Genomic DNA, 142691 nt, shown 5'->3' with positions numbered 1-142691 from the left:
TCACCTGACCCCATATGCGCCCACTCAATAGCTCTGATCTGCAGAACTGCTGCTGTTACGGGTGCCACATAATACTCGTTCCCCATTTGTAAGAAATCATTCAGCACCTTCACTTTTGGAACTCACTGCCTATTGACAACAGGCGGGTGCCTTCACTGTACTCTTTTTGGCACCTGCTAAAAAAGGTTTCTTTTTCGTTTAGGGAAGCCTATCAAAGCCCTGGGATAGGTTGGTTGGTAGAGTATGAGACTCTTAATATCAGGGTTGTGGGTTCAAACGCTACGTTGGACGAAAAGATTCCTGCCTTGCCGGGGGTTGGACTAGATGACCCTTGTGGTCCCTTTTAACTCTCCAATTCTAGGATTCTGTGATCCAGATTTGTAGAATACTGACGAGTTTTAGTCTGGTTTTTAACTTACTGTTGATTTTAATTCTTTATGAAGGTTTTGAATAGTTTTTAACTTTCTCTTTTTTTCTTTTTACAACAATCGTTTCCTTGTTCCTTGTTGCAAACCTCCTTGAGCTTTTTACTTACAATCAAGCTGTATATAAATGCCAGTGCTTTTTTCTGGGGGAACGCAGGGGTATGCATACCCCTAATAAATTTGTGAATCTAAGTTTGGACTCATTGAGGGGCACTATTTCAATATGAGTAGAAAAATGAAAGTACCCCTAAAAATTGTTTTAGAAAGAAAAAAAAAGCGCTGATAAATGTTACGAAATGTAGTAAAACGGTGAGAGATGCTTTGCTCTCCGATCTTCAGCTCAAGGTGCTGATATGGTCATATAAGCAGTGGTAGTGTTTTTGTGTGGTTGTTTTTTTAATATTGTTATTATTGGGTTAATTGATAATCCTAAAATATGGCAGATGTCCTGAAGCACAACTCAGTTTGGAAACGTGGGCCTGAAGCTCTCCAACCCCCTTGTTCTCAGACAAGATCTAAAATTAGAGCTTGGTCCTGAAATGAATACAGTCGCTCTTCAATCAGCAGGCTGCAAATTGAACAATAAATTCTTGCCTCCTATATTTCATGCCAAGTTAGCCTGAGGAGAGAGGGTGATTTACATCGCGCCATGTCTAAGGTCACAGGCCGGAGCAAAAAACAGAAGCTGTTTTGTTCATCCTCTGTGGGAGGGATAGCCAACATGGGGCGCTCTGGATGTGAGACTACAACTCCCATCGCCTCCAACCACTGGTCTTGCTGGCTGAGGATAATGGGAGTTGGGAGCCCAGTGACATTGGGAGGGTGCCATCTTGGCTACATGAGCTGCGCAGGCTGCAAACTACAGAGGTAGAAATGGTAGAGAGACAAGGTTTGAAGAAAATACAAGGGAGAGTTAGAGTCCAAAATAAAAGTGGCAATTCATATGAAATGATCTGGGAGTCTTTGGCAGACAAAAATGTGATCTTAGGTAGAAGAATTTGGGAGGCTTTGACTGCGATAGAGAAAAAACAGAAAGGGAGAGCAAAAAGCATAAAAGGTTATATTATATGTGGTGGCAATGTAAAATCTGGTCCATGGGGTCACGAAGAGTCAGACACGACTAAACAACAACAACAATGTAAAATTATTAAAAAGGCCTGGGTTAAGACATATATAAAGATCTCAAAGCAATGTGGGAAATGGTTGTTGTTAAAAGAACCCCCTGAAATTATCCTGTTAAAGAAGATGAAGAAGATTGGCAAACTAAACTATTGAACTATACAGGATAAACTAGTTACGTAGAACCCATGATGGAAAGAGGACTTTGAATAATAAAAAGGGGGTAAAGGTTAAATGCTCATCCTTCAAGCTTTGCTCATAGAATATTACATTAGTATAACTTTTAAAAACTTGGTTGTATTAAGATGAAAAATTATTATTAAGATTATAAGGACGTGCGTGAACAAGCATTAAACAATGAAACTAAGAGGGGGAGGGAAGGGAAGTCAAGCAAAAATTATGTTTTAAAAATATTGATTACGATATTCCCCCCCCCCTTATATATTGTTGTTTTTATGTTTATTTTTTATGTTATCTTTTTGGAAAATTAATAAATTGTTATATTAAAAAAAATGAGCTGTGCTGTCTGTTTGCCAGTGATTTAAGCTTCCTGCCTCCAGCAGACTGAATGGGCAAGAAGGAGGAAAAGTCAAAACGGAACCAGCCAGTCCAGTGCTGGATTTACATATAAGCTAAACAAGCTATAGCTTAGGGCCCCACTCTCTTGGGGGCCCCCCAAAAAATTAAAGGAAACCCCCCCTGTACATTTCCAAAATATAAGATAAAAAACAAATAAAATAAAACCTACTGTCAGGGGTTCAGGAGCAGAGGCGAGGGCAAGGGAGGAAACAGAGAGCGAGGGGGAGGAGGCCGAAGAAAAGATGAGTGATGACGATGACCCGAGATCGCCGAGTCTTTCCAGTGAATCAGATGATTCACAGAAAGGAGCGCCAGTGGCCAGAGCAAGGGGGGAGCCTAGGGGGACACCCCAGGAAGAAGGGTCCAGAGGGGGCTCAGAGGGCAGCAGTTGGAAATCGGGGCCAGCGTCACCAACAGAGCGCAGTGGAGAGGAAGGGCGCCAGGTATCGAGCTCTGGCAGCTCGCAGCAGGGGGGAGGGCATGAGTCAGGAGTGGCCACACCTCCATCGGGGAGCGAAGAAACGGTTAAGCGGAAAGTGGAAGGTTGGGCGCGCGCGCCAAGTTCAAATGCACAGGAAGGTGGCGCAGTAAGCAGCCCGGAAAGGGAGCCAGGTCCTAAAGCCAGACGCAAGGAGACAGAAGGGTCCGGGGGGTCCACCTCAGAAGAGTCCAGGAAGGAAGAGACCGCGGGGGGCAGAGGGACCCAGAGAAGAACGGTCAGGCGGAAAAGGTGGAGTAAGGCTAGGGTATTAAGCTGGTGTACAGGGGGCGGAGACTCAGACGGAGCTTCGCCGGTCTAACCCATAAGACGTAGAGCTGCACGCGGCAGCTTGAGAATGGAAACTGTAACTCAATAAAGACTTTTATAAAGTGAACGCTGGCTAGCATGATCCTCTGTGAGCTAGGATCTGGAAGCAGCTCTGACAGTAAGCTCCGTCTCCAGTTGTGGGCATCTGCAGCCTCGCGGAGAGGAGAGAAGGCGGGTGCCTACTAGCGAGCTCACGAACGGCAGACAATATGACGGCCGAACAGCAGATAGCGGATCTCAGAGAAGCAGTGACGCGACTGAATGCCGAGATACTTGCATCCAGGAAGAGGGAGGAGGACGCAGCTGCTGCCTACAGAGATCTCCAGGTCAGGTTGGAAATGCTTACGAAGCAAAGGCAACTGACACCCAGACCGGAGGGGATTGGGTTGGGGAGACGAACAGGCGGTCTAGTCTCTCACTTCGATGGGAATTTACAACAGTACCCCAACTTTAGAGCAGATGTAATGTGTGCACTGCAACTGCTGGACAAAGACTTTAGAGATGAGCAAGAGAAGGTGGGATTTATCATGTCCCATTTGCATGGAGATGCTAAAGCATGGCTGCGCAATTTGTGGAGAGATAAGGATCCGGCGCTCCAAAATGCGGATGCCTTTATTAAAGCGATGGATGGGTGCTTTTTGTCAAGCATAGACGTGGATCTTGCCCGGAAGGAGGTACATGGACTGAAGCAGGGGAGGGCCAGTGTAAGGCAGTATCATGCCCGCTTTTTTGCATTGGTTAGTGCCCTGGAATGGGACAGAGATTCGGCTCCAGTCAGAGACCTGTTTTGGGAAGGATTGAACAGCGCGGTTAAAGACGAAATTGCAATGGGGGAGAGACCCCGGAGCACGCAGGAGATCGTTCAGAGGGCGCTGGCGGTGGGGGTGCGTCTGGAAGAACGTGCATGGAGCAGGGACGAAGGGCGTGGAGGGCGCGAACCAGCCAGGGGCTACTCCTTCCTTCCCAGAGAAGCAGCGCGTGCGCAATCCACGCCTCCGCCAGGAGGAGGAGCGGAACCTATGGAGGTTGGAGCTGCAAGGGCTCAGTCAGCAACCAGAGCCCTAGCACCGGGAGCAGTGAAAGCGAAGCCTCCTAGAGGGAACAGGAAGTGTTACATCTGCGACGATCCACAGCATATGGCGAAAGAGTGTCCCCAGAGGCTCCACAAGCACACTGCAGCCTCAGCAATGGTAACTGCAGCAACGCAGCAAGGAGAACCACAGCAGGGAAACGGCGGAGTCTGGCTGGAGACAGAGGCACTGGGGCCCAGCCAGACGTGTCAGTGAAGCAGTCCCCAGAGATTTTGCAGCCCACAGACCCCCTCCCGCCCAAACCAGTAGTGCGGCTCACCGCATCGCTCCAGCTACCCAATGGCCTCACCATGGACGTGCCGATCACCATTGACTCAGGTAGCAATGCGGATTTTATAGGGCAAGACTTTGTCGACCGGCACGCTATACAGTTACTGCCTGCCACACTGCCCCTGCAGGTCGTCACGGTGGATGGCAGGGAGCTGCTCGGGGGGCAAGTGGTGAAGCAAACGCCACCAATGGTGATGCGAATTGGGAATCACAAGGAAGTCATCAGCTTCAATGTCACTCAACTATCGGACACGCCTATTGTATTGGGCATGAGTTGGCTGGACAAACACAGCCCGACGCTGGCGTGGTACCAGAGGCAGCTGACCTTCGGCTCTTCCTATTGTGCTGAACACTGCATCCTGCCCCGGCAGGAAGGAGAGGAAGAGGAGTCACAGCTGCAGCTAGGGACGCTGCAAGCGGTTCCCCACAAGTACGCAGAATTTTTGGAGGTTTTCTGCGAGAAGGAGGCGGACAAGCTACCCCCCCACAGACCGTACGACTGCAAGATTGACCTCCTACCAGGGGCGGCGTTGCCAAAAGGGAAGCTGTATTCCATGTCTGAGGACGAATTACAGGAACTCGAAGAGTTCATAGATCACAATTTGGAGCGCGGTTTCATCCGAGAGTCCAAGGCAGTGGGGGGCAGTCCTGTATTCTTTGTCAAGAAGGAAGACACGCCCCAAAAAAGGCTCGTAGTGGACTACCGGACCTTGAACGCGGTAACCGCGCCATCGGACTTCCCCATGCCCAGGATAGACGACCTCCTCGCGACGGTGCGCAAGGGACGCGTCTTCACCAAGTTGGACCTGCGAGGGGCATACAACCTCATTCGCATGCGGGAAGGCGATGAGTGGAAGACAGCCATGTTCACGCCCCTGGGCACCTACGAATACAGAGTTATGCCTTTTGGATTGCAAAATGGCTCCCACTGTTTTCAAGCTTTCATGCATCACGTGCTGGCGGGGCTCCTCTACAAGAAGTGTGTCTGTTTCCTGGATGACATACTCATCTTTTCTGACTCGCAGCAGGCTCACGACAGAGACGTCAAGGAAGTGCTGAGGAGACTGCAGCAGCATAGGCTCTACGCCAAGCTGGAAAAATGCCAGTTCGACGTGTCGGAGGTGGACTTCCTGGGATACAGGTTGTCCGATAAGGGGCTCGCCATGGACAGCGCCAAGGTTCGCGCGGTTTTGGATTGGAAAAGTCCGCGCAACAGGAAGGAGGTCCAGCGGTTTGTCGGCTTTGCGAACTTCTATCGCAAGTTTATCAAGGGGTTTGCAATGCAGACGGCGGCCATCACAGACACGCTCAGCTCCAAGAAGAAGAAGTTCATCTGGACGGAGCAGGCGGAGCAGTCCTTTCAGGCACTCAAGCGTCTCCGCGTCGGAAGAGCAGCTACTACACGTCGACCCCAGCAGACCGATGAGGGTGGAGACGGACGCCTCGGACAGAGCCGTGGGAGCAGTGCTGTTGCAGCAAGACTCGCAGGGGGCGTGGAGACCGGGAGCGTTCTACTCCAGGAAGCTCACCAAGTCAGAACAGAACTACACCATCTGGGACAGGGAGTTGTTGGCCATTCATGCAGCCTTTAAGGCGTGGAGGCACTTCCTGATCGGAGCCAAGCACACGGTGCAGGTCCGCACGGACCACAAGAACCTGGAGCACTGGCGCACAGCACAGTTCCTGAACCAGAGGCAGATACGTTGGGCAGAGTTCTTTGCGGACTTCGACTTCCGCATAGAGTATGTCCCGGGGGACACCAACATCATGGCGGACGCCCTCTCCCGTAAACCGCAATACCTCGAGGAGGCGACGCCAGCGGCGGCCATGCACATCTTCGCACCAACAGCGTGGGCGTGCGCTTCCGCGACTGTTGACCTGGAGGCGGTTCGACGTGCGTTGCAGGACGACTCCTTCGCGTGAGCGAAGATGGCAGAGGCACGCAGGGGCACGACGGCGACCGGCGAGTTCCAGGTCCGAGACGGATTACTCCTCCGTAAAGGGGCCATCTACGTGCCGGGGGACGATCTTCACGCCAAGGTACTGCAGCAGTTGCACGATGCGCCCACCGCTGGGCACTTTGGCACAGAGAAGACGATAGAATTAGTAGCCAGAGACTTCTGGTGGCCCAGAATGAGAGGGGAAGTCGCGGACTATGTGGCGAGGTGCGACACCTGCCAGAGGGCCAAAGCAGTACACAGACCGCCGGCGGGACTGCTGGAACCGCTGCAAACCCCGTTCGAACCATGGGAGAGAGTGGCCCTGGACTTTGTCACGGATCTGCCCAGCTCGAGAGGCAAGACGGCAGTGCTAGTGGTGGTGGACTTGTTCTCCAAGATGGCACATTTCATTCCGTGTGTGAAGGTGGCCACGGCGGAACAGACCGCCAAACTGTTCATAGATCACGTGTTCAAGGTTCACGGTCTGCCGCGGTCTATACTGTCCGACCGGGGGCGGCAGTTCATCTCGAACTTCTGGCAGAAGCTGATGGGCTTCCTGAACGTCAAGATCAACCTGGCTTCGGCTAGACACCCGCAGACCAATGGACAAGCGGAGCGGGTCAATGCCATCATGCAGCAGTACCTGAGATGTTATGCGAATCAACAGCCCGCGACGTGGGTGGATTACCTGCCTCTCGCCGAGTTCGCCTACAACAACACGAAGCACGTGTCCACGGGGGTGACGCCGTTCTTCGCCAACAACGGAAGGCACCCCAGAACCTTCCCGGGACTGGAAAGAATGGGGGAGGGGGAGCCGCAGACAGCAGACGCGTTCGCGTCGGAGTTGCAGGAGGTCCACGATCAGCTTCGGCGGCACCTGGAGCTGGCCAAGCACGCATACAAGGTACAAGCAGACAAACACAGGAGGGTTGGCGAAGAGATCCATGTGGGAGACTGGGTCTGGTTGGCAGCCCACGCAGTACCGGCCAGGTCGTTAGCGAAGAAGAAACTAGGGCATAAACAACTGGGACCCTACCAAGTCGAAGAGCAGGTCAACCGGGTAGCCTTCAGGCTGACGCTGCCGGAGGGCTCCAGGATGCATCCGGTGTTCCACAGATCGGTGCTCACTCCCTACAAGGCACCTCACAGGTTTCAGGAACCAGGAACGGCACCGAGTCCGCTCCGAGAGGGAACCGAGCAAGGGGGAGCGCCACAGGAGGAGCCCATCAACGAGGTCACAGAGATTTTGGACTCGAGATGGGGAGAAGAGGGAGTAGAATACCTTCTCGCCAGAGAGGGCACTCCGGCCAGTGCCAACAGTTGGGTGCCGGGCTACGCTTTGGAGGAACCTCTGCTCAAAGACGAGTTTCATGCCCTCTTCCCACACAGGCCCATGCCAGCAGACTTTTTCAACGATTGGCTTTTCACACCGACGCTTTCAGCCAGCACGTTTCAGGGGTTCGACTCGGACGAGGAACCGACAATGGACACACGTTCCCCGGAGGGGTCACCCTCGGGATCTGCCTCAGAACCCTCGTATTGGTGGGACGATAGACCAGAGGAACAGTGGCGCAGGAAGTGGCTGGAGGGTCCCGGGCGAGCAACGCCCCCAGGAGGGACCGATGAAGAGACGGATATGGACGTGTTCGGGGAAGACCTTGGGTTCGAGCACGGCGGCATAGAGATGGAAGAGGAGGCGACCGTTGGCGACGAGCGCAGGGAGGAAGAACCGGAAGTCTTCAGTTGGAGGCCCGCCACGGGAAGCGAACTGTATCCGGCATTCGTCCCCATGACACTGCAGCACCCAGCTCCCGCACTGGAAGGAGGGGAGGGGGGAAGGGGGGGCTTCGAGGGGGGGTGGATGTCAGGGGTTCAGGAGCAGAGGCGAGGGCAAGGGAGGAAACAGAGAGCGAGGGGGAGGAGGCCGAAGAAAAGATGAGTGATGACGACGACCCGAGATCTCCGAGTCTTTCCAGTGAATCAGATGATTCACAGAAAGGAGCGCCAGTGGCCAGAGCAAGGGGGGAGCCTAGGGGGACACCCCAGGAAGAAGGGTCCAGAGGGGGCTCAGAGGGCAGCAGTTGGAAATCGGGGCCAGCGTCACCAACAGAGCGCAGTGGAGAGGAAGGGCGCCAGGTATCGAGCTCTGGCAGCTCGCAGCAGGGGGGAGGGCATGAGTCAGGAGTGGCCACACCTCCATCGGGGAGCGAAGAAACGGTTAAGCGGAAAGTGGAAGGTTGGGCGCGCGCGCCAAATTCAAATGCACAGGAAGGTGGCGCAGTAAGCAGCCCGGAAAGGGAGCCAGGTCCTAAAGCCAGACGCAAGGAGACAGAAGGGTCCGGGGGGTCCGCGTCAGAAGAGTCCAGGAAGGAAGAGACCGCGGGGGGCAGAGGGACCCAGAGAAGAACGGTCAGGCGGAAAAGGTGGAGTAAGGCTAGGGTATTAAGCTGGTGTACAGGGGGCGGAGACTCAAGACGGAGCTTCGCCGGTCTAACCCATAAGACGTAGAGCTGCACGCGGCAGCTTGAGAATGGAAACTGTAACTCAATAAAGACTTTTATAAAGTGAACGCTGGCTAGCGTGATCCTCTGTGAGCTAGGATCTGGAAGCAGCTCTGACACCTACATACAGCAACAGTGTTTTGTGTTGTGTTGGCTCCTATTACCGTATTTTTCGCCCTATAGGACGCACTTTTTCCCCTCCAAAAATGAAGGGGAAATGTGTGTGCATCCTATGGGGTGAATGCACGCTTTCGCTGAAGCCTGGAGAGCGAGAGGGGTCGGTGCGCACCGACCCCTCTCGCTCTCCAGGCTTCAGGAAGCTATCTGCAAGTCTTGCAAGCCCGGCGGGATGTCCCGCGGGCTCGCAAGGCTTGTGGGCAGCAGCCTGTGGCCCAAAAGCTCGGGGGACAGCGGGGAGGCGCAGCGCCGCCACCCCGCTATTCCCCGACCTGATCTGGAGGCTGGGGGGGGGGGAGAAGCAAGCTTGCTTCTCCCACCTGCCAGCCCCACAAGCTCGCGGGATAGCAGGGAGGCGGAGCGCCGCCACCCCGCTATTCCCCGACCTGATCTGCAGGCTGGCGGGGGGAGAAGCAAGCTTGCTTCTCCCCCCTGCCAGGCCCACAAGCTCGCGGGATAGCGGGGAGGCAGAGCGCCGCCACCCCGCTATTCCCTGACCTGATCTGGAGGCTGGCAGGGGGAGAAGCAAGCTTGCTTCTCCCCTCCGCCAGCCCCACAAGCTCGGGGGATAGCGGGGAGGCGGAACGCCGCCACCCCGCTATTCCCCGACCTGATCTGGAGGCTGCGGGGGGGGGGGGAGAGAAGCAAGCTTGCTTCTCCCCCCGCCAGCCCCACAAACTCGGGGGACAGCGGGGCAAGCTGTCCCTGAAGGCAGAAGAGGGAGATGGAGCGCTCCGTCTCCCTCTTCTAGCTTGGGGATGGCTGCGCAAACCCCCTTGATTTCCCCCCCCCCAAAAAAACTAGGTGCGTCCTATGGGCCGGTGCGTCCTATAGGGCGAAAAATACGGTATGTGCAAATGGCTTTAATTACCACACAGAATATATTCAACACAAAAAACAGTGACAATTTGTTGTTGACAAAGGACAGCTGGATATATAAAGGGACCCATTACCTTCAGTAGCTTAGGGCCTCATCAAACCTATATCCAGCCCTGAGCTAGTCCATGACAACTACCTACTTTCTGGATTTTGAAGTAAAGAACTTTGCTTCAGCATGAGAACAGAAATAGCGCAGCAGCGGCGCAGCGGCAGCAGGAGGCCCCATTAGCTAAAGTGGTGCTTCAGGTTAAGAACAGTTTCAGGTTAAGAACAGACCTCCAGAACGAATTAAGTTCTTAACCCGAGGTACCACTGTAGTCTGATTTCCTCGATTCTCCCCTAACTGAATTTCATTGTATCTCCTTTGTAACAGTTCTCCAAAATCCTCTTTCTAATACAATTAACTCCTTCAACTAACTATCTTCGTCTCTTTTCTGTTTTAACTTAAATCCATATTACTATACAACATTCTTATTCGAGTCCTAGGCCTATCAGATACTTTCAAGTATCTTCTAATTAACTTACATTAAAATATTTAGCTAAATAGTCTTTAAATTTCTTCCAGTCTTCTTGGTACTCCTCTTCTTTCTGATCGCGGATTCTCCCAGTCAGTTCGGCCAATTCCAAAAACTCCAACATTTTCATCTGCCATTCTTCTACCGTTGGTATTCCTTGGGATTTCCAATTTTTTTGCTAATAGCAGTCTTGCCACTGTAGTGGCATACAAAAATAGTCTAACATCTTTTTTGGGCAATTCCAATCCTATTATTCCAACTAAAAAGGCTTCTGGTTTCTTAACAAATGTATTTTTCAACATTTTTTTCAGCTCATTATAAATCTTTTCCCAGAAGTCCTTAACCTTAGGACACGTCCACCACATGTGGTAAAAGGTGCCTTCTTTTTCTTTACACTTCCAGCATAGATTATCATTCGTATGATAAATCTTTGCTAATTTTACCGGGGTTAGGTACCACCTATACATCATTTTCATAATGTTTTCTTTTATTACCGTACATGCAGTGAACTTAACCCCTTTCTTCCATTCTTCCTTTATTTATTGTTTATGACTTTTGTCATGTTGGTAATTATGTCAATCTTGTCATGCTGTAAGCCACCTTGAGCATTGTTTTAACTAGGGAAAGGTGGCATACAAATAAAAAATGATGGTGATGATGATGATGACGACTCTTCCAATGCTCCATTTCTCTGGATGGCCCCCGAGTTTTCGTTCTGAGGTCAAAAGTCCACATGCCTCCCCGCACTCATGTATTATGTTGCCACTGTCTGCCTTGCAACCTGCTAAAAGTTGTTGAAATACAGGCTCTGTCAGTGCAAGTGCTCCTGGTAATCCCCAGGGAATCAGAAGCAGGCTTCCCCCAGCTGGCCAGGACAGGTGTCCCAGAAGCTCAGAGCTGCACAGAGAAACCTGAGCAGGGGCTCAAGATGGAGGCTGACGGGGTCAGGGAGCATATTTTGGAGATGCTTTTGGTTAGGACCATGTTAAGTGCCAAAGCGAAGAGGGCTTCCGTACAGGCAGCAGAGCAGCTTGCGGTTCGACTTGATGGGAAACGCCAAGAGGCTGCCTTATACTGACCTCGTCCAGGCCAGTATTGTCTGCCCTGCACTGGCTGAGAGTAGCTTTCCGGGGTTTTAGACAGAAGACCCCTCTCAACCCATGAAGCTCACTGATTGACCCCGGGCCAGTCACTCACCTTCGGCCCAACCTACCTTACAGGGTTATTGTGATTATAAAATGCAGGGGGGTGGAGCTATAGCAACATAGGAAAATGCCTTATACAGTGGTACCTCAGGTTAAGAACTTAATTCTTTCTTGAGGTCTGTTCTTAACCTGAAGCACCACTTTAGCTAATGGGGCCTCCCGCTGCTGCCGCTGCACCACTGCTGCACGATTTCTGTTCTCATCCAGAAGCAAAGTTCTTAACCCGAGGTACTATTTCTGGGTTAGCAGAGTCTGTAACCTGAAGCATCTGTAACCTGAAGCATCTGTAGCCCAAGGTACCACTGTATTGAGTCAGACCAGTGACATATGCCTGATGCTGGAGCAGGTAGCTACCGTAAACGTGGCTGGTTGGAGAGAGAGAGAGAGAGAGAAGGAACAGGAAATACCTCTTTGCTTTTTCCCTCCCAGGAGAGGAAATGACATCACACAGAGCCTTCTCTAGCAATTACAGTGGTACCTTGGTTCCCAAATAGCTTGGCTCCTGAACAAATCAGCTCCGGAACGTCACAAACCCGTATTCTGGTTTGCAAATATTTTTGGGAAGCCAAACGTCCGTTTCAGTTGTTGGCATCGTTTCCAGGGCCAATCAGCTAATCAGAAGCCACGCCTTAGTTTGCGGACATTTTGGAAGTTCCGGAATGGATTGAGTTCGGGAACCAAGGTACCACTGTATGTTGCTGTGGCTTGAGTCTGCCTAGCGGCAATACAGCTCTATGATCTTAATGCCGTCACATGCTGACTAGCGAGCATATGCATTGAGGTGCCTCCTGCCTCCACTGTTGTCTGCCCAAGTGCTAGTGGCAAGGTAGCTGTGTGCCTTACTATACAGAGAGCAGACCTCTGTCTGGAGGGCTGTACAGTCCGAGTCTGCTTGAAAGACAACAACAACCCCTAAGAAAGAAGAGCAGGAAGGGCCTTGAAGTTGCTTGCCAAGGGTTGGTACATGAGCTGCTAGCAGCTGGATACAGGTCTTCGGGCCACAGTTTCCCCTGGAGATGTGTTGCATTTCAGTTTTAGGAATAGTTTCTAAATTTGTACATATATTTAGGAATTAGCATGTGCAATTTCCATGCAAATCTCTGCCCTCTTTTCTGGTGATGCACAAGTAGCTATTGTAGGCACTAGAAAACACAGTCTATTCTCGCTCAGTTGGCAATAAAGCTCATGATCTGTATCATGCTGCCAAGATTCAGATCCACCCCACGTGGCCGCACCCACCCAGACAGGCACATGGAAAGAAGGCACACTCACTGGAAGAATTCCCTGCAAATTGGTTTGTTTGTTAGATCGCATTTATACCCCTCCCCAACCCTCATGGTGTTATACATTGTTTTCCTCCTTCAGTCCCCACCACAACCCTGTGAGGTAGGTTAGGCTGAGAGGCAGTGATTGGCCACAGGTTGCCCAGTGAGCTTTATGTCAAATGGGGATTTGTACCCCGGTCTCCTAGGTCCTAGGTCTAACCACTAGGTAAAAGTAAACTGCACTGGCTCCCGGGGGAGTACAGGGTCAGGTTTAAGGTGCTGGTTTAGACCTTTAAAGCCCTATGCAGCCTAGGACCCACGTACCTACGGGACCGCCTCTCCTGGTATGCCCCGCGGAGGACCTTAAGGTCCACAAATGACAACATTTTGGAGGTCCCAGGTCACAAAGTGGTTAGATTGGTCTCAACTAGGGCCAGGGCCTTTTCAGTACTGGCTCCGACTTGGTGGAACACTCTGTCACAAGAGACTAGGGCCCTGCGGGACTTGACATCTTTCCGCAGGGCCTGCAAGACAGAGCTGTTCTGCCTGGCCTTTGGTTTGGACTCAGTCTGACCCTTATGTTTTCCCTCCGCTTATGGTTTTGATCTATGGGCTACTTTTAAAATGAGGCTGCATTTTAAACTGCATTTTAACCTGTATATTAAATTGGTGTTTTTCCCCCCTATTATGATTTTACTGTAATTTTACTGATGTTAGCCACCCTGAGCCTGGCTCTGGCCAGGGAGGGTGGGGTATAAATAAATTTTATTATTATTTTTTATTATTATTATAAAAAGGTAAAGGACCCCTGGATGGTTGAGTCCAGTCAAAGGCGACTATGGGGTTGTGGAGCTCATCTCGCTTTCAGGCTGAGGGAGCTGGCGTTTGTCCACAGACAGCTTTCTGGGTCATGTGGCCAGCAGGACTAAACTGCTTCTGGTGCAATGGGACACTGTGACGAGTGCCAGAGCACACAGAAACGCCGTTTACCTTTCAGTTGCAGTGGTACCTATTTATTTACTTGCACTGGTATGTTTTTGAACTGCTAGGTTGGCAGAAGCTGGGACAGAGCAATGGGAGCTCACCCTGTCGCAGGGATTTGAACGCTGACCTTCCAATCACCAAGCCCAGGAGGCTCAGTGGTTTAGACCACAGCACCACCCGCTCCCACCACACTGGCTCTCCACAACTCTGCAACTCTGCACCAGAAGAGAAGGACGTCAGAACTAGCAGGATCTGAACTCGCCCCTTGAGAGACTTGTCTAAACACAGCATCCAGGACCATTGGGTCATCCTGACAAGTGGTGGAACTGACAGGAGCAGGATTCAAACCCACAGCTGTGGACTGAGACTGCAACCTTGATGCAGTGCCTTGTACCATTCAGTTATCCTGGTAATGCCAGCCAAGTTGCCTGTGGGTCAACTTCATTTGCCTTTACAAATGCCTTTACGTTCCTCTCATTAAATTCCAGCAAGCTTTCCCAGCTAAGTACTGTTCTGTTTTAGAAGTAGCAATTGGATTGTAAAAGTTTAGTCAGACAGCACCTCTGAGTGTTTTGGGTCATGGCACTCCTTTCTCAAGACGTTTACTCAAATTAAATATGCTTGCTCATTTCCTCTTCCCTTTCCAAAGAAAATGTTGAGAAGTTTGCCTTCATGTTCCTGCAAAGGAGCCAACTTGGTTTTGAGGGACTGAAACTCATTAGCAAAGTTGACTGCATTTCTTTGAATAAGAATTCTAGGCAGTCTTCATTCTAGAAAACAATTGACCCCTTTGTTTCTGTCCTCTTGACTGGGCCTCAAAGGACCAGGAGTGCAAGGAAGTTCAGAGCAACTCAGTTTTGTTGCCACCCAATTTACACTGCTACAGTTCTGTTGGATCCAAGATTCAAAGGGAGGCATGACGAGGTGGCGCTCCTTCTGCCTTTGACTGGATTTCAAAACAAGCAACACGCTTCGGGCTTGACGTTGGGAAGGTACGTTCAAATGTTGCAGAACATCTTTCAGTATTTGGCCAAAGAATTCCGTCAGGGATTCTGCCATGCAAATCCCTCCTGCAACATGGTGGCAAGGCCTTTGCACAACACAGCTTTTGGCCTCATCCATACCTCGGCTTACTGTGGATTCTGAACCACTTGTGCCCGATTTACTGTATTTTTCGCTCTATAAGACGCACCAGACCACAAGATGCACCTAGTTTTTGGAGGAGGAAAACAAGAAAAAAATATCCTGAATCTCAGAAGCCAGAACAGCAAGAGCGATTGCTGCGCAGTGAAAGCAGCGATCCCTCTTGCTGTTCTTGCTTCTGGGATAGCTGCGCAGCCTGCATTTGCTCCATAAGATGCAGACACATTTCCCCTTACTTTTTAGGAGGGAAAAAGTGAGTCTTATAGAGCAAAAAATACGGTAATTCCCCATCAACCATTGCAGCATTCTCTTCCGACTACAGTTGTCCAATACTTCCTCCTCCTTAAATCCAGAGAGTCCCTTGTTGGGAATCAAGCCTTTATCAGGAGAAACTGGCCACTCTCCAGGCACCTGGCTTGATCTCCTGTTGACCTCCCTGTCTGCATTCCCCGGCAGGATACAGGCTAGGTCGCGATAGGCGATCCTTCTTGGCATGAGAAGAACACCCCCCCCTCTTTCCTGCCCCCCCGGGCAGGGGAAAGAGATAGACAGAAACGTATTTACATGCCTTTATTTCTGTCTTTGCAGCGTTACAGAAAACATGACTGCTCTCTTCAAACTCCAACAGCCGAGAGACAAACTCCTCCTGTACTTCCTGTACAGCTCATATTACACTCTGAGCTAATTCCGGTGCCCTCTGCACTGTGAATTGACTGTCCCTCTGTTTCCCACGGAACAGTCCCAACATTCCCATTATCTTTTGCTTTCAAGCTACCAGCTCGCGGCCACATTGCTTCTATATCATATCATCCCTACGCTTTGGAAATCCAAACAAGAGAACCACTTCGATTGCCAAGGGAATCTGGATTTAGGGAGGAGAAAGCGTGCAATGAACACCGTGTTTGTGGCTAGCAGTCTTATTCACCGTTAATCTTTCCAATCTTCTTTTAAAGCCATTTAAGGGCTTACCCATACCTCACTGCTTTCCCCTGGGGAAAACGGCTCTTTAGCACTCCATCAGAGCCAATGGTAGTTTGGGTCCCGTCCCCCACAATGATTGCCATCTGTCCCAGGTTTTCCCTTGGAAAGGAGTGGAGCCAGGGGACAACCACTCAGACCCATGCTTGGAAAGTGAGAAACCCGCTCAGATCCATATTTTCTTGGTCTGGCACAAGCAGAGAGGGGTAAGAGTGCTAAGTTAGTGGGTATCACTGCCTCCTGTGGGAGCAACCTCCATAATTTGACTATGCACTGCATGAAGCACTAATAATAATAATAATAATAATAATAATAATAATAATAATAATATGTTGTCTATACCCCGCCCATCTGGCTGGGCTTCCCCAGCCACTCTGGGCGGCTTCCAACAAAACACTAAAATACAATAACCTATTAAATATTAAAAGCTTCCCTAAACAGGGCTGCCTTTAGATGTCTTCTAAAAGTTTGGTAGTTATTTTTCTCTTTAACATCTGGTGGGAGGGTGTTCCACAGGGCAGGTGCCACTACCGAGAAGGCCCTCTGCCTGGTTTCCTGTAACTTGGCTTCTCGCAGTGAGGGAACCGCCCGAAGGCCCTTGGTGCTGGACCTCAGTGTCCGGGTAAAACGATGGGGGTGGAGACACTCCTTCAGGTATACTGGACTGAGGCCGTTTAGGGCTTTAAAGGTCAACACCAACATTTTGAATTGTGCTCGGAAACGTACTGGGAGCCAGTGTAGGTCTTTCAAGACCGGTGTTATGTGGTCTCGGCAGCTGCTCCCAGTCACCAGTCTAGCTGCCGCATTCTGGATTAGTTGTAGTTTCCGGGTCACCTTCTTTTATCCCTCTTGAATCTTCCAACATTCGGCTTTGTTTTATTTCCATGAGTTCTAATGTTACGAGAGAGGGAGAGAAAGCCCCTAAATGTCTAGTCTACAAAAGCAAACCAACCTCTGGCAGCAGAAAGCATCGTTTGCAACCAGCTCATTCTCCCACCTCCATTTAAGGCGATACAGTACCATACAAACAGCAACATAATCCCCCTCTCAGGTTGTTAAGGGCTTTATATACTAACACAGAAACTTTAGATGTGGCCCGGCAGCATAATAGCAGCCAGGGCAAATCCATCAACAAAGGTGTTACTTGTAGCGGCCTAGTTGCTGCATTCTCCTCTAGCCGCAGGGTCTACACAGAGCACATTCCGTTGTCTGACAAAGTTCTTTCTTTTCTCTGTCCTGGTATTTCACATCCCCCAGTGTTCCTGTTTTCCAGGGACAGTCTCGGAATTATAGAAGCCATCCCAGTTTCTGATTTGATTCCGAAATGCCCGTTTTCCTCCTCTCCACATCTTGCAGAAGAACTTAAAGTGGCGCATGTGTGTGTAGGTGTAAAGAGTCCTGTTTATACTGAAAATAAAAATGAAGGAAATGGTAAAGCTGGCATAGGATAGGAAGCCCTTCCTATAATTTTGAAAGAAAATGTCACCAACTCACTTTCAATTCCTTAATTGCAATACTTCAGCAGCCAGCCATTTTAAAAGAAAACACATGGAGTGTAAATGGAGTTTTACACTGTCTACTGAGAAGCAAGTCCCACTGTTTTCAATGGAGTTTACTCCTAGGTAACTAGGTAAAGACTGTGGAGTCTTATACTGCAATTCTAAGCACTTCTACTCAGAACTAAGTTCCACTAAGTTCAATAGGATTTACTCTCTGGTATGTTCCTGATCAGATGGGACGCGGGTGGCGCTGTGGGTTAAACCACAGAGCCTAGGACTTGCCGATCAGAAGGTCGGTGGTTTGAATCCCCACAACAGGGTGAGCTCCTGTTGCTCGGTCCCAGCTCCTGCCAACCTAGCAGTTTGAAAGCACGCCAAAGTGCAAGTAGATAAATAGGTACCACACCGGTGGGAAGGTAAATGGCGTTTCTGTGCATTGCTCTGGTTCACCAGAAGCAGCTTTGTCATGCTGACCAGATGACCCGGAAGCTGTACGCCGGCTCCCTCGGCCAATAAAGCGAGATGAGCGCCGCAACCCCAGAGTCGGCCACGACTGGACCTAATGGTCAGGGGTTCCTTTACCTTTACCTATGTTCCTGATCATTCTCACAGTTTCCATTATTATTAGTATTATTATTAGAAGTAGTATTTCCTTCCTTTCCCCCTGGCAAGGTTCCATTCTGTTTATCTGTGGAAGGTGTTGTACACGATCCCTTCCCTCACACATTTCTTTTCTTTACAACAATCCAGTGAGGTAGGTTAGGCTGAGAGGTTGTAATTGGCTCAAGGTGACAGATTTCTATGTGTATATGACTTCTATTGTGTGCGGCGAGATCAAACACGGGATAATCTGATGCAGAATAGAATTCCCCTATTTGCATCGGAAAAATGTTGGAGGGTGTGGAATTTCATCCAGTCTGCTTCAGAGGTGTCCTGTGGGATTTAACCTCTGGAAAGGCTGCATCATCGTGTAAGTCTGTCAGATACTACCAGTGTGGTGTAGTGGTTAAGAGCGGTAGACTCGTAATCTGGTGAACCGGGTTTGCGTCTCCGCTCCTCCACATGCAGCTGCTGGGTGACCTTGGGCCAGTCACACTTCTCTGAAGTCTCTCAGCCCCACTCACCTCACAGAGTGTTTGTTGTGGGGGAGGAAGGGAAAGGAGAATGTTAGCCGTTTGAGACGCCTTAGGATAGTGATAAAGTGGGATATCAAATCCAAATCCATACTCTTCTAAATACCAAATTCCATCATATACCATCTCTGAACAGTGCAAGCTCCAACAGCCTTTCAACGGCACACCATTTTCATATGAGCAGCTGCGAGGAGATGAGCCATCAGAGAGTTCTATGCACTATAATTTTATTTCACCCAGAAAATGAAGATAATGTCAAGCCAAGCTTTGCCTCAGTCCCCGAATGAAGCAACCTCAGAAACATTTGTAAAAAATGCCTACATTTTTGGCCACTCCAATCTCACCGAGTGTTCCTGACATCTGACTCTGCAAGTGTTTGTTTAATAATAATAATAATAATAATAATAATAATCATCATCTCTTTTATTTGACTAAGGAAACATGCATTGCTTATCAGCAAACAGCCTTCTTTCAGGGCCAAAAAGGGGTGACATCAAGAGATTCTATAACCAGCTCATTTTGAGATCTGGGCAAGCGCTTTGGAGTCCCGCAACGCTCAAATAGTTATCCAAAGGCAATTAAATCAGTCCTTTGGAAGAGCTCCCTGTTTTCAAGTGCTGGCCTATAATAAGTGTACATAGTTAATCAGCTTGCATAGTGCGAACTTGTAAATATTCCGGGGAGATCCAAGCTGTGAATAAAAATAACCCGTTGGGATTTAAGCGGTACGACAAACAATGATCTGTTTATTTAGGGGCCAGAGTTTTGGTCTTGAGTCATCCGCTAGGCGTATCATGCTTACGAAAAACACATGCTTGATTTTAATACAAAGAGAGAGACTTTAGCAGAAACAACAGCTGCCCCCTGCTTGCCCTCAACAGCCTGAAATGCCCGTTTCAGTGACGCTTGAATTTAGGTTTTGTACATTTGGCAGGATCAAGTGGTAAAAGTTTTTCCTGGCCTGCACTGCACCCCTTGAGGCTGCTTTGTTTGTAAGATCTAAAATGGATTCCTTGCGCATAGTACAAGACTGTTGTGACAAGGAGAACAGTTGAGTCCAGCCCATTAGTGTGTATGTGTGCTAATGTGCTATTATTTTTCTATATACAGGGCATTTTATTGTGGAAAAGTTCTGATTTCTTTCCTCTCCCCTCCCTGCTCCTTTCCCCTTGTATGTCGTATTTATTTATTTATTTTAAAAAATATTGTAAGCCTGTCTTGTTTTAATTCATTGCATGTAAGCCACTCTGGATGAGGAGCTGAGTACAATTGCTTCAAATAAACAGACACATCACTTTGAACTGCACCTGTTGTCAGGAGCTCAGCCTACACTCGAGTAGGACCCTGGTAGAGACACATGCCCGACTGGCATGTTCTCTCCCTCCTGGTCAATCGTTCGGGAGCTTCAAAAGCTTTCTTCAGCCCGAACATCACAGCGACCGATGCCAACAGACATTGGCACACTCAGGGATCCGCAGAGTTTGCGCATCATGCATAACAGACCTCAGCAACTCAGCATTTTAGCTAATCTACTTTATTTACATATAAACATACACGGAGCACGGCAACATGTCTCACTCGCTCTCTTGCATCAGACAGCAAAGAGAAAAAAACCAAAGGACAATAATCCCACTTCACGGAACACAGGAACACAAACATCCTGTCTCCATCACTTCCCGCTCTGTGGAGTCAAAACATATAGACATATAGATAGACAACAATCCCATGACTGCAATCACGGAGCAGGAATTCTAACAATCGCGGAGCAGGAATTCTAACAATCACGGAGCAGGAATTCTAACACCTGTAACCAGTGTTCAAAATTAATTTCCGGAACCCAAATTGCTTTTTCTGTGCAGCCTGAGCAGGAGCAGTTGCCGTTAAGAAAAAAGAGGCTGGAATAGGCCAATATATATGTGGACTGTCCCTGGATCAAGTAACTTCTTTAAGTTCTCAAAGCTCTTAACCTAACTCAAGGTAGTCATCTGAACTTGGCAGATGTTTAATTGAAAAATCAATCAGAGTCAGTCCATCATTTGAAAAATAAGACTTTAGAGCAACTAGACATTCTGTTTTGGTCGACTGTAACCTTGGCTTAAAGAGCCATTTGCTGGCTAGCTTATCTATCTGGGTTTCTAACACTGTCTGTGATGCTCGCAGTTAACTTCTCGGTCAGCAGATGACACTCTCCAGCCATGGAAGGGAGGAAGCAGGGAAGTGGGAGGTGAGCCCATTTTGCCATTATTATTCCCATGTGAAAGAGGCAAGAGAAGGAGATGCAAGGCAGGCAATTTCTGGGCAAGGTGCTCAAATGTGTCAGGAACCTGGGCCCCTTCTACATATTGCTGGGCTCCAAAACCTGTCAGCCCCAGCCAGGATGGCAAATACCATATTTTTCGCTCTATAGGACGCACCGGACCATAGGAGGGGGAGAACAGGAAAAAAATTTTTTCTTATTCTCCCCCTCTAAAACAAGCTGTGTTCTGTGCGTTCAAGCTGTGTTCACCCAAAGCTTTGGCTTTGGGTTCCTTTCAACCTGCTCTTTGGGGATGGTGGGGGGAGAGCGCTGCTTTCCCCCACCGCCAGCCCCAAAGACCAGGTCAGGGAGCAGTGGGAAGGTGGCGCTCCGCCTTCCCGCTGCCCCCCCAGCTTCTGGGGCTGGCAGTGGGGGGAAGCATTGCAGCCTTTCCCCCACCTTCGTACAGCCTTCGTAGCCTCCGCAGGGCAGTGGGGTGAAGGCACCCGCTGCCCTGCAGAGGCTTTGCACAACCGTCTGCAAGCTAGAATTGCGAGACTTAGTGCTGCGCAGCACTCCGTCTCCCTGTTCTGGCTTTGGGCTTAGCCACGCAGCCTGCATTTGCTCTATAGGATGCACACACATTTCCCCTTAATTTTTGGAGGGGAATAATAATAATAATAATAATAATAATAATAATAATAATAATAATAATAATAATAAATAATTTTATTTATATCCCGCCCTCCCCAGCCGAAGCCGGGCTCAGGGCGGCTAACAACAATAAAACAGTACAAAAGTACAGCACAAACAACACTCTAAAATCGTTCATTATAAAATTAATTCAAATCAAGCCACTGGCAACCATTGGGCCAGGGCTCCGTGAAGATTGCCGAGGGAGGGAGTCAGGCTGTGCCCTGGCCAAAGGCCTGGTGGAACAGCTCTGTCTTGCAGGCCCTGTGGAAAGATGTCAAGTCCCGCAGGGCCCTGGTCTCTTGTGACAGAGTGTTCCACCAGATCGGAGCCACAGCCGAAAAAGCCCTGGCTCTAGTTGAGGCCAGCCTAACTTCTCTGTGGCCTGGGACCTTCAAGATGTTTTTATTTGAAGACCGTAAGTTTCTCTGTGGGGCATACCAAGAGAGGCGGTCCCGTAGGTACGAGGGTCCTAGGCCGTATAGGGCTTTAAAGGTTAAAACCAGCACCTTAAACCTGATCCTGTACTCCACCGGGAGCCAGTGCAGCTGGTATAGCACCGGGTGAATGTGGTCTCACAGCGAAGAGTGCGTCCTATAGAGCGAAAAATAGGGTAGTTACGGGTAAGGAGAGTGCTAGTCCAGGCAACACTTAGGAGAATCCCTCCCTCTGCTGGAAAACAGTTTGTCCCCATTTTGTTTTTCCTTCTAAGGAAAGCCCACATATTTTCCACTGGCAGGTTTGTTCACATTGAGACAACTGTGTGGCAAAAGAGGGAGAGGGCAGATTTCCTGTTCCTAAACTTAGAGTCAGAGTACAGTCGTACCTTGGATCCTGAACGCTGTGGAACTCAGACGTTTTGGCTCCCGAACACCACAAACCTGGAAGTGATTGCTCCGGTTTGTGAACGTTCTTTTGGAACCCGAACGTCTGATGGGGCTTCCATGGCTTCTGATTGGCTGCAGGAGATTCCCGCAGCCAATCAGAAGCCACAATTTGGTTTTCAAACATTTTGGAAGTCGAACAGACTTCTGGAATGGATTCCGTTTGATTTCCAAGGTATGACTGTATTATGGGAAATCCAGCTTTTATTTCACCAGCACGTAAAATGTGGGAAAGGAATGCCATGTTTCATGTGATAGCCGTAATGCAACTTAAAATGCCAGCTTATGAAAGGATTCGTACCTTGGGAACAAGCGACTAATACACCTAAATAGTAATGATGAATAAGAATAATGACCCAAGTACAAACCCACATCTTTATTTATATTTGGGTGGCAGTCAGCTATGTTTTATGCAGAGTAAAGCCATTGAAATTAATGGGCCGGACTTAGGCCTCATCTGCATCATGCATTTAAAACACTGTTAATGCCACTTTAAACAGTTGTGGTTCCCCCCTGTGGTTTCTGGAAACCGTGGTTTGTTAAGGGTGCTGAGAGTTATCCCCCTCACAAAGCTTGAATTCCCAGAGCGGTTGAACAATCAATCCCTCTTCCCAGGAACTTTGGGAACTATAGCTCTGTGGGGGGAATAGGCACCTGCCAACGCCTCTCAGCACCCATAGCAAACTTCTTGAATACAAATTCAGCAGCCGTGTATACAAGAAAGCAAATGATTCAAGAAACTGCCAAGTCAAACCAATGACCCATTGCCTATTATTCATTTGACTACAGTTTCTCTCTCTCAAATAGTCTGAAAAGAACCTCCACTCTTCAACAAAGTTCTAATCTTTTTGCTCTCTTATTTTTGCTGTCAACTTTGCCATGTCGGCAAGGGACGAGGGTGGAGCTGTGGGTTAAACCACAGAGCCTAGGACTTGCTGATCAGAAGGTCGGCGGTTCGAATCCCCGCGACGGGGTGAGCTCCCTTTGCTCGATCCCTGCTCCTGCCAACCTAGCAGTTTGAAAGCACGTCAAATTGCAAGTAGATAAATACGGTAGGTACCACTCCGGCGGGAAGGTAACCGGCATTTTTGTGCACTGCTCTGGTGTTGGTGTTCCCTTGTGCCAGAAGCAGCTTAGTCATGCTGGCCACATGACCTGGAAAAAGTGTCTGTGGAAAAACGCTGGCTCCCTTGGCCTGTAAAGTGAGATGAGCACCTCAACCCCAGAGCTGTCTGCGACTGGACTTAACTGTCAGGGGTCCTTTACCTTTTTTTGCAATGTCAGCATAGTCCATTAACTTTAAAATCCATTCTTCCCGTATCTTGGGTTCCTGATATTCACTCAGTGGTTCTGCCTGGGAGGAGTGGCTAACGGCCTGCCCAGGGGCCTAATCCAGCTCAACAAGCATTCCTTACCCCAGGGGCTGGGGGCTGAGCTGCCTCCTCCCAAAGAATCTGGAAGCCATTCCTGGGTGGTAAGGATTCAACCGGCTGTTGTTCCTGGTCGCTGTCCAAGGTCCTGCACTCTCCTAAAGTGACAGATCGTTCTGTACCTGCAGCAGTATCAGCTTCCTGTTACAGGCTGCCTTCAGGCATGTTCCCCAGATCCTAATAATAATAATAATAATAATAATAATAATAATAATAATAATATATTTTTATTTATATCCCGCCCTTCCCGGTTCAGAAAACCAGGCTCAGGGCGGCTAACAACAAATTTAAAACACTTAATTGATGCAACAACAAAAAAGTATAAAATACAGTATAAAACGTGAATAACAATAAATTCAGAATTCAAAAATCAATTTAGGGGGGGGAAATCCATCCAATAAACCTTAGATGATCACCTGGGCTAGCTGGCTAAATTAGTCCTATTTGGGCCAGCGAGGAGACCAGGGGAGAATTAGCTGTGGGATCCCAGAGCGGATAATCTTCATAAAAAGGGGAGGGGGAGGGAAAGAAGGGGAATAAAAGATCAGGCTAAGTTCAAATTGAAAGCCAGGCGGAATAGCGCTGTCTTACAGGCCCTGCGGAAGGAAGTTAAATCCTGTAGGACCCCGGTCTCATGGGACAGAGCATTCCACCAGATCGGAGCCACCACTGAGAAGGCCCTGGTCTTGGTGGAGGATAATCTGACTTCCTTAGGGCCCGGGACCTCTAAACTATGATTATTCATGGACCTTAAGGTCCTCTGCGGGGCATACCAGGAGAGGTGGTCCCTTAAATACCATAAAAACCAGCACCAGGAGTGCCAACTTGGCCCTGTGACCATGGGTTGCCATGGGCTGTGGGTGCCATGCAGTATGCATGGCCCTGGCACCAAATTTTGTGGGTGCCCGGACCCTTCATGGGGAATTTTGTGGGTGCTTGGGCATCCAGGACCCCAGGGAGTTGGTACCTATATCCATCACCCTGGCAGGAACAAGACTCCTAGGACTTCATATAGGTGTCAGGATGCTGTCAGCGGCTCCCAGCTGTTTGCCTAGGAATTATAAAGACAAGGAAAAGTTTCTTACAGTCCTTTTTTATTTCAGTCTTTACAGAGAGAGGCCATAGAAGACAGCCTCTTGGATAATGGTGTTGTCCCAAGTGAAACTCTACCCCCCATCTCTCCCACTTCCTCATTCGTCATTCTCATCATCTTCTCTATGGGTGCAGCTACGTGCCTTCTGTCCTTGAGCTCTTTGCTCTCCTACTTTTAAGGCTTGCCGGGTTCTGGGAGATGGAGGGTCTGGAATGATTTCTAACGACATGTCAGCCAGGTGTTGCTCTGGCTCTCCCATGATTTCCCAACTTTCCCTCTCATCTGCCTTTGAGCTGTGACCTCCTGCAAACTTCTGGTGTTTTTTTTTGTGTGTGTGTGTGTGTGTTTTATTATTATTATTTTTGAGAAGAAGAGTTTGGATTTGATATCCTGCTTTATCACTACCTGAAGGAGTCTCAAAGCGGCTAACAATCTCCTTTCCCTTCCTCCCCCACAACAAACACTCTGTGAGGTGAGTGAGGCTGAGAGACTTCAGAGAAGTGTGACTAGCCCAAGGTCACCCAGCAGCTGCATGTGGAGGAGCAGAGACACGAACTCTGTTCACTAGATTACGAGTCCACTGCTCTGAACCACTACACCACACTGGCTCACCCCGCAAACTTCTGTTGTAAATCTATACTGCCTTCCTCTTCCTCCTCCCTGGAAGGGGCAGGATGGGGAGGAGGTCTCCACCATTCCTCCTCTGACAATAGGCAAAGCATATATTGCAGAGCTTCGCCACTTGTGGTTCGGACATCTCATTTATTAACAAATGGATGAGTTTGATTCTCATTCAAACGCCTGGGAATTGATGGCAATGCAAGCCCTCTGTCCCACCCTGCTGATGAGCCCAGCTTTTGCCAACCTAAAAATCCTCTGCCAATCTAGGCAGCCTTCCCAATCTGGTGTCCTCCAGGTGTTGTAGATTACAAGGCTCATCACCCCTGCTAACTAGGGTTAATCCAAAACATCTGGTTGGGGATGTGGTTTCTCGCCCTGATCTGGCCACGGTGATCCATATGACGGTCACCTCCAGGCTTGATTATTGTAACTCGCTCTACGCGGGGCTGTCCTTGAAGCTGACCCAGAAACTCCAGCGGGTGCAGAATGCCACGGCGAGGCTCCTTACAGGGTCCTTGCTACGGGATCACATTCATCCGGTGCTTTACCAACTGCGGTGGCTCCCGGTGGAGTACAGGGTCAGGTTTAAGGTGCTGGTTTTGACCTTTAAAGCCCTATGCAGCCTAGGACCCTCGTACCTACGGGACCACCTCTCCTGGTATGCCCCACAGAGGACCTTAAGGTCCACAAATAACAAGGTGGTTAGATTGGTCTCAACTAGGGCCAGGGCCTTTTCAGTACTGGCCCTGACTTGGTGGAATGCTCTGTCACAAGAGACTAGGGCCCTGCAGGACTTGACATCTTTCTGCAGGGCCTGCAAGACAGAGCTGTTCTGCCTGGCCTTTGGTTTGGACTCAGTCTGACCCTTATGTTTCCCTCCCCTTATGGTTTTGATTTATGGGCTACTATTAAAATGGGGCTGCATTTTAAGTTGTATTTTAACCCGTATTTTAATAAACTGGTTTTTGTTTGTTTGTGTGTCACACACACACCCCCCCCATTATGTTTTAATTGTAATTTTATTGGTGTTAGCCACCCTGAGCCCGGCTTTGGCCAGAGGGAGTGAGGTATAAATAAAATTTTATTATTATTAGTTATTAAAGGATGGTTCAGGAGAAGGCAGTGTGCAACCACCTTAGGGTTGCATCCCACCCTATGCTATTGGATTGCAGCCTACAACTATAATTTAAAACAGCATTCCAGTTTTCTGGCTTTTCTGTTTGTTACACTTCACCACCATACCTTCTGGATGGAAGCGGTGCAGTTCACTCTAGTATCATAGAATCATAGAGTTGGACTAGACCACAAGGGCCATCGAGTCCAACCCCCTGCCAAGCAGGAAACAGTAATTTGCAACCCATGTGCCTTGCATTAAACGTAGCAGAGAAGTTCAGCCGAGAACATTTGACTCCATAGGAGCAAGCTTTTCGTTACTACCAAAGAGTCTCTTGCAGCCACGCCACATAAATCACTCTGGATCCTAAGAGACTTTCCATCTGAGTATTTCCAAAAGGTTTAAAAAGGAAAGAAGCGTAGCTCTGTATGATAATCGGGGAATGTGTAGCCATCAGCTTATCAGACCAAGGAAAGTCTCGGGAGATGAATGGGCTTTGCTGGAGGGTTGAGAGAAAGAGTATCATGGGAAGACCTTGTGATTCCTGCCCCTTCCATGCTTTGACAAGTATAAAATGTTGTTATGTTTCTTATGCATGTAATCCCTTTTACCTTGCCTTCATCGCCCTGAAACCTCTTGGCTTGATGTCCATTAACTGCACAGTGTGACTGTAAGTGTTATAAGAAAAGGGATTTTGAAAGGATTGGAAAGAGCCACATTAAATGGAACTACGCTTCTTGGATGCAACAGCATGTATAAGCGTATTTGCAACGGGGTTCCTTTAAATAGCTGTCACAAGATGCTCCCCTCTTCATCTCGGCATGTGGGACACCCGAGCCTTTAACTGTTGTTGCTCAGTGTTGGTGTAAACAGATAAATTGTGTTGGCTATCCAAGAGCTGTGCACATTCCCTGCTTTCTTCCCTGCACCTCAGTTTTGCTGAGAGGGGACGGATGCAACATTTTAGTAATGGTGGAGGTGATCTGATTATGCTGCTGCTGCTGCCTTTTAAGCCAGGGTGTGGGATGTTTTTTCAGCCAGATGCCATGGGTTGGCTGGATGCAAAAGAATGGTGGGAGGCACCTGGTGGGGAACCCCCAAGGAGAGAAGGCTCAGAACCAAGTGATTGGTGTTGGGACGACAATGGGTGGTCAGAGGGAGAAGACTGGGGAGGAGGAGATGTCAGAAGCTGAGGAGGCAACTGGGTTTAGTGAGCAGGAAGATACTGTGGCAGAGAATGGTTCAGAGGCAAGAGAGGAGTGGGGCTAAGAGGCAGAGATGAGTCAGGATGCGACGGTAGCCACACCCCAGGACTTTCCCTGCATATCAAGGCAGACTCTGGCAGATGGAGCAGACGAGACCAATAGTGGGTCCAACGGTCAAGAAGACATTTTCTGCACATGCTATAGAGCAGCCTTTCTCAACCTGTGGGTCCCCAGATGTTGTTGGACTACAACTCCCATCACCCCTAGCTAGCAAGACCAGAGCTCAGGGATGATGGGAGTTGTAGTCCAACAACATCTGGGGACCCACAGGTTGAGAACCGCTGTGGAAGTGAGGGGGAGATGGGGCTTGTCAACCTGCTAAGGTAGCCCATCTAGGGGAAGGAAAACTCTGGCCCTAAACCTCCCAAATCCTGTCCTGCAGGATATCTTCAGAAGAAGAAAAGGCTAAGGAGTAAACCCTACACAAATCTGGAGTGGAGTCTTAAGACGCTTGGATGGTGCCTTGTACGCCTCCTTCTGGAAACTCCTGCAGCCAGACTGCTGCCAAATGTATTGCTCTGCTCTCCTTTGGAGCACATTGGCAAGGCCAAGGGTGTGTGTCTTGTTCTCTGGGTAGCCCAGAGCCTTCATACACACTGCCCAGGCTTGCACCCCAGAGAGGTCGTTTGGTTGACTTCACCCCCCGAGGTGCACTCCATTATCTCTTGAAACAGATGGATGCCAACAAAAATTATTGTGTAAGAAGTACGTATACATAAATCTGATCATACCTTTTCTCCATCTATGTTCCTGGTTTATTCTGTGGATTCATTCTAATTTTGCTGGAAGGCCCTCTCCAACTTTCCACCCATCTTTAATACGTCAACATGCATGAAGGTTGATTACAACTTAGTTTCAGCAGTTTGAGAATAGACCTCACGAGTGTGACATGGTCTGTTTGGTCTCTGAATGAAATAATTCATAAAACCAGGACCATTTCATGCTTCTTTTCACCCCACCCCACCCCATTTCCAGTCATTGAGAGTGGCTTCAATGAGAAGGTTGCTTAAAGGCACCACATTATATGCCATTCTGTAACCAAACCTTAAGTTCTCGTAAAAGTCTATTTTTTTTGGTAGAGGGTGTACGGTAGAGGAAATCTCATTTTCATAGCCTTTTGCTCCATCAATAGGAGTCTTTATGGGTAAAAGCATCAGTAGGCTTGTGGTATGCCTGGAGGCGGTTGGAGGTTGGATGGCGGCTAACAGATTGAGGTTGAATCCTGACAAGACAGAAGTACTGTTTTTGGGGGACAGGAGGCGGGCAGGTGTGGAGGATTCCCTGGTCCTGAATGGGGTAACTGTGCCCCTGAAGGACCAGGTGCGCAGCCTGGGAGTCATTTTGGACTCACAGCTGTCCATGGAGGCACAGGTCAAATCTGTATCCAGGGCAGCTGTTTACCAGCTCCATCTGGTACACAGGCTGAGACCCTATCTGCCTGCGGACTGCCTCGCCAGAGTGGTGCATGCTCTGGTTATCTCCCGCTTGGATTACTGCAATGTGCTCTACGTGGGGCTACCTTTGAAGGTGACCTGGAAACTACAACTAATCCAGAACGCGGCAGCTAGACTGGTGACTGGGAGCGGCCGCAGAGACCACATAACACCTGTCTTGAAAGACCTACATTGGCTCCCAGTACGTTTCCGAGCACAATTCAAAGTGTTGGTGCTGACCTTTAAAGCCCTAAATGGCCTTGGTCCAGTATATCTGAAGGAGCATCTCCACCCCCATCGTTCTACCCGGACACTGAGGTCCAGCACCGAGGGCCTTCTGGCGGTTCCCTCACTGCGAGAAGCCAAGTTACAGGGAATCAGGCAGAGGGCCTTCTCAGTAGTGGTGCCTTCCCTGTGGAACACCCTCCCACCAGATGTCAAAGAGAACAACAACTACCAGGCTTTTAGAAGACATCTGAAGGCAGCCCTGTTTCGGGAAGCTTTTAATGTTTGATGTATTATAGTATTTTAATATTCTTTTGGAAGCCGCCCAGAGTGGCTGGGGAAGCCCAGCCAGATGGGCGGGGTATAAATAATAAATAATAAATTATTATTATTATTATTATTATTATTATTATTATTATTATTATTATTATTATTGGTATTCTGTGGAAAGTTTTAGGACATGCCTACAGCAAGCCTACAAAACAGGAAATATAGCAAAGGCTACGAAAGTCTACAAAATGTTTAACGTTCTGAATGACCAACTGAAACTCACTGGATTTGCTTGTTTGCTTCATTCCCATTACCAGTATAGCATGAATCTCCAAACTCTGGGTGTTTCCACACAGGGGAGTTTAATGTGGAATTGCCGCTCTTTGTTCACTCGCTTTTTAGAGAGCACCCCCACAATGCCATCATCCAATCAATGTCAACTTGTATTTTTAAAAACTAGGTTGTGTTTTTTTAAACAAAAACAAACCACAAATAGCCGTGGCAATGTGGAGAACTGATTTGAAAGATGGGGAAAACGAGACACAGATATAAACTGAAATTGACAGATTTCCCCACCCCCAGTCTTCACTCAAACTATCCCAGAGGGATAGGGCCAGATGCACCTCAGTTGGGAGGGAGTTCCACACATGAGGAGCCACCACTAAAAAGTCCCTTTCCTGGTACCCACATCATGTATCTCGTGCAGAGGAGGGACTACCAATCTATGCCCTCAACTGAGCAGCCAAATCTTGAGCAGCACTATATACATGAACTGTTGCTAGCTAAAACTAAGCAAGAATGCTTTCGATTTGGTGGCTGAAATGGCTCCCTTTCTAAAGTACCAAAGAGCTTTTTGTGCAATCCACTCACACAGACTATCAGAGGGCAGGTGCTACATTATGAGGTACTATTGAAGAGCAGCAAAATGTCAATTTTAAAATTTTTAAATAATAATAGTTTTATTACTACCATGGATTGTGTGCCTCAGATACACACAAAGTCAAGCACTTTTCAGTCTTACTGATTGAAAGAGGAATTCAAGAAAGTTGTGACCACTGTGACTGAAGTCAGTGGAAAAGTGCTTATCTTTGGCATACTATGCCTATAATCTGTTGCCAGGGCAGGAACTCAGTGATACACAATCTAATTTACGCACAGAAAGATGGGTTTAAGATGTGCTTTTCTGAAGCGTACATTTTACTAATTTTAAATATACACGCAGTGTGCTGAAAAGCAAACTCAATTATGGTTCCATTTCAGGCCACATCAGTCTGGGGAGATACGACAAGCCTCATCTTTCGATCAGCCTGCATCGTGCGATTTTGCAGAAGGCTCGTGGACGTCATCTACGCAGGCCCGTGCTCACATGTTTCTCACATGTGTCTGCAGCCCATGCTCACATGTTTAGTCAAAAGTAACACAAAGCAGAGCACCTCCACTGCATTTCAGGCCAAAAGGCTTCAAGCCAAGGACTGATTCAACCTCCTGTGCCCCTTTGTTTGCGGATCCCTGATGACACTGTCATAGGATCATAGGAAGGTGTTGTGTTGGCAGAGTAGCTAAATCACAGCTAGGAAGCCCAATCTTCTGCAATACTAACTCTTTTCTTGAAATGAAAACAATGTTCAAACATTTGTTCAAAAGCTTTTACTTGAAGAACATATAGCTAAAGGAAGGTTACCAGATTTTTTTCAAAGAGTCGGGGGACACTTTTTTTTTTAATAGAGAAAAAAAAATTATATACATATTTTAAAAAGAAGTAATATCTTTTCTTCTGTGGTCTCCTCTGTCGCGCGGCCTTCCTCTGGGCCCCAGCCTGCTCACTTGGAGCACCTTGAGTCAGGCCTGGGCTCGGTCACATGTCCTTGCCATCCCAGTGCCCTCTCCTCTTCAGTGGCGGCAGTGGCAGTGGTGTGGCAAGGTCAAGGCTCCCCTCTTTTTTATCCTTCCTCCTTCTCCTTCTCTCCTCCTTCTCCCTGCGTTGGCTCCGGGGTTTTCCTGGCCCCGGAGCACTGCTGGGCAGTCGGCCAGGTGGCCAGGCACTCTTGCTCCCGGCTCGATTTGGGTCGTAGGGGGGGTCAGCGGCTCCCCCAGTTGGCATGCCAGGCACCCCCGGTTCCCCCTCGGCAGTGGCAGTCTCAGCAGCCTGGAGCCAGCCTGGTAGTGCAGTTGGCTCTGGCTGACTTCAGGAGCTGCCGTGACGCCCACCATTTTGCCTCACCGTAAGTCCCCATATAGGGACACGGGTGGCATTGTGGGTTAAACCCCCGACCTTCTGATCGGCAAGTCCTAGGCTCTGGACTTGTCAATCAGAAGGTCGGCGGTTCGAATCCCCGCTACGGGGTGAGCTCCCATTGCTCAGTCCCTGCTCCTGACAACCTAACAGTTCAAAAGCACGAAGTGCAAGTAGATAAATAGGTACCGCTCTGGCGGGAAGGTAAACGGCGTTTCCGTGGGCTGCTCTGGTTCGCCAGAAGCAGCTTAGTCATGCTGGCCACATGACCCGGAAGGTGTCTGCGGACAAACACCGGCTCCCTCGACCAATAAAGCGAGATGAGCGCCGCAACCCCAGAGTCGGTCACAACTGGACCTAATGGTCAGGAGTCCCTTTACCTTTACCTTTAAGTCCCCATATGATGTGTCTTGTGTCACTGAACTAATCACACAACATTCATTCCCTATTAATAAATCCATAACACTTAAAATATAAATCCGGAGACATTAAATGAAATCTAGGGACATTCCCTGGATGGATTTTGTCCGGGGATAGATTTGTAAATCCGGGGACTGTCCCCAGGAAATGGGGACGTCTGGTAACCATAAGCTAAAGACAAAGTAAGCAAAGTATTTACATTCACATGCTCATACAAGCATGGGCTTTTTCTTTTCTATTTTTAATTGAAGATTATAGCTTCTACCTTCAAACTGGAACTTAATTTGAATGTTCCCTTTTTAGGGAGTGGATTGTCCTTCTGCCATTTTAATGGATGTTCCGGTCAAGGACGCTTTTATGGGATTCCACATTCCAGTATCAGGATGTGCCACTGCAATTTGGAAAGCATGAAACACAGGGTGAATTCAGCCTAGCTCAACACAAGGTTCTTAAATCCTCTGGAACACTTTTCATATGGTCTCAGACCACAAGAGTGTCAGCTGCTGCAATAGCTTTTCAAATGTATTGTTGTGAGTTTGTCTGTGTTTGCGGGGTAGGTCTGTATGACGCTTGGGTCCCTTCTAATTCCTAGGATCCTGGATCCAGCCAGGGTGAAAATCCAATGGAGGATTCTCTTGATGAGCTAGCTAGGCAACTCTTTGGTGAGTCAAAGGTCTTAAGTACTGTGGTTAGCATAACAAAAGAAGTTGCTCTGTGCCAGAAGGCAAATGGGGGAGCCCCTCCCTCAACTAGCTGTTAGGTAAAAGGTAAAGGAACTTCTGACCATTAGGTCCAGTCGTGGCCGACTCTGGGGTTGTGACGCTCATCTCTCTTTATTGGCCGAGGGAGTCAGCGTACAGCTTCTGGGTCATGTGGCCAGCATGACTAAACTGCTTCTGGCGAACCAGAGCAGCACATGGAAATGCCGTTTACCTTTCCGCCGGAGCGGTACCTATTTATCTACTTGCACTTTGACGTGCTTTTGAACTGCTAGGTTGGCAGGAGCAGGGACCGAGCAACGGGAGTTCACCCCGTCGTGGGGATTCAAACCGCCGACCTTCTGATCAGCAAGCCCTAGGCTCTGTGGTTTAGACAGGAGTTAAAAGGTAAAGGGACCCCTGACCTTTAGGTCCATTCACGTATGACTCTGGGGTTGCAGTGCCCATCTCACTCTAGAGGCTGAGGGAGCCGGCGTTTGTCTGCAGACAGCTTCCGGGTCATGTGGTCAGCATGACTAAGCCGCTTCTGGCGAACCAGAGCAGCGCACAGAAACGCCGCTTACCTTCCCGCTGGAGCGGTACCTGTTTATCTATTTGCACTTTGACGTGCTTTTGAACTGCTAGGTTGGCAGGAGCTGGGACCGAGCAATGGGAGCTCACCCCGTCGCGGGGATTTGAACTGCCGACCTTCTGATCAGCAAGCCCAAGAGGCTCAGTGGTTTAACCCACAGCGCCACCTGCATCCCTTCAACTAGCTGTTAGAAGGACAATAATTGAGGGCAGTGGTGTGTGAGAGCTGGAAGCAGGCTGTAGGCAGATGCCAGAAAGCAAGAGCCCTCCTTTGCACAGCTTGTCAATAACTTTCTTAAATTGTGGTACCCAGAATTGGACACAGGGATCCTGGTGTGTTCTGACCAAGGCAGAATAGAGCAGGAATGAGGAAGTTGGAATACAACTCCCAACATCCAATTAGTTGAGATCATAGGAGCCAATTCCTAGGGGCTGAGATCCCTTTGCTCCCCCAATAAAATGTTTGAGTGTGTGTGTGTGTGTGTGTCCCCAAAGTTGACGGGCATTTCCATCAAATGGTGTGTGTGCACCGTGTCTGGTGATCAATTATGTGGGGCTTACCTCCCCACCCCCATATTTTATTCAAATTGGCCACACTGTCTGAGACAGATGGGAGTTGGAGTCCAATAGAACTTGGAGGCCCGCAGCTTCGCCATCTCTGCTTCTGGGGCGAGGCAGTAGCTGAGTGATTGGAGAAGGTCCATAGCTGAGCATCTGGAAAAGGCAGTACTCAGGGAAACAGAGCTCGGAGGGAGGAATACTGCCACGGTGGCGGAGAGGGAAGCGGACCCGATTCCTGCATCGCAGGGGGTTGGACTGAATGACCCTCGGTGCCCTTTCCAACTCTACCATTTTACCATCGTATACGCAAAGGCGGCGAGTTTGCTGTTGCCGTTCGTTGCGCGCATTAGCCGCGTGCAGCGTGCATAACACTCGTGTCCCGAGCTTGTTTCCTGCGATTACAAGCGAGGAAGAGGAGGGACGGCAGGTGACAAAGGGCGCCTCAGTGCAGCTTGCCCAGCTGACAGTCCCAAGACGTCGCCTTCTGACAAAGGAGAGGAGGGCTGCCGTGGCAAAACGGCGCGATAAATACCAGATGGCCGGCGCGCAAGCAGCCCTGCATCAGGCGCAACCCTGACGCCGCGGGCGAGCCGTCCTTTGCGCAAGGCGCGCCGCAGCTCACCACCGCAGTAAAGCAGCCCTCCTCTGGACCCCGCTGCCCTTCCACCTCTGCAAAAGGTGGGGACCCAAAGTCCCCTGCAGAAACCTCCGCTCCCAGCGTCGTCGAGGACGCTCTCCAGATACCCTTAGATCTCCCCTTGGGCATGCACCAGCGCGCTGCCCTTGCAAACTCCGCCGCCGCTTTGCCAGGCATTTTGGCGCAGCCTTAGAAAATCTCCGTCGTAAATTCCCCCTGTGCCCCTGCGCCTCTCCTGCGAAGCGCCTCGCACGTGCTGCGCCATGGAGCGCCCGCGGCTGGAGGCGCAGTGCTACCGAAACGGGGACTGCCACCCCGGACGCCTCCTCGGGGGCTTGAGCGAGCTGGCGGCTGGCAGCAACCCCTGCGAGATCCTGAAGCCGGCGGCGAAGTTCCCGCGCCCGCCGTCGGACAAAGGCAGCTGGGCCCGGGAAGGCGAGGAGCGGGAAGAGAGGGACGGGCTGCCTGCCCTGGAGGATGCGTACACCACCATCCTGGAGGGCCTGGGCGAGGATCCGACCCGGGAAGGGCTGCTGCTCACGCCCCGTCGGGCCGCCAAGGCCATGCAGTTCCTCACCAAGGGCTACCGCGAAACCGTCGGAGGTGAGATGCCCGCCCGCCTTTCTTTCTTTTCTCGTTTTGACAACAGCCGCCAATGGTCTGGTTGCACCTTAAAGGCTTCCTATAATTATTAAGTCGTAAGCCTTCGTGGGCTAGATCAGCTGCGTAAAAATAAGTGTCTCTCCTCCTTTCATCTTTTGAAGACCTGCTAAAATCACTTCTGTTCCGTCGGGAACAATTCAGAATACTGTACACCTTCCCACAATTTTCTGATTTTAAAAATGCAGGCAATTAAGAATTCACCTTCCCATAATGTCTTTATTTTAAAACTTTTTATGTTTTTACTGCATGGCTTTTGTTATTATTTTTATTTTATTTACAATAAAAGATATTATTTTATTGTAAAGAATATATTGCACATTTTTATTATATAGCTTTGTTGTAAACCACTCTGGTGTTTTTTTAAAAAATGAATTGTGATATAAAAATATTTTAAATGAACGAATAAATATTACTATATTAGATTTCTTACCCACCTTTTGCCGTGAGGTGTTGGGGAAGATAACGGTAATTTTAATATGCGGTATTGAAATTGGTTAAAACAAATTGCAATCCAGGGAATAGGATGGGCCCTAAAAATAATCTGCAGTGCTGCTGATTGTTGTTGTTTAGTCGTTTAGTCATGTCTGACTCTTTGTGACCCCATGGACCAGAGCACGCCAGGCACTCCTGTCTTCCACTGCCTCTCGCAGTTTGGTCAAACTCATGCTGGTAGCTTCGAGAACACTGTCCAACCATCTCGTCCTCTGTCGTCCCCTTCTCCTTGTGCCCTCCATCTTTCCCAACATCAGGGTCTTTTCCTGGGAGTCTTCTCTTCTCATGAGGTGGCCAAAGTATTGGAGCCTCAGCTTCAGGATCTGTCCTTCCAGTGAGCACTCAGGGCTGATTTCCTTCAGAATGGATAGGTTTGATCTTCTTGCAGTCCATGGGACTCTCAAGAGTCTCCTCCAGCACCATAATTCAAAAGCATCAATTCTTCGGCGATCAGCCTTCTTTATGGTCCAGCTCTCACTTCCATACATCACTGCTGGGGAAACCATAGCTTTAACTATACAGACCTTTGTCGGCAATGTGATGTCTCTGCTAATGCTGCTGATATATTCATCAAATAATAGAATTGCAGAGTTGCAAGGGACCCCAAGATGCTGGGGTCATCTAGCCCAACCCTCTGCAATGTAGGAATATTTTGCTCAAAGTGAGGCTCGAACTCACGACCTTGAGATTAGGAGTCTCATGCTCTACCAACTGAGCTAAAGGCATTTTCTTTTGTATTGGCACTGAACAATCTGGTCATCACTTTATTAAGTACCGTATATCCAGTATTGTTCCTCCTCTTGGAAGACTGCGTCTGTGTGATCTCTTTCACATGCCTTTCTTTCTATTAAAAAGTGGGTTTAGTCAGCAGCAATTCTCATCCTGCCTCACCACTGATCTTGCTTGGAGCTGTAGTTATTTTAAATAATAAAAAAAACAGATTTTATACATACATGAGAATAGGTAACCATAAATTGTGTAATAATAGGCCTGACCTGGAAATATTGAAATATCAGCAAGCCTTGTAATGCTATACTGAGCTGCTTGGGCTGGATTTTACTTATATGCTGCTTTTCTGCAGCAAACCTGTGCCCTGACTTAAAGCAAACATTCAGAGACCTCGAAATAGAGAACACTTGGAAATACAATTATACAAAATACGGAACGTGTCAGTAAATTCACAAATAACAAAAATCAACAAAAAAAAATTGTAAACATGCACATTCTCTCTGCCATAGCTGACACACTTCATATCTCTTTATTCTTTACTGCCAACCCTTGAGGGACATAGCAAATATACAGACTTTTGTCGTTTTCATTTCAGGGCCACATTAATCTCTGGCTATAACAATCAGCTCCTTGGTTCTTGCTGCCTGGAAGCAAGTTGATTAGCAATCCTCTTAAACCTTGTTACAGGGTTTCTGGATTATTTCTTATTTCTATAATGTAGCCATTCAACACTATCTGGGAATTGAGGGTGTGTGTGTGTGTGAATGAATGAATAAGGTTTATAACTCAGTAAGCATTGAAAGTTTACTTGCATTTGCTTTACAGCTATGTGCAACTCTGAACACACAGACACAATTCTCGTTTCAAGGGATAAGACTTGTTGTAGAACGTGGCTGAGGATCCTGAAGCAGGAGCCCTGATCCTACATGAGCATTGCACACTCCCCATACTAGTGGTTTAGTGGGATTTGGGGTACTACTTTGACTAAAATAGCTCCCATCCCCAAGGCAGAACCCCAGAATCTGAAGGCACCATGCCAGCAGACAACTAAAAATGTGACACTGGCACTTAGCAATTTCCTTGCTGAGGACCAGGTTACAGTGGTACCTTGGGTTACAAACGCTTTGGGTTACGTGTTTTCAGGTTGCGGACTGCGGGAAACCCGGAAAGCGTTACTTCTGGGTTTCACCGCATGCGCAGGAGCGCCAAATCGCGTCATGCGCGTGCACAGACACAGCGTTGCAGGTTATGAACGCTACAGGTTGTGGACGTTCCTCTGTCACGGATTACATCCGCAACCTGACGTTCCACTGTACTTTAGGGACCATCTTTACCCATCTAAACCTGCCTGGGCCCTGAAGGAGGCCTTGTTCTTTTAGCTCATTCTCACTGGAAATGTGATTGGCAGGTACAGTGGTACCTCAGGTTAAGAACTTAATTAGTTCTGGAGGTCCGTTCTTAACCTGAAATTGTTCTTAACCTGAGGTACCACTTTAGCTAATGGGGCCTCCTGCCGCCGTTGCGCTGCCGCCATGTGATTTCTGTTTTCCTCCTTAAGCAAAGTTCTTAACCTGAGGTACTATTTCTGTGTTAGAAGAGTCTGTAACCTGAAGCGTCTGTAACCCGAGGTACCACTGTACTAGGAACAGGGCCTTTTCAGTGATGGTGCCGCCGGACTAATGAAAGCCATTCCCTGGAGAAATAATCTTCTCCCACTTGTTGACAGGTTTTATTTGGGTCACGAAGAGTCGGACACAACTAAGCAACAACAACAAAAACTGTTGTATGCTCTTTCTAGGGCCACTGATAGCTTTTAAATGCATATTTTAGATTCATTTTTACTGGTTTTTAATACTTTGGTTTTCATCGTTTTGATATTTAGATCACTTTTGTGGAAATGTGGAATGAAAAGAAATTGAAATGAATGGAAGAGAGAACATTTTTACAGTTTGCTGCAGCACGTGGCTGCTAGGAATGTGAAATATTTTTCTAGGCCTGCCCATCTAGTTTGACCTAAACATTCTTGGTCTGTTACTTGTGGGGTATTTAAAATGCAGTCAAACGAACAATTCATGTTTTGCTAGATAGGCACATAATAGGAACTGAAGCTCACAGAGTTTCCCTGTAAGTTTGCTAGAAAGAACTCTGTGAGAGACACTCCCACTGTGCCCTGACAGAGGAAGGGCATAGCTATATATACTTACTTACAGTACTTACCTGCCTGGGCACAGCCTCTCTTTTCTCTCTCTCCTTCATCTCTTCATCAGCAAGCCAGAAATATGAGAACATCTGCTAAGTCCAATGTCCAGACACCATTTAAAACTAGACTAAAGCACATCTTTGTAGCTGAATTACCATTTTAAGCCGGCCTGAACAAAGCTGTTATCTCTGTTCTGAGTGAGCAAATGTTATTTTTCACCTTTTACAAGACTATTGTTTTAAGGGGGAGAAATGGGGAAAATACCAGGAGAATCCAGTCTGCCTTAAAGCACGCAGGATTCCTTAAGCTAAAAGGCTAAAACTAACCTATCTAGGTGTTAGGAAAACATTCTTTAAGAAACAGATAAAAGTTCCTGCAAGCTTTAAAGAGGGTTCCAAATTTTTACTTTAGGCTGTACGAGTGGTACTCCAGGCTTGATTGGTGTCAGCTGGAGGTGCAAATAAAGGGAGGAAGTTGCAGGGTGCAATTTCCACATGAGGAAAGCACACACACAGACACACACACTGTCAGCAGGCACACTGACAACAAGGTTGGAAGTAAGACAATGTGTGCTGCTGATAACTCTGAGCTTTGCTGCGTCAGGATTGTTAATTACTGGACTGAGATTATACCGTGCTGGAGAGATAAAGAAAGAATGTAAATAGCTTGTACAGTGGTACCTCGGGTTACATACACTTCAGGTTACATATGCTTCAGGTTACAGACTCCGCTAACCCAGAAATAGTACCTCAGGTTAAGAACTTTGCTTCAGGATGAGAACAGAAATCGTGCTCCGGCAGCGTGGCAGCAGCGGGAGACCCCATTAGCTAAAATGGTGCTTCAGGTTAAGAACAGTTTCAGGTTAAGAGCAGACCTCCAGAATGAATTAAGTTCTTAACCTGAGGTACCACTGTATATAATAGTAACAGAAATGCTTGTGCAACCAGTCAAGCAATAAAGAAGCTATTGACTGTGAATTTGAGTATGACTCCTGTTCTTGTCCTCTGCCTCTGGGGAAAACTCTGCTACAAACAGTAAGAAGTGGGTTTACCGAGGTGCCACCACACAAGCAGAAAAGCGCAGCGGAAATGTGTGGGCGGTAACCTCTAACACTAAGCTCCCCTTTTAAGCTGGCAAATGGGTGGCACCCTGCTGAACTCACAAACGTGAGGAAGGAAGGATAATATCTAATAAATACATCCTCTCCTAGCATCTATCCACATCCCAGTATTACTAATTATTCTTTATTCAAGGCCAGAACTGGTAGATGGAACAAAGTGCACTTTCCCACTATTCCATGAAAAGCTTCTGTTTCTTTTCAGACATACTCAACGATGCAGTTTTCGATGAGGACCATGACGAGATGGTGATCGTGAAGGACATTGATATGTTTTCCCTCTGCGAACATCACTTGGTACCTTTCTTCGGCAAGGTACTGGTTACCTGAAACGCTTTGTGGTCTAAACCAGTGTTGGCCCCCTGCTGGAGTGGCTGGGGAAACCCAGCAAGATGGGTGGGGTATAAATAATAAATTAATAATAATAAATTATTATTATTATTTAAATTATTATTATTATTTAGCCTATTAGTTGCCTTCACAGGTGTGTGCTGGAGTCTCCCCAGCCAAGTTGCTTGAGGCAGAAGATTTTGCCGACCACACTGCACATTGCCAAGCCTTTGCAGACGTATCCAGGAATCTGTGTTTTACATGCAGAGGGCTCAATGCCTGCCATTTCCCCTGATGGCTGGGAAAGATTCCTGTCTGAAATTGACTGGAAATAGGAGCAGGAAATCTGTGCTGCAAAGCCTTTTGCAGTGGCTTGCCAGCCCCCGCCTTTCTCCCCATTCAACTGAGCTTTAAACCTCTCCGCCAAATTTGGCAGTGTGATGCAGGCGAGCATGACGTGTGCTTGTGTCTTTGTGAGAGTCACGTGTGCCTCTGTGTGTGTATGTGTGTCAAAGAGAGGAGAGTGTGTGCCTTGGTCCTGTATACCTGAAGGAGCGTCTCCACCCCATCGTTCAGCCCAGACACTGAGATCCAGCGCCGAGGGCCTTCTAGCAGTTCCCTCATTGCAAGAAGTGAGGTTATAGGGAACCAGACAGAGGGCCTTCTCAGTAGTGGCGCCCATCCTGTGGAACGCCCTCCCTTCAGACGTGAAGGAAATAAGCAGTTATCCTATCTTTAAAAGACATCTGAAGGCAGCCCTGTTTAGGGAAGTTTTTCATATTTAATGCTGTACTGTTTTTAACATTTGATTGGGAGCTGCCCAGAGTGGCTGGGGAGACTCAACCAGATGGGCGGGGTATAAATAATAAATTATTATTATTTCCTGGATGTTTTGCGGCACGCATGTGTGGCGAGTATCCGTTTGTTCTGTGTGTGCATTCGTGTGTATTCATTTTGCTTGTGTGAGTGTGGATTCACAACAAGTGCGCTGCCCACACATGAAGGTTTGGTGGTCACTTGGATCACACCCGCAAAGGCTTGGCCAGCATTGAATACGGCCTTGGTGTCCAAAAGAGTTAGTGTAGTGGTTAAGAGCGGTAGTCTCGTAATCTGGTGAACCGGGTTTGCGTCTCTGCTCCTCCACATGCAGCCGCTGGGTGACCTTGGGCCAGTCACACTTCTTTGAAGTCTCTCAGCCCCACTCACCTCACAGAGTGTTTGTTGTGGGGGAGGAAGGGAAAGGAGAATGTTAGCCGCTTTGAGACTCCTTAAAGGGAGTGAAAGGCGGGATATCAAATCCAAACTCCTCCTCTCTTCTTCTTCTTCTTCTTCTTCTTCTTCTTCTTCTTCTTCTTCTTCTTCTTCCTCCTCCTCCTAGATCCCTAAGAATTCTCTGTGGTTCAGAGTTCTTTGGGCGACCTTTAGTTTGCACTCTGTCAGGCAACAGAGGAACCAACCCTCATGGCAGGTTGCCAGGAATGGACAAGACAAGGGGAAGTCCTTACCATCTGCTTTTATTCAATATTCACAGAGAGAGCCTTAGAAACGCTTCGATTTGGAGCAATGGCGTTGCTCCGAGTCAGACCCCACCCCCTCCGTCTCTCCCATTATGCGTCATCACTACGGTGGCTGAGCTGTGCCTTCTACCACTGAGCTTTCTGCTCTCCTACTTTCAATGCCTGCCAGGTTCTAGGGGGGGGGGAGCTCTGGAATGCTTTCTAAAGACATTTGAGTCCATCAGTTGTCCCCCTCTGGTGTTGCTTCTTCCTCCTCTCCTGTTATTTGAAGAAGAGGAGGAGGAGTTTGGATTTGATATCCCGCCTTTCACTCCCCTTCAGGAGTCTCAAAGCGGCTAACAATCTCCTTTCCCTTCTTCCCCCACAACAAACACTCTGTGAGGTGAGCGGGGCTGAGAGACTTCAGAGAAGTGTGACTAGCCCAAGGTCACCCAGCAGCTGCATGTGGAGGAGCGGGGAAGCGAACCCAGTTCACCAGATTAATAGTCCACCGCTCTTAACCACTGGCTCTTTCCCCTCATCTGCCTCTCCCTCAAACCCCTGTTGTAATTCTGAACTGTCTCTTTATTGTTTGGAAGGGTCAGGCTGGGGATGTGGTCTCCACCATTCCTCCTCTGCCCAGTCTCTGACACACTGCTGTGTTGAACTACAAACATGGTGTATTTTTTATTTATTAAAAAACCCTACTCCCTGTTAGACGTGCTATCTTGCTTTTCTTTTAAGGGGATGGCGCAGGGGTGTATTGCTTTCCTCCAGCACCTGGGGCAGATGCTCCTGTGCTGGGCAGGACACAGAGGGTGCTCTTCACCTTCCGCACTCACCCAGCCCTCGCTGCCAGGTGATGGGGATCTCTGAGGGGGGTGCCTGCACATCCTGCACATTATGCCACTGGGATAACATTTGCTTCTAAGCCAGCAGTTCTCAACCTGTGGGTCCCCAGATGTTGTTGGACTACAACTCCCATCATTCCTGAGTTCTGACCTTGCTAGCTAGGGATGATGGGAGTTGTAGTCCAACAACATCTGGGGACCCACAGGTTGAGAACTGCTGTATCTAAGCCAATAGCACTGAAGACTTGTGAGTTTGAATCATTGACAGAGATTTGGGGGAAGTATCCTCAATTGCCTTGGGGAAGAGGATTGTTTTGATTTTACTTGCCCTTGCCAGTCAGATCAGACAGGCCGCTGTAACGCAAACCAACAAGGCAAATCCACAAATCCCTTTGAAAAGAATTGTGCATTAGCAAGATTTCAGAATCGCAGCATTAGTGACTAGAGCAGGGAGTATGTTGGAGAAACCTACTGTATTTTTTGCTCTATAAGACTCACTTTTTCCCTCCTAAAAAGTAAGGGGAAATGTGTGTGCGTCTTATGGAGCGAATGCAGGCTGCACAGCTATCCCAGAAGCCAGAACAGCAAGAGGGATTGCTGCTTTCGCTGTGTAGCGATCCCTCTTGCTGTTCTGGCTTCTGAGATTCAGAATATATTTTTTCTTGTTTTCCTCCTCCAAAAACTAGGTGCGTCTTATAGAGCAAAAAATATGGTATTCCCTGCAACATGACTGGTGTGTTGCAGTGGGGATAGGCTCCAATTGTGAATCCAGTATTAATCATTCTCCCCTCTCCGTTTGAATCTGCAGGTGCACATTGGATACTTACCGAAGAAGAAAGTGGTTGGCTTAAGCAAACTTGCAAGGTTCTTATTATTCAACTTACGTTCTTGTCTGTTTTACGGAATTCACACGTGCAACGTGTACCGATGGCCGCTGTCTCAGATGGCTTTGAAAGGGAATTAAGACAAATTTGGGGAGGAGAGGTTGTGCCAGTGGCTCTTAGCCAGCATGGCCATTCACAACCTCCAGGTTCAGTAGCAGCTTATCACTGAATAAGACTTGCTGGAGAGCAATAACAAGAAATCATTGTCTTCAGACCATGCTTGCTCACTGTGGGGAAATGGGGTGTTGCACCCAGTGGACCAACCTGCTGTCTCTGTGGCGCAATGGGCCATTGCGTCCGGCTGTTAATCAGAAGGTTGGTGGTTCGAGCCCACCCAGGGATGGCTGTGGGCAGGATTTCTGCATTCCAGGGAGTTAAACTACATGACCCTTGGGATCCCTTCCAACTCGACCTTGTGTCTGATCCATCATGACTCTTCTTAGGTTTTTGAAGCATGCATCAGTGTACACTTATGTGCATTTTGTGTGTATGTGAAATTAGAAGTTACATGCGATCTGGGATGTTAACACTGATAAGTGAGATGATTCGTTAATTGGCCACGGGTGCCTCCTAAACTGCTGAGCTCAGGACCACACACATGGGGGTTATCCCTTTTTTTCTTCTTTCGTTTTTGCAACAGTCCAGTGATGCAGATTGAATCGGACTCTGCTGCCTTGCCCAGGCGGTATGAGGACATGCACCCTCTGCTGCGGGAGGCCAGTGGCTGGGAAACACAAGTAGCCAAACAAACCCCTGTGTTGCAAAGAGAATGTCAACAATGTGTAGGCAACACGATGACCATATATATACGTAATAGGCAATCTTTATAGAATTCCTTCAAATCACAAAAAGTTCAAAATGAAATCTTTAGTCTCAAAGTCTCTGGAAATCTTTAAATGAAGCGAGGTACCAAACTTTGTACGGTGGAAGACAAGCTGTGAAGCTTTGTGTATTCAACAATGATGTCCAACACTGAACGGTAATTCCAGATATTGACGTAGAATTCTTCATTAGCGTGGTGGGTGGATATAGTATGCTTCATAAACCCATCTTATTTCGAATGAATGTATATAAATGAAAATATCAAATTCTGTGGAACAGTGCTCATGTAATAATGTAGTCACTGCATTATTTGAACTTTTTATGGTTTTAAAGATTACTTATGTATATGGTCATCGTGTTGCCTAGACATTGTTGAGGGAAACACAAGTAGGCAGAGAGCTGTTGCACTCTGGGTCCTGATGGCAGACTTCCCAGAGGCACCTGAGAGCTGAACTAGATGGGTCTTTGACTTGATCCAGCAAGGCTTTTCTTAAGTTCCTACATATTATTGTTCTGAGGAATTCTGGGGACCGCAAATGGCAGTCTCCAGTTGGGAGAAGCTGATGTGTTTTGATCCTGCCCCACCCTCAAGAAAAGCGATTACCTCATGTTTTATTTGAAAGCATGAGTACAGTTGTACCTTGGAAGTCAAATGGAATCCATTCCGGAAGTCCGTTCGGCTTCCAAAACATTCGAAAACCAAATCGCAGCTTCTGATTGGCTGCAGGAAGCTCCTGCAGCCAATCAGAAGCCCCGTTGGACGTTTGGGTTCCAAAAGAAAGTTTGCAAACTGGAACAATCACTTCCGGGTTTGCCGTGTTCGGGAGCCAAAATGTCTGAGTTCCAGGGCATTCGTGATTCAATGCACAACTGTACTCCAAAGGTTAAACCTTGACAACTGTAGCCTGAGAGTGAGTCTTGCTTCTTCCCGTTTTGCATTCCATTTGTTCGTCTGTTTCTTGACACCATGCCATTTATTTTCTCTCACCATTATCTTTTCTCCCTCCAGAATCGTTGAAATATTCAGCCGAAGGCTTCAAGGTTTGTATCCTTTCTGCCATATGATGTAGCTCTGCCTTCTTGCTAACTCCCCTATGTTCATCTAATACCACCCCTAGGAGTCACTCTAGGGCACGAGTGGCTAACCTGTGGCCATCTTGAGCAGGGATTCCCAAACTTGGGTCTTCAGCTGTTTTGGACTACACTTCCCATCATCCCTGACCACTGGTCCTGCTAGGTAGGGATGATGGGAGTTGTAGTCCAACAAAAGCAGAAGACCCAAGTTTGGGAAACCCTGATCTAGACCTTCCTGAACTACAACTCCCAGACTGTTGGCCATGCTAGCTGGGGCTGTTGGGAGTTGGTGTCTGACACCACCTGGAGGGGCAGAAGCTAGGCACCCCTTCTCAATGTGCTGTGAGAAATAAAATTACTTTAAGAATCCTGTGGGATATCCTCTGGATATTGTGGAATTCCAAATCCCATCAGCCTTATTATCCAGTATAGCCAATGGTAAGTGTCAGTGTTAGAAAAGGAAAAAGGTTCTGACCTCCTTTTTACTCCTTTGCCTAATCCTCAGACTTTAGTTGGCACAAAAGAGTCTTTGAGAAAGAGTATTCTTGCAGAGTATTGCTGCTTTTATTCTTAAAAAGTCTTCTTCTCCAACCACGACCGACAGCTTTTACACACACCAAACGCAACCAGCTTTCTACCATCCAACCAACCAACCAACCCACACCACACACTAACATTGACCACTCTATATATACAGGTACCATTTGGTGAAAGGTTGCATGAGTCATTGTAGGCCAATTTTTAGCCATGACAGTAAGGGAGTTGTAGCCCTACAACACCTGGAGGGCCACAGGTTCCTCATCCCCAATAACTGCCAGCAGGGCTGCTTTGCTCTCTGGTCCTTCAAATGCCCCCCATATCCACTTCATCCTGAGAGCTGGAGGGGGGAAAGGCAGTGGGAGGTCAGCGCGGTGCTCATGCAGTTGCAGGAGCAGCAGAATGGGAAGATGGCAGCCCCGCCAGTCAAATCTTCCAAGACAGGAATGTGCAGATCAGAACAAGCTGGTCAGTCTCTGTTTGATTCGCAGCAGAGTGGCAAAGGTCTTTATCTTCAAATAATAATAATAATAAAAGATAGCTAGAAAAGGTCTGTCAATGGGAACTCACGTTGAGTGCTGAAAGCAAATTCCTGTGCTGAGTAGCTCCTCAGAGGAATTGTTCTCCTTAATTCTAAGTCAGGGGGGAGCGCTCAGGGGCGGAGGAAGGGGGGCGGTGGGGGCAGCTTGCCCGGGGTGCCATCACTGAGGGGGGTGACATTTGGCATGCCGCCCGCCTACGACTCCCAAGCCTACCCCGAGCCATCGGGGGAAGGGGCGGAGCTGTGCTGCCTTGCCGGTGGCCTTCCCCTCTTCCTCCTTCGTTTTGACAGCTTACGGGAGGTTTAGGAGTCACGGGCGTGCCGCGTGCCATTGCCCCCCGCTCCTGGGCTGCTTCCTGAGGGGGGAGCCTCCTCCATGCTGTCAAAAGGAAGGGGGAGGGGAAGAAGGCTGCTGGCAAAGCAGCGCGGCTCCCTCCCCCCTCGCCCAGGAAGCAGCTCTGCCCCCCCCGGGCGGCACCCCCTGGGATGCTCACCCCGCCCTGGGGTGTGCAGCATGCGCGCCGTTCTGGGTGCCGCCTCTGGGAGCGCTAGTGACTTTTGTCTTTTTCGCTCAATATTTGACACATACACCGAATGTGAGGAGGGAGACAGTCTTTCCCCCCTTTGCCTGTGAAAGCCCCTTTCCCCCCAGCTTAGCTGAAAGTTCTCTTTTGAGAAAAATTGGCTCGGACCAAATTGATTCAGAAGTCAGTAAGTTCATTTATTCCAAAGTTAGCAATTTATAGTGGTACCTCTGGTTAAGAACTTAATTCGTTCCGGAGGTCCGTTCTTAACCTGAAACTGTTCTTGACCTGAGGTATCACTTGAGCTAATGGGGCCTCCCGCCGCCGCTGTGCCACCAGAGCACGATTTCTATTCTCATCCTGAGGTAAAGTTCTCAACCTGAGGTATTATTTCTGGTACTGAAGTGTCTGTAACCCGAGGTACCACTGTATTAAGGAAAAGAATGTATTCAAAAGTTAACCAAAGCATATATCCGTAAAATAACAGTGAGCGTGTATTTGAAGTTGCCAACCTTTTTTTCTCCTCACAAAGCACCATTATTTTTCTAGTCCAGGAGCGACTTACCAAGCAGATTGCCCTGGCAATTACTGAAGCCCTGAAGCCTGTTGGAGTAGCTGTGGTCATTGAAGCATCGTAAGTTCAGCTTGCCCTGTCCAGCTTGGAACTGTTGCACCACATACACCTTCATTGCATTTTCCCCATTTCCCTCTTTTGCTGGGGGGGGGGGTGAGTTTGCATATGATCACTATTAAAAGCACACACTATAAACAATGTAAGAAACCCAGCATGATCCTATACTCAGGAAGTGCCATTGATCTCAATATGGCTCACTCAAAGGTGAGCAATAGGATTACAATCTTGCATAGTTGCATGTTGCTGTACACAAAACAGGTTGAATGACCACCATTCAACAGGTTGAATGACCATCATGGATGCTTTTTTATTTTTTACTTTTCAAATTTTACATTTCAAATCAAACACCTATTAAACCATACATTCATTGACTTTCTTCGCTCCCCTAACAAGGTACATTTAATATATCCATCATTCCTGTGTATTTTAATATACCCATCTAATTCTGTTTTCCTATCTTGCATCTCTTCAACATATGTTGAATACTGTTAATACTGCCAGCGTTTTCAACTGTACACAATTATTTTCAAAATATTTGACAAGAATTTTCCATTCTTCTTTTAAATACCTGTTCTTTTTGCTCTCTTATTCTACTTGTTAGACCTGCTAATTCTGCATATTATATCATCTTCAGTTGTCAGTCTTCCTTACTAGGGACTTCACTCACTTTCCATTTTTGGGCTAAAATCTGAGCCGCTGTTGTTGCATACCTAAATAACCCCCCCCCCCCGACTCATGGAAACCTCTGTATTAACAATTCCTAACAGAAATGCCTCCGGTTTGGGGGGGGTTGTTTTAAACTTTTCATCATCTCATTATATATCATTTCCCAATATTCTTCAGCTGTCTGTCATGGATGCTTTAGCTGAGATTCCTACATTGCAGAGGGTTGGACTAGATGAAACTTGGGATCCCTTCCAACTCTATGATTCTACACCAGAGAGGGGGTAGGGATGTTATCTCCTGTTCATCTCCCCACTTCTGCACCCCCGCCTGAACTCCTATTGGTGAAGCTGCCATCTGAGCACGTGCAGCAGCTGTCCCAATGGCACACACCTCAGCATAACTGTGAAGGGGAAGTGGTTTTTATTTTCAAAGTGGGCGCAAACAGCTGTGTTTCTCAAGAAACTACAGCAGGGGTTGGCAAACTAAGGCCTGGGGGCCAGATACGGCCCACCGGGCTCGTAAATCCGGTCCACGGATCCTGTTGCCCACTCGGTCAGTCCCTGCGCTAAACCAGCACAGAGGCCTCGACGTGTGGGAACTGACTTCCGCTGTGCTGGCACGGCTTCAAATTGGCTGCAGGAAGCTCCTGCTGCCAATCCGAAGCCGTGGACGCCTCTGGGTGGGCGGTGACACTGACGCAGTTTTGGATTGGCTGCAGGAAGCTCCTGCTGTCAATCTGAAGCCACGGACGCCTCTGGGCGGCGCCCCTTCCTTCCCACTGAGGCGGCCGCATATGGCCAAGAGCCAAGCGGGAGGAAGCGGCGGCGGCAGGGAGGCTTTCTCTGCCACCCAGGCCAGCGGTATGGGCTCTGTGCCCTGTGGACCTCTGGCAGAGGCAGAGGACGATGACGACACCGCCAAAGGTGAGGCGGCGGGAGCATGAGTGGTGGTGGTGGGGGGTCCTTACGGGAAGGGGGGTCCGGCCCCCCACAAGGTCTGAGGGACCGTGGACTGGCCCCCTCCTGAAAATGTTTGCTGACTCCTGAACTAGTCATACCTCATGTTACGTTTGCTTTAGGTTGCGCATTTTCAGGTTGCGTCCTGCGGCGACCTGGAAGTACCGGAAAGGGTTACTTCCGGGTTTCGCCACTCGTGCATGTGCAGATGCGCAAAATGACGTCACGCGCGTGCGCAGAAGTGGCGAATTGTGACCTGCATGTGCACAGAAGCAGGTTGCATTCTTTTCAGGTTGCGAACAGGTCTCTGGAACGGATCCCTTTCGCAACCAAAGGTAACACTGTACAGGAAAGGTAGGGATTGTGGCTGACGTCACGTGTACACAGCATCGGACACCACCGATGGAAGTGCACCAGAGCCAGTGTAAACAGTGTAAAGTGTAAAACAGTGTAAAATGCGTACAGAACCATAACTGGACTGAGTTCTGAGTAGATATTTATGGGGTTGCACTGTAAAGTAGCTTGGGAGGCATTGTATGTCTGTGGGCAACATTTTAAAATTCATACACACCCCTGCAGTGGTATAGCGCCATGTGATTTTGCAGTTTATGTAACTCAGCATTTATTTATTTTTTACAAAAATGTGTAGCAAGCTCTGAATTAATCTTTGCAATCTGACTGTTATTTTATTATGTGGTTCTTGACCTTCTGAGGTTGTCAGCTGCTTTGGACATCGTTCACCGTGGAAAATAAACCACAATGGCATGGGTGTTAGCAATTCCTGCTGCTAATTTGATACTAAAAATGCCTCTTTGAATGTCCCCTGGCAGGCACATGTGCATGATCATGAGGGGAGTTCAGAAGATGAGCAGCAAAACCGTTACGAGCGCCATGCTTGGAGTCCTGCGGGAAGATCCCAAAACCAGGGAGGAGTTTCTCGCCTTGATCAAGAATTAAACGACAGCAGCTTGCGGCTCTCTGTGGGTTTGGATCCCACACCAGTTGCCAAGACATAATTGCCTCCTGTGAGCCAGAATCTGTGCCATAAAAGAGGAAGAAGAAGACAAAAAAAGGTGAAAGCAAAAAAAGAGAAGAAAATAAATAACTGCACCACAGCTTTGTTCTCGCTTCTGGGTAACACCTTAAGAGTGTCGTTAAACATTAGCTAGGCAGCACAAGCACCGAACTCCCATTTTGCAACAAAGAAATCGGGTATCCCTGATACGGCAGCATCTTGTGACATGGTGAGCCAAGGGCCTCTTTGCACCCTGCATCTTCTAACCCTTTGAGTTAGAAGATTGAGAGATCCATCCTCTCCCGTGAGTTTTCATGCATCACAAGAGTCGCACATTTGAGCACATAAAATGTGAATGCAAGATAGGCTTATTTGCAAAGGTGTGTTGTGTAGGTGCATTTAGGATTGGCTGCAGTTCTCTTCATCAGTACGCTCAGTGGATGGTCCAGGGGTGGCCTGTTCTAGTGCAGGTAGGGGGAGCCTCAGGCCCAAATGTGGCCCCCTAGGTCTCGTATTTCCGGTTCTAGGAAGCCTGCCAGGCCCCTTACCCCTGGCCCTACTCCTTACTGGTCCAGCTCTGTGTCTTCCTTAGGTACTTTTGCCTTTGTGGCATGAGAGCCTCACTTAAAAAAAGAAAAAAAAGCACAAATACCACTCAAAATACATATACCTTACAAACTTTTATTGGTTTAATATTGACTGACTCGTTTTTGCTTACTCTCAGGCAGGCATAGGCAAACCCAGTCCTCCAGATGTTTTGGGACTACACCTCCCATCACCCCTGACCACTGGTAATGTTAGCTAGGGATGGTGGGAGTTGTAGTCCCAAAACATCTGGAGGGCCGAGTTTGCCTATGCCTGCTCTAAGGGATCCTGGGAATGATAGTTTGGTTAGGGTGCTGAGAATTATGTTAAAAGATAACGTGTCAATCCATTCCCCCCTGGGATTGTCCAGGGAACATAAATTGGCTGGAATGATATTTAGAGGTGCAACAGAATGTCCCCCCTCTCTCTTCCCCTTGCACCAGCCAAATCTGGCCCAGGGTTTCTGGGGGGAAGAGACATTCTATTGCACTTGTGAAAGCTATAGTTGTTCTGCTTGCTCAATGACTTGGCTGAGTGCATTAGATTGTGCTGCCCGGGGGGCAGCTGCCCCCTCCCCAATCAAGTAAAACAATAGAAATACTTAACTAATTGACCAATCATGTTGGTTCTGTCCCCAACTAACAAGAGTCCTGCCCCCCCCAACAAAAATACTGGCTATGCCCATGTTTGCACACATACAATGCAGATATGTCCACAAAGGGCTTTCCAGTGTGTGATACCAAGCCAATTACTGTTGCCAGTTTTCTAACTGGGATTTGTGCCTTGGCACAAATAAAAAGGGGATGAGGAATCTTGACTCTCGAGACGTCAATCCTGTGCACACCTACCAGGGAACAAGTCCCACTAGACACAGTAGGATTGGTTCTCAAACTTTTTTCTCTGGGCCACACTTTCAGAATAAAAATTTGCTTGCGACACACTGAATTTTTTTATTGGTAGTACATTGGAAAAAAAGAAACAGCTGTTAGCAGTGCTTGATTTATAACATAGAACACAACTATTTTTTTTAATGATTCTATACTATACTACGCTGAAATGTTTAAATGTTTCTTTGATTGTCCTTGAGACTTCCTACCACACTTGCCAATCCCTCCTGCCACACCGTGTGGCAGGACTCCCTTCTGAGTAAAACATACGGCATTGCGCTATTCTTGAAAACTTAGAATCATAGAATCATAGAGTTGGAAGAGACCACAAGGGCCATCGAGTCCAACCCCCTGCCAAGCAGGAAACCCCACCAGAGCACTCCTGACATATGGTTGTCAAGCCTCTGCTTAAAGACCTCCAAAGAAGGAGACTCCACCAACTTGTTTTAAGTGGGGATTCTTTCCATGGGTTCTCTTTAGCTAGAATTGTTGCTAAGTGTTTCATGGCCCATTATGACCGCATCTGGGGGGCTGTGGCTTTTTATGTTATACAAAGTATTGTAAACACAATCAAATATGTACTGTACTGTACTGTACAAAACTTGAGATGTGCCCTGTGATCTAGAGACTTGAGACAACACAGAAAGTGCTGGCATTTCCTGAAGAAAATTCCTTTGTTATGTCATACATACTGTGTATACACACAGGAGTTCACTTAAATCAGGTGTTTAAGAGGAAAACAGGGTTGCACTGACCTGTAGGTTGTCTGAGTTGCTCTTTGTGTAGGAACACATTGGGAACCTGCCCATTCACACACCAGCAGCAGAAACTTTGAACTCTCTAGCAGTGTGAGGCTATCTCCTTTTCCTCTTAACTAATAGTTTGATTTTTATATTTAGTAAGAGAAAATAGCTGCGTAAAAGTGGTGCTAAAATGTATACTAACTGAAAAAGTCGTGTTACTACTAGGTTTATTAAATGCTTTATAATGCAGAGTAATAGTTTGGCATTCCAACTCTATTATTGTACTGAAAAGATTGAAGAGTTTTATTGTACCAAAAATATTAAAAATAGCCATATTACATGCTTCATATTTAGGTTTGCATATTGTACTGTATTTCCTTGTGTTTTAGTATCTGCATTACCCCTTAATGCCCTGCAAGAAATTTAAGACTGAATGAATCGTAATAGTAGTTTTTTGTCCAAGTAATGTATGCTTTGGAGTCAGCACTGGGCACAAACTAACCTACCGTAATCAGTGAAGAAATCCTTGAATTGCCTTTGTAAAGAAGGGCAAAGCAACCATGCCATGAGCAAAGCAAAGGAAAGGATGGCAAGCATATTTGCACAATTTGGACAAAAAACCTACTAGCATTGCATGGGTACAAGCAGAGAACCTGTGGCAGCCATTTTGTTTGGACCACTGGATGGAGCTACAAACTCACACAATTCACAAACAGCTTTACAATCACATTTAGCATTTTTGGTCAGCATTTATTTTTTTACAAACACGTCATTTAAATTCCAGAACACTTCAATCCAGTGTTTAGGAATGTTGCCTTGCAGTTACATTTTTAAAATAAATTTATAAAAATGTACAAACTGCTTCATCAATAAAATAATGGAACAACCAGTGAAATCAGTAAACAGCAAGAACCAAAATTCAACCACCAAAAGCATAAGAAAATAAAGATATTTAAAGTCTTCAAAAGTAATAGGGAAGGGGGACATAGGAATCTCTGATCATAAACCCCCGCCACATAGTCTTGCCCAGATCAGCAGGGACAGGGGAGGATTTTTTATTGAGGGGCCCAATGACTTTCAGAGAACACCAACATGAATCCTGCTACAAAAAGTGCAATGACTATCATGTCCACCAGGCCTGCCAATTTCTCCTGCTAGGTGTTACAAGCCAGGAAGGACAAAGTTTGAGATAGCAAGTTGTGGTTCACACTGCACTTACGCACCTTGTCCATGAAATAACTGATATTCATCCAAGTAACAGTTTTGATTCCAAGTTCCCTAATCAACATGGCATTCAGGTCAAAGTGCTTATTTTGAAAACATTTTACAAATAAGCTGCTGTTCCGGCCCCACAGAATAACTTTCACATGAGCTCTGAAACATGTTTGCATTGATCTGGTCCAAGTCTTCTGCCATCTGAGTTCTGTCGTTTACATTTACATCTCAAGCAGAAATTAAACCAGGAACTGAAATTCCAAGGATTATTAAAGCAGAAAGATAAAATAAATATATATGCAGAAGGTGCTGAGAACCTTGAAAAAGAAAATATATTTGCCTGGCACTGAAAGTAGGTGCTAGGGCAAGCTTTCTTGGTGACTGTATACTAGAGTTGGAGTGAGACTACTGAAAAGGCCCTCTCTTCAGCCATCACCTCTCTAACCTCAGAAGGTGGATGACTCCCAGAGAATAGCCTCTGACGTGAACTCCAAAGTATGGGGCAGGCAAGAGGGCAAGTGGTATGCCCTGCTGCCACATCTAGCCAGACCAAGGTGGGTTTCCCCCTTCAGAATCAAATCCTGGATTATTATTGCTTCTATTGTCTATAGCATGGCAACACCAATATGCAAGGGATGTATCAACTATCGAACAGATCAAAGAATAACACACTAAGAAACAAAAATAACATACAAGAACACCCTAATACCACCCTCAACCAAGATTATATGGCAGTCACCTCTTTTTTTAAGCACAACAAAATGGAAACACTTTATATACAATTTTTCATCCATGCGCAAGTAATGCCCCAACACCAATTTTGAAACATGAAGTTAAAGGCTAATTTATGCTAGGTTTCTTCATTTGACTTCAAGATTCACCCCAGCAAAACCAGATTAAAGGAAATAATGCTGGCAACGATAGCACACTTGTTATATACCAGGTTCTAAGAATGTTGGACTCACCTAGTTGAATGAAGCCAACCCTAACCAACCATGTATTTTAACCTGTCAGCTTCTTGAGAACATTTTGTTTTTGCAGTTATAGGCAGGCAACAAAACCGGGTAGCTTACAGAGCTCCTGGTGGTTGGCTTGGTGAGTTCCAAGTTGTGCATCGTTTTATAAATTTGCAAGTAAACCTACATTAAAAAAACAAATCATTTTATGCGTTTTATTTCATCAATCCCTCTGCTGGTAGACTTGCAATCTACAAATTCTTGTTATAGCAGTGGGGTGAAGAAAAAAGTTGGTCTGCTGGCTTTTTTGAGTTTTTCCTCAAAACTAGCCTAATGAATTGAAACATTTTTTTCTATTTATACCATTAAGCGTCACTAGCAGATCACTATTAATATCAGTAGATCAAAACGCCAAATGGCAAATGTGACCATATCAAGTTGCCAATACACCAGTTTTCTTATTATAAATTTATATAGGTATGAATTGGACCAATTAACCAGGTCTACAATAAGCGCTAACAAAGTGCAACTAAAGATCCATGCAAATTCTGACGGTGTCTGCCATCTTTTACATTTTTCCCCAATGTTGATAACTGTTTTTAAAGTAAAGCTGGTCAAGAAAAAGTTCATAGTATATAATTAAACGGATGTTTGCTTGTAGTTTTTTGTATCCAATACTTTCTTCCCACACATTGCGCAGATGCCTAATAATGAGAAGAACAGTGAGAATGAAACATTTTCTTTTAGTCCAAAAGTACAAAAACAACTAAACAAGAGAAGAATTGATGCCAAATGTCTCACCCTTTTTGTATGCACATCCCTGGCAGTAGTGGGAGCCTGGCTGATGAACTGAACTTTTGCAAATTCGGCATACTGCAAATTTGTTTTTACCATAAGGATCAAACCTAGGAAGAAAGAAAAAAGGTAACTGAATTGCCTATTCATGGAAAGCTTTCCTACATACTTTCATACAGTTGGGAGCAGATGAGGATGGGGGAAGGAAGACAAGAGAGAAGACAGAGTTGGCTGATAACAAAATCTTCAAAAGCCATTTCCCAGTTACAAAGCTGATCAGACACAATTCTCACTTCAGCTTTTATCAAATGTAGACTAGTTTGCACATCAACATCTTTACACTATGTAGGTATACTTGACATGTTTTTCAAAAAGTTTCTTACCACACCTCTTGCACAAAACAGGTAAACCTGCCCAGAAGATTTTTTGCATAATTGATACTGGAAAATGGTTTGAAAGTCAAGTGCTTTGTAAATGAGATATAAAAGTCAACTGCTAATGCTGCATTTAACTTCTGCCACGCTCCAGCTGGGAGGACCATGAGGCAGAGAAGAAAAGATTGAAAACTGGTTTCAAAAAGGACACCATGGGTCTTTCCCAATCCGTCTTACATTTCTCCAGAATCTCATGGCACCTTCACCATTCATCTGTTTCATCTCTGCTCTGACAGCTGTTCTAGCTACATTTCTGGTGCCCACAAAGAAGAAGCAATGGCAGCCATAATAGCTGGCTGCAAAGGTGGCATAAAGTAAGGTGATATGTGTATGTGTGCAGAGGGAAGGGGGGAAAGCTACAGACCCTTTTTGGACAGAAATGACTTGGCCATTGTACTCCATGCTCTGGTAACTTCAAGACTGAATTATTGCAATGTGCTCCACGTGGTGCTACCCTTGAAAATGACTTGGAAACTTCAGCTGGTCTAAAATGCAGCAGCCAGATTAGTGGCTGAGGATGCTTATAAAACTCACAAAGCCCATCTTTTAAAACAGCTGCAATGGCTGCCAGCTTGTTTCCAGACTCAATTCAAGGTGCGTACGCTAGTTATTAAAGCCGTAAACAAACTAAGCCCCAAATATCTGAGAGACCACCTTCCTGACAAGATCCTCTAACCTGTTATGATCAACAAAGGAAGCCCTCTTAGTAGTTTCAGCACCCTTTGAGATTTGGGTGGTAGTGTAGTGGCGGCCCAGGAGTGGGCATTCTCTATGGCAGCCCCTAAGTTTTTGTTTTCCCTCCTCACAGAGGTGCATCTGGCACCTTCACTATGCAGGTTTCAAGGAAGTCCTGAAGATGCACCTCTTTACCCAGGCCTTTGGACAACTGATATGTGTCTTTTCTGGACCCACTCTATTTCTGTGACCCTAATTTGTTTTAGCTGTTTTCATCATGAATTTTAATTTCTGCAAGCTGCCCTAGGAACTGCATGTGAAGAGTGGGTAATGATGATGTTGATAATGATAATTTAATACTTCAGTTACCTTGCCTTCTTTGATGTCAATGCCTTGTTTTCATTTAGTTTTCTCCCACCACTTTCTAAAAAGAACAAATAAGTTTATTGCTTGATATACATAATTTGCAAAACTATTATAAATTAAGACCCGTGCTCACAAATCCCTTATTTTCAAAGAATACAACCAAAAAAGAGGTTGGGGGGGGGGAATACATGTGTGCAAGGTGCCCAGTTATTCTATATGATGTATGTTTACAGAAATATGCTGCCTTTATACAGATGATTCAATCGGAACATTTCATGAATTTAGCTCTGATTAGAGCTTCAATGTTCTTTGAATAACTGAACTAATTAAATCAATTAAAGTTTAACAGACATATTTTTTTAACTCCCAGGTTACTGGCACCAAACCCAGGATTCCTGTTGAGGTTCTCCAGGAAAACAAGGAGTTTTCCTACCCTTGTTTTGAGCCTGGAGATGGGCAGTGGGATCTCTGCCACTGGAGTTGATAAAATAAAATGAGTGAATGAGTAATACCCAATGAATGAGAAAATTGATGGAAGTTCTAAAAAGAACTTTAAAGAATCATCCAAATTCTGTGCTACTGTAAAAAAACTTTCAAGTAATAAGTATGTCCCACTTGTCCACTTTTCTCCATTTCCTGATGCCTATATAACTGCATTTCTCGCCATCCCTTTCTCTCTTGGCAGCTGTATGGGCCATCTTTCCCGGCCCAAAGAGCCAAAGCAGGGCCAAAGCAGTATATATTGGAAAGGAGTCTGCAGTGCTCAGAGTGGTGTGGGGTGTGTGGGTGCACGAGGGAGGCATGTTTTTCTATTTGTTACCCTGCCTAAGCCTAAGTAAATTGCTACTGGCATCAAAATAACATATCTGTAGCAAATTGCATCTCTGGACCATAACATAAATGAGACAAACACTTGCATATAAGCATCTGAAATAAGATTGCAAAAAATAATGCACCTTGAAGGTAATCTACTCACATTTCAAGGTTTGCTTATCAATAAATGTTAGAAAGAATATCTACTGAAGTGATTAGGTAGTATTTAGAAATACCTGTGGTGTTTCTTGCACCATCTTTCCATGTATCAGGTGTAATTACAGTACCAAGTTTTCTCTCACCTATGGAAAAACAGAAATGCAAAGGCTGTGATATTCCAATCTATGTTTTGGAAGTCTTTTGAGAACACACCACATATTTCATTAGGCCCACCTTCAAATTAGTTCAACTATTTGAACATGGGTAATACGGTATAGGTCATTCTATTAATCCACTACTATTACTAATACCTTTGAAAAGTAGACATCCATAGCTGATAAACAAAGCTCATGTAGCCTACCAGGCTGAGTGGTCATCATCAACGAACATACAAAGGACCCTTCCAGATCCAACCAAAGACCAACTAGTTCAGCACTCTTATTTCCCATGAAAGTGGGATATGAAAACAAGAGCCCTGTCCCACTGCTGTGCCCCAGCAACTGGTATTCAGAGGCATACCTCATTGTTAGTAACCAGTGATAGCTTTAACCTTTCATGTTAGATGTCAATGCACCCAGCCTGCCTAATAAATGAACAATGAATTCTCAGAACACCAATAGCATGATGCACCTCATCATGATTTCACAGTTAACACCTACCCCACCCCCACGCTTTTACTGAATAGAAGTTGGAGGCACACCTCACTCAAAATGTTTTGCTTCAGTGTGTAAATGAGTTAAGAAACCACTTGCCCATCAGCAGCCAATCCACTTGTGGTTCTGCATGAGTTACTGATGCAGAGGGCCAAGCAGGTTGGCCCCTGTAAATAAATGGGATACTGGAGCAGGCAAGCTTTGGGACAATGGTGTCCAAACTTTTTTCAAAGTGGGCCAGATCTGATGAAGTGAAGGGCCCTGAGGGCTGACCAAAGTTGCTGACCTTTATTTAGGATTGAAGTTGTTAACCTTTTTAATGATTTTACCCCAAAATTGCTGAGCTTATTTTAGGATTGAGGTTGTTAAGATTATTTTAGGATTGAAGTTGTTGAGCTTATTTTTTTAGGGTTGAAGTTGTTGGGGTTTTTAAAGGATTTCACCCCAGGAAATAAACTGCCACAGGGGCAGTATTAGGCCCACCCGAAACGGACTTTGGACATGCCTGCCTTAGGGCCTGATCCAGCAGGGCTCTAACTTATGTTTGGAAGGGAGGAAAGCCAGAACGGTGACTCATACAGAGACGCCTCCTCCTCTGTAGGGCGATGCCTTGAGGAGGGGCACACCAAACTCCAGAACTGCCTCCTTATACCATCTCTCTGAGAAGCATCGCTCTATGGGTCTCTCGCGCGGAGGCTCCGCCGTTCAAAACAACAGCCGTTCAAAACGTCTGCCCCGTGACGTCACATTCTCCGCTAACCTTCGCCCAACCGTTCCTTCAGCCCCCTCCCTGAAGAAACTCACACTTCTCGCACACCATGGCGAACCACCCGCGACGAAGCCTGCGGAACAGAAGCGCCGTCCCCGTCAGCTGCCACCAAAACAAACCGAGTCGGGTCCTTTCAACTTCCGGCAGCCGCCTCAGCGTCGGCACTTCCTCTTCCGGGTTCAACCGCCGCTCTCCCAATTCCTCCCTCCTTCCCTCCCTTTCGCACGCCCATTGGCTGAGATGAATGAAAATAGGGGCGGGCCGCTTGTTGTGACGCCACAGAGAACACGACTTGAGGTGCTTGGCGCTGCCGGCTGCAGGAGGATGGAGGGCCGTTTCCTGGTGACGGAGGGCCGTCTTTGCGAAGCCCCGCCCACTGGCTCCTGAGAGGACGAGCAGGTAAGGCGGACGCAGGTGACAACCCCCACCCCCACCCCGGCTCCTCTCCTCCGAAACCCAGTTCCCTGTCTCCGGGGTTGTGGACGGCGACGAACCCCCTTCGCCTCTTCTACGCAGTTCCCTCCCTAGAGGACAGACGTGGGCGAGCTCAAGGCTTGCAGGACCGGCTTTGCTTCCCTTCCTGCTAGAATCCCAAGGTCTGCCAATGGGAAACACGGGATTCGGGAGCCGTGTCTTGGGATGAAGCTGCATGCGCAGGTCCAGGTAGGTCATGCACCCTGAGCCGCCACAGGGGCAAGATTCCGATTCTAAAAACCAGCCAGAGACGCAAAGGCAGCCAAGTAGGAGAGTAGTGTTTTGTTTTCTACGGACAACTTTTCTTACTGACATCAAAATTCAATTGTAAGAGTTGCCGATCTAACTGCAAATCACCCAGGGATCCGCCAGTAGGTTGCCATTAAGGTCGGCCCAGGCTTGCCCAAGAACACACCCAGTTACTTCCCTTCGGTTGTATGTGCAGGGGAGGGTGGAGTGAAGGAAGGAACTGCCAGGAAGGCTGGCGTCTCCTTGTTTGTTCCTCTGCCGTGTTGGAAAACCCTTGATAAGTTTCCGAAAGGAACCCCTGGTAGTGCAGGTGAGTTTTTGTAAGGGGAGTATTATGATTATGATTTATTGAATTTATATACTGCCCTATACCCGGAGGTCTTGGGGCAGTTCACAGAACAAAATCAAAATATAAAGCCACAAAATATATAATCAAAATAAAAAAGAACAAGCCCCCTTTGGCACACTCAAAACATTCAATGCGAAGCCAGGGCATAATGATGCTTAACACATGCATACACATAGCCTGCACCAGTGACTTGCATCCTCCTAAGAGCAAGCTACTCTATTGTGACTCTGCATCCGAAGTGGTTGTCTTTTCCGATCCTGCCCAAGGCAAAGGTGCGTTGGAATTAATTCACCCCAAAGCATAGGGTGGTCAGAGATGGGTTGAGTCACTGTTCTGGCAACTACTTTTTAACAGGTGGATGTTTAGGGCCTGAGAAGCAGTAGTGACCATTCATTTCAAATCATTGTGATCTTTTTCATGTGAATCAGCTTAACTGGGACCACAGAGCCAATTTTCCTTTGTGGAGCCTGTAGCCCTCTATGATTATTATTCCTCATCCTGCATCTAGTTTCTCTTATTCTACCTAGCCCTTCCTTCACCTTGTATGGTTCTCATCTACTGTTGCTGCTACTGTTGATATCTCCAGGACTCTTGTGTGAACCTAAATCTGAGCTAAAGGTGCCTGTAGAAATGCCTATAGATTTAGAGATGCAACATTTTCAATGCCATGTTTTATTGCAGAAAGAAATTTTTCGTTTGTTTGTACAAGAATATAACTACCTTAATTTGCTTCTCAACAGGTGGAAATTGAAGACAGGACTAAAGGCACCATGAAAGAATCTGAAATAAAAAGACTGCTGACTGCCAATGTTATCTGTATATTCTCCATTATTGTAGCAACTGTCACTCCTTCTCTGTTTTTGGAAAACTTCTCAATCTTGGGAACACACCTGACTTGGTTATCCATCTGTTCAGCAAGTGTCGGCACTGTAAATATAGTCTTGTATTTCATTCTTAAACCGAATCCATCTAATAGAAGAACTTCACTTGCCCATAAGGTAAGTTTTAATCTTGGTAAAACATAACGTTTGGAATGTCATATACTAGTAACACTTAGTACCTTTTACATCTTTTAAATATGCATCTCATACATTTTTTGTTGCAGTCCTTCAGACAGTCCTGTAGGGTATGCCAGATGGGAGAGTAGAGCTGTAGTTCCAGCTACCTGATAAGTTCATGGCTGAGATCAGATTTTGAACTGAGTACTTCTGGGGAATCTTTTTGGCTTTGCAAGCCTAAGCTCATGGGCCAAATTTGACAGATGGACAGACATCAGGTGATTGGGCACTTTGAAGTCCCAAAGGTAGGACTCTGACAAGGTTAGGACAACACAAGGCTCTTTGCTTCATGGTCCTAATCTCAGGTCTAGGACTACAGTGATAATATTTGATATTTTTTTACTCCCGTGTTGCATTCTTTGACTTTTCAGTTATCAAAAAGGTTATAGATCTAGGGCAGGCGTAGGCAAACTCGGCCCTCTAGATGTTTTGGGACTACAACTCCCATCATCCCTAGCTAACAGGAGCAGTGGTCAGGGATGATGGGAATTGTAGTCCCAAAACATCTGGAGGCCTGAGTTTGCCTATGCCTGATCTAAGGCTAGGGCCAATCCCTGTTTGATCTCAATAATTTCCATTCTCCCCTGTGTGGTTTTTGCTGATGTGTGTTCCATTTGACTTCACTGGCACATGCCTGTTTGCAAAATGAACAAAAGTAGTTGCTGTGCATCTTCATAGAATTCATAGAATCATACAGTTAGAACGGATCCCAAAGGGACATCTAGTCCAATCCCTTGCAATGCAGGAATCTTAACTAAAGCATCCATGACAGATGGTCATCCAATCTCTGCTTAAAAAACCTCCAAGGAAGGAGAGTCCACAACCTCCCGAGGGAATCTGTTCTACTGTTGAACAGCTTTTACTGTTAGAAAGTTCTTCCTGATGTTGAGTCGGGATCTCCTTTCATGTTGCTTGAATTCATTGGTTTGTGTCCTACCTTCCAGAGCAGGAGAACACAAGCTTGCTCCATCTTTCATGTGGCAGCCCTTTCGATATCTGAAGGTGACTCTCATGTCTCCTCTCAGTCTCCTCTTTTCCAGGCGAAACATATCCAACTCCCTCAACTGTTCTTCATAGGGCTTGGTTTCCAGACCCTTGATAATCTTGGTCGCTCTCCTCTGAACATGTTTTGGCTTGTCAGTATCATTCTTAAATTGTGGTGCCCAGAAAGCGTTCTCATCTAACTAAGTTCTATTCAGGCAAGACCCACTGAAATTAACGGACATAACTAGCAGGACCAGTTGGGAGTTATTGAACCTAAATTAGTCACACCCATTAATTCCAGTGGATCTAACCTGAGCAGAACTTGGCTGAATGCAGCCAGATGTCAATAATACTACAAGGCTTAAGCACATGCAGCTGAAACAGCTGGGTATTGTTTACCCCTGCTTCTCCCTCCTATGTTGTTGTGCCCTGTGTCAAATTTTAGATTGTAAACTTCTTGGGGCAGGGACCTGTCCTCCCCTGCTTGTATAAAGTGTCATGTGCGCCATGGGCACTATATAATTTTTCTTTTTTTCTTTCTTTCAAAGGTAGCAAGGTTTCTAAGATGCTGTGTATACTTCTTCATGTCTTGCATCCTATTTCATGGAATAATTGTTCTTTATGGAGCACCACTGATAGAGTAAGTTGCTTTATACAAAACACACACATCATAAATCACAAAGCCGAATGTCCTGTACTGTACTGAGTCATTTGGACCCAGGTCTGCCGAAGTTTGCATACTTCATAGCAGACCCAGGCGTTTGCTTGGAGTATTGTGTAGTGGCCTGGTCACCTCTCCTTAAAAAGGAATTTGTAGAGTTGGAAAGGTTCAGAAAAAGGTCAACAAAATGGTCGAGGGGATGGAGCAACTCCCCTAGGTGGAAAGGCTGCAGCGTTTGGGACTTCTTAGTTTTGGAAATAGGGGGGTTAGAGGCTACATTATAGAGGTGTTCAGAATTATGCCTGGTGAGGAGAAAGTGGATAAGAGGAAAGCCCCCCCCCCCCTTCTCATAACACTAAATTTTGTGGACACCCAGTGAAACGGAATGTTGGAAAATTCAGGACAAACGAGCAGAAGTACTTCAGACAGCACATAATTAGACTATGGAATTTGGCCACCAGCTTGGAAGGATTAGACAAATGCATGGAAGACAATGCCACCAGTGGCAACTAACCATAATGGCTATGTTCCATCTGCACCGGCAGAAGCAATATGCCTATGAATACCAGTTGCTGGAAACTGAAGGAGAGCAAAATACTCTTGTGCTGAGTTCCTCTCATTGACCACTGTGGGAACAGGATGCTGGACTAGGTGGATCCTTGGCCTGATCCAGCACAGCTGATCTTATGAGTGGGTGATGATGCCTCTTGCTTGTATGGATGAATGAATGTGTGTGTGTTTGTCTATAGTGTCCTTTGTAAAGGTAAAAGAAAACTTGTTACTCTGTCTGCTTTTGGCTCTGGACCCACTCACTACTCACATATGATCCCTGGAAGGTGGTCCATGATGGAGTGTGGTCCTCTGTCTATTACAGAACTTAGGGAAATTGAAATCCACACTGAAGTATCCTTTCTGTTGAGTTTGCCAAGGCAGACCTTGGAAGAGAGCTTCACTGACCCATATGCTGTTGCCTCCCTTTTTTCCAGGTCAGTACTGGAGACCTTCCTATTTGCAGTTCTTCTGTCCACATTTACTACATTGCACTGCTTGTGTTTGCTGGGGCCAAACATCCACATGTGGCTCAGGGTGTTCAGTAAAAACGGGTAAGTTGCATGCAGTATCCTAATTTTACTATTTTCCTCCATAGATTTTATTAAAGCTTAAAAGAAGATATACAGTCATACCTCATGTTGCGTCCACTTCAGGTTGCGTTTTTTTGGGTTGTGGACTGCCGAAATCTGGAACGGGTTACTTCTAGGTTTTGGCAGTCGCGCATGCGCAGAAGCACTAAATCGCGCTTTGCGCATGTGCAGACACACAGAAGCGGGTTGCAAACGCTGCGGGTTGCGAATGTGCATCCCGCACGGATCACGTTCACAACCCGAGCGTCCACTGTACAAAGATTAATATTAAATACAACATATCTTTTGTAACACAAAAAGATAAAAAAGCCAATCTAATTAAAAACAAAGAAAGAGAAAGGGGGGAAATAGGGCTTCTGATTCTTTGACTGTCAGCCATATAAAAAAAGTATTCAAAACATTCACTCTAAGGTAACCCCCAACTATTCTACTTTCTATAAAACAGTGTTTTCTTCAATCCTCAAACCCAGATATCACAAGTTCACTTTCTTTTTCATGCAAAAATTCCATAGTGGGTTTCCAGTCATTAATAAACATCAACAATGATTTTTTTCTAATTAAACATGTCAGCTTCTCCATGTCAGCCAAGTCCATTAATTTCGGCAACCATTCCCCCATAGTAGGTAATGATAAATCTTTCCATCTTCGTGCATATAAACATCTCACTACTGTAATCATTTAATGAAATAATCTTCCATAATCCTTTTCTAATTATATATCCATTGGTCCTAAAAGGAAAAGTTCTGGCTCCAGTTGAAATCTTCTGTAATCTTCTGTATGATTTGTATCCAATATTTCTTAGCTTTTTTAATGTGTTCACCAAGCATGGTAAAATCTCCCTTCATATTTTTCACACTTCCAGCAAACATTTGGAATGCCTTTATATGTTCTGAATAATTTTGCAGGAGTTAAATACCAATGAGCCAGTTTCCTAATTTTACATTACCACGAGTGTATTTCTCTTATGTTTAGGAAACTCTGCTAAATCCAATTAAATACTAAGATTAAAACAAGCTGAGTGTAGCTAACATCTCTTAAACACCCAATCATTATCCTCAATGCAGTCTCGTATGATTATAACCTTCTGAAGAAAGGACCACATGTGAACGGGTGGAAAAGGCACAGCAGATTATTCCCCAAGGGTGATCGGTTTAATAAAAACATTGTCTAAATTTATTAAAACGTCCATTGTTGGATTTTGTTGTTGTTTGGAAAACTGGAGAAATGTGGTACATGTTAGTTTGAAAACTCATTTTGAGCAGGGATGGGGAGCTTGAAACATTTAAATAGAAATTCAAGGATTGGAATCAAACCAGAAAGTGTGAGATCAAGCTTGCTTTTCTCACAGTTTGCCTTGTTTCCTTTACGTTCTTCTCTGTGTGTATTGACGTGGATAAAAGGGAGTCCTTGCATTCCTGAAGGCCAAAACATGAAAGGGCTGTAATTATTGCTAAAATCATCACACCGTTTTAGAAAGCTAGGCTTGCTATTGAGCTGAATCAGGCAGAACGTCGCAGTCTGGTGATCAGTGATATTTCTGATAGGAACCTGCCACATACCAAGTTAGACCAGGGGTTCATCTCGCTCAGTACTGCCTTCACTGGCTGGCAGCAGCTCTCTGGGGGTTTCAGACAAGGGTTTCTCCCAGCCTTGCCTTGAGATGCCAAGGATTGAACCTGGGACCATCTGCATACAAATCGGATACTCTACCACTGAGCTACAGCCTTTCCTCCTTAGATGTGATCCACTGAGTCTGCTTCATTTTGTGCCTGTGCTTATTCTGTTGTTAATTGTTGTTGTTTAGTCATTTAGTCGTGTCCGACTCTTTGTGACCCCATGGACCAGAGCACGCCAGGCACTCCTGTCTTCCACTGCCTCCTGCAGTTTGGTCAAAATCATGCTGGTAGCTTTGAGAACACTGTCCAACTATCTCATCTCTGTCCCCTTCTCCTTGTGCCCTCCATCGTTCCCAACATCAGGGTTTTTTCCAGGGAGTCTTCTCTTCTCATGAGGTGGCCAAAGTATTGGAGCCTTAGCTTCACGATCTGTCCTTCCAGTGAGCACTCAGGGCTGACTTCCTTAAGAATGGAGAGGTTTGATCTTCTTGCAGTCCATGGGACTCTCAAGGGTCTCCTCTAGCACCATAATTCAAAAGCATCAATTCTTCGGCGATCAGCCTTCTTTATGGACCAGCTTTCACTTCCATACACCACTACTGGTCTATTGTTAATAGAGAGATGCAAACATAGACAGACGCTGTATAACTTTAGCATGGGATTTCAACCTCTCTTATTTTTAAAGTGGCAAATAGCAACAAGTAAGCAGTTCTCACCCTTACCCCAATGCCTTGACACTTTTGGTGAATGTTTAGCTTTATTTTCTGGGTGCTGGGTGCTCTTTAAGAAAGGGGTGGAGTAAATTGATGCAGTCTGAAAAGTCTATTGGGTCTGGTTATTGCCTGAATGGTTATTGCCTGGGAACTACATCTGTGCCACCTTGGGGTTCAAGATGGAAGTAAGGCAGGCTACAAATACAAGGAAATAACAGGTTATTATTTTGCTGAAGGATTCCATCTATTACATTTGAATAGGGTTTCAATATTGGCATGGAAAAGAGACTGGAAGAAATGTTTTAGGAAAGATTGCAGACTGCTTTGGTTGCATGACTGATCAGGTGGAAAGAGGGACTGAACACAAGCGTGCCGAGTTTTGTTGTTGATGTTCTTCTTGTTTTAAATTACACCCTGCTTAAATTGACCCCATCAGACTTTCCAGTAGCTTAGGACAAAAAATACAATAAAAACCTGTCCCCAGACAATTTGAAATCCTATCTTGCAAACCTCTTTTATCCCTCCTTCCTGAGTTCCGAAGGCCTTTGCAAAACAGGAGGTTTTCATGCTAAGGTGGGGGGTGGGGTATGCTGCCAGTGGGACGGATCCTTATGTCCCCACACTGTGCGTGAGTCACATTTGACAGGTGAGCGGAGCCACCCACTTGCCAATTGCCTGATATCACAATGACATCAGGTGGCCGGCTTTCAGCCCCACACTTTGAAATCAAACTCTGCAGGCAAAGGCACAACCCACAGGATGCTGACAAGCAACTCATTGTTAGGCCTTGCCAAGCCCTGGGGTGTAGCACTCTGCAAAATCTGACAATCATCTGGCTGCCGGAGTCTCTAAAAAGCCAGGCAGACAGTGCTTTGCAGGCACCACTGGCCACCTGATTGGCGGCTCCTGCCCGTCCCCTTTCAGCTCAGCCATGTCTTCATCTGCCCCACACCTAATACCGCATATGACATCACATGTAGAGAAAGTGGGCATAGCTTGTTCTCCCAGTTCAAAAGGGGGGGGGCACAGGCCTGTTGCCCCTCTGCTGCTCTAGGGTGTCAGAAAAAATTCCAGTTCACGCTGAAAATTTGCCCTAAGCGATTTCCCCCATTCCTTATTAAAATTTTGGTCTTCCTGATTTAAAACTTATCTTAAAGACCATTGTAAACAGTTAAACAGTTTCCTGCTTGGCAGGGGGTTGGACTCGATGGCCCTTGTGGTCTCTTCCAACTCTATGATTCTATGATTCTAAAATCGTTAGTAGGATTGGAATATCACTTGTAGTTTAATGGTGGATTCTGGACACAACGGAGATGTAAAATATTTGGATCATCATAAAAGATGCAGGAGGAATTACTAATAAAAGGACTCACAAAGGAGAGGATGGAAGCCCAGGAGATTCCTTGGTTTCTTGTTTTTATTATTTATGTTTGATATGTAACTGTCAAAATTTTATCTGAAAAACCAAAGAAATATTTTTTTTTTTTTGGAAAAAGAAAGAAAGAAAATTTGCCCTAAGCAAATTTACATGGGATAATTTTCCAGAAAATGTTCCACTTCAGAATTTTCTAGGAAACTCCCATCACTGGCTGCTTAACCTTTCCCTCCTGCTATGGATCTCCCGCCCCCACCCCCAACCTCTCCTTGAAGTGCTTGCTTTGGATTAGGCAAACTGCCTGAGGAGAAGGAATCATCTCTGTCTGCTCCTACAGCTGCTGTGATAAAATCTGGAGGTTCCCCGCCTGGCAGCTGCATTAGAGTGGTGGAAAAGTGGCGAGATATTCCCCTTGTCCCCCGCCTCACACGTGGTTTGGTCCTGTCAGAATCACTGTTAACAAGTGCTTTTGTTAACAAGTCATCTGTCATCTCAAGAAACGCTAGCAGAAGGCTGTTCTGTGACAGAAGGAGTGCAACAACTACTTTCTGATTTCTCCTCCCCCCCCCCCAGCTCCAACGTTGCTATGGCTCAGCTCTGTCATTAGGCACTGCTTTTGGAAAAACCAAAGATAATAGCAAATGGTGTTATCGTGTAATTTTGGTTTGGATTGGGTAGATATGTTCAGGGACATATTATTCCACTTGAATCGTCTCTACAGAATACATTCGCTATAGTCCTCCTAGAGCGGCAACAAATAGTTGTCCTTTTTATTTCACGCATCTTCAAGTAGTGACAATTAACAAGTGTCTCCTGCTAAACAGGCACTGCTTTGTCCTGTTGGGGGGTCAGTGTGTACAGTAGTTCTAGAAGGCAGATGCAGAAATTGTGCTGTTGACCACAGTCTGGGGTGTGTGTGTGTTTTGATGTTCTCGCACATGAAAAATTGTGCTGTGTCTATTAAATTCAATGGGTCTCTACTCCAAGTATGATTTAGTTGGATACAAGCACACATTTTTATCTGATTTAGCAGTCACCAGCCTAAAATGGACCGTTCTTCACTAAACTGTAGGACTTTCAGTAACTATGAGGAGTCATTAGTTTGGCAGTCTACCTGGATTATGAAGTTATAACTCTACCAACTTCCATTCTCTGGCCATCCAGCTCTGTAAGGTATCTTCCTTGGTAATTCAGCCAGAAGGACAAACTCACGTGGGGTGATATGACTCTGGTAGAATCTCTCCAGGCGAGGAAAAATTACCCGAATAAATATTGTGTCATTTAAAATATAGGAATATTCAAATTAACAGTAGAATAGTATTATAGCTATATGCCTAAAAAATAAAACTTCCCACAATGGCAAAGGCAGGCATTTTAAAAACACTTAATGTTTAGTTGGTTGCAGGACACCCATAGCAAATAACAAAGACCCTCAACTCTCCCATGGCAGAAGATGCAACGTATAAGTCATTGTGCGTAGCCTCTGCTATCTTCAAAGTGAAGACCGCTTAGCAATAGACTTGACTATGTCTTTACAGGGAAGTTAGCTGGAAATTAACTTGCAGGTACAAGGTGCTACAAGAGCAATAGGGCAGGGACCTATCTACCACTGAAAGCTCTGAGATAGGAGCTGTGTTACTAAAGGCAACCAGAAATAATACCTTGTACATGACTTGGTGCAAGGCATGCTCATGTTTCCAGCAAGTCAATACATGGTTGTGATTATTTGGTGTCTGATTCTAGTGGCCCCAGCTTACTCTGTTCACTGAGTCTCTTAGAACTTACTCTGGTGAAGGTGACTTTGAGCTTCTGCCTCTCTGCCAAGCTCTTTGCCCATTACATACATAGCCCCATCCAATCTCCATTCCCTGGCCATGTTAGAGTATGACATTAGTGAGACTCAAGAATCCCAGTTTGCACATAACGGTAAACCATGGTTTAAAGTTACGAGGGTGAGGATCATGTGCTGGCCCTGTCCCCCTCCGGTGCAGCTGCCAAGAAGAGCATGGATGCTTCCGTTTCTGATGTAGATTAGCCAGTTTAGTCTTATGTCCTGACCCTACACTGTTGTTAGTGAAAACAAGCAAGCTTCATAAAGTACGGTTTGAAGTTGCTTTGTTTTCTGTAACCGTAGTTAAGATTAACCATAATTTGTCCAGCTTCAATGGCATGACAAGTTCTGGTTAGTTTAAAACAGAAGCAAAAGTGTCTGCAAAACTCTTGGCCATTCCAAAGAAGGAGGGAGGAGCAGGAACTGGAACCCAGAAATTAGTTTGTATATAATTATTATTTCGTTGTACATTTGTGTAAGAGTTGGCATTATACCAAGGTAGCATTCTATTATACTAAATCTAATTATCCCAAGATATTTAGTGTTTCACTGACAGTCTTCAACTTTAACTGATTTTTGTTTTCTTTGCAAAAAAATAAAATATTTATTGGGTTGTATTCAACAAAGTCATCCCATAAACTTCCATTTCCTGTGTAACCCCTCTCTGCTCCAGTAGGTTGGGGGAGACCTCAGAACAGATTGGGTCAGGGCAGGAGATGTTCATTGTGCAGGTGAAAGTCCTTGTGCTAATGGAACACCTGTTGGACTACAACCCATTACCTTTAATTCCCACTGCCCCCTTAAAAGTCTATAATGTTTCAGTGGCAAATAATAGTTGGGGAGTGAAATGATTTTGCGGCGTTCTTTTTAATGCATTCTGAAAAACACTCAATTTGGAAACTCCCTATTAAGCATAAAAAGGCATTGGCCGGAACATGCTGAACAATCTGAATTCTCTGTTCCCCAGCCAGCAATATGGGCATTTTGTTGGAAGTCTCTAGTGGATGAACTATGCAGTCAATTGAGCATTTGGATTTGGCCTGTTGGGACGTATGCTGGTGTACTAAAGCACTATGTCTTAATGTGCACCCACCCACGTCATCTCAATTCAGCATGACCACCACTTTAAGGGCAAAAATGGCGAGGTTTTCCTTAAACATTTGCACAGTTAGCATGAACTCAAAAAGGCTCCGTGACTGGTGATGCTGGCACATGTTTTCAGGTGCAAAAATGGAGTTGCCTGTCTCTACGGGTGGTAAGCTTGGGCAGCATGGAGTGAGGAAGGGCTGGTGGTGGTGGAAGTAGATGGGCTGATTAGTCAGTGACCCAAGTTTCTGTATCCGAGTACCTTTTGTCTCCTTACACTGATTTTTTATATGTAGAATTCAGGTGCTACTGGGATAAGTCTTAAGGGGAGATAACTCTAATGGATGATGGAGAGAAACTGGGGTTTTTCTCATTGGAAGCTGCCTTATGCCATATGCCAAGTCATCTTTGGCCAGTCTAGCTTACTCTGCATAATCTGACTGGCAGTGGTTCTCCAGGGTTTCAGCAAGGAGTCTTTCCTAGCACTATCTAGAGATGCCAAAGATTGACCCAGCAATGTTTTGCCTGCCACGTATGTGCTCTGCAGCTGAGTTCTAACTCTTGTAATTCTTACTCTTTTATGGGATGAGAAAGCAGAGGGAAAACCAACAGTGGTGGGGTATGTACTGGGTACCCGTGTTGTGGACTCAGACCCTACTATTGTCTTAGGTAAGTTACTTCCTTCACCAGTGTCGAAGCAATGATTCTTCAACATCAACTTCGTTGGACTGGTCATGTTGTGCGGATGCCTGATGATCGTCTTCCAAAGCAATTACTCTATTCCAAACCTAAAAATGGAAAGCGTAATGCTGGTGATCAACAAAAGAGGTTTAAAGACTGTCCCAAGGCAAATCTTAAAAAATGTAGTATAAACACTGACAACTGGGAAACACTGGCCTGCGAGCGCTCCAGTTGGAGAACAGCCTTTACCAAAGGTGTCATGGGATTTGAAGACACTCGAACTCAGGACGAAAGGGGGAAACGTCCTAAGAGGAAGGCACGCTTGGCAAATCCACACCGTGATCAACTCCCGCCCAGAAACCAATGTCGACACTGTGGAAGGACATGTGGATCCAGAATTGGCTTCCAGAGTCACTTACGGACTCATGGTTAAAACAGCGTTTATGGAAGACAGTCTTACTCAGCTAAGAGTGATCGCCAAAGACTTCCCTCCATCTTGTCCAGCTTTCTGCTTCCAACGTTAGCTATTCAAGCACAGACCAAAGGCGATCTCACTTCCCCTGTGGTTTGTCCAAGAGCACCTCTTGTTGAGAGGTAGGCTGCCTCTGAATCTGGAGCTTCCATTTCTCTATCATGGGGAACGTACAGTCAGAAGGGGCCCCAAGGGTCCTCTCATCCAACCCCCTGCAGTGCAGGAATTGCAGCTAAGAATGGGCAGAGCAGGTAGGAAGAGCTGCCTGCTATCGGAGTGGAGCTGAGAGAAGGTATTATGGCAGGGATCCCCAAAGGGGATTACTGACTCTGTCATTTGCCATGCTGGCTGGTGGATGTTGCTGTCCCAATAGTGTCTGCAGGGCACCATGTTGGCACAAGTATTACGGGGGTGGTTTGGTAGTGTGGAAAGGACATTTTGCACACATACTCCATGTCATCGGAGTCGCCAGCTGTCCCAGTGAACTCAAACGTTTAAAAATAAACCCCCACCCTTTTTTTTGCAGGGGGTGCATGGAGTGTGCACAGAGAATGCTAAGAGTTTTCATTGTTTGGTGCAGTCTTTCTAAGTGTGTTGTGCACGCACACAAAGAGAATTATATATAAATAAGCCACATCCTGTGCTTTAAATAATTGCTCCTCACGGCTCCTGTCTCCTGTAGTTCTGTCTGCGAGGAACAAGACGCCTTCGGCTCGCCACTCCTGGACTTTGCTTTGTGCTCTGACATCTCTGTATTGTAACCGGTGTCACTAAGCTAATGGCCAGCTGTCACAAGCCCAGAGCGGGGAAGAAATGCTGCGAAGAGATTGTCAGGGCTGATGGAGGCAGGAGGGGAAACCTCTTTGGAAAACTGCTCAAGCATTGTTGGCGAAAATAGCAGGCTGCACAAAAAGCCCTTGCTTGTCTTACAGACAATTGGCGATATTGTTACTGCTGCTATTTGATTCCTTCTTTGCCTTTCTCACCTCTTACCTCCCTCCAACCCCCTGCCCGGGCTAGCTGCTCACTTTTTGTTTTGTTTTATAATTATTTATTTTTTTATCTTTTTTAAAAAAAGGAATACAGCAAAGAAAAGGCACAGTTGCTCCAACCCCATTTAAAGAAACCCCCCTTTCCCCATGGTGACCCAGGCAGCATGACTCGAAGCAATAAACGCTTACCTAGCAGGCAGCCTTATGGCGATGCGGTGATCACACAGGGTGCCCGAACGTTTAACGTTCTATTGATCCCTGTGCCACCACTGTGCTCGCTTCCCCGCTGCCACCAATCACTTACTCTCTGGTAAAACACTGACTCCAGACAGTTGTTAAAAGTGAACTAAAAAAACAAGTTTATTTTACAAACATTAACAAGTTTATGGTTTCTCCAATAATATTCCTGTCAGTACCTTAACTTTAGTTTCTTTACCGGCCTATACCTTCCTAATACCTTCTGACTGATTCTCTCAACTGTTTGACTGACTCCTCTTAACAAATTCTCTCTCACTCTCACCCCAGACTAGCCCAACCCACAGACTTATCTGTCTCTTCTAACTCCAGACTGTCTTCTCAACCACCCTAACACTAACTCTCTCCTCCCAAAAAAACCCCTCTGTGCTTAAACCTTATACACAGTTAACTCTGCCCCCTGGGTTCCCATTGGTTAGTCATTTTACAATTAGTTAACCCTTTCCCTATGAACCCAGTATGATGTCACACACATAGGAGGGCAAACGCCACAGGCGGGTTCCACTAGGATGAGCAGTTTAGGAGGTAGTGGATCTCTGGCTCAGCCTGCTGATTCCCAACTCATCCAGTGTTAAGTCCCCAACTCCTTGGTCAAAGATAAGGCTGTGTAACTTGCTCATCCCAACTCAGCTGTGGCTCATCGGCTTAGCTGAACCATAGTTGACCATTGTTGATCATCAAATTTCCAACCCTTTGTCTCCCTCCCGTGCCTTTTAAAATCCCAGTAAGTCTCCCCTGTCCCAATTCAGCAATATTGTGTGGAGGTGAGAGACAATGCCAAGCGCTTGCCTTGCGTTTCCATTTAGTTGCATCGTTGATGCCAGGTGTGCTTGTGCAAACTAGACTGGGATCCTAAATCTGTACTATCTCTTGCTTCTCTGTGAGATGTATTTCTTTTTTTACATTTCTTCCTTTCTCTCTTTTTTTGTCCTTAGGGTCTTTTGTAGTATTTCTTTGCCTCCTTGTAATTATGGTCTAGTTTGCAGTGAAGTGGTAAATCTGTGTCTGGGCTCTCTCCCTCCAGACTGCAGGGGAGGACTTGCATGACTGGCTGCTTCTTGAGCCAAAAGAAAAATAAAAAAATGAGAAAAGTGGAGTGCTTGCCCTTGCTTCTCCTTGGCATGGGGAATGGGCACAGCTCAGTAGCAGTGTCTTCTTTGCATGTCGATGGTCTTGGGGTCAATCCCTGGCGTCACCAGATAAGACTGGGAATGTCTGCACTCTGAAACCCTGGAGAGTTGTTGCCTCTCAGCCCAGACAGTACCGATCAGGGGTCTGACTCTGTATATGACAGCTTCCTAGGGCCAGCTTTTCAACACGACTTTTTGGTTCCTGAAATTCATTCTGATTGTGCAGATAAAATATAACAGATAGAATTCTACAGGACATGTTGCTGGTGTATGAAAACAGTTCAGATCCAATGATCTCCAGGTGGTGGAGACATCAGGTGCCATCCTGGCTTTTGGGCATCTTCACTTGGTCGCAAGCGACTGACAGACAGGTGCAAAATGCACCTGGCAAATTTTGAATGCTGTTCCCAGGGAACTGGTGAATTGTAGCTCTGTGAGGGGAATAGTAAAGAGACCCCTGACCATTAAGGTCCAATCGTGGCCGACTCTGGGGTTGCGGCGCTCATCTCGCTTTATTGGCCAAGGGAGCTGGCATACAGCTTCTGGGTCATGTTGCCAGCATGACTAAGCCGCTTCTGGCGAACCAGAGCAGTGCATGGAAATGCCGTTTACCTTTCCGCCGGAGCGGTACCTATTTATCTACTTGCACTTTGACGTGCTTTTGAACTGCTAGGTTGGCAGGAGCAGGGACCGAGCAACGGGAGCTCACCCCATCGTGGGGATTCGAACCACCGACCTTCTGATCAGCGAGTCCTAGGCTCTGTGGTTTAACCCACAGCGCCACCCGCTTGAGGGGAATAGTCTCCAAAGAATCCTCAGCACCCTTAACAAACAGCAGCTTCCATATTTCTTTGGGAGAAAGCCACAGCTGTCTGAAGTGGCATCTTAGTGCTTTAAATGTATGGCGTAAATGTGGCCTTAGACGCAGTAGTTAGGATTTGGATGCATCACTGATATCTACGGAGTCACATCTTGTGGTGTCTTCATTGGTGTTAAATCCGAGGTTATTCTCCCTCTTTTGCTGCAGAAGACTTTCCCTAGTGTGCCGGGTGATTCACAATGACTTCAGGATTTCTTTCCTGAGTGGCAATTGCTAATTCAGAGGCTAAAACTTGGGGTGGGGAATCTGTATATGTATTTTGTGTGTCTTCCCTGCCGCCCCATTACCACCTGGAGTATCAGCTGCTGTTTCTTTGCCCACACTCTGTGTTATGAAAGCTTTCTGCAGCTCCTCGCAATCTGTTGTGGATTTTTAGCCGTTGTGATTTGTTTCTGTGTCATCTGCACATTTAGCTGCCTTGACACTTTTTTGCAGTTCGGATCCTCAGACTGTTGTTGCTAGTTTTCTCCATTATAGAAATTGACCATATGTAACACACACACACACACAGAGAGAGAGAGAGAGAGAGAGAGAATGTGCTTTGGCCAGTTGTCTAGTCATGAAAAAGGTGCATAAACCTAAGCAAGCAATAAGTATTTCAGGACCTGAGCTATAAATGCTGCAAGGCTTTTGCAGTGTACGTCTGACGTATAAAAAAATAACAATGAGACATTTTGCTTAGGTTGCTTCTCTCTTCCTTGGCCAAAGTCGGTTGTTAGCGCAGATACCATGTCTAAGCAAAGCCTCTAATGCGATAAATTCAGCTACAGACTAAGCAGGAGATATTCTCTTGCCGTCTGCGCAGAAGTGTTTGTTTATGCTGGAGCTGATTTTGCAGGCGCCGCTGTACTTCAGGAATTTGAAGTGTTATTCCAGCCTGGTGATTTGGGCTTATTTTGTGTCTGCCGTGAATGCTTTTGAGCTAGGAGAAAAGTTGGATCTTCCCTCTTTCTGTGCATACAGCCTGGGTAATAATGTTGCAGCCAGATGGCAAAGTGTCTGTAAACACTGAGCGCTGAAGGCTCCAACGATGCACTTTCTGTGACAGCTAAGAGTCATTGTGGTTACTTTTATTTACTACTTTAAAATTGGTACAAGCTGGATTGAAGAGCCTTCTAAGGATATCTATCGCCCTGTGTTTTCAGACATAGGAACATAGGAAGTTGCCTTATACCTAGTCAGACTATTGATCCATCTAGCTCAATATCGTCTTCACTGGCTGTTAGTAGGTCTCCAGGGTTTTGGACATTTTCATCCCCAACCCGGAGATGCTCAGGATTGAGCTAGGCGACTTGTGCTTGCAGAGCTGATGGTCTGCTTCTGAGTTAGGTGTGGTGTAGTGGTTACGAGTGGTGGACTCGTAATCTGGTGAACCGGGTTTGCGTCTCCGCTCCTCCACATGCAGCTGCTGGGTGACCTTGCGCCGGTCACACTTCTTTGAAGCCTCTCAGCCCCACTCACCTCACAGAGTGTTTGTTGTGGGGGAGGAAGGGAAAGGAGAATGTTAGCCGCTTTGAGACTCCTTAAAGGGAGTGAAAGGCGGGATATCAAATCCAAACTCTTCTTCTTCTTCTTCTATGGCCCTCCCCCAAATTGGTATCTGCAGTCCGCGGTTTACAGTGTTCCCTAAGAGATGTGTCCAAAACATTGGCTGTCTAAAGTGCAGCTCATTCCCTATGTTACATTTCTGTGTGCATACACATGTGCACTCATCTGTGAATTATGTGCTTAAAAATAAAATGTCGTTTCCTTCCCATTTCTTGCAAAATGCCTATAGTTGGAAACAGCTATATATATATTTTTTAAAAAACCAAGCATGATTGAAAACAATATTAGACCAAAATGGGCAGGAGCAGTAAATAAAACCTCTGGAGCTGCAGTCAAGCGTCGGTCAGCAATAAAAGAAACACAAGTTAACTCTTTATTCGAGGAACCAAAACAGTGCAAGCCTAGTGATCCCATCAACTCTTCCCAGTAGGTCTTGCTGCAACAAGGCAGTTGCGAGGACTGAAGTTCCCCATCTTCCCACTACAGTGGTACCTCAGGTTAAGAACTTAATTTGTTCTGGAGGTCCATTCTGAACCTGAAACTGTTCTTAACCTGAAGCACTTTAGCTAATGAGGCCTCCCGCTGCCGCCGCGCCGCTGCTGCGCAATTTCTGTTCTCATCCTGAAGCAAAGTTCTTAACCCAAGGTACTATTTCTGGGTTAGTGGAGTCTGTAACCTGAAGCGTCTGTAACCCGAGGTACCACTGTACTTCCTAAGACTCCTCCTCTCCAGGGTCTTTCCCAAGCAGTCGCATACTGCGCCTGCACACAACCTCCCTCTGCTCTGCCCTCTTCAATTCTCTGCGTGTTCTAGGAGACCAGGAAAGAAGGGAGCTGGTCACAGCAGGAGAGGGAGACTTCATGGCTTTTTCAGCAGCCGGCCTATCTGTCTTCTGGCCCTCCTCCTCTTCTGCCTCCGAGTCTGAACTGCTCTCTGCCACTGTCTCTTCCTGCTCACCAAACCCTGTTCCCTTTTCTGCTTCCAACACCTCCTCCTCCCAGTCTGCTCTCTCCTCTCTGCACTCATGGTCATCCCACCACCAGTCTCCTGGCTCTGAGCCATCTTTCCCTGGGGGTTCCCTTGGGGGGTTCCCTAGCTGGTACCTCCCACCATTCCTCTGCATCCAAGCAAATCCATGACAGAAACTGAGGGAGCTTGGGGGGGGGGAGAGAATGATCAAGAACTGCAGAAACCATAGGCCAGCCAGAACCCAAAAGTTTTTAACCAGCAGGGTGGGGTCCAAATGGGGGCACACAGTTCGATGGAAAGCCGTTTCATGTGTTCCCACCACCCACACTTCAGTGTGCAATGTGCAAAAGAGCTTTGCCAACTGATTGGAGATAATCAGCAGGATATTTCGGGGGGTGCTGGTCCATTTTTTCAAATGATCCGGCTCCAGGTGCAAGGATAGAAGAACGCATTGCTTTTCCATATGTCAGCCAGGGATGGAGAATTCTGTGACTCTCCAGCTGTTGGACTCTTAACTCCCATTGGCTCTGCCGACTGAGCCTGATGGGAGGTGGAGTCCGCCAACATGTGGATGGTCACAGGATCCTGCTGTCAAGCAAAGAGAGGGCGCAGAATGTCAGTTTAGAATGGGATGCCATTGCATAAGATGCCATGCACCATTGTCAGTGCCACCTAGATAGCTGACAACTTGAAAACTTTCTCTCACCCCCCCCCCCCCAAATCCTATGGTTACATAAGCAGCAATTTTCTCAGCGGGGGCGGAAAGAAACCAAACCAGTTTTAAGTGAAATCCGATTCCTGATGTAAGTAAATCTCATCAGACTCATGTGGATAGACATCTGGGTCTAGCTCCAGGAAGTGGCAGTCCCTTGTGGTTCTTGCGCATAAGTCTCTATCAGGACTTGGACGACAACAATGCAAGGATCTTGATTTACATCTAATTAAATGTCAACGATTTGAATTAGATTTCCCTCCAATGTGACTAGAATTCCTCAGCCAGGAGCCTTTGATACCCCGCTGAACTTAATTAAAAAGCTTGCACAGTGGGAGGAATGGCAGCATGTGAACAGTGAATCACGAGGGTTCGGAAAAGCCCCTGGTGCCACACGGAGTCCCAGAAGGGTACCAGGGCTGGTGAAATTTTATTGTTACTTTGCTGAAAGGAGTGAGGCTTTGCCCCCATTGATTTGATCTGCAGTTCGCTCAGCCCACATCCCACGACGCAGAGTTGCCCCTGGGCTGTTTCAGCTGTGGGGCTTTCTGGACTCTAACCAGCTGATGAGCTTTCTGTACTGCTTTGCAGGTGAGGCAGAGGCAAATGTGCGCAGCCAATATTTACGTATTTTTAAAACCTATATCCCGCTTTTCACCACCTGGGTCTCAAAGCAGCTTACAACAGACCCTCCAAGTGTCCCTGTATTCCAGGGACAGTCACAGATTTACAGAAGCCATCCCGGTTTCTGATTTGATTCCAGAATGTCCCAGTTTGCCTTAGGACTTCCCTATTTCCTTCAGGGAAATGTTGGAGGGTATGGAGTTATGTGACCCCGGAGCCAAGGAGATCAGTAACTATGCAACCTTTAGAAAACATCCGAAGGCAGCCCTGTGTAGGAAGTTTTAAAAATGTTTTAATTATGTTTTTATATCTGTTTGAAGCCACGCAGAGTGACTGTGGCAACCCAGTCTGATGGGTGGCGTATAAGTACAGTGGTACCTCGCAAGACGAATGCCTCGCAAGACAAAAAACTCGCAAGACAAAAGGGTTTTTGGGGTTTTGAGTTGCTTCGCAAGACGATTTTCCCTATGGGCTTGCTTCGCAAGACGGAAACGTCTTGCAAGTTTGTTTCCTTTTTCTTAACACCGTTAATACAGTTGCGACTTGACTTTGAGGAGCAACTCATAGAACGCGGTGTGGTAGCCTTTTTTGAGGTTTTTAAAGACTTTGGTGATTTTTGAAACTTTTCCAAAACTTTCCCGACACCGTGCTTTGCAAGACGGAAAAAATCGCAAGACGACAAAACTCGCGGAATGAATTAATTTTGTCTTGCGAGGCACCACTGTAATAAAATTCTTTTTTCTTATGGAATTGGACGTCCCTGTTTTCATCAGAGGAATGTTGGAGGGTATGCTTACAACATTAGGCATATACAGTATGGAATGGAATCCGTTCCAGAAGTCCGTTTGAGTTCCAAAACGTTCAGAAACCGAAGCACGGCTTGTGATTGGGTGTGGGAAGCTCCTGAAGCCAATCAGAAGCCCCATCGGATGTTCGGCTTCCAAAATAATGTTTGAAAACCGGAGCACTCAATTCTGGTTTTCGATCGTTCAGGAGCCGGAACGTTCGACTCCCAAGGCATTCGGCAGCTGAGGCACGACTGTATACAAACTATTTTAAGCAGAAATTAAACATCAGAAATTTAAACAAAGAACTTCAGCGGTAATATTAAAGCCACTGATCTCTGTAGATATTAGCAATGTAGCAGTTACAACCCTCAGTAGCTGTTTAAATCAGCATTAACCAAGTAAAACTGTAGGCAAAACATATGTTCCAAATGCCTCTCAAAATGGGAGTATTTTCATAAGCTGCTTTTAACGCAGTAAAGATGCAGCCTGATGGACCTTGAGAAAGAGAGCGAAATCCACAGTGTTGAGAGCACTGCTGAGAAGATAATCACTAAATGATTCCCCCCTTGGGCAAAGGATCCTTTAAGAAGTTCTACTGTGATTACTTTTATAATCAGGAAGACACTCACAGTATTCTTTAGTTATGTAGGATCCAGACGATGTCTGGCTTTAAAAGGAATTCACTTTAAACCCCACGGCTTGACATATGAGAGGGACCACTGGTAGTGTGTAAATCGAGTGTGACTGTTACTATTATTTTTTAGTACGTACGCCTGCAGTTTTGCAGCTTGACCCTGTACCTTTCACTTAGCTGGTGGGACCTGCTTCCTAGTAAACATGTTTACTAGGATAGTACACTTGGACAGCTCAGCTGGTACAGCATGAGACTATATCTTTGGGTGATACGTTTGTGCCCCACATTGGGCGAACAGATTCCTGCAATGCAGGGGGTTGGACTAGATGACCCATGGGACCCCTTCCGTCTCTACAATTCTGCGACCCTTTCTTTGGGATTTGTGGGACACGGGTGGCGCTGTGGGTTAAACCACAGAGCCTAGGACTTGCCGATCAGAAGGTTGGCGGTTCGAATCCCCGCGACGGGGTGAGCTCCCGTTGCTCTGTCCCAGCTCCTGCCAACCTAGCAGTTCGAAAGCACGTCAAAGTGCAAGTAGATAAATAAGTACTGCTCCAGTGGGAAGGTAAATGGCATTTCCGTGTGCTGCTCTGGTTCGCCAGAAGCGGCTTAGTCATGCTGGCCACATGACCCGGAAGCTGTACGCCGGCTCCCTCGGCCAATAAAGCGAGATGAGCGTCGCAACCCCAGAGTCGGCCACAACTGAACCTAATGGTCAGGGGTCCCTTTACCTTTATCTTTGGGGTTGCAGCCTTGGCCAGACAGGTCCAATGCTGCGAATCATAGAATTGGAGAGTTGGAAGGGACCCCATGGGTCATCTATCCCCACCCCTTGCAATGCAGGAATCTCAACTAAAGCTTCCATGACGGATGGCTGTCAAACTTCTGCTTAAAAGCCTCCGAGGATGGAGAGTCAGCAACCTCCCGAGGGAGTGCGTTGCACTGCTGGACAGCTCTTACTGCCAGAAAGTTTTTCCAGGTGTTTAGTTGGAATCTCCTTTCCTGTAACATGACCCTACGGAGCAGGAGAAACCACATTACTCTATCTCCCACGCAACAGCCCTTTAGATGTTTGAAGGTGGCTATCGTATCTCCTCTCAGTTTCCTCTTCCCCAGGCTAATGCATGCATCCCACCCCACCTCTAAAGTTACTGAGCTTTTTTTTTGACATTTCTCCCCCAGGGCAATGTCCATCTGGGATAGCAGTCTACAGATTACCGCGATGTGCAGCGTGGTGGGGGCGTGGCTTGGAGCATTTCCTATTCCACTGGATTGGGATCGTCCATGGCAGGTTGGTTTCTTCATCTTATATGTGAATGAACATTGGCCGATCAGACCTCTAAGTCTCCCATGCCATTTCCAAGAGCAGCCGTACCCCCTTTGAGAAACTTGGAAGCAGGGCATGAAGGTGGTGGCTTTCCCTGTTGCTATTCCACAAGCCCCTGCTGTATTCTGTCCCTGAACCTGGAGATTTACCTCTTTTGGAAAAATGGCCATTGATAGATTTATCTTCCAGGTTGCTTTGTTAATGGTCCAGGAATGTCATTGTTGGAGTTCAGTCCACGTGACCTCTCAGCGCTGCTCCCTTGATGTCTCAGGGGGGGCCACGTGTTTTTTTCTGCCATCTGAGAACGTGGCCTGCACTGCTGCAGCTTCCCCCCATTAAAAGCACTTAACAAGATGCATCTGGAGCGGGCTATTGGCGCCAAATTGATCTGCAAAAGTGGCGTGGCCAAGCCCTGTGCCCGAAAACAATACTTTGCAGTTTTCGAAAAAGCAGAGCCCTGGCAAGCTTTGCTGCTGGTGAGGAAAATGTGACGCTTGCAGGAAAGCTGTAAATGCAGCTGGCTGAGCGGCTACTGGCAATTGATGCCATTTTCAGAGTTGCATAACCCCTGCAGGTCAGTTCAAGAGCTTTCTGACTTTAAAACCAATCTAAAGCAGTTTCTTTCTCCTTTCGCAAGCGGAGGAGAGAGGGAATAGTCCGTGAAAATGGATGAACCTGTTCTCCCGGCTCCAACCACAGGGAAGGAATTTATTTTAGCCATATTGCAACTTAGATCTCTTAGTGGCATTAACGCAGACTTTATTTCAGATTAAAATAAACCTGAGCTGATTCTAATGTCTCCCTTTCTATGAATACATAAGCACAGTACACACACACACACACACACACACACACACACACACACACACACCCAGACAGCCTTCCAAGTGTAAAGGGCACACACAAGTATCTTTAGAAAATTCCAAAGTAGCTAGTAGAGAAGGATTGAGTTACTGCTTTCAAGTCTTTTAAAGAGGCCCAGGTCTAATTCTGCACCTCCACACTCTTCACCCTTGCTAGGATGATGATGATGATGATAATTATTATTATTTATACCCCGCCCTCCCCAGCCAAGGCTGGGCTTAGGGCGGCTAGCAACCAATAATAAAAACAAGTTGAATGAGTACAACTTAAAAACAAGATTAAAATACAACATTAAAAACATTAAAATGTAGCCTCATCACAGGAGGAGAAAGGAAAAAAGAAAGAGGGGGAGGGAATCAAATTGACTCCAAGCCAAAGGCCAGGCGGAACAACTCTGTCTTACAGGCCCTGCAGAAAGAAATCAGATCCTGCAGGGCCCTGGTCTCATGAGACAGAGCGTTCCACCTGGCCGGAGCCAGTGTTGAAAAAGCCCTGGCTCTGGTTGAGGCTAATCTAACTTCCTTAGGGCCTGGGACCTCTAGGGTGTTGCTATTTATGGACCTTAAGGTCCTCCATGGGGCATACCAGGAGAGGATGCGTGTACATGGGGCCGTGTGCATCTAAATACAAAGCAAACTGGGAATCAGATGATGGGCAGGAAGCAGGACCTGGAATGGACACTAAGCCTGGTCTGCAAGCAGAAGGGGTGGCAATCGGGTGACACAGTTTGCACTGCACAGCATTTGGGCTGAACTATGAGAAGCCTTTCGACTGCTGATGGAGAGCTTCAAAGAGAAGTAGATGGGAGGCTCCCTTAGGGATCTCAGCAGCAGTCTCCAGAGAGCTAGTCCTGTTAGTCCATTGCAGCAAGAACAATTGTGTTGGCTGCGTTCAGCCTCCTCCATACGTCTCCAAATGCCAGCTGCTGACAGTCACAAGTAGAAAGAGTGTTCCTGGACCCAGGTCCTGCTCGCAGGCTTCCCGCGAACATCTGGTTCATCGCTGAACTCAGTAGGCCTTTGGCTTGATCCAGCAGGGCTCTTACGAGTCTTGCGGCATTTGAAAGGAGGAATCCCCAAGGGCCATCTAGTCCAACCCCCTGCGATGCAGGAATCTCAACTAAAGCATCCATGGCAGATGGCCAGCCAACCTCTGCTTAGAAACCTCCAAGGAAGGAGAGTCCACAACCTCCTGAGGGAGACCGTTCCACTGTCGCAAACAGCTCTTACTGTCAGAAAGTTCTTCCTGACGTTTAGTCAGAATCTCCTTTCTCATAACATGAAGTCGTTGGTTTAAGACCACTTTGTGTACCTGACAAAGGGGGGTTTAGTCCATGAAAGATTATGCCTCAATAAATAGGTTAGTCATTGAGGTCCTGCAAAACTCTTTGCTGTTTTAGGAAATTGCATGGCACTTATATTTTCCTAGGGACGTGGGTGGCGCTGTGGGTTAAACCACAGAGCCTAGGACTTGCCTATCAGAAGGTCGGCGGTTTCAATTCCCACGAGGGGTGAGCTCCTGTTGCTCGATCCCTGCTCCTGCCAACCTAGCAGTTTGAAAGCACGACAAAGTGCAAGTAGATAAATAGGTACCGCTCCAGCGGGAAGGTAAATGGCGTTTCCGTGCGCTGCTCTGGTTCTCCAGAAACGGCTTAGTCATGCTGGCCACATGACCCGGAAGCTGTACGCCAGCTCCCTCAGCCAATAAAGCGAGATGAGCGCCGCAGCCCCAGAGTCGGCCACGACTGGACCTAATGGTCAGGGGTCCCTTTACCTTTATATTTTCCTATAAGACCAGCTTCCTCTCCCCCACCCCACCCAAGCTTTTGGAAGGGGCTGTGCTGGTTCCCAACACGTTTAATCGCTCCATATTCATCACTACCAAAACCAATTCTGGTTTCTTCCCCACATGCAGTTGTGAAGTGGGCTCTGTCCACAAAATCATATTCCATAATAGCATTTCTTAGTCTTGAAGGAGCCACATCACTCTCTGCTGGTTTTGCTGCAGCAGACCCAACACGGCTCCCCCTGTGAAAGTTATTGCTTTGTTTTCTTTATTATCCTATTTTATAGGGGAAATAGAAAGAATGTCTTCTTCTTGTTTATGATGCAAAAGCAGCTTGTAAATGGGCATTCATCTTGGTATTGTACTAGACCAAGGCAATGCAATAGATGGGGAGGCACTGGAGCGGAAAGATTTTATTGGGAAAAGCCAAACTTGTATCAATGATGGACTTTCAGAACTCAAAAGAAATACTGGTTGCGGAAGTTTGCCTTCTTGGGAGATCTGAGGCTTCCCAAAAAATATGTTGCCTGTGAATCAAGAGAGAAGTGTGAGGACATTTGGTTGTTGTTGTTTAGTCGTTTAGTCGTGTCCGACTCTTTGTGACCCCATGGACCAGAGCACGCCAGGCACTCCTGTCTTCCACTGCCTCCCGCAGTTTGGTCAGACTCATGCTGGTAGCTTCGAGAACACTGTCCATCTCGTCCTCTGTTGTCCCCTTCTCCTTGTGCCCTCAATCTTTCCCAACATCAGGGTCTTTTCCAGGGAGTCTTCTCTTCTCATGAGGTGGCCAAAGTATTGGAGCCTCATCTTCAGGATCTGTCCTTCCAGTGAGCACTCAGGGCTGATTTCCTTCAGAATGGAGAGGTTTGATCTTCTTGCAGTCCATGGGACTCTCAAGAGTCTCCTCCAGCACCATAATTCAAAAGCATCAATTCTTCGGTGATCAGCCTTCTTTATGGTCCAGCTCTCACTTCCATACATCACTACTGGGAAAACCATAGCTTTTACTATACGGACCTTTGTTGGCAAGGTGATGTCTCTGCTTTTTAAGATGCTGTCTAGGTTTGTCATTGCTTTTCTCCCAAGAAGCAGGCGTCTTTTAATTTTGTGACTGCTGTCACCATCTTCAGTGATCATGGAGCCCAATAAAGTAAAATCTCTCACTGCCTCCATTTCTTCCCTTTCTAGGAGGTGATGGGACCAGTGGCCATGATCTTTGTTTTTTTGATGTTGAGCTTCAGACCATATTTTGCGCTCTCCTCTTTCACCCTCATTAAAAGGTTCTTTAATTCCTCCTCACTTTCTGCCATCAAGGTTGTGTTATCTGCGCCTAAATGGCTCAGACGGATTTGAGATGTAAGCAGTGTCAAAAACAGCAAGTGTTGTCATTCTGTGCCCAAATAACATAGGTCTGGAGGGCTTCCTTGTGAACTTATGGCACTTCATGTTCCAGTCACAGGAAAAGGTTTAGGTTTTAATGGATTTGTGCATTGTTTCCCACTGCAACATGCCCCCAGGTGTTTTGCTCGATACAATGACAAAGAGGGCACCAGGCGGTCCTCTCTGGGGAGACCATTCCGAGAGATGGGACACTACTGTAGAAATTAACGGTGATAGCTCATTGCTGTTCTCTGTTCTTCTTCCTTTCAAAATGTCATTTGCTTTCTGCCAGGGTAACGTGGCCCTTGGCCGAAAAAGCCCCCCCCCCCCCAATCCTGGTCTAAAGGATCTCGCAAATATGCTTGTCCAGCTTCATTTTTGAAACACTTCCTTCCCAACAGTTGATGTCAGTTCATCAAATAAGGGGCAATGAAAGAGTTTGCCTGAAAGGCTACTGAAATCTCACATTTTCCTCACCATTCCATCTCTGCAAGCGTTGCAACTTGCCAGGTGGAATGACCCCCCCTCTGTCCCCGTTCCCCCCCGCACACCACCCCAATTTCAGGGGGAGGTGCAAAAGCCCCATTGCACAAAGAGAAATCCTTAGGCAAGACTTCCACTAATGTGACTGGTGAGTTGAATCCACCCTTATTTTTCACTTTCCCCTTTAGTGATTTGTTTGGGGGTTTTCCTCAGCACTTTTGAGGGTTTTTTTCTTTTCCTTTCTTGCAACCAAGCAGTAAATTTCATGAAACAAAGAAAGATTTGTGTTAGTCAGGTAACTTCCCGCACCCACAAATCAGCCTGTTTCCTCAAATGCGGACATAAAAACTGCTGCCTTCAGCAAAATTTGGCTCCTGCAGAGGGGAGTATTTATAATGCAATATGAGCTATGAAATTAAAGTGGAAATAAAATTAAATGGGCTGAAAATAGAAATAGTTAGGCCTCAGAAATATGTGTCATGCTAAGTATCACTTAATATGTTTTCCAAAAATAGATTGCTGTCTCGAATCCCTCCTTTTTCTTCTAAAATAATGTTTACAGTCTTTTAAAAAGACGTTGCTCTTTTAACTTTATGAAATTTATGTAAGGCCCGTGATTAATAACTCAAAACCAAAACCTATCTACATAATCAGTGGCATTCCGCCCCCCCCCGCCCCTAAAATTACTTTCTTAGTAAACTCTTTTCCTTCTGTAATGAAGGCAGCTGCGGTTGATGGAGAACAGTTTGCTTGAGGCTGCTTAGCAAGTTCCTGGCAGATGCGAGATCTGAGCCCCAGACTTTTAGCCACTGTGCTACACCAACTCTTATTTAACAGACTTTCTAAGGCTTTCGTTTCAGGGCTGCCTCAAATGCTATTTTTTGCTCACAAACAAATTGAGTACAAAATACATACATTGCACCACTCAGAAATCCATGGCCAAAGGCTAGTTTTTTAAACCTACAAGATGCATGTGAACGGAAACCCTATTAAAGACACTAAAAAGTGGGGTTCCTGCATTGCAGGGGGTTGGACTAGATGACCCTTGAGGTTCCTTCTACAGTTCTATGCTTCTGTGATTTGTATTTGCTGCTTAGATGAGTGAAACTGGCACCTGTCTCCTTGATCCTTGCCCATCCTGGCTCATAAAGGTGAGCTGGGAAGGACTGGGCGATGGACTCCATGGGGTGGTGAATGGACCCAGCCAATATGGCCAACTATCGTCCAGTCTCAAATCTTCCGTTCTTGGGCAAGGTGATTGAGCGATTTGGATCCCTTCCAATCGGGATTCAGGCCTCATCATGGGACTGAAACTGCCTTGGTCGCGCTGGTCGATGATCTCTGGCAGGCTAGGGACAAAGGTGAAAGCTGTTTCCTAGTTCTGCTGGATCTCTGAGCGGCCTTTGATACCATCAACCATGACATCCTTCTGGACCGTCTATAGGGACTGGGAGCTGGGGGCACTGCTACACAGTGGTTCCGCTCCTTCCTCCTGGGCCATATCCAGAAAGTGTGGGGGGGATGAGTGTTCAGACCCCTGGGCTCTCATTTGTGAGGTGCCTCAGGTTCCATCCTCTCCCCCATACTTTTTAATATCCATATGAAGCCGCTGGGAGAGATAATCAGGGGGTTTGGGCTGGGTGTCTACCAGTATGCAGATGATACCCAGCTCTACCTCTCATTTAATTCAGAACCAGTGAAGGCAGTGAAGGTCCTGTGTGAGTGCCTGGAGATGGTTGGCAGATAGATGGTGGCTTACAGATTGAGGTTGAATCCTGACAAGATAGAAGTACTGTTCTTGGGGGACGGGGCGGGCTGGTGTGGAGGACTCCCTGGTCCTGAATGGGGTAACTGTGCCCCTGAAGGACCAGGTGCGCAGCCTGGGAGTCATTTTGGACTCACAGCCATGCATGGAGACCTGGGTCAATTCTGTGTCCAGGGCAGCTGTTTACCAGCTCCATCTGGTACGCAGGCTGAGACCCTACCTGCCTGCAGACTGTCTCACCGGAGTGGTGCATGCTCCAGTTTTCTCCCGCTTGGGCTACTGCTATGTGCTCTATGTGGGGCTACCTTTGAAGGTGACTCTGAAACTACAACTAATCCAGAATGTGGCAGCTAGACTGGTGACTGACCATATAACACCGGTCCTAAAGGATCTTCACTAGCTCTCACTACATTTCCAAGCACAATTCAAGTGTTGGTGCTGACCTTTAAAGCCCTAAAAGTGGGAGAGAAAGATGGTTACTTTCCTGCTTTGGAAATTATTTTCTTTTTTCCAGAAGGAAGTGTGTGACGTGTAGAAAGGGGGGGGGGATAATGTGCAACCAGGAGAATGCAATCCTTTTGGACGCACAGCTGTCCATGGAGGCGCAGGTTAATTCTGTTTCCTGGGTGACTGTCTACCAGCTCCATCTGGTACGCCAGCTGAGACCCTACCTGCCTGCGCACTGTCATGCCAGAGCGGTATATGCTCTGGTTATCTCCCACTTGGATTACTGCAATGTGCTCTAATCCAGAATGCGGCAGCTAGGCTGGTGACTGGGAGTGGCTGCCAGGACCATATAACTAACCCTGGTTCCAAATAATCTCCCCTGGCTCCCAGTATGTTTCCGAGCACAATTCAAAGTGTTGGTGCTGACCTTTAAAGCCCTAAACGGCCTCTGCCCAGTATACCTGAAGGAGCATCTCCACCCCATTGCTCAGCCCAGAAACTGAGATCCAGCACCGAGGGCCTTCTGGCAGTTCTCTTACTGTGAGAAGCGAAGTTACAGGGAACCAGGCAGAGGGCCTTCTCGGTGGTGGTGCCTGCTCCTCCCATCAGACATCAAAGAGATAAACAACTATCTGACTTTTAGAAGACATCTGAAGGCAGCCCTGTTCAGGGAAGTTTTTAATGTTTAGGGAAGTTTTAAAGGATTGATGTTTTTGTTATGTTTTTAGATGTGGCTTGGGAAACCCAGCCAGATAGCCAAGGTATAAATAATAAAATATATTACATAGGAATTGGTGTGAGATCAAGTCTGAAGGCAGCCCTTAGAATAAAAACTTTAATTTTTCCTATCATTTCCAATAAAAAGCTAAACATTTGCCCTTGCCGCTTGCAAATCCAACCAGACTGTGACATTTCTATAGTTTATTCTACTTCTAGTTGCTGTTGAACAGAATTCTATCAAGTTTGTTCTTTAAAAAAATCTCAAAACTGTCAAATGTCTCTTTGTAGTCTTCAACCTGAATTGCCCATTACATGCAAATACTGTCCATTCCAGGATGTGAAACCACCTAGTGTAATGACACATTTTATTCAGTAACTAGACAAATGTTTCAGTGCATTCCATGAAAAGGAGACCCCGTCTCTTCACCGAATGCAACGCTTGCAAACCTCAGTAAGCTGATGGCAAGTGAAAAAATCCCATTCTTCTATTTTGTGAAATCATAGAATCATAGAATCATAGAATCATAGAATCATAGAGTTGGAAGAGACCACAAGGGCCATCGAGTCCAACCCCCTGCCAAGCAGGAAACACCATCAGAGCACTCCTGACATATGGTTGTCAAGCCTCTGCTTAAAGACCTCCAAAGTAGGAGACTCCACCACACTCCTTGGCAGCAAATTCCACTGTCGAACAGCTCTTACTGTCAGGAAGTTCTTCCTAATGTTTAGGTGGAATCTTCTTTCTTGTAGTTTGGATCCATTGCTCCGTGTCCGCTTCTCTGGAGCAGCAGAAAACAACCTTTCTCCCTCCTCTATGTGACATCCTTTTATATATTTGAACATGGCTATCATATCACCCCTTAACCTCCTCTTCTCCAGGCTAAACATGCCCAGCTCCCTTAGCCGTTCCTCATAAGGCATCGTTTCCAGGCCTTTGACCATTTTGGTTGCCCTCCTCTGGACACGTTCCAGTTTGTCAGTGTCCTTCTTGAATTGTGGTGCCCAGAACTGGACACAGTACTCCAGGTGTGGTCTGACCAGAGCAGAATACAGTGGCACTATTACTTCCCTTGATCTAGATGCTATACTCCTATTGATGCAGCCCAGAATTGCATTGGCTTTTTTAGCTGCCGCGTCACACTGTTGGCTCATGTCAAGTTTGTGGTCAACCAAGACTCCTAGATCCTTTTCACATGTACTGCTCTCAAGCCAAGTGTCACCCATCTTGTATTTGTGCCTCTCATTTTTTTTGCCCAAGTGCAATACTTTACATTTCTCCCTGTTAAAATTCATCTTGTTTGTTTTTGCCCAGTTCTCTAATCTGTCAAGGTCGTTTTGAAGTGTGATCCTGTCCTCTGGGGTGTTAGCCACCCCTCCCAGTTTGGTGTCATCTGCAAATTTGATCAGGATGCCCTTGAGTCCATCATCCAAGTCATTGATAAAGATGTTGAATAAGACTGGGCCCAAGACAGAACCCTGTGGCACCCCACTAGTCACTCTTCTCCAGGATGAAGAGGAACCATTGATGAGCACCCTTTGGGTTCGGTCAGTCAGCCAGTTACAAATCCACTGAGTGGTAGCATAGTCAAGACCGCATTTTACCAGCTTCTTTACAAGAATATCATGGGGCACCTTGTCAAATGCCTTGCTGAAATCAAGGTAGGCTACATCCACTGCGTTCCCTTCATCTACCAGGCTTGTAATTCTGTCAAAAAACGAGATCAGGTTAGTCTGACATGACTTATTTTTCAGAAATCCATGCTGACTATTGGTCAAATGTGTTTTTATTTATTTAATTAATTTGTATACCACCCTTCATCCGTCGATCTCGGGGCGGTTCACAACATAAAAGGTTTAGTAAAAATTATTGTGTGCTCCTCTGGAATCCTAGAGTTGAAAGGGAGCTAGCTAAGTCCTCAGCTAAGGCTAATATAGCTTGTAAAATTGTGGACAAAAATATGACATTAATTCAGTTGGAACCAAGAATGGCGTTATTAAGGGTGATTTGGGGCAGACAGTTAAAGAAGGCATCAATAGATTTTCTTTAAAAATTGCAAAGTTCAATAAATATAAATTGATTTATTTGCATGAGGCAGCCGCCTTCATTACAGGAGAAGAGCTTACCAAGTCTTGCATAAACACAAAGTATATGAAAGGTAAAATGTGGAGGCTGCCTGCATGCCGTGCATTTGACGTTGCCCACCAGATCTGTTTTATGTCATCTTCAAAAGCTCCACGCCTGCTTTTGACATCCTGGCAAACAGCTGAGTGCAACTGGAAAGCACTTGAACTTCTCCATAATGAGGATTGCAGATTTAGTCTTTCTGACCTATGTGTGTGATGGGGAGAGCTTCTGAAACCTTTAAAAACAGTGACAGCTCATGGTTGTATACTGGGCCAAGTAAGCTTTTCTGGTTTAACGTTGCTTGGTGGTAAAGACACCCCCCCATGGTGTCAACAAGAACAAGAGTCTCCAGTAGCAGAGAGCATGGGTAAATCTGCAACCTGATGCGGATGGGGCCGGCTGCAGTGGTGACACAATTGGTAGGAAAACCTCCTGTGGTTCTGATATTCCTATGTGCTCAACACACCACAGGGAATCAGTGTATGAGCATGGATGAGACTGCAGTCCCAATCACATCATACACTTTAAAGCACTTTAACTGTCATGGCTTCCCCCAAATAATCCTGGGAACTATGGGTTGTTAAAGGTGCTGAGAGCTGGTAGGAGAGCTTCTCGCAGAGCTACGATTCCCAGCAGCTTTAACAAACTACAGATCCCAATATTTCTTGGGAGTGGGGTGCTGTGATTGTTTAAAGGGTATAAGCATGCTTTTGGCTGTAGCCAGAGAGAGAAATGGAGCCAAGTTTGGGATTCATGGGTGAATGTTATAGGCATGGTTTGTGATAACTGGAATGGGCAGAGCAATCCTGAGAAAATGTCTAGTGGTACCACTTAGCTGGTGCCTGGGATCCAAAAAGCTACTTATAGGCTCAAGAGTTTGTGTGTGCCCCCACCGAGTTTAAAAATATTTAATTTATCAATTAATTGTGTTCTCCCCATGCCACCTCTGAAGCTCGTATGGGAAATCCTACTTCAAATCCATGTTGGGCATGCACACAAGTTGTGTAGGTCTGTGGCTCCTGGCCATCCCATCTCCCCCTGCCCAAAATAGTGCAAAACAAAAGGAAGCAGTAGTTTATGCCAAGGTTTATTTACTGAACAAGCTATGCCGCTGTTTTTTTGTAACTGGCTTGTCAAAGAACATTCCTAAGCTTATCGCCCAAAGACCAGGCTCTGTTCCTATTACAATGCCTCTGGCATTTATAACTGAGCAAGATGTGGGTGAATGTAAAAACAATGACTGTAGCATATGAAAAGATGGGGGAGTTATTTTTATTTTTCTGGTTCGGAAAGCACTTTTTCCAGCAAGAGGGGCAAAAAAGCAAAAAGCTATACCCTCTAGAAATCATCACAGTAGCACTTGGCAGCTCCAGTTTTTGTTTTGAAGCACACATTGATGAAATAGCAAGTATGCCCCAAGACAATTGGTTCATAAAAGAGAAGCCATAAAGACTCCAATTTTCCGAAAACCGTCCTACGCATTGCTAGTCTTCTGCTGCAGTCTTCACCATTCTGGTGGCCTCCAGAGGCTTTGGCCTACAACTCCCAGCAGCCTCAGCCAGTTCGTGCTTGCTGGGGCTGCTGGGAGTTGTAGGCCAAAAATATCTAGTGGGCACTGGATTGGCGACAGCTGTTCTAGTGTATTGCTAAGCTCTTTGGACTAATGCACAGGTACAGGATTCCATCTCTTAAGTAACGACTAAGAGAAGGCTGCAGGATCTAAAAACTATACCTGCCTCTTCTTCCTTTGGCAAATTCCCTTTCCTTGCCTAATCAAACATTGAACAAACTTAGCCAAGTGGGTTACGAATCCTGGTCAAGCAGGGGACTAGACCAGCCTTGGCCAATGCGCCAACATCTCCATTGAGCATGGATAGCAGCGGGTGGAGGAAACAGACATTTTCCATGGCCTTAATCTGCCCTCTGAGTTGTGCCTACAAGATCAAAGCTGTTCCATTTGCCCTGGCCTTTCCCGATGGACAGACAGAAGTGGGTTTAACCCAGCAGTGATGATATCTAGGAATGCATCAAGCCATCGCTCATATTAAGAGAAGGGTGCATGGTTAGGTTCAAATATACAGTCTCCCCCCCCGCCTTGACCATTGGACGATAAATGGCACCGGAAGATAACTCAATATTTCATAAAAACCAGCATATCAGTGCCCAGATTATCCTCTAATCACGATTAGTCAATTCCTGATGAAATTAAGTTTTATTTTGAATGAAAATGTCCAGTGGAGTTACAGCCTTCATTAGGCCACAGAACACAACATACTAGCATTGAATATGCATTGGCTTACGTATAAGTCTCCTGCAAAAAAATACACGGCACCATTGTTAACGCACGGGAGCAAGCACATCTTTGGTTTGAAAAGCAATTGCAAGAGAACCCATGAGCTTTTTCTGAAACCAGGACTAGAAAAACGGAAGCAAGGTCAATAAAGAGTACCTAAGGCACCTCATGAAAAGATGATTGCTGTCATCTTCGCTACACTCCTAAAGACCTCCAAATAATGCTCCATTATACTAAACACGCAAGCCGAGGAATGTAATGCTTAAGTGCAGGAAGACCGCATCGCCGTCAATTCCGGGTAGCAAAAATAAAAGTTTTATTAACATGTCGTGAGGAAAAGATTAACGGCTAGAAGAAAAAAAAATGCGGAAGTGGAAGCCACCAGCTCTTTCCCCTGCCTCCTCACCTCAAATACTTCCGTCCTGGAGTTTGTGCAATGCAAGCTTGGGGCAGAAGCGAAAAGCTGGAGAACGAAAGCCCATTTTCTCACATGCCTGGGTTGCACTTTGTTTGCTGTCCAGGAGATGGGAGAACGGGAGAAACGAGGAGAACAAATTGTGCCTGTTGTAAAGATGAATGTAATGTAGCATATACTCGTCTCAGAAAAACAATGCACAGTGAGGATGGTCTGTACCCAGAGTGCGCAATAAAACAGCAAAACTTGGACTGCAGCACAGTATTTTGCTCCCTCGCCTCTCGACAACTTGCGGCTTTTAAGTTAATAAAAGTCGGCCTTTTATGTTGTGATGGAGGCAATCAGGTTTCAAAGGTGGGGGAGTCTATCATTTACTTCTTTCACTCACTGTTGAAAATCAGCCTTCTGTTTTGCCAGAATATTCAAGTCAAGGTCGGAATGAATCATTGGCACCAAGAACGTTTTCTAACCTATTACTTGGAATAATTGCTCATTGCCCAGCTAGCTAGCTGCCTGCATATTGGTGCTTGCAGCATTCACTTGCAAGGACCACTTTCCCACCACTCCAGAGTTCTTAAATGTTCATTCGAACGCCGTCCCTATGCATGGATTGGGATAGCCTCACCCAGTGTCCCATGCCTGGGATGTCTGCTTAGGCATTGCTTGATACTAACACACAGTAGATAGAGCCCGACTCATGAAGATGCTTTCTGTGTGGTCGCTGTATGCGCACACACACTTGTGAGGAGCACGAGTTGTGCAGATCAGAGCGATGCCCATTGGGCTCTTCATGCAACAGCCTTGATTTGAATGTGACTCCAAGCACCTGACTGTCAGGGCAGGGAGCCAAGACAGTGCGCTTGTTTAGAATATTTGCATAGGGCTTCAGCATCATAGAACAAATGTGGGCCACTGTTGAACCACTGGGACAGTATCAGCATTTGGCATCAGTTCGCCATCAGTGCACACAATGATGCCATTATGTTTTAATCTACAGCAATGACTGCTCCGGCATAATAACTGCAAGGTTGGGGGACACTGCACACTACTACATACAATTGTTCCTTTGATGCTTGCTTGGGCAAGGAATACATCAGTCTTGCACCCGCGATTATTTGTATTCCACACTTGTGCAGCGTGCGAGTGCAAATTTGGTTCCCTGGCACAGATTTCATGATCTTGGGAGACTTTAGAAGTAGAAAGGTTTTAGTTTTCATGGTTGTGGAGGACTGCCGAGGGAACACAACCAAGTAGTGTGTCACTAGTTTGCAATTACAGGCGAAGAGCCTTTTTGCTAGGAGCTACAAAGCGTTTAAATGCATGAGGACATTTCAGTGAACCTATTTTATATTCAGTTTTGCTCCTCTATATCTGTGCAGATATTTAAATCTTGGATTAGTTTGATCCTTTAGGAAGTCAAAATTTGAGCAGGGTTAGTTTACGCCAACCACTTTGGGGTTCTTAAACCTTTGCACATACATTTATCTCTTACATTTATTATGGGTTGGGTTCAGAGTTAGTTGATACGTAGAGTGTGGGACTTAAGTCAGCCATGACTTCACTTGCGATGCACCCATTTTTAAAGATGATTTTTATATTTTTTAAAAACCCACTATTTAACTTGGCAACTAGCTGGCTTTTATGTTAATTTAATTTTTATGTGAGTTGCTATAAAAACTGAAGCAGCAGGTAAAATCTTAGAAGGGGGCCTCTCTCCTCTCACACCGGAGGGAATCCCTCATCTAAAATGCTGCCTGCTGTGGCTTCTAACATCACAGGACAGTAGCTGTTCATGAGTAAAAACTAGGACTACTTTGTAGTGCGTTTGTCAGATTCTAATTAGTGACTTCTTCTTTGCCACTACTTAGGATGCTGGAATTAGAATGGAACCCTGTCTGATTAATCAGACAATTCCTACTTTGTTTTCAAAATCTGAATTAAGCTTGTTGGCCTTGTGTGTGTGTGTGTGTGTTTCTGCATTTCTGTTTCTGATCTCCCTGAAGCCTTCTTCCCCTTTTGGCTCCCTGACTAATTTTGTTGGGCCTCATTCACCAACTTTCAGGCGCTTGCAGCCTTTTCAATGGAGAAAAGCACTTGTGGGGTACAGGGGCGAGTTAGCAAACCCCCAAAGATGCTGGGAAGACAATGTACTTCCTGGAAGGGAGGCAGAGGCCGGTTTTGCAGAGACTTCCTCCCCAACTGTTAGCAACCACTCAAGCAGAGCGTGACAATTTGTCGTCAACCGAATCTTGCTTTCCTCGTGGTGTATGGCAGAGATGGAGTTAGTTCAAGTTTGCAGATCTACTTTGGGGTCTTTCCCCACTGCCCCTACTTCTAGAATCCCCAGGTGTCCACCAGCAAGCACCAAGGGAAGAAGAGTAGCTCAGAAATAGAGGTGAACAAAGAATTAAGGGCTCCATCTCAGCTTAAGAATTCATTTCAAGGCCAGAACTCATCTCACAGACCTTTCACAGAGTTATCCATTCCTAGGCTTTCCCCCACACCCTTCAGCAACTTAATTTGGCTGCAGAGCTGTGGCCTTGTTAAACAATTGGGAGTCAGTAATCCTTTGTGATCTACTGGTAAGCACCCAGAAGTCTGCTAGTAGATCTCAATCTACTTTCTGTCTATGGTCTTTCTTGGTAATGCTTCGTTCAAATTGTGCTTTGTGGCTAAACGCTTTGTCACAGCTTTTCAGCAATGAAAATATACCATGACTTTGGGGGGCAGGGAGCAGGGAGGAAGAAGTACAGGCTATATTAACAATCCACTATTACAGAAATAATAATAATAATAATAATAATAATAATAATAATAATAATAATAATAATAGCAAAGCAGGAGCACATCAGCAGCCCAGGCCCCAAAACTGGCGGGTTAAAACGCTCCACGTTAGTTCTGGGAATTATCAAGTGTCATCTGCAATAGCCAAAAAGCCTAGTTACATTTTAATGCACACATGTTTAAAAACTGTACAACATTTAGTGTTCACGTAATAGATGCGTGATGAACCGCTAACACTTTTGGCATTCTCTGAGAAAGCAGGTTGAGCTCTGCAATGGATCCTGTACCGCGTTTTGGTTTCTTCGTTCGATTGCACGGGAAACTTGTGCTCCTAAAAGTACGCCGAGGGTCTGACCTCTTCCTTTCTCTCCTCTCTCCACGTGGCAATTCTCTTCCTTCAGGTGTGGCCCATTTCCTGTTCGCTCGGAGCGACCTTTGGCTACGTGGCCGGTCTCCTTATTGCACCTTTGTGGATATACTGGAACAGGAAGCAGCTTACGTACAAAAGCAGATAGCTGGCGCAAAGAGAGAAAGCGTTTTTTGTTGCTGTGCTGATTCCTGGCGTCGTGACTGCGCAGAGACCACGGTCAAAGCAGAAGGCGATCGAAACACTTTCGGAGCATCGTCAGGCCTTCCTCCTCCTCCTCCTCCTCGTCACAGCACGTTTTGCATGCTGTGGCAACATGATGGTGCATCTGTCGCTTGTCCTAAATTATGTTACCCCTGAGAGATTGTACTTTTCCTTCCAGCCTGAATAAAGTGTTTGTAACAGATGCTGCTTGCTCCTTCACTGATTTGGGATTTCCCTCCCACACATTCTGGATTTTGCCCGATGCCAGTTTCCTAAAATCAGCTTCCCAATTGATCTCGGATCTGTGGATAGAGCGTTGTTGTTGTTGTTTTAAGTGTATGTCTGCACAGTATTGGATATTTCACAGTATGTGTGGCCATCGTCCCGGCGGGTCTCACGTGATCAGGCAGCAATTAATGCACCTCGAGCCTATCCGTTTTTTCACCGTGTGTTTCTTTGGAGTTAAAATGGCTATGATAGCTTCATCGAAAACCGTCTTCAGTCCTTTCTGGGTTAAAGCCGAGCACTCCACGTAGCAGTAGGCTCCTATCTGTCAAGAAAACAAATGTCTTTAATAGCTGCACAGGCACGCAAAGACACCTCCCTCCTCCCCAAACTCCATTTGCCGGCTTGTGGGCGCCTTTGTTTTTATGGAACACATCGAGGTTTGTTTTGTCTTTGCCCTGTGAAAAACATCCTACTGTTTTAACCCTCCAGGAAAAGAGGTTACGCCTTCACTTTGTCTTTCGGTGACAGATTTAGAATTCTTTTCATTAGGTGCAGTTTCTGAAGGAAACACATTAAGGCTGCACTCCTAAAGGGGGCAGGAGGAGGGAGAGGAAACGAAAGGAGGCCAGATCGCCACATCCAACACCCTGCTAGACTTGCATGGGCAAAACAGAGAAAAGGGCAGAATAGCACTCTTACGCCCCTCCGTCATTTTCTGGGATTTTTCTCCCTCTTCAACCATTTCCTTCCCATTGGAAAGCTCCATGGCTGCCATAGTTCCCCCCCTGGTTTGTCAGTGTGCCGGGGGGCCTGGGAACGGTTTGGATCATGTTCTCATACACTTCCCCACACCCCTAATTCCACCACCGGCATGCCTCCAATTTGTCTCTCGGGTTACAATTTGCCCCTCCGGTTACATACGCTTCAGGTTACAGACTCCATTAACCCAGAAATAGTACCTCGGGTTAAGAACTTTACTTCAGGATGAGAACAGAAATCATGCTCCAGCGGCGCGGCGGCAGCAGGAGGCCCCATTAGCTAAAGTGGTGCTTCAGATTAAGAACAGTTTCAGGTTAAGAACGGACCTCCGGAACAAATTAAGTACTTAACCCGAGGCACCACTGTATATCTGAAGGAGCATTTCCACCCTCATCGTTCAGTCCAGACGCTGAGCTCCAGCTCTGAGGGTCTTCTGGCAATTCCCTCACTGTGAGAACTAAGGTTACAGGGAAACCTTATAATAATAATAATAAGGGTTTCCTAAGCCCAGGACAGGGTCTGCTGCAGGATGAAGGCCCCCATGATGTTATAGCCGGGGTCAGCAACCTTTTTCAGCAGGGGGCCGGTCCACTGTCCCTCAGACCTTGTGGGGGGCCGGACTATATTTTGGGGAAAAAATATGAACGAATTCCTATGCCTCACAAATAACCCAGAGATGCATTTTAAATAAAAGGACACATTCTACTCATGTAAAAACACGCTGATTCCTGGACCATCCTTGGGCTGGACTGAGAAGGCGATTGGGCCGCATCCAGCCCCCAGGCCTGAGGTTGCCTACCCCTGTGTTATAGCTAAGCAGGTCTGGATCAAAACATCTCTCTGATGGGACAATGCCTGGGAACCCTATGCATTCGTAGGGGAGAATTAGTGGGATGAGAGGTGGGGGGTTAACTCCCTGGCTGTGTGTTTATACACCGAGGGGGGGGGGAGAGTTCCCAGCCAGCTCCAAGTTCAGAAAGAGCTGAGAAGGAAAACACCTAGAGGCAGAGGGCCTTCTCGATAGTGGCACCCGCCCTGTGGAACACCCTCCCGTCAGGTGTCAAAGAGATAAGTAACTACAGCAGTACCTTGGTTCCTGAACGGCTTAGTTGTTGAACAGATTGGCTCCCGGACGCCGCAAACCCAGAAGTGTTCTGGTTTGTGAACGTTTTTCAGAAGCCAACCATCCAGCGCAGCTTCTGCTTGAGTGCAGGAAGCTCCTGCAGCCAATCAGAAGCCACGCCTTGGTTTTCGAACCGTTTCAGGATTGGATTCCCAGAACGGATTACGTTTGAGAACCAAGGTGCCACTGTATACAATTTTTAGAAGACATCTGAAGGCAGCCCTGTATAGAGAGGTTTTCAATGTTTTGGTATTATGTTTCTGTATATGCTGGAAGCCACCCAGAGTCAGTCAGATCAGTGGGGTATTATTATTATTATTATTATTATTATTATTATTATTATTATTATTATTATTATTATTATTATTTAGGACAAGGACCATGGGGGTTTCCACAGCAGCTGGAAGGAAGCATCTGACTCAGACCTTCTCCATGCTCAGAGAGGGACTTCCCTGGGATGGGACCTTAGGACTGTAAGACCCAAGCAGTGAGGTTTCTGTTAGTGTGTTTGACGGTTGGCAATGTGATCTTGAAGCATTTTAGGAAGGCAGAGTGGGCAAAAGAAATCACAGAGGCAATTTTGTAGAGATTAAACTCTCCAGCAGGAATAAGCCAATAAACAAAAGCAGCTGTGGTAACCCGGCATCACCTCGACCGATATTTTAAGTAATATTCATTTTGGAATGCCCTAAAGGTAAGGCTAAACATTTTAAGTCTCAATGGTTCGCTTCGTTAATGTGTTTTATTGCTTTCCGTTGTGAAGAGTTGTTTTCTAATTATTAGAAAAGTATTAAATGGGCCACCCTCGTCAGGAATATTAAGGCTATGTTTTATTCATGAGCAAACAGGCTTCATTAACGGCTAATATTGTGCTGTGCTCACTAATTCGGCTATCTCCATGTGCACCAAATCCAGCAACCTCTGGTCACTGCTGTTTTCTGCGAAAAGGTTTTCCACTAAATAAGTCTGAAAAGAAGAATTGCGCCATTTGACATTTTTGATGATTTGAGAATTCACGCTCCATCCAGAATGAAGTTGAGCACAGGGGTCATCATGAAAATGCACTCTCTGCGACATTACTGCCTAAACCATTTGCTCTCCAAGATCAGGTTCTGCAAAAACACAAAGCTTACAGTGGAAACTGGTATAGAGCACTGATTGGCTGGTGCCTGTGCTGTCATGAACTCACCTCCCATTCTCAGATGCAATTTTTAAAATTGTTTCAGAAACAAGGCAACTTTTTTAAAAAACAACAACAGGCACAATTATTTCCCTAGTTTTTCAATCAGTGCCACATCACAAATGCAAATAATTGGTTGACCGGGCATCTATCTATCTGTCACTTGATTGGCAAAGGACAACTATCTCAAGGGCTTGGGATAACACTCCCCCATGGCTTTGCGCTGAGAGGCTTATTTCTGGTACCCCACCTCAAAGTGAAATGCAAATTCCAAGTGTTATCAGTATTGACCAATGCTGTCATATAATGCTATCTAGGTATGCACACACAATTACATTGCATTTGTGGAACTACAGGGCCTTCTCAGTGATGGCCTCCCTCACAAATGGGGTTAAGAGAGCCGTGTCAGTTTGGAGGGCATTTGGGGAAAACAGAAAACAAGTTGTCTTCATGTCCTTATTCAGCTCTGTTTTGCTGCTGGTGGTGTTGTGACGGTGTTGCTGTTTCCTTATGTTTTTATATGTCTTGTTTTTATATTGATGTTAAGGACCTGGCAAATCCTTTTGGATGCATTGGCAAGAATAAAATAAATGTTACAGACTGATACACTTTTTTAAAAAAGTGAGAGAGAAAGGGTGAAGAGAAGAAGGAAGGAGAGAATACAGGACGCAACAGAGGAGGACACTCCAGGCCAGATGCCTCCAAATCTCTGAATGGCCAGCTTACCTCTTTTGCCAATTTCTGTCCCTGCTCCATACAAATTGGTTTCTCCTTCATGTCATTCAGCCTTGCTAAAGTTTTGGGGTCATCACGGAGATCGATCTGTTAGGAAATAAATGTGGACACTTTCTTACATTCACTTCAGAATCCAGATATTTCAAAACAAAACAAAAACCAGACACATAGGATTGAATCCACTTAGGTCCCAGGGAAATTATTGGGACATTACTAACTTCAAATTAAATGCTAGGGGTCCGAAGTGCAACTAACAGGTTGGATCCAATCCATATTCTGAGAGTTAAATTGGCAAGATCTGAGAACAAAAAGGCGTTTTCTCTTAGTTGCAACAGCTATGCTATGTTCTGAGTGGAAACAGGTGGAGACCATACCTTTTTGCAGATGGAATTATAAGTTGTAATAATAATAATAATAATTTTAATTTTAAAAATTATTTTTTTATACCCCACCCATCTGGCCAGGTTGCCTCAGCCACTCTGGGCAGCTTCCAACACATATGAAAACATAAGGGTTTCCTAAGCCCAGGACAGGGTCTGCTGCAGGATGAAGGCCCCCATGATGTTATAGCCGGGGTCAGCAACCTTTTTCAGCAGGGGGCCGGTCCACTGTCCCTCAGACCTTGTGGGGGGCCGGACTATATTTTGGGGAAAAAATATGAACGAATTCCTATGCCTCACAAATAACCCAGAGATGCATTTTAAATAAAAGGACACATTCTACTCATGTAAAAACACGCTGATTCCTGGACCATCCTTGGGCTGGACTGAGAAGGCGATTGGGCCGCATCCAGCCCCCAGGCCTGAGGTTGCCTACCCCTGTGTTATAGCTAAGCAGGTCTGGATCAAAACATCTCTCTGATGGGACAATGCCTGGGAACCCTATGCATTCGTAGGGGAGAATTAGTGGGATGAGAGGTGGGGGGTTAACTCCCTGGCTGTGTGTTTATACACCGAGGGGGGGGGGGAGAGTTCCCAGCCAGCTCCAAGTTCAGAAAGAGCTGAGAAGGAAAACACCTAGAGGCAGGACCCTCAGTCATTTCTGCCCTGCATTACTAAAAGGTAAAGTCCAGTTAAGTCCAGTCACGAACGACTCTGGGGTTGCGGCGCTCATCTCGCTTTACTGGCCGAGGGAGCTGACATTTGTCCGCAGGCAGTTTTTCCGAGTCATGTGGCGAGCATGACTAAGCCACTTCTGGCGAAACCAGAGCAGCACAGAGAAACGCCGTTTACTTTCCTATTTATCTACTTGCACTTTGATGTGCTTTCAAACTGCTAGGTTGGCAGGAGCTGGGACCGAGCAACAAGAGCTCACCCTGTCGCAGGGATTCGAACCACCGACCTTCCGATGGCAAGCCCTAGGCGCAGTGGTTTAGACCACAGCGCCACCCGCGTCCCTGCATTGCTACTATTAAGCAAACGCATATTTTGGAAATGTGTGTTTTCTATCCCAGTGTTTCCCAACCGGTGTTCCGCGGCACACTAGTGTGCCGTGAGACACCGGCTGGTGTGCCGTGGGAGGGAGGCGGGCGAGAGGCGGCGGCGAGAGGCGGCGGCGGCGAGGATCCGCGTCGAGCCGGGGGCGGCTCCGCGGTGGTGGTGCCGAGCGGCGGGGCAGCGCGCGCAAAAGGGAGGAGCGCGAGACAGCGGAGGAGGAGGAGGCCGGCATGTCCGGGCAGCAGCAGCAACAGCAGCAGCAGCAACTCCCGGCGACGGCTCCTCCTCCGCCCGCTATCGCAGCCGCCGCCGCCTCAGCTGCCGCCGCCGCCTCAGCTGCCCTCGCTCTGCTGCCTCCTCCCACCCCGGCAAGGGGGAGGGAAAAAACGTTCACTTTTGTGCGTCCCTCCCGGCGTGACGCTGCGCGCTGACGTCACGGGGCGGGGCTTTAATGGTGGTGTGCCGCGAGATTTTTTTCCGGTAAGCAGGTGTGCCGTTGCCCAAAAACGTTTGGGAAACACTGTTCTATCCTATTGTGCCATTCCATCCTGATTCTAAAAACAGTTTCACACTTACCTTTTCAACACAGAAAATAATAAAAACAGTAAGACCTGCAATTCAGTTTCTTTTTCCAATCCTCCGCTAAAAAGAAATTTGTAAGGGCTGGAGCTTACAGTGCTGCGGCGACCACTCAAGTATATATACTGTAAATGCAAAGTGTCTCAGAAGAAGGTGGATCTCTCCCCTCCCCCGCCCCTCAGGTAGGTCTGCCTTCCGTCTGGTAGGCCAGCAGCCCAGAACTTATTCTGTCCACCTCACACAAGAGGCTTGGATTTCCCCCCTCCCCCAGTGGCAACAAAGATTGGCCAATGACCACGAGGATCTTATTTCCATCTCCCATCTCTCGCAGGATGTGATACAGAGCCTTGCCTGAGTCACCAGCCTGCATCCCACAACTGCTGCTTTTATCACCCAGTGCTCAATACGCAGAGCACATCCAAAATGCGGATCTTTGCTTGCATCCTAAATTTTGGCATCGGTCTTAAGATTAGCTGTGGGAGGGTCTCATGTACAAAGGACGTTCATCCAACTCAAGAGCATGGCTTGCAACACAATTTTGAATTCCTCCTCAGGGCAGTTTCTCCATTCCCTGGTTTCATTGTTGTGTGCTGGTCACACAAGGAATAGAGGACTCTTATCACCTCTAAAATGTGATTATTCTTGAATAACCCCCTGCTCTATTTGTTGCAGACTAGTAATACAGTGGTACCTCGGGTTAAGAACTTAATTCGTTCTGGAGGTCCGTTCTTAACCTGAAACTGTTCTTAACCTGAGGTACCACTTTAGCTAATGGGGCCTCCCACTGCCGCCGTGCAAGTTCTGTTCTCATCCTGAAGCAAAGTTCTTAACCTGAGGTAATATTTCTGGGTTAGCGGAGTCTGTAACCTGAAGCATCTGTAACCCGAGGTACTGCTGTATACAGCAAGGAAAGTCTGTATACATGGCAGAAGCAAGGAACTATGGTAATAGGTTTGTGTGCATGCACACACACGTGCTGTAAGTTGCTTGGAGACCTTTGGGCAACAATTAAGTGAAATCAATGAATGAAATGGAACAACGGGGCTGGGTCAAAGGGGGAGAGCCAGGCTTGAGCCAGGAGGTGGGAGGAGCCAGGCTGGAACAAAGGAATCCGCCTTTCTACTAAGTCAGACCATTGGTTCAGCCAGCTCAGAACTGTCCACATTGCCTAGCAACTGCTACCCAAGATTTCAGACGAGAATTTCTCTGGATCTTACTTGGAGATGCCCAGGACTGAACCTGGGACCTTCTGCAGTGTATGGGCAATCTATCCTGAAGATAAATTGTATTTCAAGCAGCTGGGAGGAAGTGATAGTGCTAGGTGCCTTCTTTGATGCTGGACATTGTTTTGAGAAAATGAGGCATTAGGTAAAGGGACCCCTGACCATTAGGTCCAGTCGCGGATGACTCTGTGGTTGCAGCGCTCATCTCGCTTTATTGGCCAAGGGAGCCGGTGTACAGCTTCCGGGTCATGTGGCCAGCATGACTAAGCCGCTTCTGGTGAACCAGAGCAGTGCACTGAAATGCCGTTTACCTTCCCGCCGGAGTGGTACCTATTTATCTACTTGCACTTTGACATGCTTTCGAACTGCTAGGTTGGCAGGAGCAGGGACCGAGCAACGGGAGCTCACCCCGTCACGGGGATTCGAACTGCCGACCTTTTGATCAGCAAGTCCTAGGCTCAGTGGTTTAACCCACAGCGCCACCTGCGTCCCTAATGAGGCATTAGGAGGGGGTGGCTAATGAATAATCTGCACGTAGCTGGTAATGAATGATCTGCATGTAGGCAGTCAGGCAAGCCACACAGGCTAGCTAGCTATAAATCGGATGGTTGTGGGCAGAGTTTTTGAGAAGCTCGTGGACAGACTGATCAGCTGCAGGGCCGTGCAAACTGAAGCTACCTGGGGGAGTCACTTCGCCTCTTCTTGAGGGCTTCCAAGTGGCAGACTGAAGTGCCTGTTTGGTAAGTTTAGAATAAAATCTTTAATCTTCTCACTCACTCGTGTTTTGTATTGCTTCCGAATCTCCTTTTAAAAGAACCACCTTGCATTTGGCAAGACATGCGCTGAAAGCAGATTGCTCTACAGCTGAGCCACAGCTGAACTGCGGAGGAGAAGGGATCCTATGAAGAAACATGACCAGGGAGGGAATGTAAGCCAGGCTGACAGAGAAGCAGTGAAGAAGGGAAAGGTCAGACACGAGCCTAGGGAAGTGTGGGAACCACCACCCTGGACCAAACACTCGCCCAAGCTAAGCCCGTTACCAGCCCTGCTTTGCCCTCTTCTTGAGTGTTTTTGCCTGGCTGGACCTTGCCTGCTTCTTGTTTGCCTGCATGGACAATGGAGACGGGCTGCTGGTTGTGTGTCTGCAGAAACAAGTCTTATGTACAAAGGCAATAGTCACATTCAGTGCTCTGCCCATTTGCCTCTGGTCCTGCCCATCACACTGGCAGGGAATGTGGGCCGTGGTCTGGAAAAGATTCGGAGAGAGGGATTTGGGCTGAGTATAACAGAACAAGGTGGGGGTGTTTTTCTGCATTCGTTCACATAAAACACGCAACATCCAGACCTACCTGGGTTCCGACTAACAAATAAGGTACATTCGGCGCATATTCCTTCAATTCCGGCACCCACTCCTCCTTCACATTCTGAAAGGAAGCTGGATTCACCACCGAGAAGCAGATGAGGAAGACGTCAGTCATGGGGTACGACAGCGGCCTCAGGCGATCATAGTCTTCCTGACGACAGAAGGATGTTTTTAGAAATTCATCGTTTCTCCAACAGTACCTTATGTTTGGGCCTCTTTGATATCTCTTTTGCCGTCAGTGGTAAATCCATTTGGTCAAATAAACTAAATACCAAAAATCACATCTTTCCTCCAAGCAACTCAAGGCAGTGTGTGTGTGTGTGTGTGTGTGTGTGTGTGTGTGTGTGTGTGTGCACATATAGTAAGATGCTTTCTACTGAGTCAGACCATTGGCCCCTTTAGCTCAATATTGTCTGCACTGACTGACAGCTGCTCTTTGGGTTTTCAGCCAAGAGATCTCTCCCAGCCCTACCCGGAGTTGCCTGGGATTGAACCTGATGAGTTTATTATGCAGCTACGGCCATTTCACAAAGCTATGGAGTTCTTTCCCCATTTTATCCCCCATTAAAGATGGCACATGCTGAAATACAGTTCGTTTAAGCTAGCAAGCAGTTCATTTAAGTGAGCTTTATGGCCCTTTAAATGGTCTTTAAATCCGTGCTTACCCAGCCCCAGGCCGACACTTTAACCATTATACCACACTGCCCTCTTAGGCAGGTTTCTGGCCTTAACCTGTTCTACAGCTTTGCACTTGCTGTGTGTAGACAGAAGGGCTGCGATGGGCCTGCTCATTTCGACACAAGACCGTCGGCCTCCACCTTTTGCCATCTCTGTCTGGTAGAGACATAAAGCTGAGGAAGAACATCGTTAACATTTCTTCCGAAATACAGTACTTTTTGAGGTCATCTACTGAATTACCACAATTCTACTGGATATTGTGATGGCTGCTGATGTCTTAAAAAAATTAGTAGCAGTTCATGGAGGTCACTGGCCATTAACAACTAGAGATGCAAACTTTCATGTAAAAAAGACAGTAAACCTAACTTGTGACACACAGCACATGGTAATCCCCTTTTTTTGCATGTCTTAAGTTCTTCCTACCCCCAGTCATTATACTGGCAAAAGCCAGAATAATGGGTGGAGAGCACAGAAAAATCTAAAAGTAACCTCCCAACTACAAATTAGGTTTCTTAACAAAACATACAGTCTTCAGACTGTTGTAAGACTGAAGACATTGGTTTATGAGAGAGATTTGAGAGGGGCAGCGCTACCTGGGTATACATATATCATTCTTTTGTCCCTCTTTCACCTCTGAGCAAATAGGTTTGGCAGGTTTTTGAAAGAATACAAGAGCAAAACCTGTTTGGTCAGGCCAGGCCCTCTCAGAGGTCCAGAGAGGCCTACCCAAGCTCCAACATTTGAAGCCCTTCACCATAATACATAATAAAAACATGGCAATACAGGAAAAGGAAATAAACAAAATAAGTACGCAGCGGCAAAACCCATGCTAGGGATCATTAGGAGAGGAACTGAAAACAAATTTGCCCAAATCATAATGTCATTGATACAAATCTGCGGTACAAATGCATTTTGAGTACCGTGGTACCTCGGGTTACATACGCTTCAGGTTACACACTCCGCTAACCTAGAAATAGTGCTTCAGGTTAAGAACTTTGCTTCAGGATAAGAACAGAAATCGTGCTCCGGCGGTGCGGCGGCAGCAGGAGGCCCTAGGTTAGTGGAGTGTGTAACCTGAAGTTTATGTAACCTGAAGCGTATGTAACCCGAGGTACCACTGTATTTTGTTGGAAGCCACCCAGAGTGGCTGGGGAAGCCCAGCCAGATGGGTGGGGTTTAAATAATAAATGATGATGGTGATGATGATGATGATGATGGAGTCTTCAGCCTAACGTGGAGCTCGAACCCACAACCCTGAGATTAAGAGGCTCATGTTCTACCAACTATTAGACTACAACTCCCATAATCCCTGACCACGCTGGCTGAGCTGCCGGGACTTGCAGTCCAATAATATCTGGTGGTTAACCATGAGCTACCTTCCCACAGATAAATAAATGCGCACAACTCCTCCGACACATTCAGGTTCTCAGGCGTTCAAACCAGGCCCCGATCCAGGAAGCAACCCCCAATAAAACCCCAACCGCATTTGCACACACAGAGAGATTCATTCGACTGACTTTCTAGCTCGGAGGAGGAGGGAGTGGGCTTCTTGAGGCATGAAAAATATTCGAAGAACTTGAGCGGAATATGTTGAGCACACGGGGAAGAAGCGAAAGGGGATGAAGTCATGTTTGAAGCACCCACCCACGTATTCCTTTGGCTGGGAAACAGAGGGGTCCTGCTGGAGAAGCAGCCTTAGAAAAAGGAGCGAGAGCAAAAGCTCTCAAAAACGGGACACAGAAACAGCTTCAAAGGCTGCCTTTCTGCACTGGCTGGAAAGGATGCAGGAGAGAGAGAGACAGAGAGAGAGAGAGAGAGAGAGAGAGAAGCAGCAGTTTGCACATGGCTTCACATCAGGTTGCAATTTCTGAAATATACAGTGGTACCTTGGGTTACGAACTTAATTTGTTCTTGAGGTCTGTTCTTAACCTGAAACTGTTCTTAACCTGAAGCACCACTTTAGCTGAAGCAAAGTTCTTAACCCGAGGTAGTATTTCTGGGTTAGCGGAGTCTATAACCTGAAGCGTCTGTAACCTGAGGTACCACTGTACGCACAAGGAATCGCAGCCGGGAGCAGCTATCAACCTGCTGCTCTTCAAATGCATTGGACTACGACTCCCAGCAGCACCCAGCCAGCACAGCCAAGAGCTATACAGTGGTACCTTGGGTTACATACGCTTCAGGTTACATTTGCTTCAGGTTACAGACTCCGCTAACCCAGAAATTGTGCTTCAGGTTAAGAACTTTGCTTCAGGATGAGAACAGAAATCGTGCTCCAGCGGCGCGGCGGCGGCAGGAGGCCCTATTAGCTAAAGTGGTGCTTCAGGTTAAGAACAGTTTCAGGTTAAGAACAGACCTCCGGAACGAATTAAGTATTTAACCCAAGGTACCACTGTAGTTCCAAACAGCTGGGAACTACAGCATATCGGTGCCCTTCTGCTGTATAAACCTGACCTCAGGTAAACACAATCTAGCGTCATCTCTGGAGCTGTTCACGCTGATGCAAAGCTTGGATCCAGGAAATCGGAAGCCAAGAGCTAGCTGTTTAGAAATTGTGTGACAAGCTTGTAACTGTGTGAGGAGTCTCTAAAAAATAAATAAATGGTAGTTTCCAATCAGTGGGTTAGGCTCCGTGTCACTATATGCCTTCCTGCCACCCTCCAGCAACTGCAAAGTGTGTCAGTAACGCTGGCTGAGAGATTGGAGGCTACAGACAGCTATCTTCCTCTACCTAGGCAAGACAAGAGCAGACTCAAGGCCAGTCTGCTGCAACCTGAATGCCCTTCCTGGTGCTTTGCTGGACTCCAAGTCCCATCAGCCCCATCCGGGATGGTCAGGGATGATGGGAGTTGTAGTACGGCAACATCTGTAAGGCCACAGGGTCCTCATCCGCGAGCTCCACTTCCCTCCACTGACCCTACTAAACACAGCTAGAGCAGCCAAAAGAAATAGGGAAATCGAGAAGAACATTGTTCATGTATGGGATAACAGCAGCCAGAATCTTAGTACAGTAGCAAGAAATTGGAAAAATACAGCAATACCTAACACGGCAGATTGGCAAATCCTAATGGTAGAATACCTGCAGCTAGCAAAGACGACAGGAAGGATAAGAGGCCAAACAAAACCAATAGTCTATAAGGATCGGAGAATTTTTAAAGAATACTTTAAAAGTTACGGTATAAAAGGAAACTTCTTTGCAGAATTAGACTGAACCTTGCATTGTATAAATATAAGTTTGTAGGGAAGTTAACAGAAACTATACAATAAATATGTAACTGTGCGGTATAAGATAATCGACAGATAAAGTACAACGAGACTAACTGGAAGTTATTTTTAATTTCTTGTTTTATAAGTTCTATAACCGTTGGGAGTACAAATGTTAGTTATACGAATTGTGTTGTTTCGTATACTGCTATTGTTTGTTTGTCAATATATAGTTTGTTTATTTGATTGTATGTTGTTTGCTTTCCTGGCATAAATGTATCTATTTTAAAACAATAAAGATATATTAAGAAAATAAAATAAAATAAAATAAAAAGAACAAAGCAATCCTATGATTCTAGGATGCACAGCAACGACTTCTGCTTCGTTTTGCAAACAGGCGGGTGCCGGTGAAGTCAAATGGGACACACGCCGCCAAAAACCACACAGGAGAGAAAGGAGATTGTTGAGCTCTGCAGCGGCAACCCGAGAGGTGCTGAGGCTGGGAACTTGAGCCTCAGGGCTTAGAAGAGGGCAGGGAGCAGGGTCAGCTAGCTGTTTGGCACTTACTTAATGAACTTCTGTACCTATGTGAACTCTGAACTATCAAACAACAGGGAAACCAGAAGTATTGCAGAATTAAGAAGGTACATTTTGCATCTCGCAAGGGATCCTCAAACAACCATTAGGCCAGCGGTTCTCAACCTGTGGGCCCCCAGATGTTGTTGGACTACAACTCCCATCACCCCTGAGCTCTGGCCTTGCTAGCTAGGGGTGATGGGAGTTGTAGTTCAACAACATCTGGGGACCCACAGGTTGAGAAAGGCTGCACTAGGTGAAGTACCCCTAGCGCTCTCAAAACCCTGCTGTGACCAACGAGGCTGCACCTTTCCAGGACGACATTGCTCAACTTCAGAGACACCTCAGTTCTGTGCCTGTTGCAGTTCCAACTGCAGTCTATTGTGAATCACATTCAGTTTATGCTGTCTGGGAATGTGCACAAGGTGGCCTGCAGCTTCCTACTCGACCATGTTGAGTTGACCCCTTCCCCTCTTTGCTTATGAAATCTAACATAGGAGGGTTGACAGACCAGAGGGTGGTTAATAATGCTTCCCTGCCGGAAGGGGTGGTCCCTGCAACCTTAAAGGAGATTGTTATATAGCTACTCCAAAAAAAGCAGACTCTGATCCCATTGGTTTGGACTATCTACCAGCCAGTCACAACACCCCTTTTTCAGGGAATAGCGTTGAAAAAATTCTGGTGTGCCAACAGCAGACCTTATACAGAAGACTCATTCCAGTCTGGGTTTAGGCCTGGTCATGGGCCTGATTTAGCCTTGGTTTCCGTCAAGGGGAATCCCCAGCCAAAGGAATGCACACAGCAGAGTTCACTCATTAATAATAATAAAATTAATAATAATTTATTATTTATACCCCGCCCATCTGCCTGGGTTTCCTCAGCCACTCTGGGCGGCTTCCAACAAAGATTAAAAATACATTAAAACATCAGTCATTAAAAACTTCCCTAAACAGGGCAGCCTTCAGATGTCTTCTAAACGTCAGATAGTTGTTTATCACTTTGACATCTGATGGGAGGGCATTCCATAGGGCGGGTGCCACAACCGAGAAGGCCCTTTATTGTCAACAATAACATAGTTGCTTCTACAGCTCTAGATGCCTAGCATCTAACAAGCTATTCCCAGGTCCGTGCCCTATGGAGCAACAGGGGACCCCTCCCCCTACACCAGTTGATGTACCTTCCCCTGACATGCTGGGCACATGCAGCTGGAGACTATGTCTCTGCTCATCCCTTTTCAATCCTCTCCTGGTTCTGGGAGACAGTGGTGCAAGAGAGGATGGGGAAGCAAGCAACCCTTCACTTGCCTGGTCCCCCTCTTCCTCCAGCTCTGAACTTTCCCCTGCCTCTGACTCTTGCCTCCTGGCTGGTGCAGGACCCCACAAACCACCGTGACCCTCTCCTGAGACAGACTCCAGCCCCACTCCCCCAGTGCACTCTTGCCCTGCCAGTCCCTGCCAGTTGCCTTGATTGAGAACGGGTCTGAGAGAGTGCAACCTTGCTCCTTCTTCTCGATCTCTCTGCGGCTTTTGAGACCATTGTCACAGGATCCTGCTGGACAGGCTCCATCAAATGGGTATCTTGGGGTGGCGCTGTGGTCTAAACCACTGAGCCTCTTGGGCTTGCCGATCAGAAGGTCGGTGGTTCGAATCCCCACGAGGGGTGAGCTCCCATTGCTCTGTCCTAGCTCCTGTCAACCTAGCAGTTTGAAAGCACACCAGTGCAAGTAGATAAATAGGTACCTCTGCAGTGGGAAGGTAAACAGTGTTTCTGTGCGCTCTGGTTTCCGTCACAGGTGTTCCGTTGTGCCAGAAGCGGTTTAGTCCTGCTGGCCACATGACTCGGAAAGCTGTGGGTTGCAGTCTGACCCACGGGCCAAAGTCCCATGTTTTCAGCCCCCTGGTAGTGCTAACAGGGCACTATTGTACCCTCAATGCTATTTGACCTCTATATGAAGCCACTGGGAGTGGCCATGAGATTTGGGGCAAGTTGCCATCAGCATGCTGATGACGCCCAGCTCTATTTCTTCACTGTATCTAAATCGGGAGACACTGTGCTGGCCCTGGACCGGTGCCTGGTTGCAGTGGTGGGCTGGGTGAAAAAAAATAAACAGGCTCTGTTGGAGAATGGTTCTCATGCTTGAGAAACTGACCTACTGAATCTAGCTTTTGTTTCTGGACGCCCAGATGGCTTCTGTAGCTAGGAGCACTTTTTATCAGCTTCAGCTGGTACGGCAGCTGTGGCCATGGCTGCACTAGTCCTGCTTGACCACAGTACTCCAGATGGATGGGGTAGAAATAATAATAATAATAATAATAATAATAATAATAATAATAATAATAATAATAATTAGCAACTTCACTTCTGGATTGCTGCAATGCACTCTGTGTGGGGCTTCCCTTGAAGTTGGTCTGGAGTTGCAGAATGTTGCAGCATAGCTACAGACAGAAGTGAGCTGGTTTTAGGAAATTGCACCCGTATTCAGAGATCTGCACTGTCTGCCTATTTGCTGCTGGGTCAAATTTAAGGTTTTGTTGTTGGTATAAAAGGTAAAGGTAAAGGACCCCTGACAGTTAAGTCCAGTCGCGGACGACTCTGGGGTTCTGGCGCTCATCTCGCTCTACTGGCCAAGAGAGCTGGCATTTGTCCACAGACAGTTTTTCCGGATCATGTGGCCAGCATGACTAAGCCGCTTCTGGCGAAACCAAAGCAGCGCATGGAAACGCCGTTTACCTTCCTGCCGGAGCGGTACCTATTAATCTATTTGCACTTTTTTTGCTGTGCTTTTGAACTGCTAGGTTGGCAGGAGCTGGGACAGAATAACGGGACCCCACCCCATCGCGGGGATTCGAACCACTGACCTTCTGATTGGCAAGCCCAAGAGGCTCAGTGGTTTAGACCACAGTGCCACCCGCGTCTCTAACAACTGGTATAGAAAACTCTTAAATGCTTGGAACCAGCTTACCCCAGATGCCATTTTCCCCCATATGTGCCTATTCAGCTGCTTTTTTCTGCAGAGTAAGTTTCAACATATACAGTCAATACACAACTGCATTGACTCTTATTTTTGTCGACTTCCCACCCCGTTTTCTATGGAGTTGTTATTTCTCCCCTTCTGCCGCACCCTAACTTCTATCTGTTACATCATACCCACAATCTTATAATCTAATTACTTCTGTCGCTCACGGTTCAAATCTTGCTCCCAAGTCCATCATACTGTAATATTTCTTTAAGTAGTCTGAAAAAGGCATCCATAGGACGTATGTATGTTCCACATTTGCAAGCTGCGAATCTCTTTGTGTGGCAGCAAGTAAGCTGCAAAACGTCATGCCTATTGGCATTAGAGAAACATCTTCACTACATTGTTTTAGATACCAGCTGAAGCCTTTATTATTATTATTATTAATAATAATAATAATAATAATAATAATAATAATAATAATAATAATAATAATTTATTATTTATACCCCCACCCATCTGGATGGGTTTCCCTAGCCACTCTGGGCAGCTCCCAACACAATATTAAAAATGCAATAAAACGTCAAACATTCAAAACTTCCCTAAACAAGGCGGCCTTCAGATGTCTTCTAGAAGTCAGATAGTTGTTTATTTCCTTGACATCTGATGGGAGGGCATTCCACAGGGCGGGTGCCACCGCCGAGAAGGCCCTGCTCAGATATCTAATTTACTTATGTACATTTGTGTTTTTCTTTCCAGTTGACTTCAAGTGTATTTTATTTATAATTATTTTATGTACACTTTTTAAAAGCTTTGCTGAGCTTACCTGTGTCTTACTGATAATATAATGATCACTAAAACACGGATGCTTGGAGAGTTTTCTGATTAAGAGACCTGCAGCCTTCTTTAAAAATAAAGTGCCTTTAATAGCATCTAAACGGGGATGGCAGATTGTCTTATTAGTATACAGGTCGGTTTCTTTGGTCCACATTTGCCTTTTAATTACGGAAGATCCATCCAGAAATGTTTTATGTGCCTACTTTTAAAAGCTGCCTCCCATCTTCAAATGTCAGCTTGGACAAAATACACACCACGCTACAGGGGTTCAGGCAACCTTATGGCCATTCAGCACACTGTGCAAATACCATTTTTAAAATAAAACAACACACGCACACAAACTTCACTGTGATTTTCTCTGATTATTCCTATGAGTAAAGGGCATCATCTCCCATTGAGAGCTGAGAAACAAGGTTCATCCAACTACTCAGTGACTCATTTCATTTGGCTAAGGAAGATACTACAGATTCCCCCCTCCCCGTCCCCATCTTCAGCATCTGTTGAGACTGGGAGTAAAACGGCAAAACTTATACCCATCTCACACCTCAGTGTCTGTCGATAAAGCTGTAGAAACTAGAATCTTGAGTTTAATTCCTGATGTAATTGGATGCCCATCTGTCATGGATGCTTTAGTTGAGATTCCTGCATTGCAGGGGGTTGGACTACATGGCCCTTGGAGGTCCCATCCAACTCTGTTTAGTCGTTTAGTCGTGTCCAACTCTTCGTGACCCCATGGATCAGAGCACGCCAGGCACTCCTGTCTTCCACCGCCTCCCACAGTTTGGTCAGGCTCATGTTTGTAGCTTCAAGAACACTGTCCAACCATCTCGTCCTCTGTTGTCCCCTTCTCCTTGTACCCTCCATCTTACCCAACATCAGGGTCTTTTCCAGGGAGTCTTCTCTTCTCATGAGGTGGCCAAAGTATTGGAGCCTCAGCTTCAGGATCTGTCCTTCCAGTGAGCACTCAGGGCTGATTTCCTGATTCTATTATTCTTTTTTTTAATCATTTTTATTGGTTTTCTAATAAAAAACATCCAATTAATATATCCAATCATGATACTCCAATTAAAATAAAAAACTAAAATAAAAAAGTCCAAATTATAGTCCAAATTAGAATTATTAATTTTTTGGAGCTCTCCACAGTCTGGATCTCTGAAGCATATCTCCACATCTCAGTCCTGCCTCTCCTCGTTGTTTCCATATTTTCCACATCTTGATTTTGACGCTTTATAATTCTCCGTCCCTGAGTCCACGATTCTCAATCATATCAAACATCATGTACTTTCATCCATCGAATACAGCTTTGTTAGTATATATTTTTAGGATTCTATTATTCTATGTGCATACTGAAAATTCAGGTTTCTGCAACTGAAGAACAGTGGAGCCTTGGTTTTTTAAAGAATTCCGTTCTGGACGTCTGTTTGACTTCCAAAAGGTTCGAAAACCGAGGATCAAAGGGCTCTAGCAAGTTTCTTTGAGAAAAATGGAGAAACGCGCCTCAGAAGCCGTTTGACTTCTGAGGCGTGTTCGAAAACGGAAGAATTCCCTTCTGGGTTTTCGGCATTCAGCTTCCGAAATGTTCGGCAGTTGAGACATTTGAAAACTGAGGGTTTTTTGGGTTTTCCACATGAATTTTTAATTAATTTTCAATTATTAAAATCCAATGACCACCACATTTTATCAATATCAAATTACAAACCAAGGTTTGACTGTAATGTAAAGCACATCGTTGCCTAGTGCAACAAATTCACTTAAAAAAAGAAAAGGAAAATAAAGTGATGGTGAAGAAATGCACTGAACTGTGCGGGATAAACGAATAATAATAATAATAATTTATTATTTGTACCCCGCTCATCTGGCTAGGTTTCCCCAGCCACTCTGGGCGGCCTCCACAGAAACCAAAAATACACTAAAATATCACACATTAAAAACTTCCCTGAACAGGGCTGCTTTAAGATGTCTTCTGAATGTCAGGTAGTTGTTTATCGCTTTGACATCCGATGGGAGGGTGTTCCACAGGGCGGGCGCCACTACCGAGAAGGCCCTCTGCCTGGTTCCCTGTAGCTTTGCTTCTCGCAATGAGGGAACCGCCAGAAGGCCCTCGGCGCTGGACCTCAGCGTCTGGGCAGAATGATGGGGGTGGAGGCGCTCCTTCAGGTATACTGGGCCAAGGCTGTTTAGGGCTTTAAAGGTCAGCACCAACACTTTGAATTGTGCTCGGAAACATACAAACAATACCCAGGAAGCAAATCAGGATGAATGCTCCTTGTCATATAACTGCCCAGGGAACAAATCCCATATCAATGTAGACCGGGCACAGTCTAGTAGGATCTGTGCAAGTTTTTTGGGACGGATGCTCAGTAAACAGTTTGTCTGGAGGAGCCCCAGGGAGCTAAAAGTTGGGGCAAGGAAATGCAATTGAGATCACCAGAGATCAAACGCTCTGGAAGACCCACTCTGGGTTCTGTAATCGCCACACTGCGAACCATCTGTTGCTCTTTGCAGCTTATGGGCAGGAGTCCTAAGAGAAGCCTCTCAATCAGAACCATCTGTTTTTAGAAGAGGAACCAAAAATAGATATCGGTCAGAGCTGCCGAAGGAAGCCAACCTTCATGTTGCGAAGGGTAGCCATTAGCGCTGCTAAAAAGGGTATGTGGGAAGAGTTCATGTGTACTCGAGGTTGGCTGCTGGAGAAGGCTAGACTCCCAGTTACAGATCCACTTTATAATCTCTTTCCACAACAGCGCTCACTAATGAGAGCCTGCAAAATCCTCAGGCAAGACAAATCGCCCTCCCTAATCTCCCTCCCTGGCCCCGAGCTGGAGTTTCAAAGTTATCTTTCAAGGTGCTGAGGAAAGGTCCTGCCGCAGATTGTTTGCTTCTCTTTTGGGGGGAAAAGAGAGAGAGAGAGCGTATAATCTTCTGCATTTGAAAACCAAAATAGCACAGTGCTTCCAAGGCAGCTACATAAATAAAGGAAAAGTCAGAGGCTAAAGAAACCCTAAAGAGGGGAGCAAGACATACAGGAGGCAGAGCTCTGGGAGCTAAAATAATAATGAAGATGCCAACATTAAACATATTCTCAGACAAGGGAAGCGGAATCCTGCTGCCATTATAGGTCACACAAATTACCCCCAATTCATTCTGCTTTCTAGCAAGGGATGTGGGGAGAAAGCAGTTTGCAAAATTTATTCTGCTTCTAAGGGGCAAGGAGTTGAGTCAAACACTAAAAAACGGTTTCCTAAACTTGGGTCTCCAGCTGTTTCAGGACTACAGTTCCCATTATCCCTGACCACTGATCCTGCTAGACAAAAACAGCTGGAGCGAGTGGTGGCCATGCTGGAGAAACTGGAATTGCTGAACTGTTTACAACAGGGGTCACAGCAAACTTTTTCAGCAGGGGGCCGGTCCACTGTCCCTCAGACCTTGTGGGGGGCCGGACTATATTTTGAAAAAAATATATGAACGGATTCCTGTGCCCCACAAATAACCCAGAGATGCATTTAAAATAAAAGGACACATTCTACTCATGTAAAAACACGCTGATTCCTGGACCATCTGCAAGCCAAATTTAGAAGGCGACTGGGCCAGATCCGGCCCCCGGGCCTTAGTTTGCCTACCCATGGTTTACAAGATGGCATGGCCGTGTGTGCTGTGGCATGCAAGTATGGCAGGAATAAGTCCAGCATACATGCCACTAAGATATGGGAGAAGGCAATTTGGGCAGCAGTGGTAGTGAGTACATCTCCAAATGCGAAGCCATGTGCGGGACGAGGCCCTGGTGAAGACACATAAGGCACTGAACCTGTGGCTAGAAGACAGGAACCACCAGCATATCCTTGCTGATAACAGGGATGCCAGTTTTAATCCAAAAAATCTAGAGGGCACCTGGTTTGGGAATGCTGTTATAGATTCTCTGATTCTCCATGAGGAGGGTCTGCATTTATGACAAAATACACCTTTAAGAGGGACGTGGGTGGCGCTGTGGTCTAAACCACTGAGCCTAGGGCTTGCCGATCAGAAGGTTGGCAGTTTGAATCCCCATGATGGGATGAGCTCCCATTGCTCAGCTCTTGCCCACCTAGCAGTTCGAAAACACGTCAAAGTGCAAGTAGATAAATAGGTACTGCTCTGACGGGAAGGTAAACGGCATTTCCGTGCGCTGCTCTGGTTCACCAGAAGCGGCTTAGTCATGCTGGCCACATGACCCGGAAGCTGTACGCCGGCTCCCTCGGCCTATAGAGCGAGATGAGCGCCGCAACCCCAGAGTCGTTCATGACTGGGCCTAACGGTCAGGGGTACCTTTACCTTTTTTCACTTTTAAAGCTCCATATGGCTGCCTGGAGAAGGAAGGGACTCTTGAGAATAAAGCAGCTGGCCTCCCCTGCTTTAAGGCTTCCTCAGACACATGGCAGAAATCAAATGGAAACCTCATTCAGGGCATTCTTGAAAGTGTCAGAGCTACAGATGGAGAAAATATGAATTCTATCTCTGAGTCAACAAACGCTGAGATGCTCTTTCCTAAGGTTGAAATTAGAGGAGGTATGTGTGTAGATTTTCAGAGATTTTAACCAACATTCAGTCCCCTTTTTCTTTGGGGTTGTCCACCTACTCAAAATGTGTCGTTCTGACAAGATTTCATTTGTCCTTGATGGTGTCATTATGTTCACTATGGGAACCTAACTGATCATTGACTTTGTTTGCCATTAGTGAGATGAACATATAAGGTAAAAGTTGAAAAGGCACCAAGGCGACTATGGGGTTGCTCATCTAGCTTTTCAGGCCAAGGGAGCCGGCGTCTGTCCACAGACAGCTTTCCAGGTCATGTGGCCAGCATGACTAAACCGCTTCTGGCGCAACGGGACACTGTGATGAGTGCCTGAGCACATAGCCCTTTCTAGTTGGCAACACAGCATTCCCGAACCATCACATTGGGTATTATGTACTGATGTTCTCACCCTGGGCCAGCAGGGGGATACTGTAGATAGTTATGCAAAATCGAAAGTAACGTTCAGTGATTGGCTAGTTTGTATGCAAATGAAGGATCGAAAAGTGACGTTCTGTGATTGGATAGTTTTAGAAAGTTGCAACAGTTACAATTGTTCTGGAGCTCTATATAAGCAGGCTGACTGAGCTCCTCAGTGAGTTCTGTTCCAGCTTACAAATAAAGAGCTGCTTTGGAAGAATCGCTGTGTCATCTGATATGTTCGCCCACAACTTAACACTGGGCTTTCAGCGGCACCTTGTGCAATGCCAAAATTTGGTGCCCGTCCCCACCTCTCCCCTTCTGTTCTAAGCCACTGTTATGGCAATCCCCATAGCGCCTTCTCAGCTCAGCACCTAGTCCGGACGAACCAGTTGTGCTCCCTTAAATCCACCTCTGACATTCAGTCCATGGTCTCTGGTTGGCTGGGATCTCTCTAGTGAGGAAAAAGGTGTTCAGGCCTGAGACAGGGCGAGAGAAACGGGCACAGCCACGGCAGCTGTAGGGGAAATAACAGCCACCAACAAAACAAAAGGGAAATAGCATTTAAGGAAGTTTGGGAGGAAAATGTTACTTGGAAGCACTGTTTTCAGTTTAATAATAATAATAATAATAATAATAATAATAATAATTTATTATTTATACCCCTCCCATCTGGCCGAGTTTCCCCAGCCACTCTGGACGGCTCCCAATCAAGTGTTAAAAACAATACAGCTTTAAATATTAAAAACTTCCCTAAACAGGGCTGCCTTCAGATGTCTTTTAAAGATAAGATAGCTGCTTATTTCCTTCACATCTAATGGGAGGGCGTTCCAAAGGGTGGGTGCCACTACCGAGAAGGCCCTCTGTTGGGTTCCCTGTAACCTCACTTCTCGCAATGAGGGAACTGCCAGAAGGCCCTCGGCGCTGGGTCTCAGTGTCCGGGCTGAACAATGCAATCCCAAGCATATGCACAGGTTGCAATACTAAAGTGCAAACTCAAAACGCCAAGGCAAGGCGAGACATACTTTAGCTCAAAGACTGCAGCAGAATTGCTTTGACTTAATCAGAGAAGTACAAACACCTGCCCAACAGACAAAGAAGTGTTACCAGCCCGTCTTCCCGCATGAACTCGTGTGTTGTGGGCCAGCTTTAGCAGAAGGCCTGGCAAGCGACTTCCCTTCAGGGAAGAACTACTTCCCCAAGGCATGTGATTAACTGCAGATGCAGACTTCATGCCAACTGCCAAACGCAGGCTTGTATGGAAAAATCCCTGGGTCTGATGCGAGAGGGAGCAGGAAGGCCAGTGCTCACAGCTCACACTCAGAATATGGGTAGAAGAAGTGGGGAAAAGTCCCCGGCCTCAGCTTGGCTTCAAGCCAGTGGAACCTTATGACGGAACAGCGGCTGAGAAGCAATCTAAAAATGTACAGGAAGCCTGCCCTGATGGTCAAAAGACAGGATTTCAGCTTGCCTTGTGACCTTACAGATCACTTAACCTCAGAGGTTTGGATTTCCTTTCCGTTGCAGGACAAGCCATTTAAAGGCCTTGCACGTGAAATATGCTTTTAAAAACAGTAAGTATTATTATCAACAGCAGCAGCAACCACCACCACCTCCAGATTTCTTCAAGTAAAGCTTCACAACGTCACATTATCTGCTATTGTCTGTTATTTTTCATTATCTGTTAGGAGCATGGAGCTCCTAACACCTCAGGTCTTACTGCCTTTGCCAATCTGGTGCCCTCAAGATGTTGTTGGACTACAACTCCCATCAGCTCCCATGATGGGAGTCATAGTCCAACACCATCTACAGGGCACCGGAATTGGCCAAGGCTGATATAATAGACCTATCACTTTCTCTTCCCCACTATTAAAAATGAAAATATCAGTTTCCTCCCCTGCTGCTCAGCATGTACTGGTAAGACCTTAAAGAAAGAATGAAGTAAGGCTGGATACGACCCCAAAGAGTCTATGCTGGCCCTGATCCATGCCCTCCTAAAGTGCTTCTGCCTGGCTGAGATGCGGCCTTGATTTGCGATGACATCTCTTGCTTGCAGAGGTAGAAGACAGAGAGAGGTGTGCGTTTGTGAAATCTGACTTTTGTGTGGCTGGAATGTAGCCTGCTGTAAAAAGGTAAGAGTCTCATCCATTACTCCACCTACTTTTGGTTCTGTCTCCACCCACCTTTGCCTCTGGCCCCACCCACCAATCGTATGTGGCTCCCCAAAGGGGAATGAGACCCTGGGTCTACAATGCTAGCTCCAGCCCATTCATTCTTGTCTGCGGGTCTACAAATACCAGCAAACCTCTTTCTCCCCCCCCCTTTTTTTTTTTACTAAGGAAATAACTGTGATGATAATAATAATTTATTACTTATACCCCACCCATCTGACTGGGCTACCACAGCTACTCTGTGCAGATTCCAACAAAATATTAAAAAATAACAAAACATCAATCATTAAAAACTTCCTGATACAGGGCTGCCTTCAGATATCTTCTAAAATTTTGGTAGTTGTTTATCTCTTTGACATCTGATGGGATGGTGCTCCACAGGGCGGGCACCACTACCAAGAAGGCCCTCTGCCTGGTTCCCTGTAACCTCACTTCTTGCAGTGAGGGAACCGCCAGAAGGCCCTCAGCGCTGGACCTCAGTGTCCGAGCTGAGTGATGGAGGTGAATACGCTCCTTCAGGTATACTGGGCCGATGCTGTTTAGGGCTTTAAAGGTCAGCACCAACACTTTGAATTGTGCTCAAAAACGTACTGGGAGCCAGTGAATATCCTTTAGGTCCGGTGTTATATGGTCCCGATGGCCACTTCCTGTCGCCTGTCTAGCTACCACATTCTAGATTAGTTGTAGTTTCCGGGTCACCTTCAAAAATAGCCACATTTAGAATGCATGGCAGCAGTCCAAGCGGGAGATAACCAGAGCATGTACCACTCTGGCGAGACAGTCTGCAGGCAGGTAGGGTCTCAGCCTGCGTACTAGAGGGAGCAGGTAGACAGCTGCCCTGGACTCAGAATTGACCTGCGCCTCCATGGACAGCTGTGCGTCCAAAATGACCACCAGGCTGTGAATCTGGTCCTTCAGGGGCACAGTTGCCCCACCCCTGCCTACCCCCTGTCTCCCAGAAACAGCACTTCGGTTTTGTCAGGATTCAACCTCAATCCATTGACTGCCATCCATCCTCCAACCGCCTCCAGACACTCACACAGGACATTCACCACCTTCACAGGCTTAAATTTAACCGATAGATAGAGCTGGGTATCATTTGCATATTGCTGAACACCCAGCCCAACGCCACTGATGATCTCTCCCAGCAATGAACATGTGAAGCTGTCTCATGCTGAATCAGATCTATGGCTCATCTAAGCCCTGTGTTATTCTCACTAGCAGCACATCTTGAAGGTCTTGGACTTTTTTGTCTCTACCATCCAACTTTCTTTTTAACTGGAGATTCTGAACCTGGGAACCTGTGCCTCCAAAACAGGAGTGGAGACCCTGTAGCCCTCCAGATGTTGTTGGACTCCAGTACCCATCAACCCCAACCATCATGGCCAATGGCCAGGAATTATGGGAGCTGTAGTTCAACACCTGAAGGACCACAGGATTCCCATTACTGCTCTAAATACTACCACTCTCCTGAACATTTCCAAGTCATACCAATGCCATTTTAGAAGTTTTGTCCGACTTCTCCTCCTCTCTCTTTTTCTTCTCTTTTCTTTTTAAAAAATGTGCTTCTAAGGGTCTGCCATCTCATATTGCTCCCCTGGAGTTCCTAATTAAGAACCGCAGCCTCTTGCAATTTTACAGAAGGTCCTCCCTTCTTTTTCAGACATTTACTTAATGTTCCAGCTGCTGAAACTGTGAAAGTTTTATAGCAAGCACGGCTCTAGAGAAAAGTTGTTGATGGCATAGCTGCAGTGTGTGCCATTAAAATCTAGGCGGCTTAAACCAACGCCATCATTGTTTTATTGCTTCTGAGTTTCTAGCCAAATGCCTAGTCCCACGTACATAAATCCTTTACTTTTTAAAAGATAAAACCTTATCAATCCAAATCATTACCTTCTGACAGTTCAAGTCCACCTTTGCATGACAGCAGCTCCTACAGAGCAATTCTAATTATTCAAATTCCTGGTTTTCCATAAATTTTGGAGAACCCGTCCTTCTCACCCCCAAGATATTCAGTAAAACTAGGTAGAACTTTCATCTGGTGTAGATCAGTAGTAGAACATCTGTTTTGCATGGAGACGGTCTAGAATGAACCAATCATCTGACTTAGTATAAGGCAGCTTCCACGGTTAAATCATTTAATTTGAGTAATTGACCCAATATGTGGCCATGGCTGCTGGCTTAGGCAACTTTAAAAATGGAATCAAGACAAATTTGTGGCAGAAAAATTTATCTCTGGCTACTACCTAGCAGTTCGAAAACACATCAAAGTGCAAGTAGATAAATAGGTACCAATCTGGCGGGAAGGTAAACGGCGTTTCTGTGCGCTGCTCTGGTTCGGCAGAAGCTGCTTAGTCATGCTGGCCACATGATCCGGAAGCTGTACACCGGCTCCCTCGGCCAATAAAGCAAGATGAGCGCCGCAACCCCAGAATCGGTCACGACTGGACCTAATGGTCAGGGGTTCCTTTACCTTTACTACTAGTCATGGTGGCAGCAGAGGCAGACTTAGGGGAGTGCAACCGGTTTTCCCATACTGGGAGCTGAGCCGAGAGGGTGCTGCAACAATCACTTCGAACGGAAGATGCCAAATTTTGGCATCACGTAAAGCGTAGCTGAAACTTGAAGGCCCAAAGTCGGCCACTGGGGGCAAGTTCTGAGGCAGCATGCTGGAGAAGATAGCATGCAAGCTATTGCTGTCATGTCCTGCTTATGGGATTCCACAAGGCACCTTCTTGGCCGCTGTGGGAAATGGGGTCTTTTTCACCTAGCGCATAGTTACAACTGTGGAACTCACTCCTGCAGGAGGCAGCAATAGCCACCAACCTGGATGGCTTTAAAAGAGGATTGGATAAATTTATGGAGGTGACTACCAGCCATGGTGGAAGCTATGCTCTACTCCACATGCAGAAGCTACCTCTACAGAATGCTTCTGTATGCCAGTTACTGGAAACCGCAAGAACCGAAAATGATCTTCTGCTCAGTTTCTGTTTGTGGGTTTCCACCAGACATCTGGTTGGCCACTGGGAGAAATGATGCTGGACCACATGAGCCACTGGCCTGATCCAGCAGCCTCTTTGTATGTTATCCTCAGTGACCTGATCCAGGAGTGTTTCATTTTATGTTCTTATGAATTGTATATGGTGCCACACAGTGATGTGGATATACAGAAATGATGTACAGAAATATGAAAGAGGGTCATCACAGACTGCATAACTGATTTCTAAACATATTTTGGCCAGACCCTTTTGGGGCCTAGAGACATTTTCGATCAGAACATCTACATTCAAAGCATGAAGGCACAATATCAAGTTACTTTACTGGTTCGATACCACAGAAGATGGGCTGGATTAAGGAGGCTGTTATCTTAACCACGTCTACTATGAAGGAGTTCCCAGGTAAATGGGTTAGGACTGCAGCCTTAGTCATGCTGAGAATGGAGTCGGGTTGGGTGATATCTGGTTTTCAATATTGTGATATATCACCAGCTTAAACGTCACGATATACTGATATATCATGATGTATGAAATAAGGATGGACCTATGTACAGTGGTACCTCAGGTTAAGAACTTAGAACTTGGATATGACAGGAATTTTTGTTTTTGTTTTTGTTCTAAGGACTGCCTTCAGACTTGATCTCACACCAATTCCTATGTATAGTGGTACCTCGGGTTAAGTACTTAATTCGTTCCGGAGGTCCGTTCTTAACCTGAAACTGTTCTTAACCTGAAGCACCACTTTAGCTAATGGGGCCTCCCACTGTTGCCACCGCTGCGCAATTTCTGTTATTATCCTGAAGCAAAGTTCTTAAAAGTACTATTTCTGGGTTAGCGGAGTCTGTAACCTGAAGTGTCTGTAACCCGAGGTACCACTGTACTGTAGAGGCATTGACCAGCTTCACGGGTTCTCCTGCATCATGCTTGCATACTACACACACATATGATTCACAATATATTACCAGGTCAAAAATTATGAAACCAGTATCACAACATGGACTTCAAACCAGTTTTAGATGATATATTGATATATCGCCCAGCCCCAGAATGGAGAACTGAAATGAATAGGACTTGACCTTAAGTCCCATGAGGATGTCTACTTTTAAGTAGAGGAAAGTCTGCGTCCAGCCCATTACGGCTAAAAGAATGCAAACCAAACAAGCACTAGCAAACTGGCAACAGTACTATTCCTCATATTTGATCTGGAAGCAAAAGCTGTAGTTTGGGATCTCTTCTTGTTGTTTTCCTTCTCCTGCGCAGACAAATTTGAAACAGAGGGAGAAACCTCCTCTCTCTGCTGTGCTCCAAAACTATTCAGTCATTCCTTGCAAATGTTTTGACTCAAAGGAATGATTTCAGGATGGGAAGCAATGTGTCCCTGGGGCCATAATAAACACAATCAGACAAAATGCCTTCCCATAACATTAGATGATGCCATTATTCTCCAATCAGAGCCAGAGGCTCATGTTGCCCGTCCACCAATGAGAAGCAAGGCAGAACTCAAAAGAGGACCCAGCCATTTGGAACTAAAAATAAAGTATCTCACAAGGCTGGTTGTTTTCCCCTGGGTGATAGGAGTTGGGATCACGAAATCGGCTGCTTGCAATGATTGATTTTTAAAATAATAGTATTTTAAAATACTGGGGGCGGGTGGGTGGGAAGGGCGATCCATTCTCCAAAGATCTGCGACAAAGCAGTAAATGAGGCAATTATTATAAGCTGTTGTATTGAGACACCTCAACATAAACGGCAGTCCTTGAATAATTCAGCGTGTGCAAGTAAGCATGAACAGAGCTCAAGCTTTGGAAAACACCAAATGCTGATCACTTTTTATTTCCCCCCTTTTAAAAAGCAACCTGCCCTGTTGCTTTGAAACTGCTGGGTCAGGGGGGAAAAGCCCTTACCTGTCCTGCAGTGTCATACAGCCCCAGAAGATACTGCTTGCCACCGACTGTCACACTGACTGCAAAGAGAGAAAGAGAATATCAGGCAGGGGCCCTAGAGCAGTGTTTCCCAAACTTTTTTGGGCAAAGGCACACTTGTTTGATGAAAAAAATCTCGAGGCACACCACCATTACAGCCCCGTGATGTCAGCGTGCAGCGTCACGCCGGGAGGGACGCACGAAAGTGTAAGTTTCAATTTTTTCCCCTCCCCCTTGCCGGGGAACCTCCAAGCTTTGGGGGTGGGGGGGGAGGAGGCAGCAAAGCGAGGCAGGAAGGAGAGCGCGGCTTGGCTGGGTGAGCTTTGGCAGGGAATGAGAGCCGCGAGGCGGGCGCTGCGGACGGAGGCGCTGCCCGCCAAGCTCGCAGGCAGCCAGGCAGGCAGACGGCGAGAGCCCCGCGCTGGGCGGCCTCTCCTCGCCGCCCCGCCTCTCGCCGCCCGACTCGCCCGCCTCCCTCCAGGCAACATCTCGCGGCACACCAGGCAACATCTCGCGGCACACTAGTGTGCCGCGGAACAGTGGTTGGGAAACACTGCCCTAGAGCAACACACAAAAACACACTCTCTCTCAAGCTCCCTCTTTCCTCTCTAGACCAAGGAGCAAACAAGTGGATTCAATTACTCTCCCAAACTCACTTTTTTTTAAAAAAAAAAAAAGCACAGACATCTCAAATGGGTAGGCAACCTTTTAAAAATAGCAATGATCCCTGTCTCTGCCCAGATATACACTTTCGAAGCACTTTTGTGATGGAGCAAAACAGAACTAGACTTCCCATTAACAGGCTGTAGCCTACAAAAAGGTGTCCTCGTTTTGTGTGTGTGTGTGTGTGTGTGTGTGTGTGTGTGTGTGTCAATACACACACATCATGTGCTCATAACAGGACTTCAAAGGCTAGTGAGATGGTATTGGGTCGTTCCCCCCCCCCCATTTAACCTCTGTCCCATTTGCTCCCCAACTTTCAGTTGCAGTCTATCAAGGTCCTATCGGGCATGGATTAAATCCTTGCTCCCGCATATTCTGCCCCCACCAATTAAATACTATATATTTATGGTCCAGTCCCTTTACCTTTACATACATACATATACTGTATATATATATATATATAATGCGACATTTTTGGAGTGGTCAGGCATCTGCAGTCCCAAACCGTCCTTCCCCCTTCCCCCTTGTTCCACAACCAGACCCCTCCAATTGAGGGGGGGGGGGGAGAGAAGAGGACTGCGCTTTAGAGGAGTCATTTTGAGCTGCTTTCCTTTTGCAAAAAAGGGGGTCGTCGGGGATCCCCGGGACTGCAAACACGAGTCGTCGTCGTCCCCCCCAAAAGAAATAAAAATAAACGCAGCCTCTGCTTTACAAGAAGGCAGGAGAAAAAAGAGGGGAAAGAGAGGGAGGGGGGATAGGAAAGCAGAATTAGGGAAAGGGAAAAGTTTTTGCTGAAGTTTCTAGGCTCTGTTGCTGCTGCTTCTGGGGTGCTGGAAACTGGGGTGGGGGTGGGAAGAGGAGAAGAGGGTGGCGGAGCCGGAGCGCCCTTACTCAGCACTTCCCGGCGAGACGCGCGTTTACCTGCGTAATGGTCAAAGACGGTGGGCACGTATTCCTCCGGGAAGGCGTCGTTGGCGTAGCTCATCAGCAGGCAGGTTTTGCCCACCGCCCCGTCGCCCACCACCACGCATTTCAGCATGACCGTCGCCGCCCCCGTCCCGTTGGCCATGATGATGAGAAGGAGCTTCCCAAACCGACCGTCATTTTAGGAAGGAGGGGGAACACTCGGCGAGGCAAAAAAAGAGACTCCCCCTTTCCAATAATAATAATAATGATAAAAGTGCGTTGAGCGGGGCGAAGAACGACGCCGTCGGGGGTGGTCGAGGCGCCGAGATCACAGGGCGCCGCGCAGCGAAGGGCGCAGGAGACGACCCCCGGGGGGGCGCATCGGTGCCAGGCGAGTGGAGCGAGCGGTGGGCGAAGCGGGCGGCTTGGCTGGCAGCCGGGGAGCAGCTCAGCCACAAATCACGGGCGCTGGCATTTCTTCTCGGCTCGCCCTCCTCCCTCCTTCCCTGCGCCGCCTCGCCGTCGCCCTCCCCGCCGGTGCCAAACTTGGCTGGCAGGGATTTTCCTCCTCCGGCGGGCACGATGACCGAGTGTCTCCGGCGGCGGCGGCTGCCCGGCGGAAAGAGGAACTAGTTGGGCGCCGTGCGCGCACAATCCGCACCGCGGCGCCGGGTCTCCGCGGCGCTGCGCCCCGATGGCGAGGGCGAGGGGGGCTTCCCTGGCGCCTCGTAAAACAAAAAACGCGCGGCGGCGAAACAACAGCCGAGCCGCCCTCCTCCTCCTTCGGCGGAGGGAAGGCCCGCTCTCCCCTTTTCCCGGAGAGAGGAACTGCGCTGAGCCCACTTTGACTTTCCGGAGCGGCCGGATCTTTACGCACACACTCCTCCCTCCCCACCCCGGGCTGCAAACGCCACTTCTCCGAAAAATAAATAAATAAAGGGGAAATGAACGAGCCCGCCCGCCCGCCGTCCTATTGCTGCTGCTGCTGCTGCTGCTGCCGCCGCCACCTCCGACTAGCTGGAGCGGAGAAAGGAGGAGCGATGCCGAATCGCTGCCGGAGAGCAGCTGAGGGTTCCTCTCCAAAGAGCCGACAGCGCCGAGAAGCGTCCACAGTTTTCCCTTTCCCTTTCCCTTTTTTTTTTTTTTTTTTTTTTTTTTGCAACGCGCTTTCCCCGGCGATGATGTAATCGATAAATCCTCGGAACTTCCACGCAGCCTCCCCCAACCGGGCGCCCGCGTCCAGATGTTTTGGCACTACAACTCCCAGCAGCCTCGGCCAGATGTGGGAAGCAGCTGGAGGACACTAATAAGGATTTTTTGGTACTGCTGGTCCCCCCCCCCCTTGGGCAGGTGTAGTATAAAAAAGGAATATATTTGGAAACATTATTATTATTATTAAAAACCCTCTTAAAAGTAAGCAGGAGAAGGCTGTCAAGTGTAGTGTAGGACTAGAAAATCAAAAATTTAAACTGCCCCTCAGTTTTCTTAAATTAAGATGACATTAGCTAAAGTATCAGATATGTTTTACAGCTTTTCAGACTTACAGTACTTATTTTATTTTATTTTATTTATTTTCTATGCCACCCTTCATCCAAAGATCACAGGGCACTTTACAATATGAAAACACAAAAATACATACCGTAATGATAAATGGAAACAATAACCCTCCCCGCACGGTATAATTATTTATAATACTAGAATTAATAACTACACACAAGCAACACACCTTGGCTGGTCTGACAAGTCAGTACAAATTGGTCAAAGCAATGATTCTTCAACATCAACTTTGTTGAACTGGTCATGTTGTGCGGATGCCTGATGATCGTCTTCCAAAGCAACTACTCTATTCCGAACTTAAAAATGGAAAATGTAATGCTGGTGGTCAACAAAAGAGGTTCAAAGACTCTCTCAAGGCAAGTCTTTAAAAATGTAGTATAAACATTGACAACTGAGAAACACTGGCCTGCGAATGCTCCAATTGGAGAACAGCCTTTACCAAAGGTGTCATGGGTTTTGAAGATGCTCAAACTCACGACAAAAGGGAGAAATGCGCTAAGAGGAAGGCACACTTGGCAAACTCTCACCATGATCAACTCCTGCCTGGAAATCTATGTCCCCACTGTGGAAGCACATTTGGATCCAGAATTGGGCTCCACAGTCACAGACTCACTTTTAAAACTTACAGACTCACTTTTAAAACCGTGTTTATGGAAGACAATCTTACTTGGCTACTAGCCAGAGAAGAAGAAGAAGAATCCCATTTTATCTTCACAATGGCCCTAGAAGGTAGATTGGGTTCAAAAAATGTCACTGGGCCAAGGTCGCTCAGTTGGCTTTACAGCTGAGTAGGAGGATCTGAAACCAGGCCTCTCCTCTCCAGTCCATGCCCAGCTCTGTCCACTGTGCTACTGTGATTATCTGTGGCTATTCTGCATTAGCAGCCTTCACAGGTGATGCATTCCAGGCTAAAAGACATTCGTGCGTCTGCCAATAGAGCTCCACCCTCAAAACATTTCTTTAGCATTTAAGTTCCAGCCCAATCCTCATGATGTTTCATCACAGAAGTATTGGGAACAACCTTAGTCTAAGTACTAAAATGGCTCTGGCGGTGCATCCAATACGATCTCTTCACAAATGTTTCCCAGATCACTTTTAAACCAAACTGTGTGTTTCCCTTCCCAAGGAATGGGAGCTGGCAGATTAGAGACCATCATCAATCTCTCTGCTAATTGTGTGTTTGACTTGCTCCTGGAACTTTTCTTCCTTAGTCTGCAAGTTCTTTCCCCTATGGATTGCACAAAAAGAAAACAATCCGTCATGGGAACAAAACACACCAGTTTGCTAATTTTAAATTTAAGGAGGTGTTTCAAATAAAACTTTGCTCCCCTGCACCTCTACGCGCATCCCCCCCTACCACCACAATTTCTTGCATTTAGACTGGCAATTTCTATGTAGCTATTGGGCCCTTCCTACCACAAACATTGGTAGTCAATGCTGGTCCTAACATTTAAGCTAACAGATATGACTAAGTTAGGTTGATTTATTTCATTGCTTCTATTCTGAGTAGGACTTGGCTGAATACAACCCAGACTTCAATTGTTTTCTGTTACCATTTTGGTTTCTTCTATTCAGTGACCATTGTCATTTTGCTGCCTTGTAATCTTGCTCCCTTCTCCACATCCTCCTCTTCCTTTGTTTCTGAGGTGGCCGCTTACTCGTCACCAAAAATATGGAAAACCCATCACTAAAAAGAATGATAAGAAGACACAAGAGCTGCATTAAATGTACAAATTCTAATGCATAGATTATGGTGCATGGGCTTGAACTCTGATCAAACCACTGCAGTAAGATTCTCTTAAACGGTGCTGATTGGTGCCTCTTCCAATGTGAATCGGGAATTAGGGATGGGGAGCTGAACCCAACCGTTGGCATCTTTCTTCTTTACCCAAAAGCAGACGATCCATGTAACGGAAATAACTGGACACAATCCCAGCTCTGGGATCTGATGCTCCCCACCCCACCCTATGGAAAACTCGTGTGCAGCATTCATTTGCACTCAACTCCCTTTCCTTGGGATCATGACCACTATGTTTAGAACTCAGGTGCCACACAAGCTAATCTATTATTATTATTATTATTAAAGATTTTATTGGTTTACAAAAGTATGAGCAATGTCTCTCTCTCTTTTTCCCCCAAGTAACATTTTTACAGATCAGTTTCATTTGCTGAGACATTAGTGTTATATTAAGAAGAAAAGGGGGAAGAGGTGGAGGGGGGAAAGGTGAGTGGGGGTGGGGGTCAGGTGGCAATGTTTCTGTTTTACTTAATATATGTGTGGGGTTTTGTGTCAGCATTGCTTGTGCAGCTTCTCTGCTATTCGCTTGTGTTCCTTTGGTGGTGAGAGAGGTTGGGGTTGGCCTAGTGCAGCCTTTCTCAACCTGTGGGTCCCCAGATGTTGTTGAACTACAACTCCCATCACCCCTAGCTAGCGAGGCCAGAGCTCAGGGATGATGGGAGTTGTAGTCCAACAACATCTGGGGATCCACAGGTTGAGAACCGCTGGCCTAGGGTGTGGTTGTTCATTTGTGATTGGCTGTGGTGAGCATTCACACATGAAAACAAGCTAATCTTTGAAAGAAAACTAGTACTATTACACTTAATATGCTAACGAGATTGCTTGTTTAGGTAAACGTAAAGGGACCCCTGATCATTAGGTCCAGTCATGACCGACTCTGGGGTTGCGGTGCTCATCTCGCTTTATTGGCTGAGGGAGCTGGCGTACAGCTTCCGGGTCATGTGGCCAGCATGACTAAGCCGCTTCTGGCAAACCAGAACAGCGCACAGAAACGCCGTTTACCTTCCCGCCGGAGCGGTACCTATTTATCGACTTGCACTTTGAGGTGCTTTTGAACTGCTAGGTTGGCAGGAGCAGGGACCGAGTAACGGGAGCTCACCCCCTCACGGGGATTCGAACCTTCTGATCAGCAAGTCCTAAGCTCTGTGGTTTAACCCACAGCGCCACCCGCATCCCTTGATTGTTTGTTTACCTCTTTTCTTTTTCTGCTTTTTGGCTATAACCTGCTTGGGTTATAATTGTTGTCGTTGCTACTAATACACAATGTCTCCATCCAGGTAATCTTTTTTTTTTTTTAAGGTCAACCAATGAAGATATTCTTTTGAGCTATCATGTATCATTTTGGGGTAGGAAGGCAGCATGGAATTAAAAGCTATGAAACTCCCAAATCGAGAGACTGTTTGCCGAAAACTCATCAGCACTGTGTATCCGTTCCAAAGCCAAACAGCCCTGATTAAAGCCTGTTCACAAATCACTTTAATATCCATGATTACTAACCATAAAATTGTACCAATGAATTAATCAGTGCTTTCAGTTATATTTATTAACTAGCAAAATGCCCCAAAGGCAGCAGCAGAGGATCTTGGCACCAGTATTACACAAGAAGCAATGACAGTCGAAACAGAGGTTGGTTATGGTGTGCATGTGTGATAGATTGAAGCACTATAAAGTCATGGTGGTGGGAGCAGCATTAATTTGTGGAAGTGCCATAGCTCAGTGGTAGAGAATCTGCCTTGCGTACAGAGGGTCCTAGGTTCAATCCCCAACATCTCTTGCTATTGCTGGGAGAAGGGATAAGGGAGCAATTAGATTCAGTTCGCATTTAAAGGCTACCAAATCCACAATTTCTTTAACAGTGTATGAACCAAACACCTCCATTCTTACAAGTTTGCACTTTTCTGAATTTTGCAATGTGTTTCTCCAGCCGAGCAACGCGTACTAAAATATATTTATCAGGGTTTGGAAGTGTGCGTGTGAATGCACCTATGTGAAAACAACAAACACAGTCGCATAAATTAGTGAAAAGTGTTTGCCAAAAAAAAGTGTATATTTGCCAAAACTGCGTATAAAAATGTCTCTATTGGGAGAAATTATCGCTAAAATGCTGATGCATTTTCGTAAGGGGTTTTTTTTTTTAAAGAAAAGCCTGCAAACTGCCTCAGAAATGCACACCATCTTGAGATCCTTGGAGGAAAGGTGGGATAGAAATGCAATAAATAAATAATCATGTATATCGTTGTTACAAATATGTGCATTTTCTATGCACACTTTACCCTATGAAATGCACACATTACTTCTCTGGAAAACTGCAGCTCAAAATCCAGAGAAATGCAAATTTCAAAGGACTGGCTGTGCTTCAGTTCATGTATCATTTCAGAAAGTGTGAATTGGGTAGATTTGCCTTTTAATGCAATCTGAATCAAATTGCTCCCCTATCCCTCCTGTAGTGGAACAGGGATGGGCATCACCACTTCTTTCGCAGCAGCGACTATGATGTCATCTCCTGGGGCACTATCTGCCAATCCTCTATTTGCCAAATTGCTTTTCTCAGAGGGAAAACCTTCCAAATAAGCTAAGCAGAGGAAGAGGTAGGTTATATTAATACCAATTGCTAGGTGTTAGAACTATTAAATTTGTTTTGAGGGTGTGGGAACCCAAAATCCCTTTATTGTGATCCACCAAATTATCATAAAATAGTGAGCAAGCTTTTGAGTTCACCAGAACTCTCCAGCAGACTGGAGGGTAAAGCAGGGAGGGGAGTCAGAGCAGTCTCTTACCACTTCTCCCATTGAAATCGCTCCACCTGATCAAAAGCTTTCTGTAGACGGAATGATTCGTTGAATTCACGGACGGCAAAGTTTCTAGATTCAAACCTATTGTTTAATTAAATGCTAGGTTCACTAACTCCTGCCAACCTAGCAGTTCAAAAGCACGTCAAAGTGCAAGTAGATAAATAGGTACTGCTCCGGCGGGAAGGTAAATGGCATGTCCGTGCACTGCTCTGGTTCCCTCGGTCAGTAAAGTGAGATGAGTGCCACAACCCCAGAGTCGGTCACGACTGGACCTAATGGTTAGGTGCCCCTTTACCTTTAGGTTCACTAAATGTTATTCAATGAACCAAGCAATTGTCCTTAAAAACTGAACTTGAAATCAATAAGCTTCGGTGCTATTAAAGGTAAAGGTACCCCTGACCATTAGGTCCAGTCACGGATGACTCTGGGTTGCACGCTCATCTCGCTTTACTGGCTGAGGGAGCCGGCGTTTGTCCGCAGACAGCTTCCAGGTCATGTGGCCAGCATGACTAAGCCGCTTCTGGAGAACCAGAGCAGCGCATGGAAACGCCGTTTTACCTTCCTGTTGGAGCGGTACCTATTAATCTACTTGCACTTTGATGTGCTTTTGAACTGCTAGGTGGGCAGGAGCAGGGACTGAGTAATGGGAGCTCACCCCGTTGTGGGGATTTGAACTGCTGACCTTCCTATTGGCATGCCCTAGGCTCAGTAGTTTAGACCACAGCACCATCTGCGTCCCTTAGGTGCAATTAGGTGGCCTTTCACTAGGTTATTGTGGAAATACTTTCTACAAAGTTTACACAGTTACTGAACTGTGGTAGTGGACTCTCAACACGTGCCACAAAGGAACCTAGAAATCAGTGCACGATATATGGAGGAAAAACGTCTTGCATTTAAAAATCATTTTAAGAAGTATATCTGTACCGGCCAGAACCTCCTATTAGCCTGGCATGAGCAAAAGATAATAAGAGATGATTGCATTGAGGATTATGAGCCTATTTTTAAACTAAACTTTCTTGAGGTGACAGAAATTTACTGAGGGTGGAAAATTCTGATTTCAAGGCTATAAGTCTCCAAAAATTAACATGTAAGTCAAATAAAACTCAGTGGGATTTGTTTCTGAGTAAACTCACATAGGAGTGGCCTTTCATTTACTTTCCCCCTGTTTATATTAATTTGAAATATTTCATGCTGTTTTCCTGCAGCTCTGAAGCCTACAAGAATGAAATGATAATATTACTTGGGACATCTTACAACTTTCACTATATTACCACTGCCCCTTGCTACCTTCATGCAAACTGGGAGACAGAGAGAAGAGCACAAAGCATATATTGAGAATGAGCTATATTCCAAGAGGTAGCCAAAATGCTTCCATTCTATAAAAGGAGCTTGAGTGTTAAATCAATAAAGGAGAGTGATGCATGGCAGCGAGTCAGGAAATGCCCAGTGTTTTCAAAAGGTGCATCGAAGAGAAGACAAGAACATTATTGAGGAAGGTGTCCTAGGTGAATTCAATGAGCCCAGGACTGCAATTGAATAAATAATAGCCCAAACACACAGGCAAAGCAATTGTTAGTTATTTAATTTGAAATTACTGTGTATTTAATGCTGGGAGGTGGTTTTTTTTTTTAAAAAAATGCATCATTCTCAGGCCTCTTTCTTTAGGATTTTTGTGAGTGCAGAGAGGTTATCCTTTCACTGCAAGGTGGCCAAATTGGTGTGTATTTTTTCTTCCCCTGAAACATTTACCCAACACTCTGCAGCCTCCCCGGCTGCCCACAATTCCTCATCTGTGTGGGAACTAATAGGAAGAGTCACCCAACAATGCTTCTTTGAACTGCAGGCACCTAGGAAGGCTGCAGAGTGCAGACCACCAGTGAGATGATTGGCAGAGTGAAAGAAAGGAAAGGCACCCCTCACCTCAAAAGTAAGGTAAGGACAATAACAGGACTGCACTCCCTGCACCTCTGACATTTTCTCTCCTGTTTCATAGTTTTAAAAAGTAATTTCTTTTCTCATTTATGGAGAATGGTGAAGGGCAGGGAATGAAGAAAAATTGAGCATAGCACTAGATCATGGGTAGGCAAACTAAGGCCCGGGGGTCGGATCCGGCCCAATCACCTTCTAAATCCGGCCCGTGGACGGTCCGGGAATCAGCGTGTTTTTACATGAGTAGAATGTGTCCATTTATTTAAAATGCATCTCTGGGTTATTTGTGGGGCATAGGAATTTGTTCATTCCCCCCCCAATATAGTCCAGCCCCCCACAAGGTCTGAGGGACAGTGGTCTGGCCCCCTGCTGAAAAAGTTTACTGACCCCTGCACTAGATTCTATCAAATGTACTGTACAAGGAAGTACTGTACAAGGAAAATATGAAATACCTCGATCAATTTTTGTTGAGACTGAAGTTCCTTCAGATATCTGAGTCTTACATTATTGTTTAGGACCTTTTACGTCCGTGCTAACTTCTTGAATTGGGCTTGATAGCATATAGCAGATGCAGGTTCTTCAGAACAGGTGCTACGTCGTTCCACTTGGTTGAGACAGTCCAAGTTTCTGATGTCAAGGGAATGCACAGCCATGGGCAAGCTGACCCCAGGAGAGGCCCCTCCTTTGTCATGAGTCCCTGGTGGACTGGGTGCCCGGATGTACCCACCCTTGAATTTCCCACGGTGCCCCACAACAACTGTTGGCCAGGGGCATTGTGGGAAATTCAGCCTCCTCCTGGCACTGCTCAAAATGCTGAGCAAGGAAAAAAAGGGGGGCAGGGAAAGTAGCAGCAGTGAGTTCCCCCCCCCCTGCACTGGGATGGCTATGTCTAATCATCTGGGTACCCAAAAGCAGCAAGTATTTCCAGCTACTCCTTTTGGGGTGAAATGGAAGATGACTGGAAAGCTCAGGACAAAAGGATAAGAGATTTTCTGGCAGGGGTGATGATTACTGGACATGAGCTAATGTATCTCATCATCTCTGTCTTGGGTTGTTTTGAATTTGGTTTGTCACATGGTTTCACGGTGGTTGCTGCTGCACTATGATATCAAAATATACCCTGAGGTCATGCTTGGTGGGATAAGCAAGCCCAGCGTGGAAGGCATTCTGTTGCAAGGGGAGAAGGGATTTGAAGTGCAGGGAAGCGTTGCCAGGATCTTACTTAACAGAATAAATGTTGGCGATCAAGTGGGGCTCTGTAGCCAGACAGTTTGCTTGGTGTCATGTCTGGTGCACCATTCCTCTCTGCTATATGGAGCTGTGAATTATAATCATATTCTGCATTACATAATCCTGCACAAAAGAGCAAAGGGGAAATTATATTTTATTATAAATGGCAACAACAACAGCACTTAACCACACTGTGTAGTTTTTTGATTTGTGCCAGTAGCGCGGAACATAGGAACTTTGGAAACTGCCTTACTCAGGTTCAATCCCCGGCAGCTCCTGGTAGGTCTGGGAGTGTCTCCTGCCTGAAACCCCAGAAAGCTTCTGTCAGTCAGTGTAGACATGCTTTTCAAGGTATACATGCAGGCACTGGGAGAAATCATCAGGGGGTTTAGGCTGGGGGTCCATCAAAAGGCAGATGATACCCAACTCTACCTCTCTTTCAAATCAGAACCAGTGAAGGCGGTGAAGGTCCTGTGTGAGTGTCTGGAGGCGGTTGAAGGATGGATGGTGGCTAACAGCTTGAGGTTGAATTCTGACAAGACAGAATTACTGTTTTGGGGAAACAGGAGGCGGGCGCGGGTGGAGGATTTCCTGGTCCTGAATGGGGTAACTGTGCCCCTGAAGGACCAGGTGCGCAGCCTGGGAGTCATTTTGGACTCGCAGCTGTCCATGGAGGCGCAGGTCAATTCTGTGTCCAGGGCAGCTGTTTACCAGCTCCACCTGGTACGCAGGCTAAGACCCTGCAGACTGCAGACTGTCTTGCCAGAGTGGTGCATGCTCTAGTTATCTCCCGCTTGGACTACTACAATGCGCTCTATGTGGGGCTACCTTTGAAGGTGACCCGGAAACTGCAGTTAATCCAGAATGCGGCAGCTAGACTGGTGACTGGGAGTGGCCGCTGAGACCACATAACACCGGTCTTGAAAGACCTACATTGGTTTCCAGTATGTTTCTGAGCACAATTCAAAGTGTTGGTGCTGACCTTTAAAGCCCTAAACGGCCTCGGTCCAGTATATCTGAAGGAGCGTCTCCACCCCCATTGTTCTGCCCGGACACTGAGGGCCTCCTGGCAGTTCCCTCACTGCGAGAAGCCAAGTTACAGGGAACCAGGCAGAGGGCCTTCTCGGTAGTGGCACCTGCCCTGTGGAACACCCTCCCACCAGATGTCAAAGAGAACAACAACTACCAGACTTTTAGACAACATCTGAAGGCAGCCCTGTTTAGGGAAGCTTCTAATATTTGATGCATTATGGTATTTTAATATTTTGTTGGAAGCCGCCCAAGGTGGCTGGGGAAACCCAGCCAGATGGGCGGGGTATAAATAAAAAAATATTATTATTATTATTATTAGAGACGGTACTAAGCTAGATGGACCAATGGTCTGACTCAGTATAAGCCAGCTACAAGTCCCAGGATTCCTGGGGCGGGGGGGGGGGGAGAGAGAGAGAGAGAGAGAGAGATGATTAAGTTGTGACATTATGTAGAAGTCTCATGCCTGACCCTTCCCATGGCATGTGGGGTGTTTTGTCCTTTTGCAAATCACAGCTGTGGGAGCCTGCACATCCAGATCAGGACTGCAGCCCTGGGGGAGAGGGGTTTAAATCCTCCCCCCCCCATGCCATCTTCCTGCTGGAAATCACCTGACAAATATGACCCCAGTGAAGTAACAGTTTTCAAGAAGTGGGCAGCAGAGTTGGGAAGAAGCCTCGCTCCCCAGCTCAGCGCTAAGAAAAAGGAGCTTGAAATGATGCAATATGGGAAGATAACCATGTGGGAAGATTCAGCTGCCCACATCCTGTCAGGCCTGGCCCATGAGCAGCAGTCAGGGGACTGAGGAGTGACAGTGCAATTCTAGCCACGTCTACTCAGAAGTAAGTCCGTTTGAGTTCAGTGGGGTTTCTCCCTAGCTAAGTGGGTTTAGATTTTCAGCCTGCCTCAGAATAAGTGGACAAGCCAGACATCAGCATGGAAGAATAACATACCCTCCAACATTTCTCCAATGAAAATAGGGACATCCTATTTAATAATATTAATAATAATAATAATATTTATACCCCGTCCATCTGACTGGGTTGCCCCAGCTACTCTGAGTGGCTTCCAAACATATATAAAAACATAATAAAACATTAACCATTTAAGAACTTCTCTATACAGTGGTACCTCGGGTTACAGATGCTTCAGGTTACATACGCTTCAGGTTACAGACTCCACTAACCCAGAAATAGTACCTTGGGTTAAGAACTTTGCTTCAGGATGAGAACAGAAATCGTGCGGCGTGGCAGCAGCGGGAGGCCCCATTAGCTAAAGTGGTGCTTCAGGTTAAGAACAGTTTCAGGTTAAGAACGGACCTCTGGTACGAATTAAGTACATAACCAGAGGTACCACTGTACAGGGCTGCCTTCAGATGTCTTCTAAAGGTTGTACTATTACTTATCTCCTTGGTTCGAGGGTCACAGAACTCCGTACCCTCCGACATTTCTCTGATGAAAATAGGGACGTCCTAAAGTGGGACATTCCAGGATCAAATCTGAAACTGGGACAGCTTCTGTAAAACCTGGAAAATAAGGACACCTGGAGGGTCTGGAAGAATCACACAAACATGACACAGCTCAGGAGCCCCAAGTCACTCAAGTTCATAGCTCAGCCTTCTTCTACCTCTTCCTGGAGTTTGCAAGGGCCAGCCTAGTTGGGCAGAGTCAGTCCGCAGTCTGAAGGTCCTTCACTTGCCACCTGTCATTCAATGGCTTGCCGTATGCAGAAGCTTCACATAAATACAGCAGCTCTTGGCATTCCGCCTCCCCTGCTTTTATGAAAGAATGTGATGGACACATGAGGAATAAATACAGCTGCTCCCATCAAGTCCAGTTTGGCTCTGTGTCTGGTAAATTAGCTGTTCCACCTCCAGGGCAATGACAGTTTGACTCATCTTGAGTTAAACATGGATCTTTCTGTCCAGTTGTATTTCACTCCAGGCTGCGTGAAGTTTAAGCAAATCCTGTTCGGTGTCTTTTCTCCTTTTCAGTTAGACCTGAAATTTGGAATTGGGTTAGCTGACATAACAGTCACGCCTGTTCCTGGACTGAAATAGTCTGACCTTGGCTATCCATAGAGCATGGATTCCCTCCTGTCTAGACTACTGCAAGGCACTATTGGTGGAGCTACCCTTGAGAATGGCCTAGGTGCTGCAGCTGGTGCAGAATGATGCTTGCCTGGCTGTTGTGTGGAGCAATGAGAGAGGATCGTATAACCCTGATCCTTAAAGAACTGCACTGGCTGTCAGTGAGCTGCCTGGCCCAATTCAAGGTGTAAGTACTAGTACACACTCCTGCCCACCTAGCAGTTTGAAAGCATGTCAAAGTGCAAGTAGATAAATAGGTACTCCAGCAGGAAGGTAAACGGCGTTTCCGTGTGCTGCTCTGGTTCGCCAGAAGCGGCTTAGTCATGCTGGCCACATGACCCGGAAGCTCCCTCGGCCAGTAAAGCGAGATGAGCGCCGCAACCCCAGAGTCGGCCACGACTGGACCTAATGGTCAGGGGTCCCTTTACCTTTACCTTTACTATTACACAAAGCCTGACATGCCTTGGGACTTTAAGGTGGCCAATGCGATGTTATCCAGAGTTGGGGACTACAGCTCCCATCATCCCTATGGGCTGGGGCTGATGGGAATTGTAGTCCACAACACCTGGAGGCCATTAGTAGGCTACCCCTGTCTTCTTAGCACTTTTTGAAGATTGCAATGTTGATACAAGCATTAGCCTCTACTTGCAACTGCAGATCAAGTGGCTGTTATAAAAGGGATAGGAACATGGAGAGAAATGATTTTCTAATGCAGGAGCAAAACCTTGAACCTTGAATCTCCTGCAGGTGGGGACTGATGTAGTTTTCTGAGGGTTCTGCTGGTGGTAATCTTGTCCTGAAATACATTTTCACCACCAACTGACAAAAAAAGAGGGGGGGGACCCTCTGTAACTACAACCATTGTAGGCTTTTGTGATAGGAATTTTATGGTCTTAAATATATAGTAATGTTCATAACTGCACATACATAGATCAACACAGGAAAGCCATCCTGGAACAAACTGACCAAATCCTTTCTCTGCAAGGTTAAAAATGGAAAAGCCTCCCCATTGTCTCTTCCTTTAATCTGTGTTTGAATAAGGTGTGAGCCTGTGACCTGGCCCAGGAAATAAGTATTTTAGCATTACAAAAGAATGGCCAGGCTCCCCAGAAAATCCAATCAAGGAACCTGCTAGACAGGAGATAAACAAGGAGAAGAGAAAAACAACATTTAAATTTCTGTGGTGTAGGTGGGATGTATCTGAGGGGTGGTCTTAGGTTACACCCCTTCTGTGATGTAAGCATAATGTTTCTGGGGGTGGTCCTGATCTAGAGAGGGGGAATTTCAAAAGTCTTTATAAGGCCTTGCAGGCCATTGTTCTGGGTCCTCTTCCTCTCCTGCGTGTGAGGGGGGTACCCTGTTGCAACAGATCAATAAAGATCAAGCTTACTAGCTGCTTTGCTTCTCAATATTCTCTGGTTGGCCTCTGTTATTTTCTCCTACCAATAGGGAACCTATGTAAGGACTCTATATGGGCTCTTGGATACCCCATAAGGGAAAAGGGCATATTTTTATTTACAACAGATGGCGACCACGCACGAAGGGACTTTTGGTTACCCGGATTCTGGAAGCGAGGAAGGACTGGTTATCCAGCGCGCACCAGGCAGTTTGCCAGGAGGAATAACCAGTCTTCCATCGGTCCCAGGGTCTGGCAATAACTTGGAGTTCAGCGAGGCTAACCAGGGGAAGCAAAGCTTGATCAGGCCGGCCTTAAACAACCAGTCAAGAGATCCCAGAATCACCAGGACAGCGCTTGCGAAGTGAGTATGAGTAGGAAAAATGGGTAGTGGGGTGGGATTCTGCAAACCACAGCAAACCTATACTTCTCAAATCCTTACTTCTTTCCTCACTTTAACTCTTGAAAAAATTGCCTTCTACTCCTTTCTGTCCCCTCGATCTCAACACCAGCCTTAGCCCTTCGGAGTATGCCCAGGCAAGGGTTGTGTGTGATTTCTTCCACTTAATTCTTTATGCCAACCTATTCCTTCGGAGTTTTGCCCAGAAAGGTTGTGAAATTTCTTCTGCACTGAAAACTATAATTCCCAAAACTATAACTCCCAGGTGTAGCCGCACCTCTGCCATGGCGAT

General features: G+C 46.5%; 4 protein-coding genes across 7 annotated transcripts; 2 read left to right on the top strand and 2 right to left on the bottom strand.

The window, feature by feature from the left end:
• Positions 1-35163: 35163 nt before the first annotated feature.
• On the top strand, positions 35164-50721 carry LOC308584107 (GTP cyclohydrolase 1-like). Its single transcript, XM_081188830.1, has 6 exons — positions 35164-35518; positions 40322-40431; positions 43602-43657; positions 45509-45540; positions 47725-47809; positions 50262-50721. The coding sequence occupies exons 1-6, from the start codon at positions 35179-35181 to the stop codon at positions 50386-50388; spliced, it is 750 nt and encodes a 249-aa protein (XP_081044956.1). The 5' UTR covers positions 35164-35178; the 3' UTR covers positions 50389-50721.
• Positions 50722-53378: 2657 nt separating this feature from the next.
• Positions 53379-59687, bottom strand: CRIPT (CXXC repeat containing interactor of PDZ3 domain). Its single transcript, XM_081188895.1, has 5 exons — positions 59532-59687; positions 58152-58217; positions 57106-57160; positions 55634-55737; positions 53379-55536 (listed from the first exon to the last, which is right to left on the bottom strand). Exons 1-5 carry the CDS (start codon positions 59545-59547, stop codon positions 55472-55474), a joined length of 306 nt encoding a protein of 101 aa, XP_081045021.1. The 5' UTR covers positions 59548-59687; the 3' UTR covers positions 53379-55471.
• Positions 59688-59799: 112 nt separating this feature from the next.
• Positions 59800-97880, top strand: PIGF (phosphatidylinositol glycan anchor biosynthesis class F). Of its 3 annotated transcripts, none has more exons than XM_081188842.1 (6): positions 59800-59895; positions 61309-61566; positions 63159-63250; positions 64258-64374; positions 81902-82010; positions 97509-97880. In XM_081188842.1, exons 2-6 carry the CDS (start codon positions 61339-61341, stop codon positions 97620-97622), a joined length of 660 nt encoding a protein of 219 aa, XP_081044968.1. In that variant the 5' UTR covers positions 59800-59895; positions 61309-61338; the 3' UTR covers positions 97623-97880. The 3 variants fall into 3 exon arrangements, with proteins under 3 accessions (XP_081044968.1, XP_081044967.1, XP_081044969.1); XM_081188841.1 differs by having other exon boundaries at positions 59800-60159; XM_081188843.1 differs by lacking the exon at positions 59800-59895 and adding an exon at positions 60398-60529.
• Positions 92872-129267, bottom strand: RHOQ (ras homolog family member Q). 2 transcript variants are annotated; one of them, XM_081188853.1, is made up of 5 exons: positions 128195-129267; positions 126593-126651; positions 106291-106455; positions 101695-101790; positions 92872-98224 (listed from the first exon to the last, which is right to left on the bottom strand). In XM_081188853.1, exons 1-5 carry the CDS (start codon positions 128340-128342, stop codon positions 98192-98194), a joined length of 501 nt encoding a protein of 166 aa, XP_081044979.1. In that variant the 5' UTR covers positions 128343-129267; the 3' UTR covers positions 92872-98191. The 2 variants fall into 2 exon arrangements, with proteins under 2 accessions (XP_081044979.1, XP_081044978.1); XM_081188852.1 differs by having other exon boundaries at positions 92872-98228; positions 128195-129249.
• Positions 129268-142691: the final 13424 nt, after the last annotated feature.

Source organism: Podarcis bocagei, assembly GCF_964188305.1.
Source record: "Podarcis bocagei genome assembly, chromosome: 3".
Lineage (NCBI taxonomy): Eukaryota > Metazoa > Chordata > Lepidosauria > Squamata > Lacertidae > Podarcis > Podarcis bocagei.
Note: the sequence above shows the minus strand (reverse complement) of the source record. Positions and strands in the feature narration are given on the sequence as shown.

Coding starts and splice junctions, on each gene's coding strand:
- CRIPT (XM_081188895.1), bottom strand. Junction 57,161..58,151: donor TGGTGCAAGAAACACCACAG/GTATTTCTAAAT, acceptor TGTTCTTTTTAG/AAAGTGGTGGGAGAAAACTA. Junction 55,738..57,105: donor TTGACATCAAAGAAGGCAAG/GTAACTGAAGTA, acceptor CTTTCTTCCTAG/GTTTGATCCTTATGGTAAAA.
- LOC308584107 (XM_081188830.1), top strand. CDS start 35,179: ATGGAGCGCCCGCGGCTGGAGGCGCAGTGCTACCGAAACGGGGACTGC. Junction 35,519..40,321: donor CTACCGCGAAACCGTCGGAG/GTGAGATGCCCG, acceptor GTTTCTTTTCAG/ACATACTCAACGATGCAGTT. Junction 47,810..50,261: donor GCTGTGGTCATTGAAGCATC/GTAAGTTCAGCT, acceptor GTCCCCTGGCAG/GCACATGTGCATGATCATGA.
- RHOQ (XM_081188852.1), bottom strand. CDS start 128,342: ATGGCCAACGGGACGGGGGCGGCGACGGTCATGCTGAAATGCGTGGTG. Junction 126,652..128,194: donor CGTCTTTGACCATTACGCAG/GTAAACGCGCGT, acceptor CTCTCTTTGCAG/TCAGTGTGACAGTCGGTGGC. Junction 106,456..126,592: donor TGTATGACACTGCAGGACAG/GTAAGGGCTTTT, acceptor TTCTGTCGTCAG/GAAGACTATGATCGCCTGAG.
- PIGF (XM_081188841.1), top strand. CDS start 60,136: ATGAAGCTGCATGCGCAGGTCCAG. Junction 61,567..63,158: donor GAACTTCACTTGCCCATAAG/GTAAGTTTTAAT, acceptor TTTCTTTCAAAG/GTAGCAAGGTTTCTAAGATG. Junction 82,011..97,508: donor ATTGGGATCGTCCATGGCAG/GTTGGTTTCTTC, acceptor CTCTTCCTTCAG/GTGTGGCCCATTTCCTGTTC.